At 32.1% G+C, this 144,179-nt stretch overlaps 4 protein-coding genes and 1 long non-coding RNA gene across 6 annotated transcripts; all 5 read right to left on the reverse strand.

Annotated features, from left to right (window-relative positions):
* Positions 1-29,602: 29,602 nt before the first annotated feature.
* Positions 29,603-31,476, reverse strand: LOC127715174 (uncharacterized). The gene has a single exon (XM_052221214.1). It carries the CDS (start codon positions 31,316-31,318, stop codon positions 29,828-29,830), a length of 1,491 nt encoding a protein of 496 aa, XP_052077174.1. The 5' UTR covers positions 31,319-31,476; the 3' UTR covers positions 29,603-29,827.
* A 4,366-nt stretch (positions 31,477-35,842) lies between these two features.
* LOC127715169 (uncharacterized) lies at positions 35,843-38,413 on the reverse strand. The gene is made up of 2 exons (XM_052221207.1): positions 38,234-38,413; positions 35,843-37,732 (listed from the first exon to the last, which is right to left on the reverse strand). The coding sequence occupies exon 2, from the start codon at positions 37,727-37,729 to the stop codon at positions 36,056-36,058; it is 1,674 nt and encodes a 557-aa protein (XP_052077167.1). The 5' UTR covers positions 37,730-37,732; positions 38,234-38,413; the 3' UTR covers positions 35,843-36,055.
* Positions 38,414-42,714: 4,301 nt separating this feature from the next.
* Positions 42,715-46,227, reverse strand: LOC127715205 (uncharacterized). Its single transcript, XR_007988224.1, has 2 exons — positions 46,117-46,227; positions 42,715-45,935 (listed from the first exon to the last, which is right to left on the reverse strand). It is a non-coding gene; the product is annotated as an uncharacterized LOC127715205 (long non-coding RNA).
* Positions 46,228-46,246: 19 nt separating this feature from the next.
* LOC127715191 (uncharacterized) lies at positions 46,247-94,022 on the reverse strand. The gene is made up of 25 exons (XM_052221230.1): positions 93,774-94,022; positions 89,497-89,613; positions 87,330-87,467; positions 85,957-86,088; positions 83,886-84,048; positions 78,208-78,361; positions 77,189-77,299; positions 76,171-76,389; positions 75,163-75,359; positions 74,255-74,446; positions 73,502-73,720; positions 72,970-73,111; positions 71,939-72,101; positions 69,408-69,523; positions 68,135-68,220; positions 66,369-66,535; positions 64,130-64,355; positions 59,785-59,856; positions 58,743-58,823; positions 57,313-57,488; positions 53,461-53,669; positions 52,157-52,297; positions 51,159-51,251; positions 49,487-49,645; positions 46,247-46,725 (listed from the first exon to the last, which is right to left on the reverse strand). The coding sequence occupies exons 1-25, from the start codon at positions 94,006-94,008 to the stop codon at positions 46,582-46,584; spliced, it is 3,852 nt and encodes a 1,283-aa protein (XP_052077190.1). The 5' UTR covers positions 94,009-94,022; the 3' UTR covers positions 46,247-46,581.
* Positions 94,023-100,832: 6,810 nt separating this feature from the next.
* Positions 100,833-109,133, reverse strand: LOC127715168 (uncharacterized). Of its 2 annotated transcripts, none has more exons than XR_007988206.1 (3): positions 109,046-109,133; positions 105,277-105,362; positions 100,833-101,686 (listed from the first exon to the last, which is right to left on the reverse strand). XR_007988206.1 is itself a non-coding variant. In XM_052221206.1 (3 exons), the coding sequence occupies exon 3, from the start codon at positions 103,636-103,638 to the stop codon at positions 101,944-101,946; it is 1,695 nt and encodes a 564-aa protein (XP_052077166.1). In that variant the 5' UTR covers positions 103,639-103,645; positions 105,277-105,362; positions 109,046-109,133. The 2 variants fall into 2 exon arrangements, 1 of the variants encoding a protein (XP_052077166.1); XM_052221206.1 differs by lacking the exon at positions 100,833-101,686 and adding an exon at positions 101,944-103,645.
* Between the last annotated feature and the right edge of the window lie 35,046 nt (positions 109,134-144,179).

The following is a 144,179-nucleotide window of genomic DNA, read 5'->3' on the forward strand; positions in this document are numbered from 1 at the left end:
AAACATTATACAACTGCCACAACTTTTGGAAAGACTGTAATAAATAGTATTTGACTGTGGCAACCCCGTAAACCACTGCAACAGTCCTTAAATTACTGTTGATAACATTTTTTGATTTTCACAACCCATAAAAGTGTTGGGACAGACATTAATCAACTGTATCAGTTTCTTTGACAGTCATCTTCAGTCTTCCACAGACTAAGACAGTCGTACAACGACTGTTACTGGTATGGACAGTTGTTTTTTCGTCCAGTAGTGCATGTTACCAAAACAAGTCTGAGGAAGTGTTTGTGTTATATTCACAGCATAAAGCAGTAAAAGTATATGTCCAATAGATATATAAAATCTTTAATTTAATGGATTTAATCAAATGACGAAGATTTTGTAGAATATATTTGCTGATTATTAGAAAACAATGAATGATTTCTGTAACAGATAAAATGGTGTAGTAAAACACTCATGGTTCAAAATTCGTATTTATCTATATACATGTATATGTATATTAACCAGAAAATAAATTCTGATGGAATGACATGAGCTCAATACGGAACGAGACGGGATGAGTCGACAGGACAATTGTCTCTTAGTTTGTACTCATCGAACATCAAGTTCGGCGTCAAAGAAGTTAAGCACAAAATCATAATGCAACCACTTGGTTATGTTGTATGGACCAATCAAAAACTTAAGGTATAAAAAAAAAACGTTTTCAATAGCCATTAATTTGAATATAATACAGAAGCTGTAAAAATTATTTCCCAGAAAAATTTCATCTTCTACATGTACGGAGGGCTTTGAGTGTCATTTTTCAAATAAAAATCGTTAAAAAATCAGGTGAAAGGGCACAGGGCGTTGCCTAGATATTCTTGATCTCACAATCTTTATTAAATTATGCATATAATTAGTGAATAAATAGATATGAATGAATATCAAACCACCATTTTGAGCCATCCGTAAACATAGAAGACAATGAAGAGATCAGGGAGACTAGTTATCGCCCTGTGTCCTTTTCGCTGAATTTTCGACAATTTTTAGATGAAAATTCATAATTTAAGACCTCCGTAGATATCAAAGATGAAACTAATCTGGGAAATCCTTTGATACGATACGTAATTATATATATACTTATTATTGAAGATAATTGAATTTTATGGATATTGAAAGACCAAGGGTTCTCATCGTTATTGAAGCGGTCTATTGTAGTTTTTCACTATATATTTTGAATATCAAACTGGCACTTTGAGCCCTCCGTAAACTTACATGAAAAAGAAGACAAAAAAAATTCCAAATTCTTTTAAGTATAATTTGTATCTTTGTATTAACTAACTTTCTGCATATTATTATGACGATGGAGAGTTCAGGGAGTCTAAACATCGCCCTCTGTCCTTTCACTAGGATTTTCGACAATTTTTAGCTGAAAAGTGACAATTTAAGCTCTCCGTAGATATCGAAGATGACATTAATTTGGCAAATCCTTTTGATGCGATCTGTATATATACATAGTTTAAAAGATCAGTGATTTTTATGGACATTGTTGACCAGGGGGTCTCATCGTCATTTAAGCGGTCTCCTGTAGGTTTTCACTATATATTTTGAATACCAAACTGACTTTTTCAGCCCTCCGGAAACATAGAAGACAAGTTTACTCAAATGCCTTTCAGTATCATAGTTATCTTTATATTTATACTTATAAGATGAGGATATCAGGGATGTCTAACCATCTCCCTGTGCCCTTTTATCGGAATTTTGCGGTGGGTTTTAGCTGATTAGTGACAATTTAATCCTTCCGTAAATATTGTTGATGAAATTATTCTAATGAATCCTGGACACAATGTTAAATTACCGGATTGTTTCTATTCAGACGTCCTGGTGTAGGGGTAAGAATCATAGGCCTATACGCTAAAGGTCTTGATTTTAATACTAAGAATATACACTGCTTTTTCCGCATACATTTTGATAGTTAGTCTTTTCCGTATCAAATTTTCAAGTTTTATTGTGGATTTAACATGTTCGCCAAAATAATACAGAACAAAGGAAAGCATGCAAATGAAAGAATCTCAAGCAAGGGTAATCTGGTAGTGGTGATCTTACTCAGATCACCCCTAGTAGAACAAATGAGCTGGAATGTAACATTGTTGATAAATATAACAAATTAGACAAACATGTAAAATCAATATCAATCAGGAGCTCACCAGCTAGCAATAACTTAAAATTATTGTTTTACGTGTTTGGACATCAAAAATCAATGATAGAATGAGTAACATATTTTATTGATCAGCATGCCATTGAATATTCTGTATATTTTTTATTTCAGATTTTCTAACTTTACGGCGAACCTCTGATAATTAATGGATAGAAATAGTTCTAGCAACTGACTAACCAAACTAATCTCTTTATATGATAATTGGTATCATAATGATTCATCATCTAACTATACCTAGAATGACATTTTTGTAATTAGGTTACAAGCAGATTTGTCTTATGTCATTTCCTTAGTTCGGTTTTGAATTATATATAACTAGTTACCAAAATGTTTAAATGGGAAAGAACTTACATTAAACCATAGAGAGCATTTCACTGTAACCAGCAACCATTTCCTATATAGGGGGGTCGGCATCGAAGTCGGCATGCATAGTCTACAATTTTCCTGAAACTAAGCCTGATCATATAATTAGGCAAAGAAATAAGAAAATTCTTCAAAAGTTTTGATAGTCCACTGTTAACATGGCAACCCAGTCAATGAGTTTTTCCGTACATTTTGGGGAATTTGGCATTGAAAAAAAACAACTACTGTACAGGGTATTCTGAAGCAAAACCAGATTTTGTTCAATGATATTTTTCAGAAACATGATACTAAACAAACATACCAGCAATGTCATGTATGAATACTATTTTGGCTGAATATTGTCACAACCGTAGACGCAAATGAGATTAACCTGTATGTGAGACAGATTCTCTAAGAGAGACATCAACATGATCAAACGGCAGAGAAAGTGGGGAACACATTATTTCTGCTTAAGATGAAAATGAAGATAGGTTTAATTCATTTGATATGAACACAAATGAAGAAGCGTTAGTTTAAAGAAAAAAAAAAAACAACAGATGGGGTTTATCGAAAATAAGCCAATTTTTAAGCAATGAACTTAATCTAGCCTGAAAATTTACAATAGTATGCAATTATAGTTTTGTAATTAATGAATCGGTTTACGATCAATAACATACATGGAGTGTTTTCTCATTGGCACTCATACCACATATTCTTATATCTATATATGACTAAAGTCCAAAATAGCTCTTTACAAATCCTGTTTTTTTTTCGGAATAATGTTGTGTCTATTTTTTCACATGACACCATCGAAATCCTTCAAACAAACAAACGCATAGAGAAACACATTTCGCTTCTTTGAGGTGTAATTCCACCATTGATTTCCCCTATTAGTCTTTGTTAAATTAGCATTTTTCAAAAAAATGTGCAGAATTTATCTTTGTTTCAAATAAAGAAATACTTGGCATGAGTAAAGTTTTATCCTGTCCAATACTATAGAAAAAAATTCACATAACATTTCTTTGCATATAAGAAAATAACAATCACTGGAGGTTAACCAATCAAATTTTCCCCTTTTATTAACCTGTGTATAAGCTTTAGTAACCATGTAACCTCAAGTTTCCAAAATATTCTATAGAAACACCAAATAAAAAAGATAATGGTGCTTTTAAATACCCAAGATATATTTTTATGATCAAGAAATGTTTTACTGCAATGAAAGGTAGGATTAATTACCTACAACTGTCAAATTCAAGGGAATATTTTTTTTTTACCTATTTTCGTATGCAACCGGATGTGACGTATTATGATTTGGTTGTATTACACCTTGAATCGGGCGAAAGCTATCGTGTGGCTATTTGTAACGACTTTTTGAATTGTTGATATTGACTGTGTAATTGTTTATAGTGACTGTGGAATTGTTGATAGTGACTTTGAAATGGTGATAGTGACTGTGGAATTATTGATAGTGACTGTGGAATTGTTGATAGTGTCTGTGGAATTGTTGATATTGACTGTGGAATTGTTGATAGTGACTGTGGAATTGTTGATAGCTTTGTAATTGTTGATAGTGATTTTGGAATTGTTGATAGTGACTGTGGAATTGTTGATAGTGACTGTGGAATTGTTGATAGTGACTGTGGAATTATGATAGTGACTTTGGAATTGTTGATAGTGTCTGTGGAATTGATGATAATGACTGTGGAATCGTTGTTAGTGACTTTGGAATTGTTGATAGTGACTGTGGAATTGTTGATAGTGACTGTGGAATTGTTGATAGTGACTGTGGAATAATTGATAGCGACGTCTGTTGAATTGTTGCATCAGCTTATGCTTCTCTTGCTAGCTTTTACGGTTATCACAAGTAGTTATTCGCTACGTTTTTTCTGATTTGTTAGAATTATTCCCCTACAAAAGAGGCAACATTTAGTTCAATAAGATTTGATGTGAAATATATGTATTTCTGTCGAATCAATTCACTAGCATCATTAATTCCAAGCAAATTCATGTTTTCAAAATATTTGATTAAGAATCCAAACTCTGAATATCTTTAGTAGTAACAAATTTGAAATACTTGAAATTTTAAATGTTGAGATGATTTATCAAAGAGCTAGTAAAATTACTCTTAGAAATCCAAAATTTTGCAACACTAAACAACTGATATATTTGAAGCACTTTGAAAGGTAAGCTAACAATGAAATAGATTATATGTACTTGATGAATTTTGTTTTTGAATGAATTGATAAGAATCTATTAAAATACTGTAATCCCGTATAAGATTAAAATGCATAAACAAACAAGATCCCAAAATAGGGATTTCTGAACATCTTACGAACGAACGAACGAAAATTGCCCTAACTTGTCGTAACTTACCGTAACGAGAAAAGAGGGAGCATTCATTTATGTATAAACTAATATTTGACCATCGGATGTCTTTTACATAAAAATATACATAAAGGTTTTGTTTTAAACAATTTTGAGTTGTAGACATATTATATTGAATATATAATATGCAATTTACGATTCAATCAATACAGCAGTAAACCTAACTAATCAATAATTTATGGCAAATAATATGAAATATTTAGACCAACGACAGTAATCGTACAAGAGAGTTTGATAGATATGACATCATATCGAATTTTTTAGTACATACATGTGAAAAAAGGTAAATGTAGATCTTCGGGATTGGAGGGAATAGGAATCTATTTTAAAACTTATCTGGGTTCAGAGTAAAGGTAAAAGTCCTGCGCAAAACAATAGGTAAAACAAATCTAGGAGGAGAAAATTGAAAAACAAAACATCGTCGAATTCGAGATAACTTCGTTGTTCCCAACTCTTAAAATCCAAGTGATCACTCTTCGGCTTAAATGATTATTACTGATTATAATCTAGCTAAACTGGCATACTGAAGCAGATGAATAAAGGAAAATATTGAGGAAAAAAAATTGAAAAAGATGCTCTGTAATGTATTGTGTTTTGTGTTTTTTTTTATTTTTTTTGTTTTCATAGCCTTTCTTAATATTCTTTTTTTGTATTTTTATTGTCGTAAAACTATTAGTATACATTAATTAAATTTGTTATATTGTCTATTGTTTTCTTCTGTTAGTTGAGCTTTTATGGCATATTGTTTATATTTTCTTCTGTTTTTATATTCCTAATTGTTTCAGTTTACTTTAGGCTTGTCATTTTACAATGTACATTTTAATGACTGTAAGACCATCAGTTTTCTTAGTGCAGTAGCGCTGATACTTCCAACAAGAATACTCAAAACTATTTCACTTTACGATATATCGTGTGAATCTTTATATTTTTGTTACTGATTCCAAGAATTATTTTCCAAAATGAAATAAATAGTGGTGTGAAAAAAAAAGAGTAAAGTCACAAAAATACTGAACTCCGACGAAAATTCAAAACGGAAAGTCCCTAATCAAATGGCAAAATTAAAGGCTCAAACAAATCACGAGTGGATAACAACTATCATATTCCTGACTTGGTACAGGCATTTCCTTATGTAGAAAATGGTGGATTATACCTGGTTTTATAACTACCTTAACCTGTCACTTGTATGATAGTCTTATCAAATTCCATAATATTGACAACGATGTGTGAACAAAACAAATAGACACAATAGGTAAACATTGTCACAAATAGGGGAACAGTAGTCAACTTTGTGTTAATCACTATAACAACAAACAAATATGTAAATAAAATAAACATTTTATCGTCGTAAACATATTTTTTTAGGAAATGTTGCTATTAAAAATTATTTTCACCAGGAGGTAGATAGAAAATATATTTCCCTTTGTTGTTGGATGATGAGGAGCCACCACGTACGTCCTTTTCGTTGGGTTGTCAAGAATTGTTAACACATCACCATGCCATTTTTTCGTTAATAAGGTATGGACCAATCAAAAACCAAAGCAATTATTCTCCTAAAAGGCAACATCTTTTCTAAAGTGGTTCATTGACCCCAACTGTTTAGATATTTAAGCTTTAACAATGGTCGTTTCAGGCATTCTCTGAATAACATTTCAGATAGCAATCATGGGAAACACTTCTCTGCTCGTTTTGGTTGTGTCAATAACGTTGATTAAACTTATTAACGGTAAGTGTTTATTTCTAATGACTTTTTAATAAAGGTAAAATAATTTTACACATGTATGACAAATAAGGCAGAAGTTGTTACATACCTCAATGAATTGTTTTGGAAATAGAATATGTTTACAACTACAATGATTTGCTTAAGATTAGTATGCAATGGCTTTTTGCATTAAAATATTACAATATTGTTTCAATTGTTTCACATAAGTACAGCGCAAACTGCCAATTTGTAAAACTTAATTGTTATTTTTATGAAATGTAGTTTCCATTAAAGATGTGTGGATAACAACTGCAGAAGTAATACTATCATGATTGTTTTTCTCCTATTAGTCTTTTTTTAAAATGGCACTTTTCAAAATATTGTGCAGAATTTATCTTTGTTCTCAAAAAAATTACACGGCATGCGCAGACTTAACCCTGTTCAGTGCTACAGTAAAAAAAAAACATTTCATTGCATATAAGATTACAACCATCATCGAAAGAAAACCAATAAAAATTTCACCCCTTTTCTTTCTATCAACAAGCTTAGTATTATTGTCATACATTGGCAAATATTTTTCTATTGTTATAAAATACATCAAAAAACGTACAAACCTAATCTCGATTTATATCCAATTTTTAGAAATTTACCTGTGACGTCACTTTTTGTCGCGTTGATACATTCGTGAGACAGACACACAGTTCGTAAATTTATTATGCTGTTCTTGTGTACTGTCCTAAATTAATTTTAGTTATTCGTTGTTATTCTGTGGTTAACATGTCGAAATGTACTATTGTATTATTTATTTATGTATTTCTCTATCCTAAGTGTTCTTGCATTTATTTGTGCTATATTCGCGTCATGTCATGTTGTCATTTTAGCGGTTAATTTAACATTTCCATAAAGCGCGAGGTTTGGCTAGCCACAAAACCCGGTTCAACCCATCATTTTGACTTAAAATGTCCTGTACCAAGTCAGTAATATGGCAGTTGTTATCTAATAGTTCGTTTCTATGTATGTTGCATTGTCATTTTGTTTTTGTTGCACTTCAGTGTTTCGTCTTTTCGTTGTTTTCCATAATAGTTGATGTGTTTCCATCGATTTAATTTGTAACCGGATTTGTTTTCTCTCAATTTATGTTGATGTGTTTCCCTCAGTATTAGTTTGTAACCCGGATTTGTTTTCTCTCAATTTATGTTGATGTGTTTCCCTCAGTATTAGTTTGTAACCCGGATTTGTTTTCTCTTAATCGATTTTTGACTTTTGAACAGCGGTATACCACTATTGCTTTTTTAAGTAATCATATTACCTGAAGTTACAAAATATTTATAAGGAACATCAAATAAAAACAGAATGTTGCTTTGATGTTCATGACTAGGAATTTGTTTTCTGCAATGAAATTCAGGGTTAATTTCCTACAACTGTCTCAATCAATTGAATATTTTGTACACCCTTTTTCGTATGAAACCGGATGTAGCGTTCTATAATTTGGTGGTAATACCACTGCAGTTGTGAGAAATTTTGTGTACTTTTTGGATGGAAAATAAAAAGGACATTTTAATCCTAACTCTAATTTGTTCAGTTTTCGTGTATGACCGTTGGGGTTCGTGTTGTTCAATTGTTAATTTGTGAAGTGATTTTGTTTATTATCGCTTTATTTTTTTATTTATCAATTGTTTTTATTTTTTGCATTTTTGTGCTTGTTTTTTTTTTCTCATTATCTTTGTCATTATTTCGACTATCTAGTTAAGACAGTGGTCCATTCATCAAGAATATACTGATTTTCCTGTTAACGATTTTTACAAGTACAGGGTTTGAAGGAGAGTAGTCTTTTCTGTATCTGATTAAGCTTTATTTATCTCTAACTGATTTTGTTATTTTATTACAGGCATACCAAACTTTGTACTGGCCGAGATGGATATTGTTCAGACTCGGATACATGTTCATCATTAGGAGGGCATGTGGAAAAATTGTCTGCAAGGTGCAAGTGTGGAAATGCATGTTGTAAATGTACTGGTAAGTAACAAATTTATTTCAGTAATAATCATCAATACAAAGGTGTCGTCCATACAAACTTACAACAACAAACACTTGACTCTATCAATCAACGGAACGACTGGATATTAACTGTCATATTCCTGACTTGAAAAGGGCATTTTCCAACGAAAATGTACTGACGATTTCATTATTTTAATGGTAATGTTCTAACAAGAAACTCAAACAAAAGCGCTCGACACCAATTATGTTTAGAGTGCAATATTTGAATCGAGAACTGGTACACACTTGACCCATTAAATACATCTCAGTTTATGCTTTATTTAATCATTTTTTTTTTCAAAAACGTTATAGAAAAACAAATGAGAGAGGACTGATGTCATTTTCTTACTTTTTTACCATTTTGGTACCTCTGTTTCTTCAAAATATTTTATTCGATTCAAGGCTTAGAACTCTTTTCTAAATTCATAAAAAAAACTTTCTCTGTTGTGAGAGATCTGTTAATCTTTGTTGTCAAGGTAATGGAATTTTATGCAGCTGTCATACAAGTGAGAGGTTTAACTGGCTATAAAACCAGGTTTAATTCACCATTTTCTACATAAGAAAATGCCTGTACCAATATGACATTTGTTATCCATTCGTTTGATGTGTTTTTCATCTTGCCTTTTGATTACGGATTTTCTGTTTTGAATTTTCCTTGGAGTTCGGTATTTTCGTTATTTTACTTTTTAATAACTCATCCTTTTATTGCTAGACACATGTCCTGAAGGTTCTACATGTATGAGTGAAGGTGACACCTGTGATGGAACGAAAGATACAAACGGATGTTGTGGTAACAGGTTTTGTTGTACACCTCCTATGACAACAACACCTGCACCATGTGAGTAAAATACATGAAGCTATCACAGATTATCAAAAAATATTTGAAGAAACGTTTATAATTCAGTACATTTGATTCAAAAACAATCATACATTATCAAAATCAAAATATAAATGATTTTATCAAAAAGTGTATGCAAAATGTAAAATGGCGTGTTTGCTATATTAAGGAATCAATGTTGAAAAAATGTTGGGTTAAAAAAAGTCAAAAAGGCTGGTATTGGTACACAATTATATAACTTCAAATGATTCGCATGCTGGTTGACGGTTAATCCCAAGGGTTTCACCACTCCAGTAACTCAATACTTCAGTATGATTAGCTCTTCAAAAACGTATAAAATTTGATTTTTCATATCTTTTGGTCACAGCCATTACCACACGGACATTATTGGAAGAAATGTGCATCTGGTGCAGTAAAAGCTGGTACCTTTATACTAATAAATTAGGCTGATACCGTTACGGGCCTGGCATCAAATTATTAGAGATAAATTTTGTTTACCATTATGTTCATCAGCCATGTAGCTCAGTTCTTCTGTATATGCAAGATAATGTGGATTTTTTATTTTATTTAAATTTGCTGTAATACATTTTAGAAAACCACTTTGAATCTAAACATGAATCTCTCATATATATCTCTGAATCCATGTCCGGGTCTGGCTTTAGTATTGGTCTGTTTTATTGTAATTGCTTTGCAACAATGTATTAGATTTAGGATTCTAAAACCAATATCATCGAGAAGACACAAATTGTAGACATGAAGATCTTAGGAAGTAAAACAAGTACTGACAATGTTAGTAAAATAAGTGTATAGGGTTATAAGCACGGTAACAAATGTTTGACTGTCGTCAACATTTTTTTAAATGAAAATACATGAAAGGTAAATAAAATCTTTAACATGTTTAAAGCACAGAACGACATACACAAAAATGGATGAAATATTAGAAGACAAACAGCAGTGAAAATTAGCTTTGTTAAAACTTAAATTACTATTGTGTGTACTCTTCTGTTAATTATTGAAATATATAACATTGACTAATTCTACAGGTGTAGTAACATGTCCTGTTTATTGTCGGGATTATTGTGACGGTATCAACTATTATGATGCAGAAGGAGACTGTTGCGGGTCACGGGCATGTTGTCGGTAAGTTGAACATGTTATAGTTCATCAACAAATGATATGATTATCGTAAACAACATATTTTTCTCGAATCAAGTTCATAATGCATCACTATTGTTAGAAGAAGCCAAAATTCTGCTCAAGATGAATAATCGCACGTGAATAAGTTTTGATATGTACTATGATCGATTTTGAAGAGCTTTAATGACAAGGTCTAAACAGAATAGTGATATCTAGTGTACAGTCAATTCAACAGTAGACAGAAACTGTAAGATAAGTGGCACGAACCGTATCCCACAAAATGGTGTGAATTTGGACATGTTGGTAGTTCCCATACTTTTTGGCTCCCAAAGCAAGGTGTTTGAAAACATCTTATTCGTGTGACTGTCAATTACATCATTAGCAGTTTCATCTTGTCCTTTCTTCGTGTTATTGTTTTAGAATTTTAAAATTGATTCAAAATTGTGTTAAAATAATTCACATTTGTTCTCATCGATGTATGTTCAATATCTCTTTTACGGAATAAAAGAATCGGATTTTTCGGTCAAAATATCGTGTTCATTCTAAAATTACAATTAATGTCATAATTTGAATGACATTGCCGAAATTTAAAGGTAATCAGTTTAGTTAAAAACAATTCACATTTGACAAATTCCACTTATTTAAACTGTGGACGGGTTTTTTTTTTTCTCAATATTTTGTAAATTTAACTATATTTGGTATCAGCTTTTGAGTATACCTCGAACTGGAAAATTGCGTATATAAATATCCATTACGAAAATAGATTGATGATATGAATTTCCCTATAATTTGTGCAAATAGAAAATAAAGTAAGGATTTACTATGCATTATAATTATTCAAATGAATTCAAGCTTAAATAAATGCGTGATTTTCTGTTTTAGTTTTACAACGAATACTTATACTTCACATTTTGTAATTTCATATTCATGGAAACTTATAAACTTGTTTGCCTTTGTAGATTCCAATATTGGCCTTTTCGAAATTTGCATCTTGTACAGAAAATTTTGTACCATTAATGTTATTAAAGATTTTAACAAATAATATTTTATCATTTCAGTTTTGACGGCTGAGGACTCTGACCTGAATCTTGAAGCCGTTAGAATAAAGGTTTTTGTGGAAATTTCTACAGTTATTAACCTAATAAAATTTGTATGATATTTATTATAGTGCGTATGATACATGTTTCTCGAATAACTTTCGACACCAAAACGTTAGAAAACTACATGCATTGATAGTTATAAACCCCAAACGCACAAATACTCTCGTTATCTGCGTAAATGCCATTTATTCTTTATTCATTGCTACGCCCCTCCTTGCACTTGTTAGTTTCCAAAATGTCATACCTTATTTCTAACAGTGGCTGAGTAGTCCTTATAATTCATCTACAGTAATTACTAGCATGTCAACAGTGAGGTTGAGAGTTCGAATGCCACACATTGCAATGTTCGTTTGACTTCCTCCAACCTCAATTTACTAGGATTGCCATCTTTCCCGCGCAAAAGTGGCATTTACATCAACAAGCAACCGATTGAATAAAACGAAAGATAAATGAGACCTTATTATGATGGATAGATATAGAATCATAGAAAAGAATGACAGATAGTGCCGTAATAAAATAACATTAGAGAAGAACCATATTAAAACAATATTTTAGTGTTCAGTCATGAAGTATTTGCACAAAAATAACTGGGGAAAAACGTTCAAGTTTGCATAATTATCGAGTGATATAATAGGATATATTCCATTATAGCATTGTCGTATCTTGTCTCAGAGTCGTGTACTGTTTACATGGATTTTTAAATGAAGTTGATTGATTGTTGTTTTCTTAAATCCTGTGGTAAATATTTCATGCATATTTATGACGAGAACATATTAATTATAAATCCAATCGATAGGCCCTGTAATAGCTGCGATAGGAAGTCGACTGTGAGGTTAGACAGAAATTTAGCATTGCAACACCTGGCCAAATACAGACTCTTCAAATAATTGCTGCTACAGTTCTTAATGCATATTCAGAGAACGTTGATGCATTTAATGTACTCTGAAGTCGATATTTAAGTAAACTTTCAAGTGATAACAATAGGTTAGATACTTTTTGCTGGCTTTAGGTGTCAGACCACCAATTAAAAATCTCTATCTGTTCAACCAAATTTTGCAATTTTCACAACTTTCTAAATATTTTACCTTAAGTTTAACTTCATAGAAACCAGGTATATCCTGAAGTGTACATGTATCACCTTTCTACGTGCCAATTTTCAACCTACCATTATTATCTTATAAGAAAAATCTGACCATGGGAACACAGGTACTACCAAATAACACCTGGTTTTCTGGAAATCTTAAATTAGTATACTATGGAGCGCAATAATCCTGAATTTTTAATGCAAACTCATAGACAAGTAAATGTTGGCTCAAAATAGTCTACATATATTTCTCTTTCACCAAAAGTTTCATTTCTGCAAATTTGTTGGTTAGTTTAAGTAAACAATGACATCAAATGCACTTTGTGTCAGAGTAGGGCTACTTTTACATTCGTTCTAAATTGGAGGGAGTAATTGGTGGTCTGACACCTTTATTACCATTAAGAATTCTATGAAATTGTATTGTTATTTGCAATTGAGTTTTTGGTATGATATTCTATTTTTCCGACTGCCTCGGAAAACGGTCGATGTGTGTTTGTCTCAAGTGCGGGAGGTCATGGGTTAGATTCCCGGCCGGGTAAAACCAAAGACGTTAAAATTTGTTTTTGCCGTTTTTTCACTAAGCAAGCGGCATTGTGGAGTAAAAAAAAGACTGGTATGCTCAGAGTCAGAAAAATGTGTCTAGGTAGAGTGGCATGTCTTTTTACTCACTGTTACCTTATGAACTAGAACGTTTAAAATACGTCTCTGCATGTTGGTGTAGAAATCTGGGTTTATATCTAAGTCTTTCCATTTTTTTGTGGAAAGACCTTTAGATTTTGTTCTGATTATTAGGTCTTTCCATTTTTCTGTTGACAGACCTTTTGATTTTGTTCTGATAAGCTTTTACCACTTTTCTATGAAATGACCTTTTGATTTTGTTCTGTTTAGTATGTCTTTCCACTTTTCTGTGGCAACCTGTTGATTTTGTTCTGATTACTATTATTCATTTTTTATCTCCGCCAAACCCTTTTCTTACAGTATCAAATGGTTTTGCATGTTGTCGCTTAGATGTTTTGGATATGACATCATACTATTATTGCGCTTTTACATGGAAAAGTTCCTGTAAAGCATGTATTTTTAAATAGGCATACATAAACCTATCATTTGAGACCGAATGAGTCATTCCATAAACCGGAGGTATATAATTATCTCTCTTATGTTAGGCAAAAGTATATAGAAACCATAAAATTTTGAAATATGTCCATACATGACAAATGTAAAACAATTTGAACGAGTAAAACACACGGATTGATTTCAATTAAGCAAGGAACGGAACAAAACATGATAGACATCGACCATCGACAACCACTTAATTACAAACTTCTGAATTTGGAACGAAGACCAAGGAATAACAGCCTCCTGGCATGTATCAGGCACATACAGAGTTTAGGTTGGTTAAACATGATTGCCAGTTCTCAATCTTCTCCGTAATCTAGGACAGTGGCGTAACAGCACAACAAACGTTGAAATATTATCAGTCGTGGCTGATAAAGAGGAAAACTCATACGTTACCATTGATGAAAAAATTAAGTAGCAAGTCAGCATAAACATGATAAATAGGTAAACGAATACGTAATGTATTAGCATAATTAAAAAAAAACAAAACATACGTCATTACTAAAAGACAAGAAAATAACTCATATGAAAATTAAGACGAAAGTAGTTTATCGATATTCAAATCTCGTACATCGATGAAAAAAAATAATCAAAGCAACAAAAACTGAGTTAGACATAATTTACATTCTCTTACGTGATCGGCATGGGATGATACTAGAAGATTTCAAACGTGAGGCTCAGCTTGAATGGAAAACAAATAACTCAAACGTCAGCATGATTAAATATTACTGACAGAACTCTTATGTCCACAGAGTAAAAAAAAGAAGACCTCATCCGTACGCATGAAAAGACAATATTAAAACTCAATCATTAGAGTACAAAAAGTTAACCCATATATCAGCATGGTTTGCATTTGTTTGCACCTGTCCTAAATCAGGAACCTGATGTTCAGTAGTTGTCGTTTGTTGATGTGGTTCATAAGTGTTTCTCGTTTCTTGTTTTTTATATAGATTAGACCGATGGTTTTCCCGTTTGAATGGTTTAACACTAGTCATTCTTGGGGCCTTTTATATTGTGTTGTTCGGGGTGAGCCAAGGCTCCGTGTTGAAGACCGTACTTTGACCTATTGGTTTACTTTTACAAATTGTGACTTGAATGGAGAGTTGTCTCATTGTCACTCTTACCACATCGTCTTATAGCTATTGAAAATAATTAAGTATGAAGCATGAATGAATCAATATTGATTTTGTTCATAAAAAGTAAATAAAAACCAAAATGTTATGTGTATGAAATTAAAAAATTACTAATGAACTTGAATACTTAATTAATAAATTAACATTGATTATAAGTGCTCCGTTAATGACACCAAGAGTAATGATGACGTATATTTGATTCTATGCTAAAACTAGGCTTATATATATACAAAAGGTTCATATGGGAAACTTAGATACTTAAAAGTACTTGGAAAATGTAACACGATTCTGAATGAAATACTTCTTTAAAAAAGAATTGATTGGCTACTTCTATTCTATCTTTTATGTGTTGGAAATTCATCCTTTTTCTATGTTCTTTGGCGTTTGTTTTTGCGGTTTTGGTTTGTGACTTGCTTTTATTTTCGCCTAATCGATTCATGCCTATTGATTTTCGTCCGCCTTTATTCTACTCAAGTGGTGACTTGGACGATCCTTCAAAAATGATGTAAATGAAAAATCTACATTCTGTTGTTGAATACTGTATTTCCAATCGGACAACATTTTGGGTTTATTTTTTGTAACCTTGATATGTATTGATACGTATTACATGTGGTCATATTAAAACAAACCCCGGGTGATCCCGATTTTCTCCGCACTAAAAATACCCGGCATGATATTACTAAAGTTGATAAACGTGACCACCAAACAAGCAAATAAACCTATTGATAAATTCAATGCAAGTATGATGTCAACTTATCCACGAAGCCATGACTAAAGATACACATAATAAAGAGACAAAAGCACTGATTCTTAATAGAACGCATTATTTAAGCACACAAAAACTGAAAGAAAAAATAGTTCTTTGGAAAGAGTTGGGAGTAGCCACTTCATACACAAAACAAGTAATAATTAAGAGTTATTCAACTTTTCACATTAAATGGAAATTGATAAGACATGTATTGGACAATAAAATACACAATATTATCGAAAGATCCATTAAACATGACTAACAGAAAATCTCCAGATTAAATTCTCCTTTTCTGTTCAGTACAAATAAATTCGACACCAAAAAACTTGTTTCATCACTCTAAAAGTATTGTGAATGTAACGCGTATTCATTCATTTATATTTCCTCTAGCTTAATGCTTCTAGTTAATAAGCCTAAAGTCTGACTTCTTGTGTTCTGATTCTGACTCCATGCCATTCTGATTTTTAACTCTAAAGACGATGCGTTTACAATAATAATTGAGTGTGTAAACTTGTGGACTGAAAGAAAAGCCATAATCAGATATAAGCAGCAGCTTTTGTAACATGTATAGACACATCTGCTTAAAGATTTTTTTTTTTGAAAGAGCAAATATATTCATCTTCGGGAACAAGCTTGCTAAGTGCTGTAAACTTTCCACAGCGTATAATGCAAAAGAGTCGCCAATAAAATTGAGAATGGAAGGCCACCAATGGGTCTTAAACACAGCGAGAAAACCCAACACCCGGAGGCGGGATTCAGTTGACCCCTAAACAAAAATGTGAACTTGTTCAGTGAAAATGGACGTCATACTAAACTCAAAAACATATATATATAAATGAACTAAAAATAAAAAACATACAAGACTAACAAAACCCAGAGGCTCTTGACTTCGGACAGGAGTAAAACTGCGGCGGGGTTAAACATGTTTTTTGAGATATCTCAATCCTCCCCTACACCAATGTGGAATAAATTTTATATTCGGCTTTGATAATTCCTCATGAAGGTAAATCTAGAAAATTGATTCAGACGTATAACATTTATAAAGTGTTAAACAACGATTTAGTTTTCTTTTCAAACCATTCAAAGGTAGAAATACCTTATACAAAAGCTTGATATTTTTATATTCTTTTCTTGTTAAATGATTATCACAAAGGAAAGTAAAACGCGTTACTATTTCTCTAACATAAGAGGCATGCGGTTCATTTTGCTTCAGACTAAATCTAAAATCGGAACATGTAGTATATTTTGTACTACCTTCAACTTCCATATAGATTTTTTCGGGATATTAAAAGAATTTTTTATAAGACAAGGAGTTGTTGTTGGCTTATTGTTTTAAATGTATAAGTTATGGTAAACATAGATAGTTTTGTAGTTCATTCATCATGTTCATAATACAAAGTATTTGGTTTTTTTTAGACCTTCAGCCATTATTTTATCTGTTGCGAAATTGTGCCTATACTCATCCTTTAACCGCAGCACACTGCAAACCATGTCCGACAGTGACAAATACAGGATAAAAATTTTAAAAAACATTTAAGGCAGCTGAGACACGCTTAGTAGACTTTACGCCCAACTGGCCCACATAATTTATGCTGCTGATATCCACCAAATTCTACAGATAAATATGCACCAATATAAAAATATTCTAGCTATTTCTTTTGTCTTTTCATCAGAGAAATTAATCCACATAAAAAGCTATTATCCACTCAATGTTAATGTATAAACTCTCATTGACAGATGACCTAAGCTTGTATGAATATCTTGATGTGTCTCCTTCGGTTTTGGTTTGTGAATCCGATTTGTTTTCGCTTGATCGATTGATGACTATTGAACAGCGGTATACTGCTGTTGCCTTTATTTACAAAAAACATAATTTTTTAATAAAAATAAAATAAAAAATCTTTAATCCTTATAAGCTAATATTTCACCAATTAAGCTTAAATACTGTCTACTATTAAACCTAGATATTTTCATTTTTCAAGTTAGACCTACAGTCTCAATCTTTGATTAAGGAATATTCCATTTGTTTACATCACCCAATAGGCCAATCAATTGTTAAAAAAAATATGCTAAATGAAAAATTACATTTATGTTAAAATTGTTTTTCTGACGTTATTTGGCAATTTCTTGAACTATTGTTTGAAAAATTTAATCAACGTGTGGTTGCTGATAATCTTATTAGATGATTGGTTAAGTTAAAAGGTCATAATCTTTTCGACTTTCTAGATGAATCGAAATGTGCTTACAGGTGTTAGAGAAATTTACAACTTTATAAAAACTTGTACTACGAGGAAATAGTTCGACATTCAGAAATTGTTTTTAATTTGTTAACTACTATATATGAATATAGATATTTCACTAAATGCAATGTTTTGAATTAAAAGTGGTATTTATTAATGGTTGATTCTATTTGATCCATCGATACATAAATGATGTTTTTGCGCATCAATTTCGTTAGTGTATGACGTAGAATTCAGGAAGGCACTCGAAGGAGATTTTCGTTTATCGAAAATTAAACTTTATTTGATAATCAAAAGGAAAACCGATTCTTGCATAGTTTCTCGTGGAATATAGGACTTAGTTTAACTATTTCGATTGGATAAATTCGATAATCCTCTGGTACCAATATAGGAATCTATATTTATCTAGCCAACAAATAGTAATGGTCAACATATCAACTGACTGAGGACAGAACGACGAAAAGGAAATTTTACGCTGTGTTAATAAGAATTGCCCCCCCCCCCCCTCCCCCTAAAATTAATAAATGGCACCCTTCAGGTGATCCAAGCAATCAGTTTAAAGGGTCGGTAATGTATACCATACAACAAATACTTTTTGTTCCGACCAAAAAACCAAGATGAAACTTTAACTTTAAAGAATAATGTTGTACAATGTATAATAAATCGGGATTCAAACATGGCTTTTTCATGTTTTTCTATAAACTGGAAAATTTGGCTGTTTAAATGTTCCCTGGACATACACCTTCTTTAACTAATCTTCTCTTTTTAAGTTGTGATTCGATCTCTCCTGGCTTACAAGGTATTCAAGAATATATATATTCATGTCAGAAACTAACAAATACCTATAAATTGACATGTTCTGTAAATTTATAGTTTATAACTAAAGTAAGATAGTCATCTTATGTAAAGCTTTCGAGAAGCTTTTTTAAAACTTATGTTATAAACATGTTTGAATATAGTGATAGGTAATATAAATACTATTGATTATTTAATGATGACAATGAGAAAAATAATTAAATTGTCACTCTCCATCAGTTTTTCATACATAACAAAAGTGACAAAACGTTGTCATTGCAATTATGGATTATATATTTTTTAACAAAGGATCTTTTATTTTTAGACGATATTACTTACAGTGAGAAATAAAAGTTATTGGATATATAAATAACTTGACGTGGAATATACATTATCTCGTAACTGCCTGAACATCCTGTTTGTGGTTTTTTGATATATTAAGTTAAAAAATCATCAAACTCAAAATGCAGGTTTTCCAAATAAAGCCTACCTTGTGCGTTAAACTTAAGAAATATCCAATATATCTAAATAATCATTTGAATTAGGACATTCAAGATCTGCTTACCCTTCCGGAGCACCTTAGATCACCCCCAGTATTAGGTGGGGTTCATGTTGCTCAGTCTTTAGTTTTCTATGTTGTGTATGTTGTGTTTTGTGTACTATTGTTTGTCTGTTGTTCTTTCCTTTTTTAGCCATGGCGTTGTTAGTTTATTTTCGACTTATGAGTTTGAATGTCCCTCATTTGAAATTGCTCTTACTCTCAAATGTTTACTTATCAAAATACAATACCTCTGAAATAACCTTTTTTATGTTGTCGATATGAAAAGGAACCGTCTTGATGAAACACAATATTAGAAATATTGTTCAGATTTTGTAATAAAAGCAATTTTCGGTCATTGGGAAATGTGAGCTCTAATCGATTGCTAACAAGGGAATTTATATCCATTATATACATCTGCTATGGACAGGCATTAAAGAAACATGCAACTTGTACATGGATATTTACGAAATTTGTTTCAAAGAATCAATATTTATCCTTTTTAGACACTCCAGATATATAAAAACGTTCTGTTTATCTCACCAATATTTATGATTTTCCACTGTTCGATAGTATAGTGGGAATTTACTGTAATAACGGTACTACTGAATACTATTGATACGGGTACTTCGTATGTACACGTATGATATTTTCACGTGATAATTATATTAAGCGGGAATATTTTTCCTTGTTGGTCACTTCTAGCCAAGTATCAAACTGGACAACAGTGAAATATGAGGGACCCCGGTTTAGATAGTTTCGTTAAACAAGTAATTGTCCAAGTAGTACAAAATGCAGTATCTGCTTCAAAACAAGATACGCTTAACCAAATCACCGCTTTGATAGATAACAGGCTATCCACATTCCAGGGAAATAACCAACAATCTCAGGGAGATATCAGTCAATCTTAGATGTCCAAGATTGAAGAAACTTTGTCGGAGAACTAAACATTCCAACGGAAGGGGAACGAGAACCAATACAAACACCAGGTTAAAGTCCTGACGAAGTTGACGGAGGCAAAAGCAAAATTAAACGGACCAGATTTATCCGTAGAATCCATTCACCAAGCAAGAGACAAGATTCTTGAAGGTATGGCAATTGTAAGAGACAGACAGATACTAATTAAACTTGCCGATTCATCAGAGTTAGGGTGAAAAGTCGTTAAGTAGTACACAACTAATTCAATTGCCGACGACTCCAAAGATGAAAAGAAGATGATAAGAGTGCAAAATAGAGCTGAACGTAGAAACAAGACAGACAAGCTTAAAAAGTCAAAGACAAACAGAAAAGTGCCTCATTCCACCCCCTACATGGAGAACAGGGAGATGTTTCAATTGTGGAACAAAAGCCCATTGGGCGGAATATTGTCCTGAAAAAAAAGACAAGATAGTTATATTTAAAAATTTTTAAAGTAATAGTTTGTATAGAAATATAAAGGAATATTATATTGATCAAGCTGAAAAAAACATTCAGTGCAAATGTAAACAAAGCCAAAGAAAACCATACGATAGAAACTACTCAATCGAAACCAAGTGTCACTGGTGATCACTTTTTACTAGAGGTTGATATACATGTCTCGCCAGTAGGTAAATTGAGGTTAAAATTGCATGAATAGAAAGTTATTACTACTAGTACACATATTATTGATGTTATTGAAAATAATTATAAGTTGCCATTTAAAGCGGAACCAGAGGTTAAATATTTAAAACATAAAAGATCATCTTTAAACAATGCAGAATGTGTGGTTGAAGAGATTAACAAACTTCTTCAACATGTTCAAAAAAGGTGCATTTCTGAGATTTATTCTTAACCAACTGTAGTAAACCCACTTACAGTAGCATTTAATAAAAACAAACCTAGACTAGTACTCGATTGTAAGCATTTTAATCCACATCTGTTTGAATTAAGGTATAAGTACGCGGATACTATGATAGCAAGAGATCTCTTTCAAAAAGGAGATTATTTATTTAGTTATGATATCAGACCTGCTTATCATCATTTAGAAATTTCAGATATACACAAAACCTTTTTAGGATTTGCTTGGAATTTTGATGGAATTACGAGATATTTCGTATTCAATGTTCTTCTTTTTTGGTATTTCAACAGCAGGGTACATATTTACAAAAGGTACTTAAAGAAGTAGTTAAGCATTTGCGATCAGAAAGCGAGAGGATAATTATGTTTCTTGACGACGGGTTTGGTGAAGATAGTAAAAAAATATCACACCACGTTATCAATTTAATGCGTCCGAAGCGCTTTTCTGGATTTACCTTCATCAGGAACGCTCAAAGCCGAATATGTGAAAGCCAAGGATGTATAAAAACCGAAACAGTTGAAGAGCTATATGACCAAAAGAAACTAAAAAAAATAGCCAAATTCATCTAAGGTCAACTTTGCCCGAGGGAGTTGAAAGCTCAGTTTCTTTAAAATTTCAAAATTTATAAACGGACAATTTTAGAAAGTTTGTTATTAATCTTGTCAGTACCGAGGTACTGACTACTGAGCTGATGATAACCTCGGGGACCAATAGTCCACCAGCAGAGGTATCGACCCAGTGCTGTAAAAAATGAAAACAACACGTTATTAATTTAATGCGTCCTAAGCGATTTTCTGGATTTACCTTCATCAGGAAAGCTCAAAGCCGAATATTTGAAGGCCAAAGATGTATAAAAACCGAAACAGTTAACGAGCTATATGACCAAAAAAAACCTAAAAAAACAGCCAAATTCATCTAAGGTCAACTTTGTACGAGGGAGTTGAAACCTCAGTTTATTTAACATTTTGGATTTTTGATTGCACATGAGAAGTGTTTTTGGTTGCAAAGTCAGAAATTGAAATGGCTAGGGTATACATGGGATACAAATATAGGTAAAATATTTGTTAATGAAGATAGAATAATGAAAACTGAGAAAGAGATAAGATTTTTATATAGAAGAGACCAACGAAGGGGTAGTACATTTTGGTCTAGATTTTTAGCTAGCATTGTAGGTCAGTTGATATTTATGCAGATAGTCATAGGTGACTTAGTTAGATCGAACACTAGATACCTTTATGATTGTATCATGAGTAGAGCAAATTGTGATGCACCAGTCAAGACTTGTAAAAAAGCAATTAATGAAATAAAAGTTTGGTTTAATTCATTGCAAAAGCTCAATGATGCTGGAGTCAACATTTGTAAAGTCGAAAATCATGACATTTTTGACATAGAAATATTTTGTGATGATTCAGATGAAGGCTTTGGTGGTCATTCAACCACAGATTCGAATGCAAAACTTTTTTGCAAAAAAATGTCCGGTAACTGGACAGAACGAGAAGGGAACGAGAGTTCCACATGGCACCCATTAGAATGCGTCAATAGGTTCGTACAAACATTTGATTATACATTTAGTGACAAAATCGTCAAAATTAATACTGACAGTCTAAACGTCCCTCACTTACTGAGAGTAGGTAGTAGAAAACAGAAATTACAAGATATAGCTTTTGGCATTAAACAAACTTGTGTAAATAGCAATATAAACATAATTACACAATGGGCTCCGAGAGAAAACAACACACATGCAGACAAGCTCAGTGGACACACTGATCACGGTGATTGGGCTATTTATTCTGATATATTTGATGAATTTAATAGCCCATGGAATGTATGGGGTCCGTATACAATAGACAGATTCGCCACACACTATGATACACAGTGCGGATGATTTAACTCTAAAATATGGTATCCTCGTACGGAAGCAATTGATGCATTTAGTCAAAACTGGAACACAGAAACAAATTGGTTAGTTCCACCACCATATCTCATATCCATAGTTGTATGTAAAGTAGAAAACGACAGAGCTAACAGCACGCTTTTTATACCGGAATAGAAATCAGCTCCATTCTGGCTGTTGCTTTTCGCATCTAACAATCTTACCAAATTTATTAAAGGTACAAAGTTTTTACCAAAAGAGCACTTAGTTGTTAAAGGTAGTGGTAAAAATGGCGTTTTGGTGAACACATTCTGAAATTTCATATGTTAGCAATGAAACTAGAATTTTAATGTAATCAGTATTATTTGTAGGTTTTAGATTGCAACAAAACGTCCATGCTGCCATAGACAATAGTGGTGTATCCCTGGACAACAAACTTAGGAATTTAGCAAACAAGATGTCATCCTTTATTGTGGAATCCAAAGCCGAGAATACCAGTAAAAAGTACTTTTATGGTTTCAAACGACGGAAAACAATTATTAATGAACAAAAAATGTCAGAATTACCTGCTAACCCAGTTCATGTTGCACTATATTTGACATATCTTATTGACGAACATTGTTCTCCAAGTGTAATAGATTCCGCTGTATATTCAACCAAATGTGCCCACGAGCTTAACGGTTTCTATGATCCTTCTAACAATTCATATGTTAAATCACTGATTGAATCTGCAAAATGTTTGAAAGGTAGACCAGTAGTCAAAAGGGATCCAATTAACAATAATATTCTTGTTGATTTATAATCATTGTACGAAAGTTCGGAAGATTTATTGATAATTCGTGATTTGACCATGATTTTGATAGGTTATTCAGGGTTTTTGCTTTACGATGAGCTTAGCTCTTTAAAATGAAAAGATATCACAGTTTTTGATGAGTATTTAGAAATACACATGTCACGTAGTAAAACTGATCAATACCGACAGGGTTATAAGATTTTGATTTCAAAATGTAGCAATTTAGCTTGTCCATTCCAATATGTACAATAGATATATTCAGTTAGCTAGTTTAGATGAGAAATCTGATTTATTTGTCTTTAGACCAATATTTAGATCAAGGGGTATAGCTAAATTGATACATAAGAATAAGAAAATAAGTTACACTTCAGCTAAAGAAAATATTGTAAAAGAATAAAAATTGTCACCCCTAATCTTAATCAAGGTTTACATTCTCTTCGTGCAGGCGGTGCTACCGCTGCTGCCCAGTCTGATGTGAACGAAAGGTGCATGAAGAGACAAGGGAGGTGGAAGTCCGACACAAGTAAGGACGGGTACATAGATGATACATTTGAAAAGAGAATGTCAGTTTCACAAACACTTGGATTGTAAAATAAACTTTAACCAGCCTTTTCTTTGTGGTTCTAGTATTGCTGGGCTATCGGCTATATGTATAGTATTTAGTATTTATTGAGATGCCTAGAAATAGTAATTAGTAAAGTTGATACAGACATTATTATTTGGTTTGGCATTTAACAAATGTCAGATAATTGATATGTCTATGAAACAATAAGACATCAAATGATTGTTATGTATTATAGATATCTCTCAAAAGAACACCAGAAACGATACTTTTAAACGATTTCATTAGGTCTCATCGACAAATGAAATTAAATGGAAATCGTATGGGATGTGTGAGTAGTCAAATGTGTCAGATATTTGTAACAAAAGAGGAGTCTACTTAATTGGTTTCTTTTGAACTCTTGATGTTTAAAGATTTCGGAGAATTCTAGATATCAAAATTCATTTCAATATTTTAATTTTTTAACGACATAACAAATTGCAAAATACCGTCTTAAAATATTTTTTTACAATACACATTATTTTTACGAAATAGATGCTGACACCGATTATGATCTTTTCTTTTAACTACATGTATACACAAGTCTGTCGTATCTTTAATGAAAACAGTAACTGTTTTTCGACTGTCTTTTGTGTTGAACGCAATGTTACGTTTATAATATTAGGCTTCCATTCGTCACAACTCGGCCGATTCCGTACCTCCATCTAAGATGAAGAGAAGCGGAGTCACCCGAGGTTTGTCGATTGATTCAGCTTCATCATCACTTATTCTAACAAAATGAACAAATTGCAAGTTCACGCCAAAGGATGAAATTTTGAAATTTCTCTCTGGCTGTAACAGTTTCCTAGTAAATAGTCAAGAAAGATAAAACAAAATTAAAAATCGTCATTAAAGGGCTTTTACAATTAATTAACTGACAATGACCACATTTCCTTGTTTCAGGTATTTGTAGATGTTGTCGTGCTTACCAATTTAACCCAGTGCATTTTTCTTTATCTACTAGAGATTTCACCACAAAAGGAAAATAGATTTAACATTACGCATTCAAGGCAGTAACTCCTTAAAAGAGTTTACTGATGATTTCTAATTATTTAATTGTTTAAAACACTCCTTAGTTTTGCTGTTAAAAGTTTCTTTATATCTATTGTTGTTTAATAAAGATGAGAGCCATTTCGATTTATTGATAGTTCTTGCCTTATATGGTCATTTTTCACTTTTTGGAGTTTCTAAGATAGAATTCAAACACTGCAAAATTGGCTACATATTGATTGACAAATAAGTAGAAATTACTATTATCAAGTAATTTGATTTTCAAATATTTCAATTATTTCGAAGTAGATAGTTTTTTGCATTTCGATTTTTTTACTATTTTCACGCAAATGCTCAAACAATTTTTCTTTTTGAGATATAAGCATACAACTGCAAGATTTGTTTTACTTGTGACAGCTACGTTTTTCATCTGATTGGAACAAAATGGTGATCGATTGTAGAATACAGGCCGTTCATCATTTCTGTTATGGTACAAAACATGTGTTTTAGAAAAATGTTTGCAGTTATAAAAAGAGTAAAAATCATCAATGAAGAAAACTAAGTCCTAGATAGAATTGACAGACGATTTCACGCAACAGAAATTGATAAAACTGTCAATAAGGATACTACCTTCTTTTAAGAAAGATTGATGATTTCAGTCATGTTGATTTATAAATGGATGTACTTGATGGCCATTTTTGCTATAAATGTTTCTCTCGATCTATAAAAGTTTTCATAATAATACCAATAAAAAAACAACAAAATTTGCAAATACTGATGTTAAATAGGCAATTATCTATATTGGATAGTAAAGTTTTATTCTTTCGATATTAGCCTACAACGGCAGTTTTATTGTAATGTTCTATTTTTACCATTGATGTTCATGTTTTACATCTCATCGGAGCAAAGTCAAAATTTCACGCACGGGATAGGTTTATAATCCGTTGATATGGTCTACATGATACGAAGATACATCTTAGCAGATCACCTATAGAATACGAATGTTATATTTGTGGTACGAAAAGGTCATGGTAGAAAAAGGTCTCGTAATATATGGTTTTTGTTAGTGTACGAAAAGACATGAATATGGTACAAAATTATTATGATTCAAGATAATTACTTTATTATTTAACAAAAACAAAACTTAGGGTCCGGAATTGGGCTTGCAAAATGTGATTCATTATGTCTAGAGAAGTATATGCAAGTGTATTGTCTTCCTGTTCCGGGAAGAGAAACGTGGAGAAGTCTTAACTTTGTTTAACTCAAAACAATTTTATTTTTACGAAGTGCTATATCTGTGAAGTTGACAGAATTTGGGTTATAAATAAGATTTTATAAAGCAACAATGTTTCAATTGTGTACACTTAACGCTGTGTACACTTAACGCTTTTTGCATTTCTCTCTACAGATATTTGTAAAAAATCTTTCACTCCTTTCAAAGTGTTTCCTATTTGTGTATGGATTTATATTCTGTAATGTAGACATGATAAAGAGCTATCAGATTAAAAGTCTAGTACTAATATTTATGCGTAAGAACATGTTTATCATCTATACATTTAGGTGTATAATGTTATACAGATGAATTAAGACATATATGACATTTTAAAATTTACTGATATAATAAAACTCACATACATATTGAAATGCCGTATTTCATTTTTCGGTGGAAGTTACATTTGGAAGGAGTGTTATTCAATATTGACGACTTCAGGTCTTAACATCCTGATTGCACCTGTATTAGGTCCACATTTATGTATAATCCGATTGGCCACGCTAATACTGATGACCTAAAATTGTCAATAACACTTCTCTGCAAAATGTGTTGTCCAAAGGCCCGAAATATTGTGGGCCTAATTCCAACAATTGGAAACACAACTACAAAATACAGATTGACTCAGTCAAGGATAATGCCAGGCAATGAGTTAGATAAAGGCAACAGTAGTATACCGCTGTTCAATAGTCATGAATTGATTAAGCGAAAACAAATCCGAGTCACAAACTTAAACCGAGGGAAACACATCAACTATAAGAGGAAAGCAACGGACCAACAGAAACACTGAACTGCTTCAAAAACAAACGCCAACATTCATAGAAACGGACAATTTGATAACAACTGCCATACTCCTGGATTGGTATAGGACATTTAAAGAAAAAAAATGGTGGTTTGAACCTGATTTTATGGCTAGCCAAACTTCCCGCTTATATGGCAATGTTAAAAATACCGCTAAAATGACAACATTACGTGACACGAATACATTACAAATAAACGAAAGAACACTCAGGACAGAGAAATACATTAATAAAATAAATAATAGTACTTTACAATACAGAATAACAACGGACACCATCTCCTATGAATTTACGAAAGTACACCAGTACACCATGCGAAAAAGAAAACGTAGATATTCTTTCCGTGTGGATTAAGGCCATTAGGTCGTTTATACAAATCAGAATTAAAAAAACTTAATGGGTCTATATATACGCATTCTACATCATTCTTTAAAGACCCAAATTTTGCAAAGCATCTGTACTATTTCCATGACAAATATGGTGTTGTCCCCGCAAATTAGTCCCTAAACAACATCATGTTTGTGTTTAAATCACATTAGATATATAAACTGTTTGATAAATGAATTAGGAACTGTCAATTCACGTGGACACTCAGCATATACCCTAGCGACAATTACCAAAGAGGAAATCCTGGATAATCAAAGGTCTCTTCTATGTTCCTTTGGAATTTCAACCAATGATGTATTGAGTTGTTTTGTTTTTCTCTGAATCTACCAATGGTATTCCAGACACCCCGAGAAATGCTATCACCAAATTGCTTGAAACAAGTACCATTCCTTTTACGATACTCCGCATATATTACCACCACGAGGAACAAAGTAATCACTGGTATTCTGCTTTTCAGATGCGCGTCCAGCTGTCAACTATGCCAGTATTTGACTACATAGATGAGATTCAAAGAACTATAAAGGTAAACGTAAATGAGACATCAACCAAACATCACAAATTTTTCAAAAATAGGATTGTTAAAGATAATTGTTTTTAGTCTAGGAGAACATGGTTTATCTAGTACTAAGTAATTGAAATTGTGCTTTAAACTAATTTTCAATTACTCATATCTTATTGTAGTACTCTATATCTCTATATGTTTTTGTGTTGTTTTTTGTTTTTGTTTTCTTTTTCTTTTTTTATGTTAAGTACCTATCCGGTAAGTTATTCCATTTCCAACTCATTGTTACAGTTTGTTCTTATGTTGCGTTGTAACACAACTGTCCAAACTAAGGGGAGACTAAATTCCGAGTGTTGAGCATTACAAACATGTTTTACACCTTCATATTTCTTATGTGCTGCCGATTGCCAAAAGCTTGTAATCCTGTGGTTACCGCGTTGGCATTTTCCATTGTAATTTTTTGTCTGTTGGTGTTGTATAAATCAGGCAGTTATTTCGCATATCTTTTTCATGGGATCTCTTATAGTTTTCTATACGGTATTGCTTTGGCTAATTGTTGAAAGCCTTATGGTGTCCTCTACTTATTCGCATTTTAGTCATTTAGTATTTATGGATAGTTGTCTCATTGGCAATCATAACAGGTCTCCTTTTCTTTATATTCAATAGAAAACATAACTCGACCAGGAAAATGTAAGACTAATAGTTTGATTTATCTTTCAAACCACCATTCAAATTTATAAATCAAGACTTAAGGAAACACGTCATTGGGTGTCTGTATTGGGTTTACAGCATGAAAAATAATCGGCAAAACAATCATCGGGTAACATATCCGAAAAAAGGATAGAGAATAATGAGCAGAAAAAAAGAAAGAAGAAATATGGCCCAGAACAATTAAAAAATACAAAAAATAAGACCCTTCAAGTTCCTCGTTTGTCTTGACATGTTATGCGTACATAAGGAAACTTTTCAAATGTGTGTTTTAAGTGCATAAGATGTGACTTCCCAAACAACTGTATATCCTCCTCAAAAGATCTTAACAATTGCATTGTTTCGTTTTTTTTAGTAACATGCTAAAAATAAAAGTGACATGATCGTGACTTATGTTTTCCTGTTTTCTGATGAAAAAAAATAATGACAGGACATTTCTATATATATATATAAAGATAGAAAGATAGAACTTACATTACAACATTTATTAAAAATAATGACCAACATGACAAAACAGAACATAATAAATGTAAATATTTAGGTCCAACTATCTTCCTTGTAGAGAAAATATCATGTTACATATGTTAGTTCACAATAAACTGTTGAGAATACATTCCCACTTACTTTTAAATCAGTAAGCATTCATGATTATATCACACGAATTTTTATAAAAAGTGTATTTTTTATTTGTAAATTCAAATCTCATCAAATAGTAAATGTTCAGTGCTCTCTATAAAACTGTTATTAGACGAGGTTTGGCGAAAAATACCATACATAAAAACGAAAGTTTCAAATCTAAAGAAGATTAAAAAGGGACACAAAAAATTAGTAATGAGATTCTGAGTGGTGATATCATATACATGTTGTAAAACTTCCTTATCATATATGGAAACAGCTCCAAAAAAACTGTCATCAACCCAATCGCAAAGATTGAATATTGACAGTGCAAGATAAATAAACTCGCCAACGCCTCGCTGATATTTTTCATAGTTGTTTAATTGAAGAATACAAATTAATTGAAAGTACAGTTCTATTATTGTGAGAATTTTTTGGGCGATTAACAAATTTGCTTTTTCACCATGTATGCTTGAAAAAATTAATAATGATAAATATCCAACGGAACCAAGGAAACTAGCAATTATCATCTTATGATGAAAATGGAGGCCTCCTTTTCGTTTGAAAGGTCTAAAATATGACGAATGGGAAATCATATAAAAACATGAAATCAATAACGTTGTCTTAATCAATGAAATAAATATAGCATACAGTATATCTGCAGTTTCCATTGTTACATTGACGGATTTTGCCTTCTTCTCGCTCTCTGCTAATGCAAAGTATCCAAAAATATAACAAGGCAAATATAATATAACTACACAACCAACGCACAGAGTGGTTCGAACACTATTTGACCAACACATAGCCACTCTTGTTAATCTATTCGTGGAGGATTCAAAGGGTGTATATTCATTGGCGAGATCCGATTCAAGCACATTTACTTCATGTGTGTTACTGTTATTGGATGGCCAAAGTTCAGCAATAAAAATCATCGATAAAAGGAAATACTCCATTTCAACTGGTGTTAGGTATGGCTCTATCTTTATCAAAATTGTTTCCCCGTAGCAGCTGTCAATTGAATAGTTGCTAATAGAACAATTTAGGTTATAGATTCTTTTATCTTTGTCTTTGTATACACCAGAAAAATAATGCGCCCATTGGGAAATGTTTGCCAGGACTATCAATACAAGGCTATAATAGATCCTCCATGAATTTCTAAAGCAGCAACGAATGAAAAAATGGATAAATGAAGACTGGAGAATATAAAACAAAATTTGAGTGCAATGAAAACTGATGTTTGCCTCTTCATATCCATTGTAGTAAGTTATATTTTTGTCTATACACCCACTGCTTCTATATTCATTTACAATTTTCATTTTGCATGGAATTCTGATTATTTTTGCCAGGGCATACAAAATACTTCCAATTGTAAAAATCCATAAAAATCCAAGTTTCAATTTGGCTATGGCGTCAGCTTTTCTGGAACGTTCTTCCCGATTAACTCTATGTATAATGAAATGCGCTATAAAAACAATTATAGATAGGATGATTGTGACATACAGATATGAATGCATTGTAAAATATGGTTTGGTCTTGTTTACTTCTGAATCCACCAATCTTATTCCAAACATTGCAAGAAACGCTATCACCAAGACGCTTGACAGAATAATTATTCCGCTGATACTTCCATCGTGAGGTCGTATATAAGTACTTGTGTGTTGGTTATTAGATGCGTCTCCAGCTGTGAATGGTAGAACAATGGCGGCATTTACAATCTTTGCTACGCACTCCATTGCTAAAATTCAAATAGACACGTTGTTAAACCTAAATGAGAAAACAATCCAACAAAACAAAATTTTCATTAATGAAACTCTGTAGAATTATGTATATAGAACATATCTGTTTTGTGTTAACCCAGGAGTTGTATGTGGAGCTTGGTCCAAATGCTGAAATTCTAATTACAATATAAAAATAGAATAAAAGCGGACGAAGCCATTTTTCTACAGATATAAAGGTACGTAAAAAACTCTATAGTGTACAAATATTGTATCCTAGTACCTTCTATTACATAGCAAATTTGCCAAAAAAAAAAAGCAGACCTATTATTACTGTAACGCAATAGTTCGTTGTAGTGTCCTCGCGAACTGATTCTAATGTCAACTTCAATTGAAAGAAAGAAATTGCAGGATGAAAATCAATACATTTACAGTATCAAATTGAAGCTGAAGAAACACTTGGCTTTTGATTTTTATAGGTCGATTAATTTCAAACCATGCTTACTGGGGTTATTGATATAGATGAAGATATACTTACATTCGCAGACGAAATTAACATGTATCAAATACGGTACTACAAGAACTAATTCACTCAATCCGCTTCACTAATGTTCTAAGTTCAATTTATAAAACAAATAATGAAAAGTCCTATCGAGTTCTTGTAATAGTAACACCAACTACATGATACACATCAATTAAAGATCTGCAACTTTCAGTAACACTTTATCTTGTCCTGTATATGATATACAAGGAAATTTTTACAATAGATATGGTTGCGTGTAGAAGACTTAACTTTCTCAAGAGACTTCATCCTTTTATATTAATTGAACTTATTCATGGATAAAACTTTGTTTCTATCAATAGAAAAGATAGAAATTATTTACAAAGTTGACTTACGTCATTAAAACAAATATTGGGGTGTTTTGGGGTTTTTTTTAAATGAAAATAAATGTTAGTCCCCAAAACCAAATTTTTAGTTTCGAACGTTAAGAATATGTTGAGACAAATCACGATAATAAAAACCTGTTAAGACACATTCAGAATGCTAATAATCTGTTGGGAAAAATTAGGATATAAAGAATTTGTTCGGAAGAATTCAGAATTAACGATAAGAAAATGTTGAAACAGAGTAAAATCTTATTCATTCTTTTTAGAATGTTGAGACAAATTCCATCCAAATTCAGTCAAATAACAGGTTATTTCAGAATCTAATGACATTAAATTGTAGCAAAGTTTATCTATGTTTGCATGTTTATTAGTATTATCATCACCAGATGACAAATTATCAAGAACAATTTTATTTGGTGTTCTGATATTGACAAACGTTTAAGGACCATCTCTGCTGAGATTTTCGCTGTATGTAAAACATATATTGTAACAAAACAAATGTCCTTACTTAACTGTTTAATCTTATTTTCTCTCACTTACTGGTTTTGCTTGGGACAGGAACACAAAACAAATTGCAATATCTTAGATGATGTAGCAAGACACAAACTCTTTTAATTGAGATGAGAACAAAAAGTGTAATGGATGGACGATTAATGTCCTACATGTCATGTTTCAAATATGTTCAATGATAATATGAGTTATGACTTGTACTAGACATACACAAAGTAATGTGGTATGATTGCCATGCATAGATCTATCATATATCGATTCAAGTTGATGAGACCAAGAATTGATAGTTAACTATCTTAAATTTTCACAATCATTTTAAAGTAGGTAATGTATCCCCTCATGAATTTCTCGATTTTAATGCTAGACGCCTCTGTTTTTGTATGCATGTTTATAGTTCCAATCTTTTAGCGAATTGATTCCGTGACCAGGATGAATTTGAATCTGAAACTGATATTCATAGGACATATTGACGCATTATCGTAAAGGAATTCTATGTAATTCGGGAGAACAGAACATAATTTGTTGATTTTGATGAACTGTCAATCATTTTAAACATTCTGAAAAAGAGAAAAGTTACTACGGACATTAGATGAAGAAATCATGGGTCAAATGAGAATTCTTTTAATTTAGAAACGAAAGTACGTCAAATACCAAAATTTATCACACTACAAGCATTTACGCTAAATACACATGCCACTATTTCACGGTTTACTGAAGTGATTAAAGTTTTGGTAGAGCATAGATTTGTTTGTCCTTGAATCAATAACAGTAATGATAGCAAAATATTCTATCATAGTCATGTAAGAACAGATACAGTGTGTAATGGTGTTGTCATAGTCAAAACCAATTTGTTTCGCGTTTTGCGTAAAAATTATAAGACAGGTATCTTTGATAATTTTGTTACAGTATTTTTTAATGCTTAAGAAGTTGTTTTATGTAAAAATATTTCGACAGCTGAAAATTATTTTTGTCAATGTTTGAGACGTTGAAGCAGTCATAGATTGTGTTGTACGATGTTTTCAGCGTTGTTGAGTGTTTGTTATAACTTTGTGAAGTTGTAACAGTCGTTGAAAATTTAATACAGATATTTTAAAATTGCAACACCTAGTTTTAAAATGGTGTATATCAATGACTTGTAAAACTCAATTACTGCAGGTTTATAAATATTTCTGAAGATATTCAGTTTTTCAAATTAACTTGGAAATAGTTTTGGAAATTATACGAAATGAAAATGTTATTCTTATCATCAGAGGTTTAATGATTGAACGCCTTGTTCATCTTTGATATATTTTTTAATGACAAAGTTACTCGGCGGAGGGTCAAATAAAATTTTTAAATTACGTCTGGTTTTAAAGAACACATTTCTTAATAAAAAACTTTTTTTTTCGCTGTAGTCTGTCGGAAAAGAGGGACGAAAGATACCAGAGGGACAGTCAAACTCATAGATCGAAAACAAACTGACAACGTCATGGCCAAAAATAAAAAGACAAACAGACAAATAATAGTACAGATGACACAACATAGAAAACTAAAGACTAAGCAACACGAACCCCACCAAAAACTGGGGGTGATCTTAGGTGCTCCGGAAGGGTAACTAATTGATAGTTTGACTGATTATTTAACAGTTTAGACAATAAAAGAACAGCAGATACAGATGTTTATCTATCATGTTCACATTACATGTAACATGTGTAATTGGTTAGCGCAGTGACAGTTGAATTCAGTCATAGACCAAACATATTTATTGATGTCTATGTTCATAATTTCCTGTTTCTTACTTTAAATGGATTCAACATTTTTCACCTCCATTTTATGTGTTCAATGCTTGGACTTGTGAGATATATCTGAACATCGGTATACCAACAATATATTTAACTGATAAATAGTAGGATTTATCTTATATTTTGGCTTCACTTTGTCAGCTTCACAGTGTGTATGCTTGCCTCAAACAGTTTGTCAAAGAGTTTTAATTATTTGCCATAACCAAAGCTGCTAATTATTTTACTAGTGTAGGTAACCATTGTTGCAGTGGGTATCAACCTAATAGTTATTTTGATCCATTTTTGATTTGATGCTTGTTTTTAAGAACGTTTGATGTGTTTTTAAAGTTGGAAATCTATAAAACAAAGTAATAAAATGATTAACATTTTTATAGCAGCACAGAGATTGTTAGTTCGAACCCTGCACGTTGCAGGTGCATTCGATTTAAACCTTTATTATCTAGAATTACCGGTTTGTTTTCCTGCCGAAGGTCGGTTGTTCTCTCCGGGCAATCCGTCTTCCTCAATAAAACCTGCCAGCAAATAGTCCTGAAACTAGTGTTTGAACACTAACTATCAATCAATCGAATATATAGTCATATAGTTTACAGATCATTTTGACACACGCCTGGATGACATAAGCTCATTCATAGTAATTTCTACATTTAGCACTAGTACTGATCCTGTAATCATGGTTTTTTTTGCGTTTACGTGTCGTCGTGTGTACAACCGCCAAATATCTTTTCTTATTAAACTGAAGACTTATCTCAAGACTTAGTTAAAGTATTAATAATAACTAAGGCTATGGTAAGGAAACACAAACAGCTGTACTTTAATAGCAAGCTATATATAAACATGATAACATTTACATTAGCGCGAAATGGTATGATTCCGTGGTTAGGGAAAAATATTGTTTCAATACATATCCACAAGACACAAAATTACTGTAATATTAAATGATCTTCTGGTTACTACATATGCACTGCATAATCAATAGTCATGCACTTTTTTCAACATATTCGATCAGTATTGTTCGTCAAAGCTTCATCCCCAACGACCTTTAATACATGACCTACGTATTGTATTTATTGTTGAATTGTTCTCGTCCTGAACATGCATGAAATATTTGCCACTGGACTTTAAGCAACCAAAAGTCAATCAATAATCTTCCTCAAAGTTACCCTTCCTCAACAAAATGGTACATAAATAAAAACGGAAAATGTATGATTCATCATTTATTAATAATAATAACAATAACTTATCTGACAAAAACTTAACATTTAAAAGAAAAGATAACAAACTGACAACAATTTTACCAATTGGTTATATTTCATGTGGATACATAGGGAAACTGATAACTGATAATATTTTTCCTGTTACGTCACTATATCACATAGGAAAACTTTGTTCCATGAAATGTATTGCGCGTGAACGTTTACAGCTCATCGAATAGTAAATGATCAGGGCTTTTTAATAGAGTGTCTTTAACTGAGGTTTGACGGAAAATCCCATAATATATAATAAAGGATTCAAATCGAAAGAAGATTAAAAAGGGAAATAAAACGTTAGTTATTAGTCTCTGTGTTGTGATATCATATACCACTTTTAAAATTTCTTCATCATATATGGAAATACCTCCAAAAATACTGCCATCAATCCAAGAACAAAGATTCAGAATCGATAGTGCAAGATAAATGTATTCGCCAACGCCTCGTTGACATTTTTCATAATTATGTAATTGAAGAATGCAAACAACTTGAAAGTAGAGTTTTATCATTGTTAGAAATTTCTGGGCGATTAACAGATGTTCTTGTCCTGCATGTATGCACGATATCATTACTAATGATAAATATCCAATGGAACCTAAGAAACTTGCAATTAACATATTATGATGAAAATGGAAGCCTTCTTTTCGTTTAACGGGTCTTAAATATGACGATTGTGAAATCATATAAAAATTCATAATCAATAACATTTTCTCAATCAATGATATGAATATATCATAAAACACATTGACATTTTTCATTGTTACATTGACGTACTTGTCCTTCTTCTCGCTTTTTAATAATGCTAAGTAACTGAAGATATAACAAGGCAGAAAAAATAAAACTACCAAAGTAACGAACATACAAGTTCGTACACGACTTGACAAACACATAGGCTTTTTAAGTAATCCACGCGTGGAGGATTCAAATGGTGTGTATTCATTTGCGATATCTGCTTCAATCAAATTAATTTCATTTGAGTAAGTTTTCTTGGATGGCCAAAGTTCAGCAATCAGAACCATCGATAACAGAAAATACTCCATTTGAACTGGTCTTAGGTATGGTTCTATTTCTTTCAAAATAGTTTCCCAGTAGCAGTTTTCAATTGAATAATTACTCATAGGACAAAACAATTTGTAGCCTCTTGTGTTTGAGTCTTTGTATATATCAGCAAAATAATGCGCCCATTGTGATATGTTTGCAAGAACTATAAATACAAAGCTATAATAAATCTTCCATGAACTCCTGAAGCAGGATCGAATGAAGAAATGTATAAAACAAGACTGGATGAAATAAAATGAAATTTGAAGGCAATGAAAAGTAATATTTGCCTCTTCGTAGTCTTTGTAGTACGTGAAGTTTTTGTCTATACACCCGACACTCTTATAGTCCTTTAGTGTATTCGCTTTGCAAGGAACTCTGATCACTTTTATCAAGGCATACACAAAACCTCCAAACGTAAAAATCCATAAAAATCCAAGTTTCAATTTAGTAATAGCGCCGACTTTTAGAAAGCATGTTAAAGGTAAAGTTATGAGTTTTACACGCTTAACTCGATATATGATGAAATGAGAAATAAAAACAACTATAGCTAGGACAATTGTGACACACAGATATGAACGTAATGTTAAATATGGTATAGTCTTGTTTACTTTTGAATCCACCAATCTAATTCTAAACATAGCAAGAAAAACAATCACCAAGACGCTTGAAATAAGAATCACTCCACTGATACTACCATCGTGGGGTCGTATATAATCACTGTTGATTTGGTTTTCAGATGCGTCTCCAGCTGTGAATGGTAGAACTATGGCGGCATTTAGAAACTTTGCTACGGACTCCATAGCCTAAATGCAAATAAAAATGAAGGTCAATTAAAAATTTAAGAACCCAACAAGTGCTTTTTTTTCAAAATATACATTGGAAGAATTGATTAATATCATTAATGTATCTTAGTTTGTAAAAACACAGGAATTATCTGGTAGTTTGTTTCACCTGCTTAAACACTTATTTTGAGCAAGGCAGTATACACTAACTGCCTAAGAGGGGCCCGCTATCGTCATGCTTCAGTGATTCTCTATATAATCAACCAAATTTTTCCCACGAAAGGGGGGCCCAAGAACCATGACCCATAAATCCGCCGCTGGACTGTAGTACTTGATTTAGTTCACTGTGGTGCCCTTCTTGAGAATTTCGCTCTTGTAATGTCGATATTTTTAATGAAATCGCAGGATAAGAACAGTAAATGTTAGAATTGTTAACTATTAACAGGAAATCTAAGTTTGCCGTTTTATAAATAGATGAAAAGTATTTTCAAACCATGCAATTATTATGTGAAATATACTTACATTAACAAAAACAAACTTGTAAAACACTGCATGAACTATGATTTACGTCTCACAAACTATTTCACGAATGTTGTAGGTTCAATCTAAAACTGGCGATGAAAAGGTGCATACAAGTTATCGCAGTAATATTTCAATAATTACATGTAACGCATTTGTAAGGATCGATATGTACAAGAGAGCAGTTAACCTGGTCCTGCATTAGTTCACAAGGAAGCCTTTGGACTTAAGTGAAAAGGATGTGACTTCATCGACAGATGTTTATCTTTTTGATAAAAACGTTTCTTTCGGTTTTTGGTCTAAAAAAAGTATCAGCAAAAACCCAAGCACTCCAAGGTCAATTTAAAGAGAAATGTCCATAAAACTTGACAAAATCAAACGCTTGACTACATCAACTAACGGAACGAATGGAAAAAAAACTGTCATATTGCTAACTTGGTAAAGGCAATTTTGAAAGAAAACCGAAGGTCAAACCTGGGTTAATGTCTAGCTAAACCTCCCGTTATATTGAAAAAAAAGATGAGCAAACCAATGATTATGAAAAAAATACATGCAGGACATTCTAGAAATTACAATTCTCTTAAGTGATTAAGATTATAGCACTATATTGACTGCTATAGCCCTTTTTGGACATTTTTAATTATTAAGTCTGTTTGTTTTGTTCACACATTGTTGTCAATATAATGGAATTGTATGCGACTGTCATACAAGTGAAAGGTTTCGCTAGCTATAAAACGTTTAATGCGTTTAAGCTTTTGATTTTGCCATTGGATTAGGGACTTTCCGTTTTGAATTTTCCTTGTTCAGTATTTTTATTTATTTTACTTTTTACTCTGTAGTGCGACAGAGCTGCGTTTCAGAAGTCAAAATGTACATATATCCTTACCATCCTGAAGTTCTCACCAGCTTATGAAGGGGTTTCCTCGTGTTCCTCGTCGTTTTCTCAAACATTATTATGTTGAATTATTCTTAGGGGAAAATTTACCTTTTAACCGTGTGCATACACTATATATTTTATGCTTTGCAGTGATATAGAATAACAATTTGATAAGCTGTCATATACTGTAACATTACTGTATTCTCCTAAAAAAATCCCCTTTTCGGAAAACTTATGTAGCACATCTAAAGCATTCAGTATTTCTTTTTGAAAATGAAGAGTTTAGATGCTAATACAATTATACATAATGATACTGAAATGCAAGGATGATAAGGGAACGAAATAACAAGGCAATAGCCTATCATAAATACGTCTTCATAAACATACTGACTTCAGATCGAAAAAAAACTAAATTCTTACGAAATAATATTTCATAGCTTCTGAAGCATAAATAAGGGTCTGTGCCCAACTGGTTTACAGGAGAACTAAAGTGTGAATGATTGATTGAGTGGGAGGTAACAGTGTATCGCTTTTTCAGCAAAAATAAACTATATTACACTGATCAAGTTATAATGCTAGGATATAACATAGAATATAAATGATTTATCATGTTAAGTACTTGTTATTTTATCAAAATTTGCTGTTGACAACAATGTTTGAAAAAATATAGCGCTAACTCTTACTTAATTAAACTCATCATTGGTTCATTGATTGATTGATTGAATTGATTGATGCCAATTGGATATCATCAAAGATACTAGGTTAATAATCTGGTTAGTGTACATAAGTTTCATTAGTAGCACTCGAAGTTGGAAGGCCTAATCAAATACGACGTTGAAGAACATTAAGACGGACAAAATCCACTTGGTGTTGATACCCTCGGAATGAAACATCACCAGCAGAGGCATTCCCCTATGGGTTGTAATAAAAGCGCAGGTAGGTCATCCGATGATTATGATTAAATTGATATTTTTTGAAATATCATATTGCCATTAATAGTTTCGACTCTAGTATAATTTTATATGTTAAAAGACAAAAACATGTCATTTAAAGCCAATTACTACTTATAACAATAACGAATCATTTGAAATTGTTTTTTACAAACAGGATCGTGAAATCTGGAGAATATTTTGCCTTGTTAGATTTTCTCTTTCTAATATAGTTTTCAAGAATAATACAATTACTGCATTTACCCTTGTGTTCTGTTTTTAGATGTGATGGTTAGGTTTGTTAAATGACTGTTCAAAAGACAAACATAATGCGAAATCCTCTAAGGATCATTCACCCAATGTTTGGTTAAAGCTGGTTTTAAAAAGAGAAGATAGTTGTTGGGAAAAAGTATATGTTATTTATGCACTTTTGTAAAATAAAATCTCAACCGTATACTTCATGTTATAATCAATACTTTTGAGTGTAGGGTTGTGTACTATTGAAGACACTTTATGAACGGTTTGTGTTTGGTTTTTTTTTCTTCTTTTGGCCATGTTGTTGCTTGTTTGGTTTTTTTTTTTTGCCTATGTTGTTGCTAATATACTTATTTTGCCCATAATGATGATTGTTTTTCATTTCTTTCTTGTGTTTAAGGTTTTGTTTTCTTTTTTCCATTTAGTTACGTTGCTAGCATTTTTCTTTTGTCCATAATGATGCTATTTTTCCGTATTTTTATCAAGTTTATTGTGTTTAGATTTGTTTTGTTTTTTGCCCTTGTTGATGCTAGTTTTTGGTATCTTTTTTGTGTTGGGTTTTTTGGGGTTTTTTTCCCCATGTTGATGATAGTTTTTTTATTTGGAATTAAGTGTGATTGCCCTCTGGTATTTTCTCTGCTTTATTAAATTTTAGTCTTTTTTCAACACGTTAAATTTTGGGTACTGATGTGCAGCTGGGATTTCAAAGACACACCCCATCCATACATATATATTAAAAACAGTCTTTTGAATAATAAGACCCATAAATACATATTTCATGACAAAATCATAACCAATTCCTATTTCTTCTACAATTAATAACGCCCATAGACTACCCAACTCTGTACACATAACCACAGCATCATAATCATAGCGCTAATAAAAACCAAACTTAAGTTTCAAATTGAATACCCTCACAACCATACCATGTGCTGATTTTAATTGCACATTATGATACATAATACCATGTCGACAAAATATAGTCAGTAATTTATGAATAGTACTGAAATCAAAACATTAAATATAACATCAAATAAATTCACACAAGCAAGATAAAAATTTTAAATATGAAACACGTCTAGTCGAGTCCGCTATGTCGTGCTGAATGGTTATATCCCATGAGGCGCAGGAAAACAAATAATGGTCTATGGGTAGACAACTAGAAGAAATTAATTTTCACCTAATTCAATTCCTTCAAACGATTGAAATTACATCTTCCTCAGTTATTACAAGTACAATTTTTGACATCTGTATTTTGGTTAAAAACAATAAACTGCATCTATACAAAAATCTAATCAAAAATGATAATAATTGTCTCATTAATATTTTACAAACAATTCTATGTGAATTGCAACCCATTGATATATTTGAAGTATCTAAAAAAGGACTAGTTCCAAACGGCATGTCTGTGTGTACCTTCATATAGGAAGACACCCCCATCCCCCCACCAAATGTACCAATGAAATCAACAAAAAATGGTATCAACGAATAATAATGAACACAGAATAAACCACTTGTGTTATTATATTCATTCTCTTCATGAAAAGTTATAAAAAAAATCAATGTCAAAACTAAAAAGTAACATAGGAAATTTTTTCATAAGGCAATATCATTTAAATAATAAGAAATTGGTATAAAACAAAATCAAGATAAAACCATAAAAAATTTAATCAGTATGTTTTAGGACTGTTTACCTTTTACATTACAATGGGTTAACAAACATTTTACCGTGAATTCTTTATTTCGTGTAAAGTCCTTCCAAGCCTATTTCTTAGCGATATGTTTTCGTAATTTTCTATTTTTATGCCCCATTTATGGGCATTATGTTTTCTGGTCTGTTCGTCCATTCGTCCGTTCTTTCGTCCGATCATTTGTCCCACTTCAGGTTAAAGTTTTTGGTTAAGGTAGTTTTTGATGAAGTTGAAGTTCAATCAACTTGAAACTTAGTACACATGTTCCCTATGATATGATCTTTCTAATTTTAATGCCAAATTAGAGTTTTGACCCCAATTTCACGGTCCACTGAACATAGAAAATAATAATGCGGTTGGGGCATCCGTGTACTATGGACACATTCTTGTTCTCCATGTAATTATATAAGGGTAGACCAAAGTTTAGCATATATATAAGGTAAGATTTAAATTCGCTTTTCTCTTCTACTCAGGAGAGTCATGGAAATAAATCACTTCCCAAAATTAGTTGGTTTACAGTACACAACTGATCTGGAGAAATATCTGAAGTAATACAATCAGAATATGAACATTATATCTTTCTCTGAGGGTGGAACTGATCTGATGAAACAGATGAGGAAATACAATCAGAATGTAAATCATTTTAATTTATCTCAGGGTGGAATAATAAGAACATGTGAAAATAGATGCATGAATCAGAAATATAAGGCCATCAAGATAACAAGAAGAAAATATAGTACAAACATTTTATTCTATAACCATAATAAAGTTTGAAAGACTTGGTATTACTTGCATAACAAACAAGGTCATTAAATCCAAAGGTATTTGCTACATAGTAGCTATAGTAAATGAAGGAGGCTTACTCCTTGTCTCTAATTCTGTTCTATTGATTAATTAAATTTCTTAAAACATTTCCATCAATATTAGAAATTGTAAAAAAATAAATTATTAAAAGTCCATTAGAGAGGGCTAAATACAACAAACAATATGTTTGGGTGAAAAATAAGTAGGTTAGAGTATATCAGTTAATTCAAGAAAGTTTGTCTCAAAATTTTCAAATAATTTTATTTTTGGTATTGCATTTATAGTTTTTAGTTTTTGGTGGGGTTTGTGTTGCTTAGTCTTTAGTTTTCTATGTTGTGTCATCTGTACTATTATTTGTCTGTTTGTCTTTTTATTTTTGGCTATGGCGTTGTCAGTTTGTTTTCGATCTGTGAGTTTGACTGTTCCTCTGTTATCTTTCGTCCCTCTTTTATAGAACATAGTTTAAACACAGACTGCTGCTAAAATAATTCAGGATTTCTGTCTTCTTAAAAAAATCTCATTTTGCATATAATCATAATTTTTATTTTACAGCTTTAGATTGCAATGAGGAACATTGATCAAATATTCCCCTTTAATGATAATACAGGTGGCAGTGCTGTAGATCAGGTCCAACACACACAGCATCTCATATCTATAACCTATATATTTAGAATTACAGTGTGTTGATTACTTGTTTACAAGTTAAAATAATAAGTTTTTATTCCCTTAAATGCCATTTTGTTGTGAACCTGCATGTTCTAATAGAGGTGGATATACATGTGTTCCCATATTAAAAATGGGAAGTTAAAAAATTTGTAAGGGTTTCGAGGAACCCATTGTCTCTCCTACTTTTGCTGTTAATCGCAGGCTCAACAAAAATGGGGAAAAAAATCAATAAAAATATTCCTTTAGATACTATCTTTTGATTGTAAGAAGCTTCTGTCAAAGTTTGGTATAAATCCAGGATAGTTTATGAATCTAATAAATGTTTTAAAAACTCTAACTGCAGACTGTATTTAATGTTAACTGGAAGTCCATTTATAAGTAAAATACGGATAAACAGGTACAAAATTTTAACAAAATTTCCTTCTAGATACTAGCTTTTGATCATAAACAAGCTTCTGTCAAAGTTTGGTACAAATCCAGGATAGTTTAAGAAAGTTATTAAAATTTTAAAAACTTTAACCACAGAGTGAATGTATTGTTTCCTGGGCGGAAAAACTAAGTCCATTTATAAGCAAAGTACAGAAAAAATGAAATTTATTTTTTAACAAATTTACTTCTGGATACTATCTTATGATCATAAACAAGCTTCTGTCCAAGTTTGGTACAAATTTAGGATAGTTTAAGAAAGTTATTAAAATTTTAAAAACTTTAACCACAAAGTGAATGTAATGTTTCCCAGCAGAAAAACTAAGTCCATTTACAGGTAAAATATGGAAAAACAAGAATTTTATTTTTACAAAATTTACTTCTGGATACTATCTTATGATCATAAACAAGCTTCTGTCCAAGTTTGGTAGAAATCCAGGATAGTTTAAGAAAGTTATTAAAATTTCAAAAACTTTAACCACAGAGTGAATATTTGTGGACGCCGACAACGAAGCCGACGGGATGTAGGATCGCTATGTCTCGCTTTTTCGACTAAAGTCGAAGGCTCGACAAAAATGAAATGGGCAATTGCAATAAAACGAAATCCAAAGGATAAAACACACAAAGAATGGACACCTAACAAAAGAAGTGTAGTTTTCTATGATGTTTCTTTTTATGAGTGATAAAACATCAATAACAAGTTTTGGTGAATGAAAAGTATTCATATTCCAAAACAATAATTAAAAAATATGATCTGCTTGTTTTAAATATCAATCTAATAAAAACGTTTAAACATCTTTCATTTCAGCTACACATTTTTAATTTCTTTGATATTAATTTCTGATCTTAAATATGTACACAAAAATATCACATGCTTGTTTTCTAGATCAAAACATTTTTCATTGTAGTTGAAAGTATAATGATGTTTTTTAGCTCAACACTTACTCCCCATTTACCTCAGACAAGTAAGGAACAGATTTAGGTGTGAACAGTTCATTTTGGAATGTATATGGGCATTTGATTACTGATACTATATTTTTTTCTGTTAATCCACCTGGAGAAGCAAATGTTGTGAGCAAGTTTTCTCTGTCCTCAACTCCTTGAAAAAAACAAACTGTCATACCAAAACGAACTGCATTTATACAAAGTTTACTATGAGCTGTTGTGACTATACCAGCAGCACAGTCACAATTGGACACAATAATAAAGAGGTCTCTATTTTTGCACAAAACATCAACTTTGTTTGAGATTTTTCTTTTCGCTTAAGTATAACACTTTGAATTGACAAACAATAAGTCATTTTGATTCCCAGTCGCAAGTATTTCAGATATACTGTTGTACAACTGCTTAACTGTAGTACCTAGTATTTTTTGCTTTGGGTCCAGATTTACCTCTGTTGGTTTTGATGTAAAATGTATAAAGTCATTTCCAAATTTTGCTTTCTGTCAAATATTCTTAACTAAGAGTCCTGAGAGATATTTTTTTTATAGTTTTTTTGTGGAAAAACCCATCAATTTTTTTTTAAGCTAGATTTGGTTTATAATTTGTCATATAGATGTATATAGTTTTAATTCTAATTACAAAATCTAATTAATTAATAAATTTATGAAATTAATTGCAATGAAAACCAAAACGAAAAATTCATTATAATTTGAATATTTTTGTAAATATATTTAATTAAATATTCAGTAATGAATACATGTTTCTAAAAACTTCTCTATATTCCATTTGTTTTTAATGAAGAAAGACATGATAAAAATGCATTTATATTTATATTTATAAATATATTTTAAACCTATCCTTCAATCAACTCTCTTAATTGTCTTCTTGTTACATCTGCACCTCTTAATTTCAATTGTTTTTCTTAGTTCAGGCAGTGTTCAATTACAAAACTTTTGACATTATATTGTATCATTAAAATATTTGGAATAGTTATAAGTATAAAAATTAAAACAAAATATCTTTATTAAGACTAAATTATCAGCATACACATGTATGTGTATCATGCCTATGAATGCATGCAGACTTCCTTATCATACAAACAGATGTTGTAGGACCTGATCTACCACAGTGCCACCTGTAATTAAGTGGGGATAATCTTCACCAATGTTCCTCATTAATGTTTTACATTTCCAACATACAAATAATAACTTATAATATAAGTTGCAGCACATGTATGTGTATCATGCCTATGAATGCATGCTGACTTTCTTATCATACAAACAGATGTTGTTGGACCTGATCTACCACAGCGCCACCTGTAATTAAGTGGGGATAATCTTCACCAATGTTCCTCATTAATGTTTTACATTTCCAACATACAAATAATAACTTATAATATAAGTTGCAGCACATGTATGTGTAGAACATTTAAATATGAAATAAAAGATGAATTATGGTCTGTTCCTTAAGGTTCTTATATCAACTCAATTTTCAAACAGTTACAGACTTTGTATAGAGATTTTTTCCAACCCAAAATAAGTTAACAGATGTATTGATATTCAATTGCCTCTCTATCTAACACAGGTCATATTGTTAAAATTCAAACACATTCACCTGAATTCACCTTATCTTGTCAAATGAATACAAATAATTCAACCATTTCAAAGTTACTTTTTTGACACAAATTTTTAATTTAATGCTTTTCCTGAGTTTTCCAAAGTTGGAATAATGCACAATTGTCCTTAAATACTTGATTGTTTATCAAGCAGGTGCCTCTCTAGGTTCCACCAATATTTCATTTACACCTACATATTCTGGTTGTGTCACTGCATATAATACTGCATTGGCAATGTCTGTTGGTTCCAGGATTTTACAGGATGAACTCCCATCATATTTTTCTTGTGCCTGTGAAAAAAATGTATGACATATATGTAACACTCTCAAACATGTCTGATCCTCCCAAATGTATCCTTAAAAATTATCAGGAATTTACACTATTCGGGACTCGAAATTTTATAATAATAATTGGAAGCGGAGAAAGACGACTTAATTTTTACTGGACTTCAGTAAACCAATCTTTTATTCCCCTTTATATAATAGAGGCCGTATGAAATTAAAGTTGGGGAAATTCTAACTGCCACTAGATAATAAGGGTATATGTATAGGGACTAAAATGGTTGCCTTGCTGCATACCATCGACGACACCCTGAAAGAGGATTTTGATGTGCAGATAGTGGACATTCTACCTATACAGGATATATCTGATTCAATATCAACATTATTACCTAACATTGCTGCATACTTTAACACCTCGCACAACCAAAAGGAGGCCCCACTTTAGCATGGATTATACTGTTAGTTTGATAAATACCTAAAGGACTATATTTCAATTTGCAATAAAATAGTAAAAGGAGTATACATCAATGAAAGAGCAATAACCAAATAAAAGGGGACACTTTTTGACATTTTTATAATAAGGACACACTTGAGCTTTCAGAGAATGGAAAAAGTTAGGCTTCATATGGACACGTTTATGAGATTGGACATGTTTGGGCGTTTTTATAAAAATGGACATGATTTGGCGTTAATAAAAATGACATGCTTTAGGGCCCTTTTACAACTAGACATGATTTGGAGTTCAGCGACGTTATATAGACACGTTTGGGGGGAATCGAACACGTTTAGGGAGAAGGACACATTTCTGAGTGTTACATATGTATAAAATAGTTACTATAAATGGACTATTGAGAACAATTGGACCCCCTATAAAATATACATAATCCAAAAACCTTTTAAAAGATAATAAGCTAATCCTTCTGGTTGAGAGAAAAATTAACACTGGAGAAATTATTCTAGTCTTGGACCTTTTTTGTGAAGAATTCTCAACAATATACAAATGTTATACCAAATTTTTCATTGAAAATCTTGTGTACTAAGTCAAGCTTCCTCGACCATATGATGTTCATTTTTGTTTTTCTTTGTTTGAACAATTGTTAACTGGCGAACTTTGGTTTAAAAGTTGATAAGAACTGTCCAGTATTTCAGGGAATGTCTTTTATCTTTTTCATGTATTATACATTCTAACAAGAATGTGTCCATAGTATATGGATGCCCCACTCGCACTTTCTATACTCAGTGGACTGTGAAATTGGGGTCAAAACTTTAATTTGGCATTAAAATTAGAAAGATCATATCATAGTCAACATGTGTACGAAGTTTCAAGTTGATTGGACTTCAACTTCATCAAAAACTACCTTGACCAAAAAATTTAACATTTATTCTGAAGTGGGCCAGAAGGATGAATGAACAGACAAACAGAAGGACAAATGAACAGACAAACAGAAGGACAAATGAACAAACGAACAGACAAACGAATGGAAACACAGACCGAAAAACCTCATGCCCTTAAATGGGGCATAAAAGTATCATCCTACATCAGATATTCTCAAATATGCTAGATCATTAATGATTGCAGGAATCATTGTTCAATTTCAATGTACTATCAACAGTAATAGCAATGTGTAAATGTAACAAAAATTAATTTTGAAAGTAGAATCTAATATTTTACTCTGCTTAATTTTTATCAAGCTTTGTCTCTGATCCTGTCTGAAGTTTTTTAAAGATCAAGCCAGAACTCATGCAAGATGGAAAATTAATGAACAAAAATAAAGGTCAATCTATAAAACATAAGAAAACAGATAGGAAGAATTAAATATGAAAGTTCAATGAAAAATATCTAAACAGCGAAGTTGAGATTTCACTAAAAATGTTTAAAGTCATATGAAACGAGTGACTGGTGAAAAATAATGTCTATCCAATTCTTGAACCAATGCATGTATATATCATAAACTTAGTCTTCTGTGCACGATTTTATCATTTTTTATACATCCATATCATATAATCGTCAAAATAAAATTTCTCTTGGTCTGTTATGATGTGAAAATATGGCAACTAATTAATTGTCGTGTTTTGAAGCCGTAGTTTGCCGATTGTCACCTTAGTAAACAATCAACAAAGAAGCATGGATATTGAGCATGTGTTTAACATGTACAATAAGATCATAATAGTTAATTTCAATGACAAATCCATGCGTATTGCGATCACTGGATTTTTACGAGGAAGGTTAAGCTGAGTTCACTGCATACGGAAAACATATCAGTGAATTGTTAACTGGAAGCAAACAAATAAAAAAAGTAAAATTTCTTCTAAATTTGGACAAATTATAAAATTTTCTTGAAAAAAAGTATATGTACATAAGTTTTATAATAAAAACTAGCCATTTAGTTATAAAAAACATATGCATAATTTTTTGTATTTGAAGTTTCATATGACTTTAACCCTGCCGCATTTTTGCGCCTGTCCCCAAGTCAGGAGCCTCTTGCCTTTGTTAGTCTTGTATGATTTTTAATCTTTATTCATTTATATGTTTTGGAGTTTAGTATGATGTCCATTTTCACTGAACTAGTACACATTTTTGTTTAGGGGCAAGCTGAAACCCGCCTCCGGGTGCAGGATTTTCTCACTGCGTTGAAGACCCTTTGGTGGCATTCGGCTGTTTTCTGCTCTTTGAACAAGTTGTTGTCTCTTAGACACATTCCCCATTTCCATTCTCAATTCTAAGAATATAATTTTAATACTACTTCCTTTTTTGTTTACAAAATATTACCTCTTTATCTGTAGAGTGAGAGATTAATTCTGTTTTAACATCTCCTGGCTGTATACATGTTACCCTGACACCAGACCCACATACTTCCTGTCTGAGAGCCTGAGATAATCCCTCCACATAAAACTTGGTACCAGAATATACTGCTAGTCCTGGGAAACCCTGCAAAATAATAGAAATGTACCGCAGGATAAGGTCAGTAGAACACATATACTTTTACATCGGGGTGTGCCTTATATTCAGTTGCGTTTTATGTAAGGAAAAAAACACTCCTTCCCACAAAAAACGGCTGTGCGCCTTATTTACATAATTTAGGGGTGCCTTTTATTTTCTGGAAAATACGGTAGTTGTTTTTTTTTTTAAATCAAACACTTTTCTATTACCATGGTTTCAGCCCTATGTAGCAGTAATTTAATCAAGATTCCCCAATCCCAAACCTACTGTGGATTTATTTATTTTTGTGGGTTTCAATTTTCGTAAATTGAGGAAACCTTTCATTTTCTTGGATATTTGATTTTGTGGTTTTGCTGATCTCTACATACAAAGCCGATAGAAATTTTGTAATTCGTTTGAATTTATGGTTCAAATACACCCACGAAAACTGATATCAAACAATTATTTATGGATCCACAGTATGTTTTAGCTTCTCTAAGTGCCAAAACTTTAAAATAATGGGATGAAAATTTTATCCTGACTTCTAATTTAAACAATATTATTGCACAAAGATATAATATTATTTTTAATGAAAAAGTTTATTTGAAGTATTATCAAGATACTTATGACGTGTTTTTTGCTTGTTCCACCAAATACAATGCATTATGTGTGTGTTTTGGCAATCCCTGGAAATGTTATTTGACTTAAGAAAATCATGTATTTATTTCTACATAAACAAATAACGGTAAAGGATAATTATTTGAGACCTCTGACAAATAAGATAGCATATTTTGACTAAACACAATAAAATTTTAACCAATTTGACGCTAACAGTAGCCGAAAATGACCGTTTGACGCTTACAGTAGCCTAAGATGACTGTTTGACACCTGACAGTATAAAGTATTCCTACCCTCACTAATGATGCCTTTACTACCAGTATTAAGTAAACAGGAAGTTATTTAGTAATGGATGCATAAGGGCATTAGATGGTAATGCAAGCACACATGAAGCTTGATAAATAAATGGAGAATAATTCCATAGGACACAGATGATGCACCGACTTGCATATAATGTTATAAAAAGACATAACTCAGGAAGATAAAAGGGAAGCAACCTAAATTCTAACTTGATCTGAGTTTTGTTGTAATAAGCATTGTGTATGTGTGTATTAACATTTGGTTGAAGCAAACTAATTTTGGGATGTACATACAGACAATGGTAACACTTAATGCCCCCTCCACTGCAGCTGGGGCATTAAAAACCGAGAAAGTCTTATTGGAGATCCAAAGAAGAAAACAGAAGGACGTACAGACGGACATGGGTTAAACTGAATGCCCACTCTGCTACAGGACTTAAAAACAAGAACTTAATTCCATGATGAACTTTTTGAACTATTTAATATTAAAGAATTTTAAACCCTGACATTTTTATTTAAACCCCATTTGTTATAATTCATAAACTGGTGTGTGTAGCATGACCTATTGAAACCCCATTCATTATAAAACATAAGTGACCATTTACCTTTCTCCCTGCATCAGAAGACATGTTCACTATATGTCCAGAGCCTCGTTTTAACATTCCATCAAGTACAGCTCCAATACAATTGGTCAATCCCTACACACAAAAATAAAAAAAAATAAAAATTCTTCAATAAATTCTTAAATTCTATGATCCAATAGGTCCTGAATTAGTATTTTAATTATACACACATTATAAAGTATATATATATATATAAGGACCTATTCTGCAGTTACCTCATTTTTACAACAAATATGTATTGAAAGATACAACGCATATTAACCACTTTTTTTTTTAAGTATGACTCAGCAGTTTTTGTGCTTGTCCAAAGTCAGGAGCCTCTGGCCTTTGTTAGTCTTGTATGTTTTTTAATTTTAGTTCATGTATATGTTTTGGAGCTTAGTATGACGTCCATTTTCACTGAACTAGTACATATTTTTATTTAGGAGACAGGTGAGGACCACCACCCGGTGCGGGATTTTCTCCCTGCGTTGAAGACCAATTGGTGGCCTTCGGCTGTTATCAGGTTGTTTTCTCTTTGACATATTCCCCATTTCCCCATTTCCATTCTCAATTTTATATTATATCAGGAGTAACACAACGGGTATGACAAGCAGAGTAGGAGCTGCTGATTCATCGGGAGCATCTGCACGAGTATTCACCAGTATTTTGGTGGGGTTCGTCTTGTTCAACATCTGTGTATCATCATGATTAGTTCATCTTTTTATCTTATTTTTTTTGGTCACATTGTTCTAAAGTAGTCTATCTTTTTTATTTTTATTGCCCTCTTGATAATTTTTCGCCTTTTTCAAAAAAACAAACAAGTATTACTATAAATATTCCTTAAACTAAGTGTTGTCCATTGATATAACCACAATTTTACATATTTGCGATGATTTATATTCTCGTTACTTTTCTACTAGTAAAAGTCGTGAAAATTAGTCAGTTGACAGATTACAAGCAGACTACACAAAAACTTTCCACAAAATATTTCTATTTACTTTACAATTAAGGTCAATCTGTCTCTCCCATTCATCTTCATGTAAATTCTTCATCATCGTATAGTACATTACACCAGCATTGTTAACAAGGATATCTACAGGACCAAATACTGATTCTGTATGCTTCACTAGTTCTTTGACCTGAAATATTGCAGTAAAATATGATCCTTGCAGAAAAAAAAAGATATAACGAAATAAAGAAAATCATAAATATTCAATATACTTTAATTAAGGTTTAAATAATTCCAGAATTTGTTCTAAGTATGAATTTAAAAGTTAACTTATGTATAAAAAAAAGAAAAACGTGGTATAATTGCTAATGAGACAACTATCCACCAAAGTTCAAATGAAGTGAATGTAAGCAATTATAGGCACCGTACGGCCTTCAACAATGAGAAAAACCTAAACCGTATAGTCGGCTATTAAAGACCCCGACATGAAAAATATGAAACAGTTCAATTGAGAAAACTAACGGCTTAATTTATAACAAAACAATTTATGAAAAAAGTATGACAGACATGAACTAACGACAACCACTGAACAACACACTCATGACTTGGGACAGGCACAAAAAGAATGTGGCAGGGTTATATTTTCAATTCCACATGTACATATAGAATAATTTGTCTTAATTCCAATTTAGAGCTTGACTTATTGTTTAGATAGAGGTAGTTTGTTGAAGAATATTATTGAACATTGATGTCTTCCTTTTTTTATGTCCACGGGTTGCTGTCTCATTGACATAATTCCCCATATATACTTTGATATATTGTACTGTAGAAATTTTCTATTAGAAACATTAATTTTTGTCAGGTTTAAATTTCCTAGTTTTGTCTGTCAGTTTCATTTTATGATGGTTTGTTTTCATGGATTCTTGTGAGTCATAGTAATTTTCTTTGAAGATTAAATTTCAATTTGGGTTCAAATTGAGATGATAATATCTATCCACTAAATAAATAAAAATAAAACAAGAATATGTCCATTATGAATGTTATGAGTACACAGATCCCCAACTATGCATCATCATTTTCTAAGTTCAGTGGACCATGAAATTGGGTCAAAACTCTAATTTGGCATTCAAATTAGAAAGATCATATCACAGGGAACATGTGTACTAAGTTCCAAGTTGATTGGACTTCAACTTCATCAAAAACTACCTTGACCAAAAACTTTAACCTGAAGCAGGACAGATTATAGACAAACGGACAGACGGACAAACGAACTAATGCACTGATCAAAAAACATAATGCCCCTAAGTGGGGCATAAAAAAAAAATTGTGAATTTCTGCTTTTGAAGTACCTACATCTTCCCTCTTTGTGACATCAGTTTTGACACATATACAGATGCCTTCCTGATCAGTTATCTCTCTATTTATCTCCTCTAATCTCTCCATCCTTCTTGCCGCTAATGCTACTTTGGCTCCAGCCTGACATAGCACTACAGCAATGGCTCGACCAATACCACTGGAAGCTCCAGTTACAATGGCAATCTTTCCTTCTAATTTTCTGTTCTCTAATCAAATACAGAATTTATTTGGTTAAATTAAACATTCATAATGTATCTGAATATCTACTAAAATTCTAAGTTATATAAAATTTACCACTACAAACAACCATCATTTTTTTGTTTAATCTTATCATTAATAAAGTTTAGTTTAACTTTATTGCAAAACATGAAATCCTGGCGGGTTAAAATGCAAACATAGTACATTGTATACACAAGTGACAAGAAACATAATACATGATAAATGTTTTAAACATAAGTCAAGTTGATATTAATAATATATATATATATATATAATAATTGACCAATGTGGACCTTATTTTCGCAATTCCATAGATCGCTTTATATAGTCTACAACACTAGACAAAATATCTTTATTGGGATCTAGAATAGTTTTAAGTTTAGAGTTTGAGTCAAGCTTGTTAAAATTAGGATAATGGGTTTTAACTGCATTTATAAGGGAATGTCTTACATTACTGTTAATTTGGCAATGAAGGAAAAAGTGTTCCTCATCATCTAAAAGAAGACGAGGGAACAGTAAATCAAGGACACAAATAACCAAAAACATCATCTTCTACACTTATTATCTTATTATTTGTGGGATACCGATTTTTGTTGATTTAGTGGGTACAGGTGAACTACAAATTTCAATGTTCGATAAAGTACAAATTGTCAAAAGGCATGTTAATGCAGACTTTGGTAAAACACTGAAATTAAATATCCACATAAACACATTTTTTCCTCAATCAATGAAAATTGGTACCCACGAAAATAAATGAATCCAAAGTAAATGTCAGCAATAGACAGGTATAATTGCAAATGAGACACCTGAAAAGCAACTTATCACTAATCAATCAATATTTCAAATTAAAATTGTATCCCTTTCGTCGCTACCAAAACAAGGTATAAAAGAGAAAATATTTATAGGTACAAAAAAAATTGTGGATTATGAATTTGATCAAAATCATTTCAATGTAAAGTTTGTTGTCCATATTTTTAAAACTTTTTTTTTCAATGACCTATCTTGGCACAAGCAAATAAATATCAATTGACATAATTGATATTAGAAATACATCAGTGAAATAGGTTGTAATTTATGTAAACTTCTAGAAAAAAATCTAGGGGGGGGGTTATAGGGGGGCAGCATTATTTTCTATTTCTGTTTTATAATTTCTAATATTTTCTTTTTACTTATTTTGCTATTTTTCTTTTTTATTCACTATAAATGTGCCACCCGCATTTAAAAAAACAAAATGAAAAAATCAGCATTAAATAATGAAAATATAATGCCAAGGCATATATTATAGGACTAGGATCTGCACCTGCATATATCATGTATATATAATCACAAATATTAAATTAATCATTCAATAAAAATATGTTTACTTCTCAAAAATGTCTATTGACTGTTTTAAAATATAGTGTTTTACTAACTTGACTGCTGTCATTATTTAATCATCACATTGAATGAAAACTTCATATGAAAATTGTTCTTGTACTAATACTAATAGCATGTAAAAATGCTTTCCACACCTGAAGCCATGCTGTTGTTTATAAACAATATACAGTTGTCTCCCCTTTTCTTGATGAAGGGAAATAACTCAAAATATTTTTGTAATTTTCTTCTGCAATTTAATATAAATAATTTAACACCAAAGAAACTTAATCCTTATTAATAGAAACGGAAATATGTAAAATATCTGAAATAAAATACAAAAGAAGAGAGCCATTATTTGGCCTTAAAAAGTCCTAAAAGATATTTTATATTTTAAAATTAAGCTATATTTATTATAAGGGCATACGACATTATTTATATCAATTCAAATTATAAATGAAAAGAATGATAAAATAAGGAATCTTTTGGTCAAAACTATATCCTTTGTGATGTCACTTTGATGTCTTAATCATGATTAAATTGATTAAGTTGAGCTAAAATAGCATTGCCCAAGTCAAAGTGGACAGCAGTTCTTTAGCAGTTTATTAGCATTCACAGTTCTTACTCGACAGCTGTTCTTTAGCAGTTCATTAGCATTCACAGTTGCCAAATTCAAGGCAATAGTTAATTTGCATATAGGCATTCCAATAGCATTCCATAGTAGTTTCTTAGCAGTTTATTTAGCCTTCACAGTTATTTAGCAGTTATTTTTGACGAAAAATTTGAATGAGATACTCAAAAACTGCTATCTTCTCTGAATATTCATGAGAACTGCTATAATAACAGCTATCAATAATGAATATTCATAGAAACTGCTAAGTTGTACATCCTAATATGGCTTTCTAAACTGCTAATAACTGCTATGGAATGCTATCAGATCTGTCAAAAGTTGGAATACAAAGGTACACATGAATATACAGTGTACAAGATATGAATGCAAAAATAAAATTCTAATATTTTACTGCAAGTCTTGTTGAAATTTCAAAAAGTTGCACTAACTTATATTTGTGATTTGGGCAGTAACTGCAATCAAATGACTCTATTTTAATCCAATAACAGACTTGTTAAGGGGTGTAAACATGCTTTGTGAGTACTGTACCTGGCCTTAAACCCCTTATTAATTATGTCAGTGGCAGAATAATAGGAACAGTTAAGAATTATAATGCACTTTAAATACCAGTGCTTATAAAAAGCATCTCATTCAATAAGAGTGTTTACTTAAAGTATCCCCCCTTTTTGGGGGCTTTCTGTATTATTTCTGTTTTTCCCTACAAAGTTATGTCAGAAAATACACATGCATTATCTGTAACTTCAACTTACTGTACCGCAGGTGTGAGAAATTATTCCATTTAGCCCAAATTAAACTTCATAATTGACAAAAATACAGTTTTTCACTAGCAAGTATTTACACACAGCTTAATTGGAGCCAAAATGCACATTTGAAAATGATCAAATAACCTTCAAATAAAGGTTTACTATCAAGCTGAAAACACAGCCAGATCCAAGCATTTTTATAACAAAGATTAAAACCAAAACTGCTATCAAACTGCTATTGAACTGCTGTCATAACTGTTGTCCAATTGACAAATTGACAACAGTTTAGAAGGTACATCCAGACTGCTAAGATGAACGCTATGAGGAATGCTAAGAAATGGTGAAATAAGGCAGTTTCTCAAACTGCTATTAGATGGAATGCTATGAACAGCTGAAAGACTGCTAAAAATATGAAGAACTGGTAAATAACAGCTAATAAACTGCTAATGATAGCAGTTCAGTTTGACTTGGGCATGACTGCCAAAGAGGGGGCCTGCTCCACTCATGCTTCATTGATTCCCTAAATAATCAACCATATTTTTTACACAAAAAGGGGGGGCCCAGGCCCCCTGGAAAAACCTCTAAATCCACCTCTGCTCATATAAAATTAAATGATAAGATCTCAAAGTGGAGCATTTTTAGCAGTTATGCTGCAATTGGAAGAATTTAGATTACAATTTATAAATGCAAATTATGTGTAACTATATTTATAATCATAATCAAAATCAAAATCATAAAAAGTTATATGTCACAGACTTATGTGATAAACATCGGGAGAATATCATTTAAAAGATTTATTATATACTTCAAGGTTCATTGCTTAAAAAATTTGTAATGTAACTATCTTAACTATCAAACTCAATGCCTCAATTAACATGATTAAACAAGCATATAAGAACTCACCCAAATATGATGTTTGTCGTTTTACAGGAAGAATGACTTTACGTTGAGATAATTCCTTGAAGTATGTCTTCAACATGTGACTATCAGTGTAAGGATAGGACATATTGAACAGTTCTAATGTCTGTTTTAAATTGTCTGTCTTGTAGGTACTCAAATTGGAAAAGAAATCAGGACTTCTGAAAAAGAATGCAATAAAGATGTCTATATAATCTAATTAAATTTACCTCATTTCTGGTTAAAAAGAACTTGTCTTTGGTATATCTTTGAGACTCTCAGATCTGTACTTCAGTGTCTTTTTATTTTTTGGATGTATAAGTACCTGTTCACGTCTACTTTGTGTTTTTGTTAGGTGTATTTCTATTTGTCTCCATCTGATGAGTTAAGCCTTTCTCAACTGATTTTTATATTTTGTCTTTATGTTGTACTGCTACACCACTGTCCCAGGTTAGGGGAGTGTTGGGTGCTCACAAACATGTTTAACCCAGCCACATTCTTTATGTCCCTGTCTCAAATCAGGAGCGTGTATTTCAGTGGTCACAATGTCGTTGGTTCATGTTTGTCATATTTGTTTTTTTCGTAAACTGTTTTGTTATAAATTAAGCCATAAGTTTTCTCAATTGATTAGTTTCATATTTTTTATGTCGGAGCTTTTGATAGACGACCATATGTTAGGGTTTTTTCTCATTGTTGAAGCTGTATGGTTGCCTATAATTACCTACATGCACTTCACTTGAACTTCGGTGGATAATATTAAGTTGTCTCATTTACAATCATATCACATCTCCTTATTTTTATATTACATGTTTAATACTGAAATACATCTACATGTATCTTTCACATGTACAACAGTATGCAATATTGTCTTTTGAAAGAAAGTCAGGAAAAACAATGGAAAATTCTGACATATATAGGTCTGATTTTCAAAATAAAGAAGCATTGGAGATTGATACAATTATAAACCAGGTCCATGCACAACATAATTATTGACATTTTTGAATACTTTACTCTAAGCTCCACTGAAGGTACAAAAGGAGTATGTATAAACACTAACCCCCAAAACAGCCCTGTAAAGTTTTTTCTTACATCTATATAAGTTAATTAATCTAATGGGTATGTATAGCTAAATGTATGATATTTGAAAGTATAAAACAAAAATTGTATATCTGCTTCATATTTATAAATATATTAGCTTGAAATAGTGATAGATTTCATTTGCATCCGTTTTTCTGGAAATTTGTCAACTTTTCCCTCCTTTTTTCATGATTTTGTATGTGATGCCACCTGGATGCCCATTGCAATTTTTGTTAAAAAAGTTAAGAATATGGTATAATAATTAAGAATATTTTAGCAAAATATTTGTTGGCGAAAATATGGCTGTTTCATTGATAACTATAATTCTGTAATTAAAAACTGCTATAATTAATGCTTACGTTAGATAGGACTCTAACAGTCTCTGTATATTGGCCGCGAAGGATCCATTACTTCCATTTTTCTGTGACTCCTCTAAAATTCTATATAAAAAAAATAATCAGAGTATTGAGAAACAAATCAACACTTCCTTATTTTTGGTTTTAAAAAATTCAGTTATTTTTTTGCCAGGATGTGTATGGTACTGATATAATTTTGGGTGGAAAATGAAAATCAAAAGAATATCTGAAATATTGAAAATTGACACTAAAAGCTAAAGATTTACTTTTGTGGCTTTTGACATGTAACATAGCCAGAAATTAGTAGTACTTTTGCTAATTAATATTCATTATATGTAAATGAGAATTGTACCACGTGATAATAGTTTGAACTGGACTGGCTTGATATCATTAAAATCTTTAAAACACGGATATTATAAGTTGCCCGTCACAAAGTCCTTCTTTATAATCACTCTGATATTTCCGTGAAGTTGTCAGGCAGTCAAAATCAAAACAATGGACCCAAATTTAGTGAATTTTTCGTGTTTTCGTGATTTTATTCTTCTTGCAATAGGGGCATTTTAACTTTAAGTGGGAACCTAGAGTTCAACGACTACACATACAAGGTTTGGACTTGCTTATTCTTTGGACATTCAAGTTTCAAGTTTCATCCCGGCAACCTGTTTTTGTAATGACCTTGTTAGCCAATTTTCAACATGAAGTTTGCAAATTTGACATTTCAGCCATTTTAGCCTGTATTTTATACTGCAATGTTAAAAGCCTCTCGCTTCGATTTTTAAAATAGCTCAGGAACCTTGATTTTTGCAACGACAGTCATCATGTTTCGTTTAAATGGTGTATATTGTTGTGTATATTTATTTTCTGTCCCGGCAACCTGTCTATCACTTAAATTAAAGTTAAAACCAACATTTTTTTTCAAAATTCCCTATCATTTCAATAAAATTTCCCTGACCCGTATCAGATTTCTTTAGTATAATATTCAAATAAGCAAAGTGGCGTTGATTTCTGGATATGACAATCTTCCATATATAATATAATAATTTACCTGGTTTTCCATTCACTGAAAGGTACAATCTTTATAGGATATCCATGTGCATTCATCCATTCAAACACCCATCTGAAAAATATTATTTTCAAATCTGCAGTAAAATTATCTAAAGCAAAACACTTTTGAACTCCTCAACCAAAAAGAATGTATTTTATATACGGAAAAGATCTATGAAAATGATAGCCCTTCTCCTTATATAAAATCATTTCTTTTGGAGTATGGCGTCAAAGCTTAAAAGTTAATATGTCTTTTTAAAATTCAATACAACTTATATAATAAACATATGCATAATTTAAAACCCTAAATATAGCAAAATTAGGATGTCCTGATACAAAATACAATTAAATTAACAATTTTCTTTTTTTTAATTTCTAGTATTTGTGATGAAAGTATAATTTAACAACATTACTTGAAAAAAGCTGTCATCCATAAACTTTATTCACTTTAAATCAAATTCTTGATTACAATTATTAGAATTTCAATTTGTGAATACAACTTATTTTTATTCTTTGATTTATTATTCAGTTCTTAAAAATTTCTGCTTCAAATCCTGAACTGACACTCTGAACATGAACTTTATTGACTGATGAACACAAATCTATTTGAAGTCACTCAACTGATACTGACTGATTAAAACATTTACTCAGTGATGAACACAAATCTATCTTTTAGAGACGACCATTTACCCTTGGATAAGAAATCACTCGAAATCTGTTTAGGATCATTGAAAGTGATTATTAGATCAAACTTTTTAAAAGTTTATTTGAATGATATTTAAATGCAATGATTACTTAATCAATAAAGTTGAGTTCCTAGAATGTTCACCTAGAGCTATTCCATTTAGAATTACTATAGGGTAGTAAAGGTGCAATACAAAAATCTAAATCACACAAACCAGAAAGACTACATTATATTTGATTTTGCACGTGTATTACAAAATTATTTTCTACCTAATATATTAAACTTAATATGATTTGATTTTGATTTTTGATTTTTGGTGTTTTAACGCCACTTTTAAGCACCGCTTTTGGGCTATTTCGTGGCGGCCAGTTTTAATTGGTGGAGGAAGCCGGAGTGCCCGGAGAAAACCACTGACCTTTGATAGGAAAACTGACAATCCTAGTCAATTAAGATTGGAGTCTAGTGCAACCGCACAAGCGGGGTTCGAACTCACATCCTCAGTGTTGACTGGCTTAAGTGATTACAGTAGTATAGTCGAGTGCACCTGCACGAGTGAGAAACTTAATATGATATTCCTAGCTGCAGGTTTTAAATGGGCTTCAGGTTTTTACAGAATAAATATTGAAATTTTTCTTGAAAATGAAATTTTAGTTAATTCTATACTAACTTTTTTATCATGGCCCAGTACACTATGAAGATTTGTAGTCTAAACCACAAAGAAATTATATATATTGAATAGCAATGGTTATATTGACTTGTTGTTTTTATGATTTTGGCACATCAAAACAAATTTTCACCCTATTGTCAACATATGGACTTGTCTTAAATGAAATACTCTACTCCAAGTTTGATTTACACCCTGTTTCCATCATATAGACTAGTCTTGTATGATCGCTGCTGGATAACTCGGACTAAAACAAAATCGGCCTATCACAAACTCGGACTATAACAAACTTGGCCTACCATTATTTATATGCAGAAATATATTGAACAAACTCGGACTACGATTTGTAGATTGTTTTGTGGGGTTTTTTTCTCACTTTAATAAAAAACGAACTTTATATATAAAAATTATATACGAATTTTGAGATTATGATAAATATTTTTGAAAAAACAATGTATAGAAATGTATTGAAATAAACATAGCTTCATCATATTAAATATGTGTTATTTGAGTTGAATTTGATATGTTTGGATGAGGATAATTAACTTCTTGTTTAAATATTATAATTGTGATTTTCTCGTTTACTATTTTTATTGACAAAAGATGTTTTAATGATTGGCGTGTGTGCGTGTTTGTATTGTGTTTAATCCTTGGTGTTCATAATTAGTATACAAACAAAGAGAAATTTGATTGACAGTGAATGGCTTCTTGACAATTTCACTAATCTGTAATTCTTTATTAATGGATTCACCAATTGAAAAGTAATTATATTTAAATGGTCACATCAAACAGATACAATGTTTTTAGAAAGGCAAGCCGAGGCAAACATTTATTATATATATATCTAAAAATAGATGTGGAGTAAAATTGAAAAAACAACAGAGATTTCTTTGATATTACCCTATAGTTCTATAAAATAACATGAAAAAAAAACATCCAGCCGGCTTTCGAGAAGCTTTCACCAAGAGCTACATCTCCAGAGCTAAAGCAACTAGTAAGATACGTAGACAACACATGGCTCTGCAACACTGTTTGGCACCCACGCAACTGGAACATCTTTCAGACCAGCATCAGGACCAATAATGATGTTGAAGGTATGTATTTTTTATTTTTTTATTTTATATAAGAATTTCATTTTCCTATCAAACTGGTGGCATTATTATATTGTAACGAAAAATTATAAAATTAATTTTAATTTAATTTCGATGTAATCACACGACGTTCCCATTGACATGGATTACTGCAATATAAATTATATAGATATAGGAAGATGTGGTACGAGTGCCAATGAGACAACTCTCCATCCAAGCCACAATTTATAAAAGTAAACCATTATAGTTCAAGGTTATCTTTTGTTGTGATGAGGCAAATAGCTTTCTTTTTTCTTTTCATGTTTTTAATGAATATATATATGTATGTAAATACATCTTTTCTTATAATTTAATTCTATTTTAGGTTGGCACACAAGGATCAACTCCGACATCGGGAAAGCTAATGCTGCCTTCTATGCCTTGGTACCGGCGCTTCATCGGGAAGCCCAGCTTGTTGATCTAACTGTCCGATTGGTTTCTGAAGAACAGGTCATCAGGAACTAACACATCCGCTACAAGGAGCTGGAAGGTCGTCTTCATCAGTTATGGGACCAGTACACAGAAGGTGACATAACAGCATCCCGTCTACTTCGCGATTGTGGCAACATCTACGGTCCGTCCAACGACTAGCTGTTAATTACTCCTGCCTGTGTTTATGCTTGTGCTTTAGCCTTGACAATAGTCATTTTTGCATTTTGTCTCAGATATGACTCAGAATTCTGTATGTGCTATGTTTAATTATGTTTTGAATGTGGTAGCTGTGGTTTAAATGTGCTATGTATGCCCTAAATGTGCTTTGACGATGATTATTCATATTTGCATTTTGTCTGTCTTATAGATGATGACAAAATGCCTTTGTTTCTATATATGCTTCATATTATTCGTATGTAATTAAATATTATTGAATGACGAAATCATTGTTATGTTTGTTGACATCTGCTGAAATAAAATTTGTAAACCTTATGTTTTCTTTATTATATAGTATTACATTGTACAGATAAATCACACTGAGATTCAACCAAACAAAGTATATGATCAGAAACATACAATTCACTGCACTGTCTTATAATTACATAAGGTTTGTAATCAAAAAAAAAAAAAGGAACCTGAAAACATCAGTTATATACATTCTGTTACTGCGAAAATACTTTTTTTTTTGCTTTCAAAATGAAAGAATATGAGAGATTCAGAAGATTTAAGCCTTTCAGCGCATAAACCATTATAGGTCAAAGTACGGTCTATAATTCTATGCCTAAATAAATTCAAGTACATGTATTATAATCTTAAAGGTTAAAAAGGTATTTTTGAACATTACTATTTTTAATAGGGACATCTGTCTTAACCCTTTCAACGCTATACACGGCATATGCTGCGATGACGTATGCCGTCCACCACTGCTGTTCTCGGCATACGTCGCGATGACGATGGATTTTTCATCCAGACTTGTAACCATTCGGTTTTCATTCTGGTCTTCTCTAATTTTTCAGCGTATTAATCGAGGATATACAAGGTACCATTTGCGCTTGAAATCGTGGGAATTTAAATGGTAAAATCATGCAGTAGAAGGAAAATAAAAACAAATATTTTGACAAATGCAAATGGCGGAAATCGAAAAAGACGCTGTAAATATGGAAATATTTCAGCATTTCTATGGCAAAACTGACAACGAGGAATAGTTAAAAGGTTTCCCGTTATCTCAATGTGTTTATTACATTCAATTCGTGTGGGAAATATGATTTGGTCGATCTTTACAAGACATAGAAAAGGGGGAGAAACGGAGGTCTGAAAAGGAATATATACTGTTCTAATGAATGAACACAAAAAAAATGCTGCAGCAGCAGCCATTTTTCTATTTTTTTGTGAAGCGTTGAAAGGGTTAAAAGACAAATAATTTTTTGATATATACCTTGAATGTAAAGGTTGGTCATTGATAATGTGGTAGGTCTTCCCTAAAATGGTAGATAGGTTATATGTACAGCGTACAATGAACTCAGCAGCAAAGTCCACAGGGGTCATCTCCATGTCCCAGTCAACATCTGGAGCAAAGCCATATTTGGAACATGCTTGGAGCACTAATAGAGTAAAATCCTGAGGATTCCAGAATGCCTGCTTCCTGTCACCTGACATATTACCTACAGCAGAAGATAATACAGTGAAAATCTTAATGTATCCAAAGTTTGACTAAAGGTTTGTAAACTAGATTTCATGTTTTTAAATAAAATTTTCTGCCATATCATGACAGCAGTTAATGAATTAATGGACAGTTATATTGTGTAATTTATTGATATTACACAGGACCTGTCAGATGGGTATCTGGGATTCTAAAAAAGGGGGCTGATGCAGGCCCCAAACTAGATAAAATATGGGGTGTTCAATGGTAAAAATCTGGAATAACCATAAATGTAGCTCAATGAGGGGGTGCCAATGGCATTCCATGTGCACCCACCCCTAAATTCACCTCTGCCTGTGTGATTTAATGTACTCATAACTTAGTGTTATTAAAAATCAAATCAGTTATTTTCATTTTGGTTGGGTGGTTGAATTTTTTTCAAAATAGAGACTGGCATTGGTAAATTAAAATTGACCAATTCAACAGCAGAAAATTAACCAACACATTTTCTGATAAAATGAATGAGGACAGATATCATTACTTTGAGTAACAATAAATATAACATCCATGATCCATTCAAAATAAACTTCAATCACTTTTCATGCACTCATATATAAAAAAAACGCATTCTCAGTTATGCAACTTTTTGTGCTATTTATATTGATTTATACTCATTACCCAGGGCTCACACTACTTCAGAATCATAGGGAGAAGTGACTTCTCTTTTTGAAATTGAGAGGGAGAAGTGGTGAGATTTGAAAGAGAAGTGCTTGTTTGCTCACAGCGCTACAATGTTTGGTTTTTACTACATTAATACATTAAGGGCCAAATGTATCTTATTTTTTTTATATTGTTCAATTTGTACCTGGGTATTCAATTAAAGTAACTGTTCAAATTTAAAGTTGTTTAATTTTATCATATCTAGTTGCACAATCATACGAGTCCTCTTTTCAGAAAAAAACAATTAAATATCTGGCACTAATAAAAAAAAGGTTTTTTTATATCAAAAAGGAAAAGAAAGTTGTTATATCAATTAAAAAACTACTCTATTATCTTGTTCATGAAACTGAGTATTTCTCATTAAAAAGATATATAAATTTAACAGTTAAGCTTGGACATAATATGATTATATTTAAGTGTAATAGTCCCAGAGTTGAGCAACTTTAACTTATAAATTGAAACAATGCATATACATGGAAATATATACATTAATCAAGAAGATCTAACCAAAAGTATGTTAATGCGTGTGGAATGCGTAATTTTTCCTTTTGGGATAATTTTTTGTCTGTCAGCAGTGCCATTCATGCATCCATAGTCATTATCATAAAAATCCGGATTTCAGTCATAGCAGGTCCGTTTCCGATGAAATCCCAACTCCGATCTGTAGTTGTACAATAATATGCCCAATAATTTAAATGGCGGATGAAGAAAAATTTACCAAAAAAAAAACGATGTTTGATACGCTATTTGGAAAGGAATATGACGTTTTTAATGCAATACAAGGATAACAAATTTACTTCAGACAAATTTCATCAAGTTCTAATGAAATAACAACTTATTTTGCCGAAAGTTAGAATGATTTGATGTACAATCTCCAGTAACAAGTACCGGAAGTGATAAAAAATTGTTTTTATGAAATAACATGCCACCAACTTTGAAATCTATGCTTTAACCTCTTTTCTGAAGAAAATAAATCGTTTATGCCTTGAATTTCATAACTTTTAAATGAAAAATTGCTGTTTCATCGTCTTGGTAAAAATTGAATATTGCCGATGACGAAGGGACTGAAAGCGAGTATCGTAAACCACAGGGCGACTTGTTTTCGCTTTTGAGGGTCGGGAAAAGCGAAGTGATGGACGGGGAAAACGACTTTTTCGCCCTATAGTCGCCTGGTAGCGTGAGCCCTGCTCATTACCTAAATTTCAGATTCCATACCAAAAAAAGAACCAATTAGTTCTTATATAAGAAGAGGGTGTTTTGCTTTTTTAAGGACCATCTACCCTAATATTTAATAAATTACAAATCTGGATATTACCTAATCTATAAATAACTACAGGAAGTCCTTTCTGTCCCGCTCGACTGATCAACTGTTCAGCCACCCATTTAGATTGAGAGTATCCATCATTTAGCTCTGTATGGTTATCCTCAATGTTGTCATCTTCTGAACAATTCTTCATTCCATTTGGAAACACAGCATCAGTGCTATAATGTAAAATAATAAAATATTCAACGAGAGGTATACATACTAGTACTAGAGGAAACAATATATTCGGGGCTTATTTGACCTGTAAGTTTGATTAAAAAAAGTGTGACACCATTAATAAACTGTAATTATTTGGACTTCTGATAGAGACTTTCAGAAAAAAAATATGTAAATATTAGCTTTACTTAAGACATCATTGCAACAAAGTTGAACTCTCCTGAAAATATGATGAATTTCCAGGCGTCCTTCTACTGAACTGGAGGCGTATGCTGTATAAATTTCTGTTTCCAGTGAAATCTTTAAAGCCATACATTATAACTTTACCAAACTCAGTTTTAAAATGCATCATTAGAAGAAGAAGCCTATTGATTTTCGGGTCAATAGGTCAAATGTCAAGGTTCAAGTATCTGTTGATAGACTGAAATTTGGACAAAATATTTGGTTTCCAGTTGTTATTTTTTTTTCCCATACGTCCAACTTTGTTTAAGCTTGGTTCAATAATGCCAAGTGGGACTAGATTAAGAACCCTATTAATTTTTAGGTCAATATGTCAAAGGTTAAGGTCATATCAGTTATTAATAGACTCCTTTATTGCCCCATGTGGTGAAAAGTCTCCTTAAGACCCAACAGCATGCAGCAATTGATAGACTGAAATTCGGGCAAATTTATTTTTTTCTGGTAAATAAATCCTGTTGTAATATTTGAACTATATGCCCAACAGTCACCAAGCTCAGTTTGAGGATACCCTTGAGAAAGTAGGAGGCCTCTGTTAGTTCTAATTTAGTACCTGAATCAAAAACTTACACAGCCCAATTTTCTCATATCCAATGCAAACAAAAACTATAAAAAATTCACACATTTGTTGCAGTTTGTGTTAAATTACTGTATATTCAGAAATTATTGCGAGGTTTATCTAAATGCGACTGTGTGAGTATCGCAATAATAAGAACTCGCATTCTGATAACTGAAACATAATATAGACCTGTATGCAGATTTTTTCAAAATCGCAATATTGACTAACCTCGCATTTTTGTCCATTCTTGAAAAATCGCAATAATAAATGCACGCAATAATTTCTGAATTTACAGTATTTAGGTTCCAACTATCTGACAAGAAAACTTATCTTTTTTTGCTATCCATTTTTAAAAGACAATATGACTGGCAATATTTACATTTTCACCTCAGATGTATAGTCCAAAAATTTGTCAAAGAGAGCCATTGGAATTAGCTTTTGAATAATCGATCAAGTATATGAATTTTATTGACTGACACAATTTGAGCAAGAGTTACTTCCCTTTTGTTACCATGTTGGAGGTCTATGTGCACATTAAGTTCCATCATATATCAGTCAAATTCAACTTGTTATACTGACCGCTTGACTTCAGAAAAAGATGTTTTCTGAACAATTTCAATTTCTTTTAGCCTTGCATGTTTGTTTCATCACTACGATTTAGTAAGGATATTTTATCAGCTTTGTTTGTACAGCATTTTTCAATTTGGTTAGTCAAATAAGTAAATCAACCATTTACACCTCCAAAATGGTGACCAAGGGAAATAAATCAAACTAAAATTTTGCATATATCCAAACCTTTCTATACCTGATATAATGTATGGGTTTTATTTTACCAGTACAGGAGAACATTACAACATTTCTTGTTCCTGTCACATTTGGTCCAGTAAAAGCCTGAAATACAAACACTTCTTTAAACTTACAAGACCAAATCAATTTATATTTCAACTTCTCTATGATTGTTAAAGTTGAAAAAAAATGTTTACAAGCTTTAATGCCACATTCTATAATTTCATGATACCAATAAAGGGGACGCTGATTAATGCAATATCTTCATAATCATTGAGGCAACAATCCAAACTTCCAAAGACATATAACAATCTGAAGAATTCTAGCGGTCAACATACAGTCTTCAATATTAGCTAGATGTTTATACAATATGTCACACCTTAAACCAAAGTTTTGGATGAATTCTAAAGAGACAATCAAAAATCAAATTCCCTAAAGGACATAAAGCATGATCTGTTTTTACTACTAACTTGCATGACCTGATAATATCAAGCTCTAATACAAAAGATAGACTAAATGTTGCTCAACTAATATAAAAATAAGAAGATGAGGTATGATTGCCAATGAGACAACTATCCACCAAAGTTCAAATGTAAGCAATTATAGGCAACCGTACGGCCTTCAACAATGAGAAAAACCCATACTGTATAGTCGTTTCAATTGAGAAAACTAACGGCCTTATTTATAACAAAACAATTAACGAAAAACAAATATGACAGACATGAACCAATGACAACCACTGAACTAAAGGCTCCTGACTTGGGACAGACACAAAAAGAATGTGGCGGGTTAAACATGTTTGTGAGCATGTAACCCTCCCCTAACCTGGGACAGTGGTGTAACAGCACAACATAAGAACAAACTATAAAAATCAGTTGAAAAAGGCTTAACTCATCAGATCAATACAAAGAAGAAAAACATCAAACATAAACACAGACTGGACGTGGCATGGTAATTATCCATCCCTCATCCTAAACAACAAAAAGGACATTAAGTACAGATCTGAGAGTACTCACAGTTACAGTTGCAAACATTTCATGCACATTCAGAACAACTGCTCAGTAATGTCTGTTCTGCAAGGTGGCTCAGAAGGGAAGTTGTAAATGTTGGATTGACACAAAAAGGCTAAAGGGTGTATTTTTATTATTATATCATATTATTATTTGCATCATTTTCAGGTATTTTTCAATTAGAGAAAATCTTTGCACAAAACCTTTCTGACTGCTGGAAGGATGTCATTGTTCCAAAAAAAGAATATTTTGTATCCCAAAAATTAACAAAATATGCTTTACCTCATAAGGATAGACTAGGTTGACATAAGCTGCTGCATGTATGATGAAGTCTATATCTGTGCATAAATAGGTGTAGTCATCCTCGTTCATACCCATGTTTATCAGGGCTACATCTCCTGTAATACAAACAGACAGGTGTTTTAGTCATCTTTGGTCATACCCATGTTTATCAGGGCGATATTTTCTATATTTAAACATACTTAACATTATTGTCTACTTAACTTCAGAGTATTTAGTAGGAAGAAATAAGGCAATATAATCAATTTTCGAATCATGGTCGCAAAAGGTTATATAGCAACAAAGGGTTAAATTTTTAATATTTCATGTACCTATAGTTCAGCTATATATGTATCTAAACGGTTTGTCACTCTAAAAAACTATAATAAAATATTAGTAATAAGTTGCAAAATTCTTAAGGAAACTTTCGGTGACTTTTTACTTGTTTCACAAAATATATAGATAAAAAAACTGAATCTAATTTTTACACCTTACTGGCAAACATATCTAAAAAAACGAAAATTTATTAGACAAATGTGCAGTAGTAATCATTTGAAGGTATTGTACATAATTCTGTAAAGGGGTTTATTATTATTTCGCAATTCTATATTCATCTTAAACTGATTGAAATTATATCCCTATTAAAAATTTTCCATTGTACAGTATTGATGATAGATACAACTATCACAAATATTCTTATAGGTTTCATAACAAGTGAAAATTGGATACCGCTTGATATCAACGTGAGTTATTTGATTCACCATATTAATAAACGAGCCTTCCTCAAGTTTATATTACTATATAATTTAATTCTGGATGTAACACGTCTTCTGATTGGCTGAAAGTGTTTTGTCAATATTAGCTCATAGACATAATTTTGTCCAATGATGTGACCGTGACGTCACCAACGTTTTTTTCAAAATTTACTCCTTAAAAATGGAATTTAGAATTAAATTATAAGGAATGACTGTTATATTTTTTCTGTTTATTTGAAATAACCTAAAAAATGTGGTGCACACTTTTAAATAACACGCTACACGGGTTATTCAGTGTGCACCACATTTTTGATGTTATTTCTTTATAGACAGAAAAAATATTACAGTCATTCCTTAATTAAATTAAATAACGAGAGTTGATATCAAGTGATTTCCAAATTATCACAAGTTGTTAAACCTATTTCTCTTATGGTCAAAACTCTTTGTGTTAAAATAAAAATTCTGACAATCGTTGATCTAGTCTTTTGTACATACTTGTATGACGTCATATATACTGTTCTGGCGTCAATATTTAACATCAGCTCCTATGTAAAACTTTTTGTTCTAGGTAATAAAACTTGTCAAGAAGAAGATTTTCAGGTGAAAAGTGTGAGTGTTAAGTAAATAATAGAAAAAACCTCTTGTGCATGTTGCCATGGACAAAATTTATATCTCTTAACCTTTGAAAGTCTGATGATCAATGATCTAATGAATAGCCAATGGAATTGTCGTAATATCGTCTCATGATGCTGGATAAGCCAACCAAACTAACACAGTTTTCATATTACTTTTTCGTATCACACTCTGTGCAGTGTGATAGGAGAAATATCTCTTCATGCAAGAAATAGATAACAGGCCACAACTATAAGAATGAGAAAGTCATTTTAGCAACTGCGAATTCATTCATATTTGTGGCAACCAATTTTCATTGATTGGGAAAAAATTCGTAAGGGTTCCGCGGAACCCAGTGTCTCGCCTACTTTTTCTGTTAATTGCAGGCTCAACAAAAATGAGGAAGTAAATCAATAAAAATATTCCACTTGATACTATCTTTATGGAGAGTTGTCTCATTGGCACTCATACAACATCTTCCTATATCTAATTGATTGTAAGAAGCTTCTGTCCAAGTTTGGTAAAAATCAAGGATAGTTTATGAATCTAATAAATGTTTAAAAACTTTAACTGCAGACTGAATGTAATGATAACTGGAAGAAAACAAAATGTCCTTCTAGATACTAGCTTTTGATCATAAACAAGCTTCTGTCCAAGTTTGGTACAAATCCAAAATAGTATAAGAAAGTTATTAAAATTTTAAAAACTTTAACCACAGAGTGAATGTGTTGTTTCCTGGCAGAAAAACTAAGTCCATTTATAAGTAAAATACGGAAAAAATGGAATTTTATTTTTACAAAATTTACTTCTGGATACTATCTTGTGATCATAAACAAGCTTCTGTCAAAGTTTGGTAGAAATCCATGATAGTTTAAGAAAGTTATAAAAATTTCAAAAACTTTAACCACAGAGTGAATATTTGTGGACGCCGCCGACGCCGCCGACGGAATGTAGGATCGCTATGTCTTGCTTTTTCGACTAAAGTCGAAGGCTCGACAAAAATTACATTTTCGTGGATATTTTATTTCTTGGTTTTACAAAAGTCTGCATACAAGCCTATAGAAAATTTGTACTTTATTGAACATTCAAATTAGTGGTTCTCCTGTAACAACGAAATCCACGAAAATCAGCATCCCAAGTATAAAAATCCACAAAATGATTCTTTACCTTTAATAATCTCCACTCTTTTGGCATACATGGACTGTATCAAAGTTTGTTGTTCTGAAGGTTTGCCATTAGATGGCAATACTCCAAACTGCTGTAATGACTTCTCAAGTCTTTCATTTGGTGTAGTGTCAGGTAGTTCCCTCACCAAGCATTTTATCATACACTGAAACAATATAAAACTATAGGCTATAAAATGTCACCTCAGATAACGAAGGTATTCATATTCTATTTTTCAGCATTTCGTAACAAGCTTGAATTGACCAATCAGGATGTACCATTTATTTGTACCTAACGTAAATGGAAGGAAAACATTGCAGATTTTCTTTTATCTTAACCTTAAAATTCTAATAAACAAGTTCAAAATTTAGACTTCCTTTTATATTCAAATTGCGCTATTAAACTAGTAAAACTCTTACATGGTCAGAATAAAGAATCATCAGGAAAACGGGGAATGTGTCAAAGAGACAACAACCCCATGAAAGAGCCTAAGGCCACCAATAGGTCTTCAACACAGCAAGCAAATCCTGCACCCGGATATAAAGTTTATTTTGGTTCCTCATTAGACCGTGTGTTTATCTTGTTTACAGTAGCAGTAATAAACCATTCCCTACTTTGGGAATTTTTTTTGCTAATAATGTGATGCATATCTGTCTTACTGTCAGACAAGAAGGGGACGTAACAAAAACTATCAATTTTTGTATTTATATTTGAGGTCTTGTGCAGATAAGAAAACAGCTGGTGGCTTTTGACCTCAAACTTAAATTATGTTTTGAAAAGAATTTGTTGAAAATTTATCCCAAAACAATCATGACAATGTTATATGAAAACAACAAATGTCATGATACAACTGAAAAATGCATAACAAAATATGAAAGATCTACTAATATAAGTCAATGGATAAACAAATAAATTTGAAAGAGATACTAATACAAGTTATTTTTCATGAAAGATCTTACCACAGCAAAGAATAAACCATACTAACCTTCACCTGACAATCTAATATTTTTAACAATGATAACATTTAAATATACCTTTGTCTGTAGTAATATTTCTCTCAGTAAGAAAGCTCCAAGAAATCCTGTGGCACCTGTCAGTAAGACTCTCCCAATCTTAAATCTTCTCTCGTTACTTAGATTAAATGTTCTCCAAAAAGCTCTTAGCTGCATATCAATGCTGAAATAAAACAAAATCTGTACATTTTAGGATCTGATATGGAAAATGACTCTTTAAAATTAAAAAGTGCAAAAGTAAATTTAAAGCAAAAGAGTAATTACTGGACAGAGAACTTTGGAAGTACAAAAACAGGTACATTATATCTGAGAAAACTATGCCCCCATTTAAAATTTTCAATGATTCAAAATAACAGACAAAATAGTTCTACAAATGAGCTTAACTTCTTCAGATTTCATTTGATATCAAAATTACTAAAATGTTTTACATATTTTGAAAATTACACCTTCATGAAGGAACTATTTTGTTTTAAAAATGCGCTATAATCTGGTATGTTCTTTCTGACTGTGCCTAAATAAGTGGTTCCTCACCTAAACAGTTAACAATTCTTACTTGATTATCCCCCTTGGATCATGCCTGTTGACTTCTGTTTGGAGGTTTATTGACACTTTAGGTATTGTATGGAGTTCTTCCGTTCTTTTATTTTTCTTGGCCTCTATGAACTGACTGAGCGTTGTAATAGTTGGATATGTGAACAAGTCACGAACATTTAAATCTACATCAAACATCTGTCTTAAGTTCATCATCAGCTCTGTAGCTAGCAAGGAGTGTCTGAAAAATAAATCATTTTAATTATCTTTGATGATTCTCTTTAATAATTGATCATATAATCTGAACATGAAAAAACAAGAACTGTCTCTTAGAAGGAAACCCCTGCCCTTCAAAATTATCTCCCTTTACTATGTTGGACTGAGAGAATAATATTTTATGCAAATCCTCAAGTAGTGTTCTTCAATTGTGTAAAGTTTCATCAACATCCCTCAAACCATTTAGGCAATGGTGCATTTGAAAGGAAAGTTGACAGACAGACTTAAATCAATTGACTTTAAAATATGCAATATGAATAAAAAGGAGATGTAGGGTATATGCAAATAAGACAGCAACCTGACACAAAATCAAAAGACATCTAGAGGTCACCATAAGGTTTTTAACAATTGAAGTTTATTTATACAAGCTCTGTACCATTCTTTGTTTACAATAGTTTTCAATAAATCTAGACTATAAAAGATCGTCAATCCATATCTAACTCCCTAAAAAGACAAGCTTTTAAAATTACACAAATAAATGAGAAAAAAAGAAATTTACCCTCCTAAATCAAAGAAGCTATCCTGTATATCTATATCTTGTATCTTAAGGACTTTGCACCAAACGACAGCAACCTCTTTTTCTGTGTCAGTCTTGGGAGCAGCAATGGTATCAGAATCTGATTCATGTTCTTTGTCAAAGCTTGGTAAAGCCTTCTTGTCAAGTTTTCCTGTTGTTTCCACCATTGGAATGCTAAAATTACAAAAATTCACAATGCAAAATTGTAGTGTATAATTTGAATCTACATTTACCTTGAATAAAATGCAAAATAAAAGTAGATCAGATTTTTAATTGAGGTCTTTATGCAAGAGCTACCTGCATGGTAATAATAAATAATTCAGAGGGGCACAGTTTTAAAATGAAGGGTTCGTTAGTGTGGTTTCTTGTCTGAAAGGGGGGAAAATCATTTTAACTATCATAAGTTAAAAAGGATTGATGCGCAATATGAAAATAAGGAAATGTGGTATGAATGCCATGGAGACTTTCCCTCAAACACCATAGAACAAGTCCTTCTTTAGATTTGATTATGCTATTTTTTTTTTAAACTTTTGTTTCCACCTTTTTGCAACCAATTTGCAATGTCAAAAGCTAAAGGACTATGGGTAATTTCATTGTTCGTATCCCAAAATGTCACCATGTTGGAGGTCTATGTGCACATTAAGTTCCATCATATATTTTAATTTCAATTGTTATAAGCCAATCACATCGTTTTAGTGTACGCTTTAATTGAAAATATTACCCAGAATGCATTAGATTCTGAAACGGTACATTCTAGAATTTGAAGTTCATGGTACCCTTTATTGGCCTTAATACTTGAATTCTTAATTTATATCTTCTTTAAATCCCAGGTATATATGATATGAAACACTATTTTTGGTTTTTTGTATCTAAATCAGAAATTTCATTACCTCTGAAGGAATACAAAGTAGGATGGAATCATGTAGAATGGTAGCCTCAGTTTCAGTATAGCTCTTATATCTTTCTTGGTTGTCTGCCCCTCTGGTACAATGTATGACACTAGGAACTTGTCTTCTCCTTCCTGTCCCTCCACTAATACTACACAGGCATTAACCATAGGTAGCTCCATCAAGGCACTCTCCACTGCCTGCAAAAAGTGATGAATGACGAAATATTTTTAAACCTGTGACAGGATTGCTTCCCTTGCGTAGAAAACACTAAGCCAGCCGTAGTGGTTGAGCTAGGAAAGTACTTCTTTAGCTCTGAGTTCTTGCTGTTGTACAATTATACACTGTGCTGTTGCGCAATACTTAGTAAATCTGTTGTCAGACTATAAACAATTAAAGTTCAATTAATTCTCAATGTCATATTAGAAATCTATGAAAATTTAAAGGGAGCTTACATCAATAGATATAAACAATTCACCAAAGTTTCATGAGAATTGCTGACAGCATTATTGAGTTATTGTCCAAAAACTGGAAAATCCCCCCTTTTTTAATGAATAAAACCCCATAACTCAGAAATGTAATATGTAAAATTTATAAAATTCTAAACGGAGCTTACATCAATAGATATAAACAATTCACCAAAGTTTCATAAGAACTGCTGAAAGCATTTTTGATTTTTTGTCTGAAAACTGGAAAATCCCCCTTTTTTTATGAATAAAACCCTGTAACTCGGAAACGTAAATTCTAAAATTTATAGAAAAACAAAAGGGAGCTCTCATCAATAAATATAAACAATTCACCAAAGTTTTATGCAAATTGGTGAAAGCGTTTTTGAGTTAATGTCCGACATGTTGACGATGGACGGCCAGACGGACGGACAACGGTATACCATAATACGTCCCATAAACGGGCGTATAAAAAGTAAAAAAGGATGCTATATAATTTTTTTTTTAAATATACCAATCATTCAAGGTACAAGATGGCTACCACAATTTTTATAGTTGAATGTACCTGAACTTCTATGGAATAACCCCTTATTTTCACCATTGAATCACATCTACCACAAATCTCTAATCTTCCATCAGATAACATGTATCCCCAGTCTCCAGTCCTGTAAAGTCTGTCCCCATGGGTTGTCTGAACTCCTTTTGGCAAGGGTATAAATCTCAAAGCTTGGACCTCTGGTCTGTTGAGATACCCATGGGCTAAAGTTGGTCCTCCAACAAAAATCTTAAATGCAAATACAAATTTTAGGGGAGGAAATTATGTTTAAATAGATTGGTGGATGCTTAATATCATGCAGCAAATACTCATTGCATTATATTTAGGAAAAAAACATTTTTTCATCATGTGAATGTAAATTGTAAACTCAGCTTTTGTTATACAAGGTATCAATTTAAATTCATCAAATTATCAAGGTGAAATCTAAATTTTTATGGTGAAATCTAAATTTATATGGCAAAATCTAAGTTTTCATGGTAAAATTCAATTTTCAATAGCAAAATCTAAGTTTTCAAAGTAAATTCTATTTTTTCACAGAGAAACCTAAATTAGAACAAAGAAGAAGTCAGTAGGAAGATATCTTACCAAACCCATAAATTTTTTTTCAAGCATGCAAGCTATCAAGGTTCCAGTTTGTAGAAAAGTATTTCATGAAACCAAGAAACTTTAGCCAAACCCTCGGGTATTCAGTCTAAACTCTTCCTTTATCATATAGCTTGCTAAGTAAAGAATTTGTAATTTTGTTGATTTAAAGTCTTTTGTCTGACTGACCAGGGATCAAACCAACAAACTATAGTGAGTACATTACCACAAGATTACCAAGGCAGCCTTTAAATTTGTATTTCACTCCTGCTGCATTAAAAATATGTTGAAATTATCTGTAAAAATTGGTTGTTACCAGAAAGACCCACGTTTACTTTTCAATATCAATCTAACCACAGCTTAACTTACAAATGTATATAAAGTAGAATTTCACCCAACCAAAAACCACCAGAATCATCTTTTCCTGATTGTCCTCCTCACTTACCTCCCCTGAAGCTCCCACAGGTTGTACTTTCTGGTCTTTGTCCATGATGACCAGGTTAACACCAGGTAAAATATTACCCACTGGACAAAACTTTCTCGTCTTGAGAGCATCCTTAAAGTATAAGGTAATTGTTGTTAAAAGGCGAAATTAAGGATTTAGATGTTTCCTTTAATCATTCAAATCTATCTAGATAGATTGGATCAACTCGAAACAAATATACGCCTTTAACTTAACTTTGGGCGTATCGTACTGAATAAAAAACATTGGTATTATATTTTTTTAACTTAAAATCATAAAATAAAAAGTTTAAATGATGTTCAGTGTTTTGTAACGTCTTGAAGTCTTGAAATGGAAATATTTCACAGCCTTTTCGAGTACGACTTTCGATTATTGACACGGTTTCATTTCCATGAATAATAGCATAATATTAAGTACTTGGACGAGAAATCAGAAATTACATCTGACAATGTTGACAAAAAATCCATGGATGTGAATACAAGAGACAAGTTCAGATATGAAATTCTGTATCTTCTTCACGGTAAGTTTCTCAGTTTATTCCAATTAAAAGAATTAAAATCATTTAATAAAAGTGTTATGAACTGGCCTATAGCTAACCTCGAATCTATAACAGGGCCAATACAGAAACAGCCAGTTAATAACACTATAAGTATCATCAAACAAAAAGAAAGTGTCTGACAGATCCAAAAAGTCTCCACACTTCACAACTCATCACTGTTAATCTGCTGGCCAAATATAAATGTATTCTGTTCAGTAGTCCTTGTGAAAAATGTAAAGTAAATATTTGTTGGAAGAACAAACAAACAGATGAACAATATTGTATATATAACATAGAAACTGAATAATGTCTGAAAAAAGACTTCTGGACAGACAGATGGACAATATTGTATATATAACATAGAAGCTGAATAGTGTCTGAAAAAAGTTTTTAGGACAAACAGATGGACAAAGCTTATGCAGTCTACATCCTAGAAATAATGGATAGGGGTATAAAACCTTACCATATTTTCTTTGAAATACAAGTTCAAATCTTCACAAGCAGCATCATGGCATTCTGATATACTGTAGAGATTTAAAAACTGTATCCATGGTAACAACTTCAAACATCTCTCAAATAAGGCTGTAGTCACAACTTCACCACAAAACCAAATTTGCCTGAAATAAAAAATATTGATACAAAACTTAAAGCCTTTAATAACTTTTTAAAAAACTCTGTGGCTTAGAGCTTGACATATATTCTATAGACCCTTTCTATTGTTGAAGACTACTGAGTTTTAAGTGACTTTTGGGTTTTTTTATTGGGTTGCTGTGACATTGGATAATACTCCACATGTACTTTTAGGCCAAACAAATAATGTAGTGTTCCTGCCTCCTTACCTACCCTAAATTTTCAAACCTTCCCTTATACATTTCATGAATATTTTTTGGGTTAATTAAGCACAGTTAAACTAGAGATTTTTTGGTAAAGCATCTTTTAAAATATAGAATATTTCCCTAATATATATATTGTCTATAGCTTGCTGTTCGGTGTGAGCCAAGGCCCCGTGTTGAAGGCCGTACTTATAGACATATAATGGTTTACTTTTACAAATTGTGACTTGGATGGAGAGTTGTCTCATTGGCACTCATACCACATGTTCTTATATCTATGTAAAATTATTACAAAAATATGTATTTTACTTACCTACATAAAATTGAGAATGGAAACGGGGAATGTGTCAATGAGACAACAACCCGACCAAAGAGCAGAACACAGCCATACTCTATTTTTTTCTGCATGGAAACAGGAAACAAATATATATTTTTTTTCATCTTCTCATTATTCATAATTAGTACAAAAGTTCAAAAACTTTCAAAAAGATTGGAAAAACAATGCATATACCAAATTAATATAACTTCAAAATAAAAGAAGAATGTACGTGTCTGAGGACACAAATGCTCCCGCTCAAGCTTTGAAATTTTCAAAGTTAAAAAGGGGCATAACTCTAGAACTAGTAGTGACTTACTGCCCAAATTTGTACTCTGTCTGCAAGTTTTGGTTCTCAGAATTATGTAAGAGTTTCATAAAATTTGTATGAGGCAAACTTAAGTTAGAGTGCAGAAACAAAAATGGGATGGATGGAAGGACGCACGGACGGACAGACAGTCAAGGGTAGCACTTAATGCCCCCATTGCCTATGGTGCGGGCATAAAAAGGAGTTTTCATTTTAAACTGTCTCCTTACTCCTTTAAATATTTAACATCAACATCATCATTTGTATCTACTTTTTACTTTTTTGAATGCATAATAAGGCCTCAGACACTAATTTATTGAAAAATTACTAATTTTGGCTAATTAAGTTACTTAATCATTGATTTGAAACCAACCATTCCAAAATCTAGTCTCCTAAAAGATTTTCTTTTAAACAAAGTTTTTTTTCCAACAAATCTAAAATAGCTTCCTTTCAAGGTTTTATATTACCTGATCTGGACTTACTAGGTAAATTTAGTCAACTGTTGTTTTCAAACAATTCTGTTATATGTCAATGTAAGAGAAAATGGTGATGTCAAATAGTAAAAGATTGATTGATTATTGTTTTCTTAACATTCGCAAGGGGGGTCTCAACCTACAAATTTGGGTACAGACTTCCAGTTGGGGGTTTGAAAAACACCCCTCATTCATATATATATATATATACAATATTAGGTCAATGTCAGAAAAATATGAACTTTTTTGTATGAGGCTGAGAAACTGGGGAAGGGCGAGGCTGTACCAAGCCCCTCCCAAGTTTTGTGCCAAATACAAAAAAGTTTATATTTTTCTGACATTGACCTAATATTGTTTTTATACTGCAACTTAAATTAATACATTGATTGCTATTTAAATTGTAGCACAAATTTCAAACTTATTTTCATCCCTAAATGATTAATATCATCAAAGGTTAATAAAGTTCTAATAAGCAAATATTTCAGACAAATTTCAAAAACATAACTTAAATAAATACTTATAACTGTATGTTCTACATCGTTCTTACTACTTGAAGACTTATACTATACTTTTGGCATTTTTTTGTATTGTGTCTGCTAAATTAATTCAGATCTTTTATAGACTCAGGGCAATTTAGATCTTGACATTGTATGTCTATAGTAAAAGGTAGGCTTAGTTTTTTCAATTTTTTTTTAACTGATTTGAACAGGAGGAAAAAGTAGTACTTTTTAATATTGCTTTATTACAATAACTACACAACATCTTTATAGTGGGCACTAAAAATTAGGGGATATGGTAAGCAGAAACACGTGACTGTATTTCATAAGCCTTAATCAGAAGTATACTATAGACCCTAAGCAAAACATGGACTTTTTTTGCATATTTAAGCTAATAATTAAAGGCAGTCTGGGTATGAAATCCACAGTTTTTTTTTTCTAGTTTATTTTGCCTTAACTATTTTTTAAAGATCAAATTAAGTTCATGAACAAATTATTAAATCATACTTTATCATATTATTAAATCATACTTTATCAATTTTTATACTCTTTATATCAAGTCACAAAATCTCTCAGAATTGTTGGAATTTTTTTTTTCTTCTAAATACATTGACAAAACAATTGAAAAGGCTTTTATCTTAAGTTCAATTCTTTTAACAAAATTGAACAAAATTAAGTTATGCCTTCCTAGAGTGATAATCTTATCACAGATTTTATCTAAATCAAATATAAACAGATGAGCTAGATTACTCTCGAGGATTACTAGATTAATAATTGTCAGTGTACAAACCAACTTGAAATCATATTGGTTACTGTATTATCATTCAAGAAATAAGGGAAAATATCAATCATTTTGCAATTTTTTTCAAACTGTCTATATTTTTGTCATTTTTCTATTAAACTTGTAACTAAAAATTGAGAATTTTAATGTTGTCACCGACGTCCCCTCATATGCAAATATATGATCATATATATATCGATATATATAAATAAAGATTCTGTTTTTGTGATCATTAAGAATTAATTTGCAGCCTAATAATTTAAGATTTTTTTCTATGTTATATCTTTTAAATATGAATTAGTAATACCAAATTATTTTATAAATTTCTGTAATTAAAAACAAATTGTCAATGTCAGAATAGATTTTGGTGCAAATAATTTTGGATCTTGAAGATGCATTCTAAAAGAATTATATTAAAAAATGTTCTGGAAAGATGAAAGGCTCATCTAATAAAAGCAACAATTTGCGTCAGTATATTTATATAATATAAATGTTTATATTTGATATAAAAATCAATACATTTTAATGGGGAGATAATTATAGCAAGTAGAAATTTACCTGTAAGTAGAAAAGATATAAAGTTTTAAATCTAGTTCTTTCCCTTTAATTCTTGCCTCCTTTAATTTTCTGTCTAAATGGTTTTGTCTTCATTTTTATCATATTTTAAATGTAAAAAGAATTGTGCAAATAAAATGTTTTTATAAAAGTTGTTTATTTTTCTTCATTTTGAAAAGATGCAAATAATATTGCAAAAATTCTTTAAATTTTTTACCTTTAATGATTTGAATTTTAAATAAGATATAAAACTTTATTTTTAATGTCTACTTCCAAGCTCTTGAATATCGTATTAATTGAGATATATATTTATTAATTAAGCATGCATAAAATTGCATGTCAATAACCAAGTAAATCAAAGTACTGAAGTACTGAACATCGGATGACCACAAGTTCTTGAGGATGGTCAAAAGCACTTGTCTCAGAAAAAACCAACATATCTCTTTACCTAAAACTGAGGTTAATGTACAGAGATATATTTTTTTCTGAGACAAGTTCGTGCGTGGATGATGAATAAATGACAGGAAATTCAACTTCACCGTAATAACTATTATATTGTAGTGATACAAATCAGTATACACTGAGTTGTTGTTTATATTATATTAAAATAACAGTTACATATATATATGATTTGAATCCATTTGTATATCATTCTATTCTACTATTCTAAAAATATTGCAATGCAAGTGCATGGTGGACACTTTTCTGTAAAAATTCGATTTTTCTAAGATTGGATACGAGTAGGCATTCATATTTTCCCGCAAAATCAATTACAGAGTTACCGGTCCTTGACGGTATTTTCACAAAACGTTCTTTGAGATATTCTTCCGCATGCTTTAACACAATTTTTCGGTACGTGTGCATTGATATTATCAATGATTTTTTACTTATATATATATATCTAACTACAAAACATTTTCATATTATTAATTTATGTTGTAAACAAAAATATTTTTATCAGTATTCATTGAAGAGATGTATTTATATCAAACGATAAGGAATGTTATCTTGCACTCGTTTATGAGCGCGTATTTATCATGTTTATAGATTGGTTACAAACCCAAAACTAATTTACATAATGGAAATCTAGGCGATAGCAATACATCGGGATGACCTCAAGGTCATCGCGATGTAAAAAGTGCTCTAATAAGAACCACCAACAGATCCATTGAGGGTACACTTAAGTCAATATTAGCCGAGGCCGAACAATAGAGGTATAGTAAAATCAACAGGGAGTGAGGTCGAAGGACAAATCCCCTATGGATTCTACTTACTCTCTATCGATTCTTAGGCGGTTAGTAGAAAAGCTGTATAACAAATTTATGGCACACAGGACTTTTCCTGTCAAGTTTGATATAAAAATAAAGAACGATAATAGTAGAAGTGACGTCATGATATCCCTATGAAATCTACTCCATAGGGGTCACCACCTGATGGTGTTAAACCAATCACATTGTCACTAATTTACCTGAGGTACAATAATTATAATTATTTTCTTAACAATGCACTTGTGTGTGTTAAGATTTTTAAAAAGCACTGTCGGACAACTTAAGGGGGTATGTGGTAAAAATCCAAATATCTTGTCAGTATTCATCAGCCATTACCTCATATCACGTATGCCTCCATAAAATTTGAAAAGTGATAAACTACTTAGTAGAGCCATCATTAATTGTTTTTTTTTATATATTTTCTGTGGGTTCATAACAATTGTTTAAAAATTTGGTGTATTTTAAAGATTCCTTTCAGAATAAGTTAATGCTTTATTTTTTTCCACTTTTGTTTACTTTTTCATTCATCACGGTTTTTTTCCCTTCCCACTTGCACTGTGATAGCAAGACAATATTTCAATAGCAGTACATTTTCTAAAGATTTTAATAAAAGAAAGGATTTTCTTTTTTAAAGAAAGTCTTTGGACAACCCTACATACAGAAAAATACTATTTTTTTATACATTTATTGCATTCATCTTATAGCAGCAATACGGAAATTATGATTGGAATCAAGTGTATTTAATGAGTGAAATTCTTAGAAAACAAATGAGAGAGAGGGTTTACCTTTTTTTGCTTTACTTCAAAAATCTAAATTGAATAAACTACTCCACTACCTCAGGCAAAGCAGCTACTGTTGACCTTAGATGAATGTGGCTATCCTGTTTTGGTCTTTTTCTGGTCATATAGCTCCTAACAGCGTATTTACACATCTCAGGCTTCCAAATGCTTAAGTTTGAGAGTTCTTATGAAGGTAAAACCAGATAAGCACTTCAGAAGCACGTAATTTGTAAAGTGCTCATTTCATTTCCAAGAAAACCGGGGAACATTTGTTTGGTTTCGGGTGTAACCCTGACTCAGTAATCACAGTAGCAAACGTATTATTATCTTACCTCAAACTTTTGAGTTGTTGAAGGTCCAGTCCTGGAGTATTGAGTACAGCTTCTAATAGTGATGGTGTGAACAGGATTTGTGTGATCTTATTGTTCTGTATGTACTGACTCAATAGAGGTGGATCATAGATTGTTGTGTTAGATATGATGTACATGGTTACTCCTAAAAATAAAATATAGAATAACAGCAAAACCCATTCATCTGTTAACAAATTTCTTCCAAGTTATTGATTCTTAACTGTGATATTTGTCGCCGTTTTATAATTAAGCAGTCATAAAATGTTGAAATGACAAATTGCTCCAGTGAAACAGTTTAAGCTGAACAAGTGACTTGCAAAACTTTCTCCAGGGGGGGGGGGCTACTTCAATACTTAATTGATAGGGAGTGCCGCTGGGGTTCTGTTACCCCACCCTTTTCATATAATTTAGATCTTAAAAATGTATACCTTTTCATACATTTCGTAGGTAAAAATGTAACCTTTTCCCATATTGTTTGCTTACGGCGAGTTATAATTTTTAAGATATATAAGGCAAAAACGCAAAAAATTGGTAAAAATCGTCATCAAAGGGCAATAACTCTAATAAGGAGTCAACTGACGATTTCGATCATTTGAATTATTTGTAGAACTTGTTTTGCTGATCATTTCTTCAATGTAAAGTTTCTCCCTATCTAATATAGTTTTCAAGATAATAGGCAAAAATGAAAAAAAATGGTAAAATTTGTCATTTGAGGGCAGTAACTCCTATAATCCTATAAAAAGTCGTCTGACAGTTTTGACGTCTATGCACAATTGGTAGAGCTCAACATTCTAAACATTTTTGCCCATGTCAGATTTTCTCTATTTATAACTGATTTCAAAATAATAGACAAAACTTGCATTTTACCCCTATGTTCTATTTTTATCCATGTCGGCCATCTTGGTTGGCAGGCGGGGTCATCGGACACATTTTTTAAACTAGATACCCAAATGATGATTTTGGCCAAGTTTGGATAAATTTGTGGCCCAGTAGTTTCAGATGAGACTACAGACAAAGGACGAGGACGACGGATGACGGACGCCAAGTGATGCATGAGAAAATCTCACATGGCCCTACGGGCCTGGTGAGTTAATAAAAAGATGATTAGTCTTTGCTAATAGATGTATTTGGTTTTAAGTTTTAAATCTTTCTGTGCAGTATGTATATATATTTAGGCGAATCAAACATATATTTAAATATATATTAACTTGCTTACTTAGTAAATACACACTTTCCATATATTTTTTTTAAAAGCAGTCAAAATATAGTCCCATTTTAGTGTCTGATGCAGGCATGTGCGATCCAATATTCTACTCAAGACAATAGTCACATATATTACTGTAAATTCAGAAATTATTGCGTGCATTTATTATTGCGATTTTTGAAGAATGGACATAAATGCGAGATTAATTATTGCGATTTCAGAAAAAGCTGCATACAGATATGTGCATCAGATATCAGAATGTGAGTTCTTATTATTGCGATACTCACACAGTCGCATTATTCGCATTAATAAAAACATCGCAATAATTTCTGAATTTACAGTAGTGCATTATCTCCATAAGCCACATGACACAATATAAAGCAAACTTTTAGAGGTCATATGATTGATTTTTGGTGTTTAACACCACTTTCAGCAATATTGGCTATTTCACAGCGACCAGTTTTTATTGGTGGAGGAAGCTGAAGTGCTGGGAGAGAGTCTCAACCACTGACCTTCGACATGAAAACTGGCAAACCAGTATTTTGCGTTCACTTCAAATGCATGAAAATTTTCTCCATTGCGAATTGTTTTTTAAAAAATATTGATATAAAGTTCTTATCTTATATATCTTTGAATTAAGATTTGAGTTGAACGCACCTGTCACGTGCCGAGATTGAACTTACAACCTCAGTGTTGACAAGCGAGTGATACAGTAGATGAACTACTTAGACCATTTAGGCACTAAGGCCCCTAGAGGTCATCAGCCTTTTGCACTTTTCAAAATTAAAGCTTAGTCATTTTTAATAACTTAAAGATAGAAACGGATGTACAAACAAGTATCACAAATACCTTTTAGTAATGGTCTGAGCATTTCCCATGAGAAAAATATGTTACAGGCCACTCTTTCTCCTTCTTGAAAAGGATAAGCTTCATGTCTCCAGTGGTATGAAAATACTGCTCCTCTGTGTGGACATATCACTCCTGCAAAATATTAAATCAATTAATACAGTAAACGTGGAAATGTTTGCATATTCAAGGATTATTCTCACTTATTTCACGTTTACATCAAATGCATGAAAATTTCCTCCATTGCAAATTGTTTTTTAAAAAATATTGATATGAAGTTCTGATGTATCTTTAAAGGGAAAATGCATCTTCCATTGCAAAAATCTATCCCCTGCCATAAAAGTTTATGCATTAAAATTGTGAAATTATAACAATTAGCCTGTGAAAATTTCACACTTACAGTGCATTAAGAGACAGGTTATTTCTTTCTCTTGTAATGTTGTTAATTTTAAAAGTACTAAAACATTTAAAAAATTATAAATATTCAAACTCCCAAAATTTCTTCCATCTTTTGAACAGCAAGGACTACCTGTTTATTTGGAACAAATTGATAATTTTTCTTTGTTCAATATAACTTATTCTTGAAATTACTTCTCAGAGAATATTTTATTCAAAAACGGGGAATTTAGAACATGAAGTTATTCTTTTACATAACAACAGCCACGAGGAAAAATGTAACATTTAGTTTGTTCATATCTGTCAACTACAGATGCTGTAATTAAAATGTACTATAAGATTTCTTTACGGTTGATCCATAAAATACATGATTATGCATTTCATAAAGTTTTTAAAATGGCTGAATTAAAGGGAATGTTCTAGTATATTTTAAAGATAAACACATTAATGATATAATTTTCATTGCAGTCCTCTTTTTGGTCAGGTCTATAAATATGTGTTAACAAAATACTTTTTCAATATGAACAACAGCCTTGGAATGCCAAGCTTTATGTGCACCCTGTCTATCTATTTCAATAATATTCATGAAAACTTTTAGAACTATAACTATACAAAATATGCTAACTGCACAAGGTTTGATTGATTGTCTGTTGCTTGCATATAACACCCCGTTGCGATTTACACATGGTTTGAGGATACCTTTAAACAGCATGAACTTTACAAAAGTTATATGGATAAGAAGTGAATGCAATTTAAGAGCCAACTTTAAAAGCTCATGAGCATGATGATCGAGTTACCAATTATAATCAATATCAAAGAAACAGCCCTATTTTTGCTGTTCTCAATCTTGTCAAATGAAACCTTTTTAAATAGTGAATCGAAGAGCGAGCTAACAGATTACATTGAGATTAACACAACAGTGATTTGCCAGACAGGCAAAGAAATATCAATATAGGTAATTAAACAGAGAAAATATTTACCTTTTGGTTTTCCTGTGGTTCCAGATGAGTAAACAATATAAGCCAAATTGTCTAGAGTCAATTCTGTAGGAAGAGTTGCCTCCCCTGTCACAATATTTTTCTCCCATTCTTCTTCCAGTACGATAATATTGTCATATCCTAAATACAAAAAAAAAAACGTTAAAAAACACCGCATTTCACCTATAAAAGTTAACATTTTGCTCTTTTTCAATGTGTCTTTTTTTAATGCTAATGTTGGATTTCAACTGATGAATAGGCCAATCAAAAAAGTGTGTTATTATATCTTCCTTAACCAACCATGTGAGACCCATTATGTGTAGTCAAAATTGTTCAAAACCCAGTAGTTAAGTACACCCACGTATACATATAGTCCTTAGACAAAATAGTGTAGGTAAAGGGGAGGATTTATTTTAATTCACTATTTTTCATTACCTTATGTATATGGGAGAGAACTGCAATTTTATAATGCTTTGCCAAAAAAAAACTAGTTGTTTGTTGCTCACACAGTATATCATATTTGTTTTTCATTCATTAATAATTTTGTACATAAATTAGGCCATTAGTTTTCTAGTTTTAATTGTTTTACATTCATCATTTCTGGGCCTTTTATAGCTGACTATGTGGTATGGGTTTTGCTCATTGTTGAAGGCTGTTCAGTAAACTATAATTGTTAACTTCTATGTCATTTGGTCTCTTGTGGAGAGTTGTCTCATTGGCAATCATACCATATCTTCTTATTTTTATTGTGTTAGGCAGGGAAAGGCTCAACACAATTTGTAACTTAAATACTTCTTGTTATATTTGTTGGATGTCAAATATAGATCAACAGTTGGTGGCTTTTATAATTATAAATAATAAATACAATATTTATAGAGCGCATTATATAATAACGACAATAACTCAAGCGCTTCACATTTCAAATATAAATAAAATACATAAAATATGAAATACAAAAGCACCAACTAATACGAATCAAACAAGCAGATAAAAATTAATAAAAAAAAAAATGCATGTACCCTAAAAGAGAGGCAAAAGATACTGAAGGGACATTCAAACTCATATTAAGTCGAAGATAAAATGACAACGCCATAGTTAAAAAAGAAAAAGACCAACAGACAAACAATAGTACACAAAACACAACATAGAAAACTAAAGACTGAGCAACAGGAAACCCACCAAAAACTGGGGGTGCTCTTAGGTGCTCTGGAAGTGTAAGCAGATCCTGCTCCACATGTGGCACCCGTCGTGTTGCTCATGTTAGTACAAACCCGGCAATAAGTCTAATTCGGTAGGTCATATTCAGGGATTGTAGTTACGACATTTGAAACATATCCACTATCATATGTGAAACAGATATTCTGATAACGGCCAACCAACTGGTGATGGCTTCTGTAAAATTTACAAAAACACTCTAAAATTAATGCAGTCAATTAAAAGTATATAAAATCTACAAGAAATCCTTGAAAGCAGTTTGAAAGAAGTGAGTCTTTAGTTATTTTTTAAAAACATCTAAAGAATTCACACTCCGCAAGGACGATGGTAAACTGTTCCAGAGTGTAGGCGGCCTACATATTTTTATGTAACAAAATGACAAAATATCTGAACATTTTAAAATGATTTTAAAACTTTAATTGCATGCTTTACTCATAAACCGTAATAGGCCCAGCAAATTTGGTATGTTTTTAATAATTTCATGTTACATAAGCAGTACATCTGCTGAAATGTACTAATTATTTTTGTGCTAAATATTTTATAGTTGTAACTGCATTATATCTGATATAAGCAACCAGCTAGACTACATGTATGTGCTTAATAATATTTTGCAGGTACATGTATATCTACAGTATATTATCTTGTATTTAAAAACTTGGATTTCATAGTGCTTAGTCTGCAAGAGTTTTAAAAGGTTTTCCTGCAGTACAACTGACAACATTATACATAGGCTGTGTAACCTTTTTCAAAAACCTGGATTCGCATTTGAAAAATGCAATATTTCCTCAATTAACAAATAATTGGTAGCCACTATAAAATAAAAGTGAATAAGACTGTTAGTCAGTAACATTAATTCTAGACAGTGACGATTCTGTTCATTACTACATTTAGATTGAACATATGTTGAATGCAAAATCTTCCACTCTTAGAACTTGACTAAACATCTTGGACTTACCAGCTAAATTGTGCGCTAAATCTTTGACAGTTATAACAGCCTTTGGTTTGGCATCTTCTAGTACTGATTTTAACATAGACTGTGGGTATGCAACATCCAGGGGCAGATAAGCAGCGCCTGTTCAGATTAGAAATATTTGTACTGATGAGCGACATTAAAAACAACTGACATGAAGTTTTTGAAAACATTCAAGATCAGTTTTAAAGCAGAAAACTGATCAACATGTTTTTTTATCTTGTTTATGTACATGTATATAACATAAACAAGATAAATGGAAAACCATAAATCTGATTTAAAGCAAAGAAAGGGTACATGCTTTTGTATATGAACTGTATGAAAGTTTTAAAAACTTTTTCAATGACAAAAAATAGAACAAATAGACCACTTTCGAGTTTGTTGCATTTCCGTCAAAAACTTTGGTTTTAGTGAACATCATTCGTGCGTTTAGTGGCATCATCACTTCTTTCCCATGTTGAGCGAGCGGTTGAAGAAATATAATGCGGTACTGCACAAATTATTCGGCAAATTAAATTCTTATAATTGATAATTGAACTTTTCCGGTGAAAGACATCACTCGAAAGTGGTCAGGGGCGGATCCAGCCATTTTTAAAAGGGGGGCTGCAACCATATGTCCCCATTCAAAAGCATTGATCGTCCAAAAAAAAGGAGGGATTCCAACCTCCAGAATCCCCCCTTCCCCCTAGCCTGTATCCTCCACTGCTGGTCTTTTGGTCTAGGAATTGGAGCCTGAATCAATAGCAGATAATCAAAAAACTTTTTATATCTCCACGGTCACTGACTTCATTAATGTCTGAAAGAGAAGCCTATATTTACCTTACGATAATAGTTAAGCACAACAAATTTATTTATTAAAATATTTTTTAAGAATTTCTAAAAGATTTTTTAAACAAGTGTTTGCCAATTTTTGTGTTATGATTGATTTGTGACAATATGAGCATGTATTTATGTGAATGCAAAATGTAAAGCATAGGAAGTATGGTAAACCATCTATAAACCATAGCCCAAAGCAGGCATGCTGTTCAGTAATTTTGTGAAAATAAATACACTGCGAAAAATATGTTTTGTAAATGTATCAAGTATGATGAACGTATTCTTCAGGGGTTCATGGCCTCTGTGGTCCCCAAGGGAATTAGTCTTTAATGAAACAAGGCATATTTCTAAAGGTCCTTAACATGGATTACTCCTGGAGGTTTTTTTAATGTCCTGAGTGTTGATGCACTCTGTATAATTTTCACCGAAAACAGGTTGGGATTAACCACTCCCCAAATGAGTAACTATCCATCCTACGAGATATACTTTTCTAGTGTTAAAAATTTATTTATTCTTGAAATGGCAAAAAGATGAATAGCCCTAATCTGATTTACAAAAAAAAGTTAAAAGCCAATGAAACTTTCAAGTTCAAAAATTCAAGGCTATTAGTTTTTTTTAAAACCCAAAATAAAAATATGAAGCTGTTCCATTTTCTATCAATTTGTGCCATTTTAAGTAAAAAGACTCAGCTTAGAAAAATTTAGTTTTTAGCACTATGAATTAAATAATTCCTCAATTGTGGGATTGTTCCTCATATGTGGAATTGTTCCCTTTTTGGTGGGTTGTCCGCAGCATGAACTAGAGGCTCTCAAGAGCCTGTGTCGCTCACCTGACTCTACTTTGGTTTTAGAAATCATGTAAAGATAGATAAAAATCATAACATGGTGGCCTTCAGCTGTTGCCTGGTCTATGGTCGGGTTGTTGTCTCTTTGACACATTCCCTATTTCCATTCTCAATTTTAATAATGATTGAGGCCAAATTTGGAATAATATTGGTCCCGTTATTTAATCAAATATCCTGAGTGGCCATCTTGAACAGTAAATCGGCAACAAAGTAGCAACACTTGGTCAGCACCTCATAAGGAACATTCATGCCATGTTTGGTTTTGTTCCATTCAGTGGTTCTCTAAAGGAAGATATTTGTATGTATTTCTCATACATGTAGGGTCCTATGTTAAACTAAGTCCCCCGCTGGCGGCCATCTTGGATGATGGACTGACTGCAAAGTAACAAAACTTGGTCAGCACCTCATAAGGAACATTAATGCCATGTTTTGTTTCATTCCATTCAGTGGACTCTAAAAAAAGACATTTGTATGTATTTCCCTTAGGTTCCTATGTTAAACTAAGTCCCCCGCTGTCGGCCATCTTGGATGATGGACTGACTGCAAAGTAACAACACTTGGTCAGCACCTCATAAGGAACAATCATGCCATGTTTTGTTTCATTCTGTTCAGTGGTTCTCTAAAAGAAGACATTTTTTAACGACCATTCTGTTAAAGAACAAATTCCTGGATATTTTGATAATTCTGAACTCCCTCTTATTTGTTATATTTACAAGAAATCTACCCGGAAATTTGTGTTTATTTATAGCCAAGTCTGTAAAGATGTAAGTATCAGTGAAAATACACCTATGTCCTGTAATTGTAGTAATTCAGAATACACTAATGGCCCCATTTCTCATGTTATAACAGGAGACCTTAACATCGTTCACGACCGAGAGTTAAAATCATTCCTCAGTAAAGGACCTAAATATCGTCCCCCGTCAATTATTAATTGAAATGAGTGTCGTAATATCATCAACAACTCACTTCGTGCTTATTGTTTGAAATGGATAAAACGGGAAAAAGCTGACAAAATGTCTGCTCTATCATGTCTATGGTCGGGTTGTTGTCTCTTTGACACATTCACCATTTCCATTCTCAATTTTATTTGTATGTATTTCTCAAAGGGTCCTATGTTAAACTAAGTCCCCCCCTGACGGCCATCTTGGATTATGGACAGACTGCAAAGTAACAACACTTGGTCAGCACCTCATAAGGAACATTCATGCCATGTTTTTTTTTCATTCCATTCAGTGGTTCTCTAAAAGAAGACATTTGTATGTATTTCCCATAGGGTCCTATGTTAAACTAAGTCCCCTGCTGGCGGCCATCTTGGATGATGGACTGACTGCAAAGTAACAACACTTGGTCAGCACCTCATAAGGAACATTCCTGCCATGTTTGGTTTCATTCCATTCACATGGATTTCTAAAAGAAGACATTTATATGTATTTCCCATAGGGTCCTATGTTAAACTAAGTCCCCCGCTGGCGGCCATCTTGGATGATGGATCGGCTACAAAGTAACAACACTAAGTCAGCACCTCATATTAGGAACATTCATGCCATGTTTGGTTTCATTCCATTCAGTGGTTCTCTAGAAGAGGTTCAAAATGTAAAAAAAGTTAACGACGACGACGGACGACGGATGCCAAGTGATGAGAAAAGCTCACTTGGCCCTGTGGGCCAGGTGAGCTAAAAAATCACATCATAAATATATACATTCTCAACTACCTGACAGTGGATTAGCTGTAAAATGCTACTGTTAGTCAAGCTTTTTAACCTATAATACTGCACATGTTTTTGCAATGTCCTAAGCGTGGATTAATTAAGCGTAAAATCAGTGGCGGATCCGGCTACTCTTTTCGTAAGTTAAACTGAAATGTGTATGACTTACGAGTATTTTTACTCTTAAGATATTTTTTTTTGAAAAGAGCCACATAAATTTCCATAAGGGGCCCTGGGAACAGTATATCAATATATATGTTCCTGGGGGGCCCACTGACTGCATAAGAATGGGCCCGCTCCAGTCATGCTTCAGTGATTCCCTATATAATTAACCAAATTTTTCCCACAAAAGCCCCCACCCCCACCCCCACCCCCCTAAATACGCCTCTGGAAATGCTACAATATTAGTCCTACGCAAGCCAATGAAGATATATATTTCTCTGCAACCGGAAACATCAAAACTAATAACCAGACAATTTAGGATCAGTAGAGCATCAAATTCCGAAACAAAAACCCCTCCCCAGAATACTGTACATTCCAACATTTTCTGTGATTTTTTATAAACATTACTGTAGAAAACAACATATTTAAAGATATCAAAGAATTGATAATTGTTTTTGTTTTTGTTTTTGTTTTTGTTTATTATTATTGAAAGACTGCTTTCAATGATTGCATGGATCCCTGTTCGGATCCTTTAAAGTGGCCCAGTGCTTTTGTGCTTACCAATACCAATGTATTTAAGAAATTTGAAAGAGTGCCGTTCTGAAAACGTTACACTATTTTGAAACTAATACGGAAAATGTATAAACTGACCAATAGATTCCGTGTACATAGTAAAAGGTATCCTTGCCGGGGAAGTGTTTCAATGACATAAGAAAAAAGTGAAAAATACTAACCCGCCCTTAAAATAGCAATATATGCAGTTGTATATTCAATGTTTTTATCCAAATAAATTCCCACACACGCATTGGGGGTTACGCCATTGTAAACTAAATGCTTTCCAAGTGCGTCAGAATTTTCATCCAGATTTCTGAATTTTATTTCTTTACCGCTTTCTTCAACAACAGCAACCTTTTCTGGGGTCGCCTTTGCCTGCCTGAAAAACATTTGATGAAGCAATCCTTGTTGCATGTAGGTCGTTCCCGTGCTCATTTTGCCACTTCTAAAAAAGAAGTAAATGAAAACAAATGTGTTTATATATTATGAGTCCGAAGAACTTTTCTGGATTAACTTGAAATACCTGAAACGCCCAAAAGCAATATTTGGGAAATAGTGATGACGAAAATTGCAAATGAATATACTAGGTTATTTTCCTTTTGTTATTCTGGTGAATTTTATAACTAAATATAGTATACAATATTGCATTGGGTTTGCTCATTATCAGTTGAAGGTCGTACAGTACCCTAAAGTTGTTTACATGATTACTAATCCTAATTATTTGGTTTCGGGTTGATATAGTGGTCTAAATAACAATTATATCACATTTCCTTATTTTTACAAACATGGTTATTTATCGGATGAATGAATGAATGAATGAATGAATGAATGAATGAATGAATGAATGAATGAATGAATGAATGAATGAATGAATGAATGAATGAATGAAAGGAAGGAAGGAAGGAAGGAAGGAAGGAATGGACGAACGAACGAACGAACGATCGAATGAAATAATCTATTTAAAGCAAACGAACGAACAGAAGAATGAATGGATGAATGAATAATTAATTAATTAATTAATTAATCAGTTAATTTATTAATTAATTAATGATACTTACTGAATGTTAAAGCTTTCTGTGTCCATGAAAGTCCCAGCACAATGTTTTGATAGGCGAAGAATGCGTCAAAATGTATAACGTAATAAACAAAGACTGGTCAGAATTTAGCGATATCAAAGATTAATACCAAACAATAAAAAGACAACGAACTTCATCTATATCTCATCTCGGTTATCAAATTAAACTTTATACTTATTTCATAATAATGACTGGATTATACTGGATTTGATGTTATTTTCTGATTTTAACTTATATTATCGGTTTACAAAGTCCAAATACTTATATAACGACAACACATAATACACTTTACAAGTGTATGTTTTAGGTAATTGTAACGCTCGTGGCGTGTGGGGTTAGAGGGCGGTCGTCCAAAGTTGTGAAGCAAGCACGTGGAGGCATGCATTTTTTTGTAAAGACAAAGTTAAGTCAAAAGGGGGTAATAGTTACCTACCATACATTTTTTTTATTTTCAGGATTTCAAATTAATGTCAATTTTTGTATATTAAGTTTAAACTGACATTTATTTTCAATTTCTTTTTGTCTGAAAAGTGGGGTGTGTAATACTTTTGTATATAGCCTCCCTTTTTATGAACTCTCACCACCTAAACATTAATGTACAACATACAGAAGCTTCATTTTTTGTGAGATTGAAAAAAAAACATAAATATATGTTATAGCTGACGTTTGGGCTTCAAATAAAACTCAAGTTGCTTTGCTACGATTCCGGATATTTATTTATCAGTAACGTAACACACCCTGTAAAAACAATGATAAAGTTACAATAATTTTACAGAACAATTATATAGTATCACACATAATAAGTACAATATACGTCAATAATGTATGGAAACGTTTCAATGTAATCAAATTTTAGAAAAGACAATATGTTTTATAGTTCTATTTAACATTTGCATAAATTATACAATCTTTATTTTACAATTAAAATATACACAAAATAAAGAGGCTATCACATACATATACTCATCTATGTTAAGTAAAGTGAAGACGGATGTTTTTTTTATATATATATATAATAAATTGTATAAAAAAACTAGTACCGTCACTTTATAAATTGTAACATTCGTCGCAACTCAGAGGATTTTGTATCGACATCTAAAGTTTTGCAGGAAAACATAATAAACAAAAATATAATTGATTGATTGTTGGTGTTTAACGCCACTTTCAATACTATTGGTTATATCGTGCATGGCGGCCAGTTTTTATTGTTATAGGAAGCCGGAGTGACCGGAGAGAAACACGAACTTCGGCAGGAAAACTAGAGCAGAAAACAAAATAAGGTTGATAAGAGGCAATGAAAACATTGACTACAGAAATGAATTTTCAAAACCACAAATTTGCCGAAAATGAATAATAACTACATAACTGTCAAGTAATTATTATTAAAGAACACACCTTGTGATAAAACTCGGGCCCACGTATAAAAGCACCATCACAGCATAAGTGGTCATCTGATGTACAGTAGTTGTCGTCTGTTTATGTAGTTCATACGTGTTTCTCGTTTCTCGTTTTGTATACTAGTAGTCTTAGATTAGACCGTTGGTTTTCCCGTTTGAATGGTTTTACACTAGTAATTTTTGGGGCCCTTTATAGCTTGCTGTTCGGTGTGAGCCAATGCTCCGTGTTGAAGGCCGTACCTTGACCTATAATGGTTTACTTTTATAAATAGTTACTTGGATGGAGAGTTGTCTCATTGGCACTCATACCACATCTTCCTATATCTATACCTTGAAAAAGAAAGTATTGTTGTTATCTGTTAGTATACGGTACCATAGCTGTTAGTGCTTTTTCTGTATTGACTTTCATTGTGCATTATTTTATGTACATTTTGTTATCAAATATAATTACTTTCCGTTAAAGACATACAAAACGTTCATTGGTGAATTCATTAGAGTGCAGCGCGTTTATATGTTGAGCTTATACCGTCTTCACTTTAATGTAAACATGAAAGAGATTTATGGTTTATCACTAATACCTTAAAACTATTGTTAAGATCAAGAACAGCTATAAAGGCGTTGTTCCTCTGATATATCGACTGCATATTTTGTATTTCTAAGTGTTTTATGAAATTATTTGTCTTATATATAATAACATCATATCGCTTCTTTTCCTGTGCAGTATTTTCATTGGAACATGTGGAATTACAATAAACATGTTGAATTTCATTCGCCTAACTTCGCTCTAACACATAGTCTTATACATTGTAACTCCAGATCCATTTTGTAACCGAAATTTATGGGTAGGACTCAGTGTAAAAAGGTGGCAAAGTGGACAGACAACAACATTAGGAAACCGATAGAATGTACTGCGTTGTCATGGTTGTAGCGATAGGAAATTAAAAATATACTTATGTATTTTGAGAAAATCCCACACCCGGAGGTGGTCCTCAGCTGGCCCCTAAATAAAATTGTGTGCTAGTTCAGTGAAAATGGACGTCACACTAAACTACAAAACATATAAATGAACTAAAATTAAAAAACATACAAGACTAACAAAGGCCAGAGCTCCTGACTTGGGATAGGCGCAAAAATGCGGCGGAGTCTCAGTTAAACATGTTTTGTGAGATCTCAACCCTCCCCCTACACCTCTAGTCAATGTAGAAAAAAGAAACACATAGCAATACGCACAGTAAAACTCAGTTTAAAAAAGTCCGAGTCCGATGTCAGAATAGGAAACAAAACAAACTTAGCAAAATGACAATGCTACATAAATGAACAAAGGACTACTAGCAGTTACTGACGTGCCAGCTCCAAACCTCAATTTAACTGATTGAAATATTATGTCTTCATCATATGAAAATCAAGTACAATCCCTCCCGTTAGGGGTTTTGTATCATACCATCATAAAATGTATGAGAAAAACATAACCCTGTCTGTAATTCAAGAAGAAGAATGTCAGCCGTTTAATTGAAATAAATCATACGTGTATTTAAAACGAGAGTTACATCCCTTCGACCATATGTGGTATACGCATTGAAGAAAATAGTTGTGTAATACGTATAATTTAAATGCCGCATGTACTGTATATTGCTTATTAGTTACCCGTAATAATGTACTTGTACGTTAGTTGTGCCTGGTTAACATACTAGGTTTATTGTCAACTTTTTATACACTGTGACTTGGATGGAGAGTTGTCTCATTGGCACTCATACCACATCTTCCTATTTATATATACTAGGTTTATTACTCTTATATAACCCCATTTGTGAGACAATAAATGATAGAAGTGTAGGGATACTTCACCCGCTTTGTATAAGCCACTAAAATGCTTTAAATGCTTAAAACTGACGAAATATCAATTCCAAGCACTGGTAACGGTTACGACATAAGCTAAGTCCATTTAAATCTGACAGCATCGTCACCAAACGTAAAAAGGCGGTCCTCACTGCACATCATAATTGTGTTACCTAACCTTGTCCTAGTACAACATCTTGTTTCAAAGTACTTTTTGAAAGTTCATTATCAAAAACAAATGAACAAAACTGTTTTATACTCTGTGTCTCTCGTTCTTTTAGGTACTAGTAAATTGAACGAATTAATATTGTCTGTATTCATTAACAGATTTTCTTCCGAGATATGTGGCACCGAGGTCGATCAATTACGGACACCTAAGATAATTTCAATCTTACCGTTTGAAGGAAGGCAAAAAGTACAAATATTGGTAATAGGATAATGCATTGACAACTTTGATTTTCTAAAGATAGTGCTGGTTTCTCACAATCTGATTAAACAGAACTTTCGCTTTGCTCCGTTAGATCTGCTTGTTGCTCTATGCTCTTACACAAACGACAAGCAAATCTAACGGAGCAACGTGAATTATCATTGTGTTCCTCACGAACTTCTTTGCAATTTTTGTCTAGTTCTGTTCTTTGGGGATTTTTGTCTATTGTTTTGTTTTTGTTTATTATTATTTCTGATGTTCCTTTTTTTCATAATAAGAGCATAGAAGAGTATCGTGTTTCTTAAAACTTAGTTAAAATGCTACTTATTCATGAAGTATTTCATACACCTCTCCAGATACTGTATTTGTGATCTTATAGCAACAGTGAGAAACATAAGATGTATATCCTAACATCTTTGTTCTTTTTCCGCGCCGTACTCTTTTCGGGTTTGAGCAATCTTTATTCCTTTCTGTAAATTTTCTGTTTTTATTATTCTGTTCACAGTACCTTAAATACCGTATCTGTGCCTAATTAAGTTTTTATGAAAATTGTGATTCTATTTGGAACTTTCATTCTTTTATATAGTTAAGTTTAATCTGGAATACTATTTATAGAGCACATTAATTTTCAAAACCATTCTAATTGTAGCCCCTTCAATAAGTAATAAATATTGATTTTTTTTCTATCGTTGTTAATTTTTTACATTTCAGTAGATTGTCTCTATGTAAATGTCGTACTTGATATGTGTAAGATGTGAGATTCTAAAATTACGTTCTTACTTTTGATTTTTTATTTTTATATACATTACTAGTACATATGGAATGGATTTGGTTGATTGATTTATGCAAATCGATGAAATGGCTGATTGAAGTTCCTTTAGAAATACAACGTATAGAAAAACTACGTGTTCAAAGACCAATAGAAGAAGAAAATTACCCACTTACTCTCATTACAAAATATAACCAAATGGTGAAAAACTTTATTAAAATTATAAGAAAACATTGGAACAATTTGCAAAAAGACAAGCAATGCAGCAAAATTTTTACCCAAGTCCCTAATGTAACATATAAACGTAACAAACATATAAAAGATTACCTTGCGAAATCAGGGTAACAGTTGAAAGACTCTTGAAAAGGGACCCATGCTTAAACAGTTTTAAGCAAAACATCCCGATACACTGTTAGTAATAACGTGAATTATAGGCAACAAACTTATGAATATGAGTTAGCAAAAACGATGTTAAATCTTGTAATTTATTACGAATATTGGTTGAAGGAACCGCATTTCATTATAATGACGAGAGTTCGGGAGACCAATATATTAATCTGTTGAATTATTCATCCCATGAATATTTATTAGTAAATTGTGCATATTAATCTCAGTGTGTATTTTTGAATTCTCAGTGTGTGTTTGTCAATTTATTTCATCTCAGTGTGTCTTTTTAAAATCTCAGCGTGTAATTTTAAATTCTCAGAGTGTTTTTCATTTTTTTAAATCTCAGTGTGTAATTTTAAAATCTCTGTGTGAAATTGCAATTTCTCAGTGTATTATTTTAGGTTTTTAAATCTCAGTGTGTTTTTTTTTAATTCTCAGTGTGTAATTTTTCTGAAAAAAAGGTTTACACATATTTTTGACGAGAACGGCTTGCCATAGATTGTTCTTATGTTGTGCTTTTACACCACTGTCCCATGTTAGTGGGGTGGTTAAGTGCTAACAACATGTCTATCCCCGACACACTATTTATGAGTCTGTATCAAGTCAGGATCATGTATTTCAGTGGATGTTGTTGGTTGCTATCTATCATATTTGTTCTTCGCTAATTGCTTTGTCAAAAATAAGGCCGTTAGTTTTCTTGTTTGAAATGTTTCACGTTTTGTCATGTCAGGCCTTTTACAGCTGACCATACATCATAGGTTTTGATCGAAGATGAAGGCCGTATGGTGACCTATAGTTGCCTACATACATGTCATTTGCACTCTGGTGGATAGTTTTTCATTGGGAATCATACCGCATCTCCTTTTCTTTTCATATTCAGTCCTGAATCGTGAAAATGAGGTCAAGGTCAGATGAACCATGCCAGGCAGACATGAACAGCTTACAATCCCTCCACACAACAAATATAGTTGACCTATTGCTTATAGTTTAAGAAAAACAGACCGAAACACATAAACTTAACACTGAACAATGAACCGTAAAAATGAGGTCAAGGTCAAATGAAACCTGCGAGACTGACATGTACATCATAAAATATTTCCATACACCAAACATAGTTGCCTTATTGCATATAGTATTAGAAAAAAGACCAAAACTCAAAAACTCTACTTTGACCACAGAAACATAAAAATGAAATCAAAGTCAGATGACACCTGCCAGTTGGACATGTACACCTTACAATCATTCCATACACCAAATATAGTAGACCTATTGCATAAAGTATAAGAAAAACAGACCAAAACACAAAAACCTAACTATAACCACTGAACCATGAAAATGAGGTCAAGGTCAAGTGAAAATTGTCTGACGGGCACGAAGACCTTGCAAGGTACGCACATACCAAATAAAATTATCATATTACTCATAATAAGAGAGAAATTAACATTACAAAAAATCTCAACTTTTTTTTCAAGTAGTCACTGAACCATGAAAATAAGGTCAAGGACAATAGACATGTGACAGACGGAAACTTCGTAACATAAGGCATCTATATACAAAGTAAAGCATCCAGGTCTTCCACCTTCTAAAATAAAAAGCTTTTAAGAATTTATCTTACGCCGCCGCCGGATCACTATCCCTATGTCGAGCTTTCTGCGACAAAAGTCGCAGGCTCGACAAAAACCTTAGACATGATAAGAGCCAATACATTATTATATCGGTAGACCCCAAATATTTTCGTGCTATTATTGCAAAGAAGTGGTTAAACATAGCTATTGCGCCAATTTTCAGAGGATACACTATTTGATAATAATCTAGGTGAAGCAGGAGAAAAGAAAAACATTTTCAATCAAAGGGGATAACCTGCCACAATTTGAAAGATTAACAAATTTAAAGCATTATGGACATTTTCAGCAAACTTTTAGGGACCAAGTCCAAAATTTAGAAGCCTCGGTTAGCGGGTCCCTGCTTATCTTCTTCCTTGGCATAGGCTTATCTTTGACTCTGTTTAATAATCACAGCTTAATTTTTTAGACAAACTATATATTTTGTTTTGCTTCGGTAGGTCTAGAATTAGTTTCTATTCATCATCATCGCTTCTATAACGTATATCTTTTGGTCCTAGATTATGTTTTTCATTCCAGTGGGTGTATAATATACTAACACGTTGCGTTTTCATACTGTTTTCAATGGTGTCCTTCATCTGAAATAAAATAAAAGGATAGTTTCCTTAATTCAAATCTATCTTTTGAATTCCCAACAATTGGGTTTTGAGCCTTCCAAATGAAGTTGAACCCAGATATCTATTTTAAATGTATCATAAACAGCACTAAGTAATACAAGTTAAATTTTTGAAAGTGAAAGCTTTATTTTGAAAACTTGAATGATTATTTGTTATCAGCTTCTACATAAATTTGGTTACGCAACTCTCAAACTGGAAATATAACTATCTGTATAATGTTAATCTACCAATGTAACATTATACAAAACTGCACCTTTATCATAATTTGTAACAAGTAACTGGTTTTTATGTCTATCATAGATCAAACCATTAGGCCAATCAACACCATCCTTGGAAGATAACAGTTGTTTTTGTTGTTTTCCGTCTGGAGATATGACAACAACATTGTGAGAGCTATTGCCGGCGACGAACACGTGTCCGTCAATGTCCACAGCGACACCGAATAGTCTGGATAGCTTTGGATATTGGAATACCCACTGTTTTCTTCCAAGAAGATCACAACATATTACTGATTTCGTAAGTGAATTTGTGTAGAAGATCTGATCTCCAAGGAGAGCAACATGAGCATAATCGTGCAGTTTGTCCGGTACAATGGTCTTTACTGATCCATCATGTTGATTCAATTCAAGTATTCCTTCATTTGTGGAGCATAAAATAATTCTTTTTTCTGTGTACGCTATACCTGCACATGGTGCGTCTAAACAGTACGTTTTAAGCACTCCTCTTGCATTTACATCAACGATTTTAATGTCATTTGAACTTCTAGATGTGACAACAATGGTATTGGTATAGGGAATATATGTGATATCTAAAGGCCGGTACGGTTTTAAATCGATCTTAAAGTCAAGTGACCCGTCCGATTTTACTACTGTAATGTTCCTTTCCTTCTCATTTGCAAATGCAATATTGCCATGTGAAAGTTGTGTACACCCCGTCGACCCACTTCCACATGCGGTTATCTTTTTTTGAACCTTTAGCGCGATATTTTTAATTGACTTTATGGTCGTTTTGGTCGCCATCATCTGCGCTTGCTTTTCCTTATTTTTTGTGATACTGACTAGACTTGGAGAGTAATCCACACCTACTTTTCCTATGTACGGAATATCGACAGCTATGTTTTTGGTGTCAATAATGTCTTTCAAATATAATATTACTTGAAAAATTCTTCCATTTTCCATCAATGATTGGACAAATTCTTCATCTTTCACAGTGTCGTTTTCTATTTGTTTCATTGAAAGAAAAAGTTGAACATCAGACGCATATTTCTTTATGTGTACAAAGTTATTTTGACATTCTTTTAATTGAGCCTCTTTCTCTTCTAACAATTTTAATACCTGTAGTATTTTTTTGCTTTCGTTTGCTTCTTTTGCATATAATTCTTGAATTAAATCGGCCTGTAGTTTGTCTAAGTGGTTATTGATTTTAATCCTGGTCTGTACAATTTCGTTTTCTATTTTCTTTCTTACTTCCTGAAGAGATGTTAGATTTTCCTGTTTATTGATGCAGATTTTTTTAACGTTTTCAGTCGTTTCATTAAGGATGTCCTCAAGGTCACTTAACCTAGCCGAGGACTTAACATCTTTTATATAATCTTCAATTTCGATTAAATCTATGCAGTTGTTGTGAGTTTCAATAATACATTTTCTACAGCAAGGACAGTCGTGTTTTTTACAAAATATTTGGAAAATTTCTTCGTGCTTTGTACAGTACTGTGTAATTTCTAACACGTTCCGTGGTAATTTCTGATACTCATTGATAGAAATGATGTTATGACTTTTTGTCGCTTTCAGTAAGCTATGATGTTCTTTGCAATCAAAACAAAGTCCTTCGTCACAATCAAGACACCAGACTGTCGATGGTTTAGACAGGTGACGCAGACCACACACACCACACAGGGATGTAGAATTGGACATTATGATACTGAAATGTTTTTACAAACTCTTAATGATTAACAAAAAATTCATACTGTTTAAAACACCATTAATATACAGTAAAAGTTAATGAATACCAAATATATGCATTACAAACAATGAAATAAAAAATGTGACGATATAGTTAGATTTGAAAAACGAAAAAACTAAAAAATTCAAATGTAAAAACATAAATCAAATTAGGATTTATGTAGAACTTACTATCTTTTGAAGTGTGATATGATTATTAATTTAATGCAGATCAGAACCTGACCAATGGTCAAATCCTAACATTTTTTTTTCTCGCAACAAATACACACACCAAATTATGCAGTTGATATATCATATATATGTATAATGCAGAACAGATTCCTCCTTAAACTTAACCATGAACCATGCAGGAGTGTGAAAATAAAAAGAGTTAATATGTTTACGTCATACTGGTAAGTGACAAAATAAACTCTTTTGAAATCGTTTCATTTATATTTAGATATGAACGAAAGTGTTACCAAAAGAGGATGTTTTGCTACAAGATGTATATATTTCACGAATGTGTTGATATATGTAAAATATCCGTTTGAGTAAAGCCGCGGTTAATATTTTTGTTTTGTCGATGGAACTGTGTTAAAATAATGAACAAGTTTGGTCAAATTTTCCAATTTCAAGATGTTTATGTATCAAAGTTGACACTACGAGCGAATATTTTTGCAGTTAAATGTCCAGATTATTTCAGATAAGATCAACCAGATCATGTATCAATAAAATTAACATAAATGTTAAGGCTCGCATAATGTTACTGCTTCTGTAATTTTAGTGGTCATATAATTGCCGTAGTCATACCTCCCCCTTTTTCACAAGTTTAGTCATGAACAATCACATATTGTTCAATGGTGTTGTCTGGTTGAGTAAAACCCACATCTTCTTTTTGAAGAGCTCAGTATGTTGAAAAATATCATTAACATCAATTACTTTGTGATGCCTTTTTGGAATAATAACAAATGTGGAAAGAGGCTGAAGACAGTAACCAAAAGTATGAACATAGGCTTTATTTTCATTTTTCAGTATTGTACTGATAATTTTTTTTTTTTTTTTTTTTATTTCGGTTAACATTAAGATACAGTTTAAGGTTAAACATGTTCAGATTTGATTAACTTTGTCAAACCTTCGCGAATTTTTAGAAACGTGGACAAATGCTGTTTATGATCAAGAGAAGGTTTCTAGAAAACAATTCCAAAAAATATTCTTATTTTTCTGTATTTTACTGAAAAATGGACTTTTTTATGTTATGTCTAAGTTTAAAGTGTTTAAGACACGAACAACTTTGTCTAACTTTCATAGAATTTTAAGAAACTTGGATAGAAGCTTAGTAAAGTGAAGTATCTATAGTGCAAAACTATGAAAGTATTTTTTTTCTCTAGTTTTTCTGAAATTTACTAATAAAAGGACTTAGTTTTTGTTCTGCAGCTAACATTAAGACACAGTCTTGAGCTGGATTTTTTTGGACATCAATTGATTCGTCAACTCGTCTTAGAATTTTATGAAACTTCTATCATGGTTCTTTACTTAAGACATAACATAGGACGCAAAATTTCAAAATATATATTTTGCACTTTTCAATATCTTTTTTATAGATGTACGTACACACAGTTTGGAATTAATTAAAAGCTGTAGTCATCAAAAACTTCGTCAAACCACCATGGAATGCTTTGAAACTTGAACAGAAGCTCCTGCATGATCAAGAAATAGCATATGAAGAAAAATAATATGTAGATTTCCCCCCTATATTTTACCGATAAATGGACTAAATTTTTGACAGATAAACGTCTTTACCCTGACAGCAATTGCAGGCGAGACACAGTATTCCGTGGAACTCTTTACGTAATTCATTAGTATGATATTGTCGTACAATATGGATGGAAATGATTTTAACCAACATAAAACCCAAACTTTTCAGTTTTACTACTTTTTCAGAAATGCTTAAATCCGAATTTGCCAAGTTTAGAAGGTATTGTTTAAATACCTTTAAATATATGTTGTTACTCATTTTATTGCTCTGTATTATTTTTCACAAAACATTTAACGAATGAAATTGATCGTTAATTGTTCGTTATTTATGTGGGTATTTTTTGTCGTAAGAATTTTTGAGAAAAATCGCTGTATTATACCTCTAATTTTCAATGTCTTAATTCAATTGAAATTTTGGATCTCATTTTGACTAGAAGCCTCTGAAATTATGGAGAATGTACAGACAAGAAAGTCTTATTCACATCATTTTTTCTAAAAATTACCCTCCCTGACTAAATTGTATGACAAACGGGATATTTATTATGTAATCCTCAGTTTCTCATTCCTGATTAGTAATCATTGACAAGTATACCTCTATCTTCATATCTTTTAAGCAAAGCTAAGTGTGGGTTATGCGAAAAGGACTACAAATATCACTTCACAAAATTACCATTGCTATCAGGAATTAGTTGAATGCTACAAAATAATTCCCCAAGTATTCATACATCTCTATATTTTAAATTTTGCTTTTGATCATTTCTGATGATAATTAATCCCGAAAATAAAACTTCTGATGCCCATACTTTATGAAGAGTTATTAAAATTGTACAACTAAACAACGGTGTTCCAGTTTTTAAACTTCGTTCAGACATTTAAAACAACTATTTCATATGTATACTTTAAAAAGTCATTTTGTCACACGCGGGTTTGAAAGTTCCTTATTAAGGTAAGTCACGAAAAGCGATTCGAACACATCAAATTTAAAGATTTTCTTTTCATTCTCAAACACTGGTTCGATTCCTCTGCCGGTTGTTTGTTAGTCCCTCCCCCCCCCCCCCCCCCCCCGAGAATCATAAACTCCTTAGTTAGTCCTTCGGTTTTCAAAATTCTACGTAGATGGACAAGTCATAAGCACTTGGGTGTTATTCTGTCCAAAAATGCCAAACGGAACCAAATTACCAGTTTTTTTAAACAAAGGTCAACAAACATTTAGGAATACTAAGCCAGTAGACTATTTTCATATTACCGACTTTTGACTCCGGATTATATAATTTTTCGACAGGTTATCTTTTCTGTGGTAAGACATCCTGGTACTCGGCCAAGTAAGAGCAACCAAAATAAGTAAAATCAAGCATATAATTGGTGTAATTTGAGGGGAAAGTTTACTGTTTTCCGATGATTTTGTCGTGTAAAGAAAATATGAAGCAGTTATTTTTCCCCAAAATTTGTACCGATTGAAAGCTTGATTTAACTTCTTTACGTTGCTCTTACTTGAATTGGTACTTGGATGTCCTACCACAGAGTAACCTGTTGAAATAATATAAACTTCGGAGTCAAAAGTCGGTAATATGAAAATAGTCTTTTGAAATTTTGATTGAATAAACAAAATAGTATTCTTAGTTTATATCCGTCCCCTTTTTAATATGCTTAAGGAATCTTGGACAACTATAGTCTTGTCGATTCAGATAAACATGAAAATAAACTATAAATGAAAGCTGCCAGAATAGTGACAGGCTAGGTTAAGCAATTTTTACAAAAACATTAAATTTAATGCGCTCAGAGAGGGTAGGAAACTTTTACAACACGTCCTACTCGTCGAAAACTAATTATTTTATAATGTTGTAAATGGCGATGTACCGGAATATCTAAGAGAATTAGTTCCTCTATGTATACATAAGCTCATCAATTTATTCATTATGAGATGGGGATGCTCTTCAACTTCGTACTTTATTTTCCTTTTTTAACTTTTTTTATTTGAGCGTCACTGATGAGTCTTTTGTAGACAAAACGCGCGATTGCGTAAACAATTTCAATCCTGGTATCTAAGATGAGCTTATTAATAATCCCTTTTTGAAGACTTTCACTTACTGTTTTTCGTTTTCTTTTTACAATCAGAGAATCAAGTTAATTGGACCATTTTATTCCATATATACCTAAATGAAAGAATTTCTTACTCGCCAAATGTCATGGTGATAAAAAACAATTTTAAAAATAAAATCTATTGGCCCTAGAAAATTAAATATCCGCTAGACAAAATTCAGATGTGGTGCTTCATTTCTTAACGATTTGTTTAAAGTAAATATAATTTTAAAGTATCTCCAGCCTGTGTTTGTGGAACTCCACTAGAAAATGCTGACCATATATTTTCTTATTGTACACGATACATCATATGCTTGAAGAGATTTGAAAGCTGTTATGTTAAACTTGCCACATGATGGAAATATTTCACTCGACAACTTAGGAAATAAACTCATTATAGATACCATGATTGAAATTTTCTACGACAGAAGCTTGATTCGTGTACAGAAGACTCATCAGACGCTCGAATAATAAAGTCAAAAAGGCCAAATAAAGTTCGAAGTTGAAGAGAATTGACGACCCAAAATTCCTTAAAAATTTTCCAAATACAGTTAAGGTTATCTGGGGGTTGAAAATCCTTTGTATTTCAAAAACTTCAAAGTTTTGTAAACAATTAATTTATAATTATGACCATGTCAATGATAACTCATATTAACACAGAAGAGATCAAATGAGTTTTGAGGACAGTTGTCTCATAACTATGTTCTATTTTTAGATACGGTATATGAAAAGGTCTGAGTGATATCATATTTCTCAAATAACTTCCTGAATGAAACCTCTCAAGTTGCAATTTTTATTCGCCTTTACGTTTTCACACTTTCACTTTCCAAAACCCATAAATGTGGTTATTCTAATAATCGACCAAGGGTTGAATTATACTCATATTACAATTTATAATTTGTGTATGTACAATTTCTAGATTTAATGTCAAATTGTTATCGGATTGTATACAGGAAGACACTTCATAATTAAGTGGGTAAAAAATTTTGTCCCATCCTATTTGAATCATTGAGCAAGTAAAATATTTATAGACCTACAAAAACTATTGACATAAACATTTATAAAGTTATAAAATGATAAGCCTGATATCTTGGATGTGTTTATCTAACCTAGAGACACAGGTTATTTGACAAAACATTTGACCAATGTATCAAACAAATCACATAATAAAAATTAACCATATATATTACATATGGTGTAGCATTCATCTTGGTTATTACGATCACGTGATTCAAATGGTATTCCATGTACCTGAAGCCTTGTTTCTATTGTTTTAGGTATATGGACGCTATGTTTCTATCTATCTGTTTATTTATTTGTTTATATTTTTATACATATTAATGAAAATATGTAATGTTCAAGTCAACATTTGGAATAAATTTTTCAGCTTTCGGTGATTTATCGATCATGTTGATGATTAATATTTCGAAAACATGTTAAGTTTCTGTGAAAACGATAGAAAAATTTAATATTTATGCAATCTATGCTAATCTGCCTTATCAAAGTAGTGTTAAAATAAGGAAAACCTTAGCAGAAGTCTACTCACTTTTCTATGAAAAATGTACTCGTGTTTCTTCACCATATATAATATTCATTCGAAGTCTTGAATATGTTTCATCTTCCTTCAATCTAAATCCTGTCCTTAATATGTTCAAGTAGACCACGTGATTTCAAGTACGCAATTTAAAATTTAAACTTGTGTATTTTAAATGAACGAAAATAGTATTTGTTCCGGCCTTATTTTGTCCAGCCACTATATTCTTTATTTTTAAATTATAGAAATTACATTATTGCATATTTTGATCTTGTGTAGGTCTTTAAAACGATCCATAAAGCAAGGGCTTTACCGAAAAAAATACTTTGTTGCAAAATGAATTTTACAAAGATGTAAGTTTGTATGAAATATCTTGCTTATATCTATATTTGCAAAAACTATGCGTGAAATGGCCACTTCAGGTCCAATACGTAAATTTCGACATGTGTATGAGGTCAAGTTACCTTTTTTTTCACTAACGTTACCAGATTAGAGCATTTGGTTTATTTATCAATACATTTAACATAATTTCAAACGGCTTGAATAAGTGTATTATATTTACAATTTCAGGGGCCTAATAATGGTCACATGTAAATATTAAAGACAAGATCTTAAAATGAAGTTATACCGACAGTTTTTGATGTTATCCACTAGCTAACATGACTTGAATTTTTATTCTTCACATATAAAAAGTATAACAAAAATACCGAACTCCAAGGCAAATTCAAAAAGGGGAAGTCAATAAAAACTGACAAAATATAACGCTATCAATCAACGGAACAAGTGAAAAACATCTACCAAACACTTTTTAAAGAATACAAATATATTTAAAGATGTATCAAAAGTTCATTTTGACGTTTAAGCAGTGGGCTAAAAACTGCTACCTCATATAACATGAAAGGTATAGTTACAATCAAAACATACCACAACTGCCTTTAAAAATATCACTTCTACAATAAAATAAATAGCATTCAATTATTTATTTACAAAAAAAATGCGTAGCAGTACAATTTTTACAAGAACATAACTTTTTGCTATTACTTTGATATTGAGCATATTTCAAGACCCCGTTTATATCTAAATGAAAGATTAACAGTTTATATTTCCATTAGGAAATCTTACTTTGTTGCTCGTTTAACTGGTCCACTTGCATTTTGTCTTTAAATCGACCTTGAAAGGCTTGTAATAACCGATAATTAATGGTGATAAATAAAACTCTTCTGTTTGTCGAGTGAATTAATTCCTGACTGAACGTATTTATATATTTTGATATTAAACTTCATTTTTGGCAAAAAACATGTTTTTCCTCATGAATGTCTGCATATTTACAATTTCATATTAGAAAACATCGCGACTTTATATAAGAAAAAAGTGAATTAACAAAAATACCGAACTCCAAGGAAAATTCAAATCGGAAAGTCCCTTATAAAATGGCAAAATCAAAAACTTATGCACATCAAACAAATGGAAAACAACTGTCATATTCCTGACTTGGTACAGAAATTCATTATGTTTTCTCGATTTGCACTTTCCATCGACTGCATTTGCCTTAACAACTTTACAGGTAAAGAAATGGCTACTTCTACTTGTGATAGCTGTGGCATTTGTCTTAAAAATGGGAACGATAATGTCCTGAATGTGAAAGTGTTTTAGTGACGACTTCACACGAAAATCTATGATAAACGGGACGAATTCAACTTCCCTATTATCAATTTCCCATTTCTCAGCAGTAACATACCCGCTGCCCCTTCGTATGGTGTTTACATATCTCAGTTGATACGTTATGCTCGTGAATGTTCACACTATACGGACTTCATATACAGGAGTGTGCTCCTAACGCAGAAACTGCTCCAAAAAAGTTATGAGGAGGACAGAATAAAAATGCCACTCCGTAAATTTTATGGACACCATTGGTTGATTCATACGATGTGTCTTTGTCCAAACTAACAAAGGACATTTTTACCACGTGTTAGATTGTGGTTTGCCATGACGTCGTCTGATCTGTTACGTACCGAACGTTACTTATTCCCGATTGTGACTGTTTTGCTGAGCATGAATTCGCATTGCTATAAGACGTGTCACGGTATTTTTCTATCCAAAATCCATGTATTTAGTTTTGATATTATATTTGTTATTCTCGTCGGATTTTGTCAAATGTCTTATCGTTTGTAGTTGTAAATCTTATTTTTTTCTGTTTTATTTGTGTGTTACGGTAAAGATTATTAATCATCCAGTTCATTTATAAGATTTTAGTTTGGGTCAACTAAATTTATACGATGTATTTGGTTTACAGTTTGATTTAGAAGAAATACCGACATAGCTTGATAATACAATTAATTATCTAATTACTACCACAATTTTATAATAATAAGTATTGTAATTTTCATTGTTATTAATACATGTTATATCAGTATTACAAACCTTATGTTGAACTCTATCCTATTTTTTGGAAATTTATAGAAATTTAAATGTGACGTCACATTGTGCGTCGATTTCTTCGGCTAACATATAATACGTTGTTCGGCTGTGCCTTTTTTATGTGCTGATTTAGGTTGTTTCATGTATTCGTTTTTATTCTGTAGTTAGTCACCACATCGGTGTTAACATGTATATCTATTGTATAGTCCTGTTTCTAAATTTACTGTTTGAAAAGTATGAATTATTCTAAATGCTAAGGATTTTCTTATCCCAGGCATATAACCTAAGCCGTATTTGGCACAACTTTTTTGAACTTTTGGTCCTCAATGCTTTTCAGCTTTGTACTTGTTTTGGCTTTCGAACTTTTTTGATCTGAGCGTCACTGATGGGTCTTATGTAGACGAAACGCGCGACTGGCGTATTAGATTATAAGCCTGGTACCTTGTGATATCTATTATTTGTGTGTGTCTCTGTCCTGTATGTTCTCCCATTTATTTGTATTGTAGTCCTGTCATGTAATCTTGTCATTTCAATGTTATATTTAACATTGCCATAAAAGAGGAAGGTTTGGCTAGCCACAAAACCAAGTTCAACCCATCCTTTTTTTTCTAAAAAATGTCCTGTATCAAGTCAGGAAAATGGCAATTGTTATCGTATAGTTTGTTTCTATGTCTGTTGCATTGTCGTTTGTGTTTTGTTCACTTCGTGTTTCTGTTGTTTCGTTGTCGAAATGTACTATATTGTATTGTTTATTTGCGTAATTCTCTGTCCCGAATGTTCTTGCATTTATTTGTACTGCATTCCTGTCATGTAATGGTGTCATTTTAGTGTTGTATTTAACATTGCCATAAAAGTGCGAGGTTTGGCTAGCCACAAAACCAGGTTCAACCCACCATTTTTTCTTAAAATGTCCTGTACCAAGTCAGGAAAATGGCCATTGTAATATTATAGTTCGTTTCTGTGTGTGTTGCATTTTAGTGTTGAGTTTCTGTTGTGTCGTTGTTCTCCTCTTATATTTGATGTGTTTTCCTCTGTTTTAGTTTGTAACCCGGATTTGTTTTTCTTCTCAATCGATTTATGAATTTCGAATAGCGGTATACTACTGTTGCCTTTATTTATATAATCTTTGCAGAGATGGACATAATCAATCCAATAAGACAAAGGATCAACAGACAACAACCTTAGAAATGCTGTATCATAGGATACAAATACCGATAAGAAGTCATAATACACAGCTAGGAATAGCCCAAAAATTCAATGTAGCCAACACAGACTCAGAAAGTCCGGAAATTTGTGCATTCTGCATACTCCCAAATAATGATTTCGTGTGTGTCGATGGAGTAGGTGTTTTTACAATCTTTAATTACGACATTCCATTCAAGGAACGATTTGTTATTGATTTAGCAGAAATAAAGGACATAGCATCAGTAGATAATTCTACAGTTGCTATTTCCAGAGGACAACATTCCGTTAGACCGGTTGACAGAAAAATAAAGACGAATTAATTTTGCCTCGCAATAGAACATCATAGGTAAATTCTCTATCTTTGCGTCTGTGTACGGCAACAATTTTATTCGTACGGGTATGTGTCCGTTTCTTATGTAACAATGTCTAAGGGAAACGTATGCATGAGTGACATGTAAAAAGACTAAATAACTCTCCTTGATTCATCAGCAAACATCATTTGGAGGTTTGCTTACACATAACTTTTCTCGTCGCCATCTAAACTCACATCAGACGCATATGGAAACCTTTACATGGTAGGAGAGGCTACATACAAAGTAAAATATCAAAAATACCGAACTCCAAGGAAAATTGAAAACGGAAAGTTTCTTATCAAATGACAATATCGAAATCTCAAACATATCAAACGAATGGAAAACAACTGTCATATTCCTGACTTGGTACAGACATTTCCTTATGTAGAAAATGGTAGATTAAACCTGGTTTTATGGCTAGCTAAACCTCTCAATTGTATGACAGTCGCATAAATTTCCATTATATTGACAACAATGTTGTTTTTATATCATCTGATAGAAAGCAAAAAAGACGGTTACTTGACAGAGAAGATGGTACTGAAAACGTAGCCGACATACACTATGACAAAGACAGAAAGTGCTTATAATTATAAATATCTTTGTAAACGTTATTTTCTAAAATTGCCTGTTATATGTTCATGTTTTCGTCATCAAATAGGTAAGGCAACGTAGTCAACTGTAGTAACCCTGAATATTACCATACTGTAGTCGAAGGCGGTAAATATTCATATAATTATCACAATGGACCAAGGCATTATAATTCCAAATGTCTACCGATAATGTGAGATATACATGCTTCATTATATTTTGAAACATGAAATCGAAAACAAATAGATTTCTTAAATATATTGGTTATGAACATCTATTAGGGTTAACGAATTTTTTCGATGCCGTATAAATTTGCAATTTTTTAAGTTTAAAAAAGCGACATATTCAAATCCACTATTATAACGTAATGCCTTATCACCGGATATGTTTCATTAAAGTATTTAACAGGTTAATTACGAATAATGTCGCTTGTGGAAAAAACATATTTGAAAAATAATTACATCCCTCCAACCAATAAGCAGAATGTGTAGTATACGCAATGAAAACTATAGCTGAGGTATATACATTCAACACTTTTTTGTGGTATTCGCACTGAAGACTATAGCTGTGGTATACGCATTGAAGACTTTAGCTGTATATGTGTAGAATTATGCCTGCATGTTTAAACAAATAAATTCTGCCGCATATATTGTACATTGTTTATTAGTTACACGTACTCAAATATACCTGAATATTAATTATGGCTAGTATATGTTGTTATTCTTTTTTTCTTTTACGAAGCCATCTGTAAGATGATTAAAAATAGAACTGGTAGATTTCACTTATCAAAATTGAGAATGGAAATGGGGAATGTGTCAAAGAGACAACAACCCGACAATAGAGCAGACAGCAGCCGAAGGCCACCAATGGGTCTTCAATGCAGCGAGAAATTCCCGCACCCGGAGGCGTCCTTCAGCTGGCCCCTAAACAAATATGTATACTAGTTCAGTGATAATGGACGTCATACTAAGCTCCAAATTATACACAAGAAACTAAAATTAAAAATGATACAAGACTAACAAAGGCCAGAGGCTCCTGACTTGGGACAGGCGCAAAAATGCGGCGGGGTTAAACATGTTTTTTGAGATCTCAACCCTCCCCCTATACCTCTAGCCAATGTAGAAAAAAACGTACAACAGTACGCACAGTAAAACTCAGTTGAAGAAAAGTCCGAGTCCGATGTCAGAATAGGAAACAAAAGAAAATAAACAAAATGACAATAATACATAAATAACAACAGACTACTAGCAGTTACTGACATGCCAACTCCAGACCTCAATTAAACTGATTGAAAGATTATGTCTTCATCATATGAATATCAGGCACAATCCCTCCTGTTAAGGTTTTAGTATTATACAATCATAAAATATGTGAGAAGAACATAACCCGTGTCATGCCAACAACTGGTTTTAGAATAAATATGTTTAATTCCGATGCAAAGACCCTATAAGTGAATCAATATTGAAGCCAAAATATGCAATCTTTAATGACCTGACAACAGTATCGTAACTATATCACTTCTTAATAAGTCTGTTTAAAGGTTTTGTTAGCTTTTGAGGTGAATACTGACCAGGGATGGGCACGATTACTGACAAATGTAATCGATTAATAATCGATTACATGAAGGTATTTTGTGCAATCGATTGATAATCGATTACTCAGATTTTTGTTTGTAATCGATTGCAATCGATTACTTTATCAAAAGTAATTACATTACTTTTCGATTACTGTCAATTACATGCTTCAAAATTTAAAAAAAATAAAGTAAGTTAAACACTATTATGTTGATCAACGTTAGTATGGTAGATATTTAGAACTTTACCAAAAAAACAGCATTTAAATCATTGTTTCAAATTATAAGTTGACAGTTGTTATCTAAATGGAATCTCTTACTGAGGATCAGAATTATTAAAAAAAATCTTGAAATTTGACTTTCAACATGAATTAGAGATGACATTGCATTCCATCAATCACTTATATATATGTTTAAGGTTTTTTTCAATAATTTTGCTTTCGTACTGACTTAAGTTAGCTTTTTTGTTTTTATTCATTAAAAGCAGGTATATTTTAGCATAGTTATTTACAATGTTGGAAGTTTTCTCTGAAGAAAATATAAAAAAGTCGAATTATTAATTAGTTCAGCTAATTTTAAGGATCAAAATTTATAATTATAATGACAAACATGATTTAATCCTTTTGTTGGAAAACCACCTTAATTATAGGTTATAAAACTGCCAATGGAGTACAATTTATAACCTGGGGCAAAATAATGTAAATCTCCATCTTAATTATACAAACAGTAATTGAAATAAAAACAAAGTATGTGTCTTATATAGTGATTAGAAGACTTTGATCATCTGATTAGTAAAGACAAGAAGTTTGTTAAGATTTTTTTATTCTATAATAAAATTATAAACAGTATATATTTATAGTGTCAATGAGGGATACATGTATCTTTTTCTGAAAAGAATTTCAATGCATAGGCATTGGTTCATTGTTAAAAGGATTTTGTGTACTTATTTTTTATATACATGTATATCATAACATTATAAGAAATCAACTGTTTATCTATTCTAAGCTTATATCTTATTGAAAATTATGCTTTTAGGAAATTTAATACAAATAAGCTCATTACTTTAAGGAAGTACAGAACTTAACTTAAGACACATTTCTTATTTTAAATTTATTTTCTTATTTCAAATCTATTTTCTTATTTTAATATAAAAGGTGTTGACTTATTGACAAGCACATAAATCCATTTGTTTCAAAAGCTAGATATAAAGTAAATTATGGTAGGGGATCTAGTTGATCATAATGCAGCTTCAGACAATAGATAGACATATAAAGGCAGTTGATAAACTCTTAAGTCATATCAGTACTTCAAAGTGATGAATACATACATGTTTTCATTTAAAATAGGTTATATTTCATCAAACTATTTTACTAAAGTAATCGAAATGTAATCGAAAGTAATCGATGATTACATCATGATTTTTGCTGTAATCGATTAAATTACGATTACATGTAATCGAAAATGTCTTCGATTACAGATTACTGTCGATTACTGGAAAAAATGTAATCAATTACAATCGATTACGATTACAGATTACGATTACCCCATCCCTGATACTGACATTTTTGTGCTTTGTACAGAATATTACCATAAAAGATTGGATGTGAAATACCCAAACGTATAAGATGTCTGCATATTGAGTTATATTTACGAATGATGTCCTTATACCGATGATAAAATTTAGTAAATGTTTTGACTAGTTTATGATATCGCAAACCCTGGTGTAATAATTTTTCAGTAAAACATAAATTTCTCTCGCTAAAATCTAATACGTTGTTACATACACGAGCGAATCGTACACGTGGAGATATATAAACACCATAAGATGGTGACAAGGGAACGTCACCATCTAAAAATGAATAATTAACGATAGGAAATGAAAAATCATCTCTTTTATCATAAATTTTGTATTAAGATTCCCGTTAATGATATAGATATCAAGATCGAGGAAAGGACATTGGTCATTGTTAGTATTAAGCTTTATTTAAAGTAAGTTCAACAGGATACATTTCTTTTTTATACATACTGAAGTCGTCATTATTGAGAGCCAATATATCATCCAAATATCTAAAAGTATTGTTAAATTTTTGTATCAGATGTTTTTTCGATGGGTCTTTGCTGATTTTAGTTATAAATTGTAACTCATAACAATACAAAACAGGTCCGCAATAAGTGGTGCACAGTTAGTCCCCATTGGAATTCCAATAACTTGACGATATACGGAATCTCCAAAGCAAACAAAAATGTTAACAAGTAAAAATTCAAGGGCAGATATAGTATCAAAGCATGTCCAATTGACATAGCTCTTTTGTTTGTTGCTACTAAAAAATGACCTAAAAGAGTTTGAACATATGTATTCGCATTCCGACTTTTTAAATGCCCATTTAATTAGGTGTGTGATTTTTTTCTTAATAAGAATATGAGGCAAAGTGGTATATAGGGTAGAAAAATCAAAACTTTGAACAGATACAAAATCACCAATATATGCATGCAATTTATCAAGTACTTCCAACGAGTTTTTGACACTCCAAAAGTAGTTAATTCCACTATTTTCAAAGGCCTTATTTGAACAATTTATTATCAGGTTTTTGATTGTACCAAGTGTACTAGAAAGTAGAATAGACAATTTATTAGTGGAACAATGACTTGAAGACGAAATAAATCTATATTTGTAAGGTAATTTGTATAGCTTTGGAAGCCAGTACATAGTTGGGACCTTCATTGTATTTGATTCTGCTTGTAAAGAAGTAGCTACTAGTTTATGTTTGTTACAGATATCGTTTTCTGAAAATGAAGTCAGTTGGAATGTTGGTGAATTCGTGATTTCCTTTTGCAGAACCTCACTGTAAAATTTACGTCAAACTATAATGATATTATTAACAGCTTTATCAGCCGGGACAAAAACAAATTCCTTAGTTCTTTTTACTGATAAATGTTACAAATTAGAACCATTCGAAGAAGAAAAAAAGAATAAATTTCCCATTGTCTGTATTCATTAACAGATTTTCTACCGAGATATGTGATACCGAGGTGATCAAAAACGGATAGTTAAAAGAAGTTCAATTTTACCGACCATTTGGAGGATGGATGAAAAGTACAAATATTAGTGATGATGTGTAATACGATAATGAATTTACATTTTTCAAGCACGTTATATAATGATTGTATCTTACAATCCGCTTGAGAACAGATCTTTCACTTTGCTCCGTAAAATTTGCTTCTTGCTCTATCATCTTACGCAAGCGACAAGCAAATCTTAGAGAGCAAACTGAAAGATCTGTGGTTAATCAGATTTTTTCTCATTGAATATAAGTTGTTCTTGTCAAGTTTTTGTAGTTCTGTAGTGTGGCTTTTATTTGGTAAAATATTTCTGGTGTTACTCTTTAATAATGAGCAAATTGATAGCATATATATATATATGTTTATTTGTTTCAACCGGAAAAGGGAGGCAAGTCATGTGTTATGCATTCCATACAAAACTCCGGACACTATACGAATGATTGAATAAATGTAAGTGATCTAATGTCATCATTAAATATATAAATTCAAGAGTCTATCCTAAATTGAGGTAAATTATATGGCCTTCCAAATACCGTTTCGATTCCTATCATCACTGAAGAGACTTTTATTACTAGTATCGAAATCAGGATATGGTGTACAAAAAAACTTTGCACCTTTTTTTTTTTGCGCTATACCATCTTTTCCGCAAGTTTATTGTTTTCTGTTTAGTATTAGATTTATAATTAAGATCCATTTATTACATCGGTGATCCGTTTATTTGGCAATCGCCAATGGCAGTCAGCAGGGTTTAAGAACATCAGTTGTTCGACCTGCTAGTCAAATGCGTTTAATTAAAATATACTATTCACTCATTTGGTCTTTTGGAAAATGTTGTTTGTGCAGTATTTAGACCCCTCTACCAAGAAATTTGTTTTGCATGCACATGTATAAAAATTGCGGTTTATATCCAATGCAATCATAGGTTTGAACGTTGTTTTCAATATAGATTTGTTTATATTTTTTCGTTTGGGCTTGTATTATATTTGCCTTCGAGTTTATATGATCCGTTCATCATATTTTGACTCTTTCAAAATTCAAGAGTCTATCCTAAATTGAGGTAAATTATATGGCCTTCCAAATACCGTTTCGATTCCTAACATCACTGAAGAGACATTAATTGTCGAAATCCGGATATGGTGTACAAAACACTATGCACTTTTTTTTTGCGGTATACCATCTTTTCCGCAAGGTTATTGTTTTCTGTTAAGTATTAGATTTATAATTAAGATCCATTTATTACATCGGTGATTCGTTTATTTGGCAATCGCCAATGGCAGTCAGCAGGGTTTAAGAACATCAGTTGTTCGACCTGCTAGTCAAATGCGTTTAATTAAAATATAATATTCACTCATTTGGTCTTTTGGAAAATGTTGTTTGTGCAGTATTTAGACCCCTCTTCCAAGAAATTTGTTTTGTATGCACACGTATAAAAAATGCGGTTTATATCCAACGCAATCATAAGTTTGAACGTTGTTTGTAATGTAGATTTGTTTAAATTTTTTCGTTTGGGCTTGTATTATATTTGCCTTCGAGTTTATATGAACCGTTCATCATATTTTGACTCTTTCAAAATTCAAGAGTGTATCCTAAATTGAGGTAAATTAAATGGCCTTCCAATTACCGTTTCGATTCCTAACATCACTGAAGATACATTAATTGTCGAAATCCGGATATGGTGTACAAAAAACTTTGCACCTTTTGTTTGCGCTATACCATCTTTTCCGCAAGTTTATTGTTTTCTGTTTAGTATTAAATTTATAATTAAGATCCATTTATTACATCGGTGATCCGTTTATTTGGCAATCGCCAATGGCAGTCAGCAGGGTTTAAGAACATCAGTTGTTCGAACTGCTAGTCAAATGCGTTTTGTTAAAATATACTTTTTCACTCATTTGGTCTTTTGGAAAATGTTGTTTGTGCTGTATTTAGACCCCTCTACCAAGAAATTTGTTTTGCATGCACACGTATAAAAATTGCGGTTTTTATCCAACGCAATCATAGGTTTGAACGTTGTTTTCAATTTAGATTTGTATATATACTAACATCTTTTTTCTCCTTCAGCTCTGTACGCTATTAGGTTTTATCAATCAATTTTTTTTTTTAAAATGAAAACAACACGTTATAAATTTATTTCGTCCGAAGCGCTTTTCTTGATTTACCTTCATAAGGAACGCTCAAAGCCGAATATTTGAAAGGCAAGTATGTAAATTATCCTTTTTTATTTTTTTTTTTAGTTAATTGTTCTGTTCAAACTACATTAGGTATATGTGCATTACTTGTTTTTTATTTGAGCATTGTGATTGTATTTGGAGCTTTTAATTTGTTTTTATAAAGTTAAGTTAAATTTTGAATACACTTTTTTGAAGCATATTATCTTTCAAAATCAGTCAAAATAAATTTATTTACAAATAAGTTATCATATAGCATTTTTCATTTATTGGTAATCTGTTCAAATTTAGCTTTCTTGCTCTACGTAAATACCAGATTTGATATATGTAATAATATAAGTGGTACCAATTTTTCTGCACCAGATGCGCATTTCTTCAATAAATGTCTCCACAGTGATGATTGAGGTCGAAATTTATACAAAAATCGAAGAGCTGATTAAACTAAAAAAGACACAAAGTATAGCAAAATCCGTAAGATGTGATAATTGTAATTCCGTTTAAGGTAAAACATTCTCATCGTTATGTGTAGTTTGACTCATTGTAATTCATGATGGCATATTGACTTTTTGGTGGTCCTTTTTGTATACATTATAGCTTTATAAGCAGGCCATACTAAAATTCTCTCCTGTTTACGATTTAATAATTCATTAGCTTCTACTATAGGGACAATAATACCAGGCACAAAATGTATATCCATTTGAGGTAATGAATTGGTTAATGTAAATCCACGAAATAGTTAACTATTCTTTGAAGTATTTTACAAAACGATTAAACGGTTGTAGATTGTAGAGTCACAAATGTCACTAATCAACTATTATATTAGTTTGCACAAAACAATCTTTCCTTGGTTCTCTATTTTGGCAATTCTAATTTCTTCTTTGATCGATCTTTAATGCAGTGTGTTTCAACAAACTGGCATAATTTGTATTAGTATAAGTTTGGTTGCAATTAATAACAATACGGGTGCCACTAGTGCAGCATGGACACCTTACCCTTTCTGAACACATGAGTTTTATGCCGATTTTGAAAAGATTCTCGTTGACCAATCTGTGTTTTATTTACTGTTTTTGGGCTATTGTTTGTTTTATTATCGTTTTCTATTCACACTTTAGGGGGATGCCTGTTTTTATTTGTCATTGATAGCCTTCTACGCATCTTCAACATCTTTTTTTTTTTTATCTGCATGACAGTCGTGCCTGTTTCACTAGATGTTGAGATTTATTTGTTTTTTTATGGGTTCAAATACATTGCACTTCCTGGTGGTATATACCTTTTATAGGAACCTAATTCGATTTTCTTTCTTTCGCACTTGCCTATGTTAAATTCGTACCCAGATTTGTTTTAAATATCAACAGTATTAAGATCTGAGTACCGATTGGTCGAAGGCTTGTAATGATTTCACAAAAACTTTTAAAATGCACACATATGCTGTGCAAGTTACGTTTAATAGGACAAAACCTCAAACATGTTTAGACCCAGCATAATACCATGTCTCCTTGTGGTTCAATTCTATTCGATTCTATGTGATGCCCGGCCTCTGGTAGTAGGGAGCATTAAGTGTTACTCTTGTCCGTCCGTCAGTATGTACGTACATCCGTACTTGAGTATGTATCAAAATTGGTTTCCGTTTTCTAACTTTAGTCTGCCTCGACGAAATGTTATGAAACTTATTCACAATGCTTATTACAAAAAAAAACACCCATAGAATTTGGATGACGTCACTTTTATGATTGTCTAGTTATGTCCCTTGATAACGTTTTATGCAAGCGGGGGCATCATCTGTGTCCCATGGACACATTCTCCATTTCTTTGTTTTGCAAAGAAGTCATTTCACAACGTTGTTGTTTCCGCTTTAAAAGGCATATATAGAAGCCATTAATCTCTGTAAATGCTATCGTTTAGTTTTCCTTCTCTTTCCTAAATTTGTTTTTTTCATGTGACAATTCTATCGATTTTAATTCAATCCCATCCACTATCTCCCTAAGCATGATTGGAGGAAAAACACATAGGGGGAAGATACAAAGGGGAAAATCAAAGCGCGTAATTCGAGCTAAACTGACAACTTCAAGGTAAACAAAAGAGAGACGTTCACAGATCATTGAAGACTAACGATGGAACAACACGAACCCCACTAGGGGTGATCTCAGGTAAAGTTTTCAACCTTATTTGAGATCACTATTTCTTTTTTTTTCTTGGGCTAGTGCAGGATGTTTTTCTATCGCTCCTTATTTTTTAACGCACATCTTGGTCCTCCTACGTTTTATTTTTATTCCAGTGGTTCTATGTAGTGCCCCTTTTATTTTTACCGTTTTATGTTGTCTTATTTTTAATTACTGAACCTCAAATGAAAATAAAATGATAGCTCCCAATTATGAAAATCCAGCTTTGATTATCGCAACCCAACATTTGGAACCGAATGTGTCTGATTAAGGTAAATCCAGAAATCGATACCGAGGGTTCCATATATGATATGGTTTGATTGAATTACTAGCACTGTGTAGATACTGTTGATAACAGACTGTAAGCTCCCACATGGTACCATCAACTGACTAGCCAGTACCATGGTACGGTCATGTCGTTGACGTACATTTCTAATAAATCTTAGATTATACATTTTGTAAACTGGGCAAACTGTTACAATTCCCGTAGGCTAGGCTAACTTGAAATGTTTCGTTAAATTTTTTTTTTTTGATTTTTTTATTTAATCATCATCATGTTGATGGTAAATCCAGAAATTTTAATTGAAAGCATCAAAAGTCATGTTTAAAAGCTAAAATGATATAAAGTTCTTGGTAATTTAAGCAAGAATAATATACTACACAAAATCGTTGAGAAGTAAGAGTTATACTTTTTTATTATCAAGTCAGAGCTTTCTTGAAAACTGTTATGATTATTCGTGTAAAACCTTTATGTTTGAATAATTTTTATACAATTATTACACAAAAAACAACACTGATCTTTATGCTACGATGGTTCTTATGTAACATTGTACAGAACTGCACCTATCGAATGATTTGTGACAAGTAATTGATTTGTTTGTCTGTCATAGATCAAACCTTTTGGCCAAGAGATACCATCTTCGGAAGACAACAATTGCCGGTATTGTTGTCCATTTTGAGATATGAAAATGACACTGCTAGAACAATTGTCGGCAACAAACACGTTGCCGTCCTGGTCTACGGTTACACCTAGTGGACTAATAAGGTTTGGCTTTTCGAATGACCACTGCAATGTTCCTTGAAAATCATAGCACTTTACTGATTTCCTACTGTAATTTGTAGAGTAAATCTTATTTTCAGTGGTAGCCACGTAAGCTTCAGAATCTATATTATCTGAAACAATTGTCTTTATTGATCCTGTATGTGGGTTCAACCCAATTAAGCCTTTCCCTCGGGCCCATACAACTAGTATTCCTTTTGTGTACGCTATACCAAGGCAGGGTGAACCAACTATCAATTCTTTCAGCATTTGTTTTGTATGTAAATCTATTAATTTAATGGTATGTGAATTTTTAGATGTGACAGCAATGGTATTATTATCGGGAATATATGTGACATCAAAAGGAATGTACGGTTCAAAATCGATCTTAAAGTCAGGTGAGCCGTCAGATTTTACTACACTTATGCTGCTTTCTATCTCCTTTGCAAATGCAATTTTGCCACAAGGAAGGTGTGAACATCCCGTCAACCCACCTCCACATGCTGTTATAGTCTTTTGGAACTTCAAAGCGATATTGTCAATTGACCTTGAAGTCAGGTTGGTCGCCATTATCTGCGCTTGCTTTTCCTTCTTTTTTGTGATACTGACTTGACATGGAGAGTAATCCACACCTACTTTTCCTATGTACGGCATACTGACAGTTATGTTTTCCGTGTCAAATTTGTACTTCAAATCTAACGTGACTTGACAAATGCTTTTGCTTTCTATCAATGATTGGACAAATTCCTCATTTTTTACCATGTAGCTTTCCATAAGTTTCATAGAGAGAAAAAGTGGAACCTCTGTCGCGTATTTCTGAATGTTTTCAAAGGTATATTGATATTCTTTTATTTGGCACTGCATTTCTTCTAACGATTTCAATACCTGTTGTATTTTTTCGTATTCTTTCGCCACTATTGCATATAGGTTTTGAATAAGATCAGCTTGTAGTTTATCTAGATGCTTGTTGATTTTAATCCTTGTTTGTGCAATATCGTTTTCTATTCTGTTTCTTTCTTTCTGTAGTGATGTCAGGTTTTCCTGCCTGTTGATACGGATTCTTTTGATATTTTCAGCTGTTTCTTTAAGCATTTCTTCAAGCTCATTAAACCTAGCTGAGAACTTAACGTCTTTTATGTAATCTTCGATTTCGATTAAATCTTTGCAGTTGTTGTGTGTTTCGATAATACATTTCCTACAGCATGGGCAATCGTGTTTTATGCAAAAAATTTGAACAATTTCGTTGTGTTTTCTACAGTTTTGTGTGATTTCGAACACATTTTTCGGTAACTTCTGATACTCAGTAATAGGAAGGATAGTATGATTCCGTGTTGCTTTGAGTAAACTATGATGTTCTTTGCAGTCCACACAGAGTCCTTCTTCACATTCAAGACACCAGCCAGTCGATGGTTTGGAAAGGTGACGAAGACAGCATACGCCACACAGAGTTGTAGAATCGGACATTATGACCCTGAAACAGAATATCAAAGATTAAAAAATCTTATTTAGTTGCAAACACCAATAAAACAAGATAAAGGTGAATACAATAAGAAAGTGTTGTCGTATACTCCGCATCTCCTCTTTTATATTTTTGTAAACCCTCAATTTAAATGATTTTAAAATAACATACGGCCCGAAAACACAGTTATTTCGTAGTGCATTTCTTTAAGACGATGAATTCAAATTAAAAAAAATCGCACCTGCTCTATCTCAATAGATCTTTACAGTGTAGTGTACTACTTTTGGGACAAATAATATCAAATTTATAGAAAAGTCTACCAACTCTAACTCAAAATATAGACAATTCTCTGTTAAGGAAGTCTATAATTCAGTTTGACAGCTTCAGACATACTAATTTTGACCTTTTTTAACTGAACTATATCACTACTTTACATAAAAATTCATCACCCAATTTGTTTTTACATTTAATTTCATCCCCCTAATTAATATTTCATGCATACAATACAAAAAAATAAATTTGGAAGGGACTTTATTTATAGGACGATAACTGTGTCCTCGGACCATACACATCTAGCTTTTCAAAAGAGAGGCGAAAGATACCAATGGGACATTCAAACAAATAAGTCGAAAACAAACTGACAATGTCATGGTAAACGATGAAATGACAAATAACAGTACACAAAACACAACATAGAAAACTAAAGACTGAGCAACAAAAACTCCACTAAACATTGGGGTGATCTCAGGTGCTCCGGAATGGAAAGCAGATCTTGTTGCTCATGTTAGTACATTCCAGATGATAAGTCTAATTCGGTAGGTCAAAATCGAGAAAAACAGGACGGGATCAATTATTGTGGTAACAACATTTGAAACATATCCTCCGTCATCTTTGAAACAGATATTCCTTAACAGTCAACCAAATCGTGATTGCGTCCGTTAAATTTGCAAAATACCTCAATTCAATGAAAACTTTGCCGAGTACAGTTTTAAATAGTTTAAGTTCACATATTGTTACTTATAGTATTGCTCTGTAAGTTAATCAGAATGTGCATAACATACGAAACATTTTGTTAATCGAATCGCTGTATTGTACTCCTAATTTTGAATATCTGAATTCAAGTCAAACTGTGAATCTCATTTGGTCTAAAAATCACGAAATTAAGGATAATTCACAAACAAGAAGGTCTCCGTCTTATCCATATAAATGTGATATATTTCGCAAAATTACCCCCTGATGACTAGGATTTATGACAAACGTGATGATTTTTCCTCAGTTTCTCATTCCTAATTAGTAGCATGTCTAATCACTGACAAATAAACTTGTAACCCAAACATCTGAAAATATCACTTTTAAGTTACAATTACAAAATAACCCGTAAAGCATTTATATATCCCCGATTCTGAGTGTTTCTAATGAATTTTAATCCAGAATCCAGAATAGTGACTGACCTTAACTTTAATTGTTACATCGCCTAAATTACTATTAAGTTTCACCTACAGAATCAAATGGATTGGCTGTTTTGACAAAATATAAAAATCAATATAACATACCTATGTACTAGTGTATGACTTAACATTTAACAACAAATTCACTATCATATACATGTATCTATGTGCATGTCTCAATGATTACGTTTACACTGTTTTATTTCAAATCTGTGTGCACCTTGGCGCTATCTATAACAATATTTAGGGTACAAATCGACATTTAAATCAAATTTTAAAACGTCGTCGGGGCTTGTACTGGTTAATTTATGGTTTTTAACATATTTTTTTCTCTCGCAACAAATACACACCAAATATTGCAGTTGACATAGCATAAATATATGAACAGATTCGTCCTTAAACTTTATCCCGAACCCTTCTGTGTGAAAATAAAAAAAACAGTCAATATGCCTACGCCATACTGCTATGTGCTACAAAGAAACCTTCAGTTGTTAGAATCACAGTATGGACAGTATTGATATTACAGGCCCCAGTACAAATCTGGATATGTATACAAGAGAAGAACAAAATTTCAAGTATAGACTGAAGGAAAGGAGAAGGTATGATAAGACCACATTTGAAAAATAAAATAAAAAACGTATAATATATCTATCAAATAACAACACCCTTAGATATGCCCGAAAACATTATTCTGTCAGACATTAATTGGTTCCGATATTTTTTTCGCTTTGTCATATATTTGTGTTAGTGCTTAAAACACGTAGCATTTCGTGCACTACTGCAAAAACTGCAATAAACTCATTTTGAAACGTGTCATTTGTATTAAGATATGAACGAAGGTGGTGCCAAGAAAAGATATTTTGCTACAAGATATATTTCACAAATGTGTTAACATGTAAACTATCCGTTTGAGTACAGCCTCGGTTCATATTTCGATTTTTTCGCAGCAACCGAGTAAAATGAACAATTTCAGTAAAATATCAAGGTTGACTTTTATGTCCAGATTATATCAACCTGGTTATGTATCAATAAAATTGACATAATTTTAAAGCCATGCATAATATTACTGCTTTTTCTAATTTTAGGGGCCATATAATGGCTCTAATCATACCTCCTCCTATGTCACAAGTTCAGTCATGAAGAATCAAAAGTTTATCAGCGACGTTTCTTGTTGAGTACTGGTATATCCCACATCTACTTTTTGTTGAGTCTGTGACAAATTAACAGTATTTCAAAAAATATCGAAAAACATTTAGGAGTACTAAGAAAATTGAAATGTCGATTGAATAGGCAGATAGTTATCAAATGTACCAGGCTTATAATTTGTAACGCCAGACGCGCGTTTCGTCTACATAAGACTCATCAGTGACGCTCAGATCAAAAAAGTTAGAAAGCCAAACAAGTATAAAGATGAAGAGCTTTGACGATCCAAAATTCCAAAAGAGTCTTGAATTGTATTTAGTTTTTATATCCGTCCCTTTTTTTAATACAGTTTGGAATCTTGGACACCTATGGTCTTGTCGATTCAGTTAAACTTGAAAACCTACAAATGGAAAATGCCAAAAGAGTGACAAGCTAGGTTAACCAATTTTTACAAAAAAATTGAACTGTTATAAGCTAAGACATGGTGGAAAACGTTAGCAACACGTCGACATCGTCGAAAACTTCAACTATTTTATAAGGAGGTTAATGGCATGGTACTGGGATATATACGAGAATTAGTTTCTCAATTTAAACAAAGCTCGCCTATCCATTACGAAATAGAAGTGGCTTAATAATCCTTTTTTATAGACCAACTAATTCATCAAAGTTTCCTTCTACAATCAGAGAATGGAATGAATATGACCTTTTCATTTCTTATATAGAGTCACTATTTTAATGATGAAATTTATACGTGCAAAGGGTCACGCTGATAAAAAATTAGTTCTAAAACATTTTTCATACGGCCCCTGAAACTTGCATATCATTTAGACGCAATTAGGATACGGATTCATTTCTTAATGATTTGTTTGATGTTAATAAATTTCCAGTATCTCCAGCCTGTGTTTGTGAAGCTCTACAAGAACATGCTGAACTTTTGTTTTCATTTTTACAAGATATAAACAACCTATTTGAAAGCTGTTTTGAAAATCTTGTCACATGGTGTTAATACTTCACACGGCACCTTATGATGAGATCACATGAGTTATGAAGAAAATTGTCTCACGTTTATGCTATCTTTAGATATATCAAAAGGTCTGGGCGATTTCTTATTTTTTGCATAGTTTAACTTTTCATTCGCCTTTACTTTTTCGCCTCTTTCGCTTTCTAAAAAACATAAATGTAGCTATGCATATAATCAATCAAGGGTTTACTTATACTCATGTTACAATTTATAGTTTGTGTATGTACATGCTAAATTTAATGTAATATTGTTATCAACTTGTAAACAGGAGAAGACTTTATAAGTTGGTAACTTTTTTGTCTCATCCAATATGAATCATTGATCAAAACAATATTTATAGACCTACAAAAACTGTCGACCGCCTAAATATTTATCAAGTTACAGAAATTATGAGCCTCATATCTTCGATGTGTTTATTTTACACAGAGACACAAGCATGGATAGGTTATTTGACAAAACTATTGATCAATGTAACATACCTATGTAAATCGCTTAAACGTTAACCATATATATTGACCACCATATTCATGTAAGTGTCAACAATTTACATTTTTTATTTCAAATCTATGTCCACCCTTGCTCTTGATTATTTATAAAAAGATATGCAGGGTTCAAGTTAACATTTGAATTAAATTGTTCAGCTTTCAGTTGTTTATTGATGATTCATATTTCGAATAAGTGATAAGATTCTGTGAAATCCAAAGCAAAACTTAATATTTATGCCATGTATGATAATCTGCCTTATCAAAGTAATGAAATAAGGAAAACAAGGAAAGGTGTACTCACTTTTCTATGATAAATGTACTCGCGTTTCTTCACTATATATAATACTCATTTGAAGTCTTGAATATAATGAATATGTTTCAACTTCCTTCAATTTAAATGTTTTCCTTTTCATGTTCAAACAAACCACGTGATTTCAAGTACGCATACAGAAAATCAATAAAAAAGTTTAAACTGGTGTATTTTGAATGAACGAAAAAGGTATATGTTCCGGCCTTATTTAGGCCAGGCACTATATTCTTTGTTTGTAAATACATTGTAATAGAAATTATTACATATGTCGATATTGTGTAGCAAAAAGATCAGATCAATATTGTGTATGTACATCCTGAATTTAATGTAATATTGTTATCAAAATTGTATACAGGAAGAGACTTCATAAGTTGGTTAAAATTTTGTCTCATCTTTTTTTAATCATTGATCAAATAAAATATTGACCCCCATATCCATGTATGTGTCAACAATTTACATTTTCATTCATTTACAATACACCAGAAGGTCTTTACAATGAACTAAACACCAAATAAAAATCGGAAACTGCTATTTCTCCTCTGAAACTGAACTTATAATGAATTATGTGACATGAAATCACAAATACAAAAGACAATTATACTGTCTGGAACAGGAGCATAGAGTTTATATTTGAAATTTATAGACCTTTCTAACTCTTTTTTCCAAAGCAAGATAAGATATGGCTTTGTCATAAAACGGCAAGGATTGCAACACCGACGACGTTACACAGCGATGACGTCAAATCCCTCGCACGTGTATCTTCTATTACGAGTTTGAAATACAACAAAAAATCGGTTTTGCCTGTCTTAATCGAATAAAAAACCAAAGCTTTTACAAAATAAAAAAAAAAACATTTGTCTGAGGATCACAACAATATGCGTATTAACGAAACGTATCCTTTCCCTAAAAAGACAGGTGATCCGCTAACTTATGGTAACTGGCCCTCGACGAGTAATGTTTTAACATTCCAGATTTTAAATAGATTATAATGGTCGGAACCAAGAATTCTTGATAGTCATCTCTGATACACACAGTTCGTAGTAGACACTGAAAATTGTATCTTTTACTCGCTCTTATATTTGTATGTAATTGTCATACCACTTACCAACATTCTGTTTGTTTTTTCATAATTAACAATTCTAAACGTATATTAAAATTGCACCTACCCTTACGTTTAAACCTTTCATTTCTTGCAAGTATGAATATATCATACTAAATGACGTTGTAATTTTTTTTAAAGACAGGAGACCTATTTTGCAATAGTTAGAAAACAATTCAATGGCATTTGGTCCATTTCGTTGCCAATTAAAGATAAGAAAACAGAATTTTGATTTAAATAATTCAGCATAGCTTAAACTTCAACGCTTGTATATTTCTATTGTATATACATACATACATATTAATTTCTTTTTATCAATCGAATTATATTAAGTAAGGTTTAAACTTTCTCAGGCAAAGTTGACCTTAGATGGATTTGGCTATTTTTTTATGTCCGTTTTTGTCATATAGCTCTTCAACTGTTTCGGTTCTTATACATCCTTGGCTTTCAAATATTCGACTTTGAGTGTCCCTGATGAAGGTAAATCCAGAAAAGCGCTTCGGATGCATGCAATTTATAGCGTGTTGTTTTCATGTTTAATATTACATATCACACTCTCCATGTTTCAATCTATATACTGTAAATTCAGAAATTATTGCGTGCATTTATTATTGCGATTTTGTCATTTTAGACTAAAATGCAATTTTAATTTTTGCGATATTGAGAAAAATCCTGTTTAACTCATATAGAAATTTTCAAAATGCGAGTTTTAATTATTGCGATTATAACCCGTTCGCATTTTTCGCAAAAATAAAAACATCGCAATAATTTCTGAATTTACAGTATTCAACTGATCAAATCTCCTAGGTACTAGTTTGATTTGATTGACCAAAATTCACAAATGTGATAATCATTATAATTTCACTAAAATTAATTGTTGACACCTTCAAACGGTTTTGGTTATTTTACCTTGTCCACTTTGGTTTATGCTTTCAAACGTTTTCTTTTATCTAACATTCAATATTTTTTTTTATCTCTTATGTTAAGGACGAAAGTTGTTCCTGAACACGTGTAGTGTGCCTCAATATATTTGGGGGAGGGGGTGGGGGGGGGGCGGGGAGTGTAAAGGGTTTTGGTCTTTAAGTATAGGTCTTGACAAGCGTTTCCCTGCTTGGTGACATGTGCTCTTAGTAGAACCACAATTGGGAAATTGACCTTTTTAAAATTACATACTATTACATATTTTCAAGGTATTCCTCCCTATTAAGGCTACTCTTTATGTGCCTGTCCAAAGTCAAAAGCCTGTAATTCAGTGGTACTCGTTGGTTCAAGTCTGTCTATTTGTTGTTTGCAGGCCGTACGGTGACATATTACATGTATACTTGCTTATATCCACGTCATTTAAAGAAGGGTTGTGATACGAGCCATTATTAGGCCCCTGAAATTGTAAGAATAATACACTGATTCAAGCCTTTCATTATGCTAAGTTTATTTATTGACAAATACACCAGTTGCTCTAATCTGGATGTTAGTGAACACAGGTAACTTTGAATGTCAATATGACGCCATAAACATGTCGAAATTTACGTATTTGACCTTTAGTGACCATTTCACGTACAGTTTTTGGTCAAAATATATATATGCACACATTTTTGATATTTCACACAAATTAACATCTTGATAAAATTCATGTTGCAGTGAAGTATCTTTTTCGTTAAAGCTCTTGGTCATATGTTAATGTTTGAGAAAAGATCTAAAAAATTAAGATATATTGACAGTTTTTGGTGTTTCGCAATAGATCTTAGAACTTTGGAGCTATACTACCAAAACTCGAAGCTATTAAAGCTGATGTCCGATAGATTAATGTCTTAGGAACTAATGATTAATTCTATTTGGTAAATTTATAATACTGTTTGATTTTGGAATTCAAAGGGTCAAAACGGTGGCCTTATCATACCTTGTCCTTTGCTTCCCTAGCTTGATATAAACGTACCTTCTCAAAGAAAACTCTTTCAAAAGTTTTCTATCAAACGACAAATCTCTGTGTGTCAAAGTTGTTTCATTTTCTCATTACAAAACTATTGTTTCCATGTAACAGGTAGAAATGCAAATCTTGTTTCTATCATAAGATAATTTCTATTATTAATTCATACAAAGTTTACTTCTTTTATCCAAAATGATAGCAATCTATAAACTGATAATTCTCTTATACAATCTGATTAAACACAGATCCTGTGTCCAAGCCACTCCGTTTTACTTTCAGATCTCGAAATTACTACATCAGCCAACGAAATCTCAGCCTTCAAATTTTTGAAGGTGTGTATTAATCCGACAAAACTAGAGGATCCAAAAAGGGCATAAAAACAGAAAGTAAAATGGAGCGTTTTCTGATCCTTTCAAGCAACGCATGGCCACACGATCAGATTGTCTCTGATATAACATCATTCCGTACGGTTTTATTTGTACTTGGTTTTTTTTGCAGCCTTTCACAAATACCCAAATTACCTTTTATTTACATTCATTTATTTTTTATCTTCCTTGAACTGATTCTTCTTGTCTTTGAATGATCTCAAAAGTTATTTTACTTTCATGCATTCGTATGCAATCTATTAAAATGAGTTTATATCAGGATCTGCTGAATTTCTATTTCTATCTTCATTTCTTCTTTTCGTGATAACACATTTTCCTTCTGTTAATCTGTGTATATGTTATGTATGTATGTATTTACATATGTATTGCGTTCTGTTTTATGATACTTTATTAAGCATTTCCTCAATTTATTCAAAAAAAGAAGAGCAATTGAAATATTTAATGTACACTGATATATGGATTACTCGTATCCAGTAGCTGTGTGGTTTATAAGCAATCACTACTATATTGTATTTTCGCAAAATACTTTGAAAAGTTAGTCATATTCACTGCATTTCTCTCTCTGTGTATCGCGATATTTAGCAGTGGGCATTTTTATACATTTCTTTAGTTTCTAGAAAGCTTCATAAGTCTTTAAATTACTGAAACAATTGCATATGTCGGAAAAGATTATTGATTACAGAAGGATATCACTCTGATTTTTTTTTATATTGATTGATTGAGTAACACAGAACTTGAATTACTGTAAACAAAACAGAAAAATCGGCTGTCTTAGTTTCGCTACTTTTGCAGTAAGAGTTGATTCTGTAAAACAAAAGTAGAGGAAATGTTTCATAGAAACTCAGGTCGCGTCGGAAACATCAGTATAATTTACTGTGTATTAGACAGTGTTAAAAGTCATCAAATACACCTTCGGAATTTTGGGACCTCAAAGCTTTTCAACTTCATACTTTTTTTTGCCTTTTAGACTTTTTTTATTAGAGTGTTACTGATGAGTCTTTTGTAGACAAAACAAGCGTCTTGCGTACAAAATTTTAATCCTGGTATCTATGATCAGTTTATATGGTATACCAGGCTTAATTCTTTTCTACAAAAGACTCATCCGCAGCTCTGGAACCAAACAGCATAACGGTCAATTCAATTAGGCAGTTGAAGAGCAATGTAAACAGAAATTTCTCCGCCTTTTCTTCACAATATTACAGTTATCGTTCAAGCAACACTTGTTGACGTTTTACACAGCGTTTTTGTCAAAATACCTTTTTAAATGAAATATAGGTATTCGTTATATGGATATTTATTTTAAGTGTTTATCGTTCAATTTGGTTAGCACGTATTTTTACTAGACTGGTCCCAATCACTTTAACCAACTTAAATGAAATCCTTAGTGAACGTCATTCGAAATTAGAAAAAAAAAATACAAAATGTTTATAACAATTCATTACAAAATTTTAAAAGATTTAATATATAACTGTTATCTTGACTGTTTACCTACTGTATTGATTTTTTCTGTCTTAAGATACAAAAGAGAGCTTTAAAAATTTAATCACATTGCATGATTTTCAATAAGATAAATGTTGAACAGTGAACAAAAATCAATATAAGTTGAAATGCATACACACTGGTTGGATTTATCATTTACAGTTTATAATGGATTTATGAGATTTGAATATCTGTAAACTACTGTTCCTTAAATCTACTCAAAGTTCTTCTGGTGACGAGGTAGAAAAAAACTTTACCTGTGTACTAATGAAATGTTTTATAATTCTATTTCTGACCCATTTGTTAATTCAACTACTTTAGTCATTCAATTGTGTTACATCTGTAGATTATTATAACAAAAAAGAAGATGTACATTACATATGCAGTTTAGATAGATTTGGGATATTTCTTAAAACTATGCACCCAGTCTAAACTAAATGATAAAAAATAATAAAAGATACGATTTTGAATACTTATTTTGTAATAGGTATTTTGTCACAATTAAGGTTCAGTCATAGAAGCGTCCTTTGTGCGTTTTTTTTTTGCGCTTTGAAAGTCCCCGTGAAGCCCGTCAACCAGTGAAATAGACACAATTTCAGTGTTGAATAGATTTTTAACTATATCAAAATACTCAGCACCACCAGAATAACAACATCATCCATCACGAAGATTAATCTACTGCGTTTAAACAACATAAGCATTTGTTCATCATATCATGTAAGATTTGTGTAATAATTGAATTCAATAAAGGCAACAGTAGTATACCGCTGTTCAATATTCATAAATCGATTAAGCGACAACAAATCCGGGTTACAAACTAAAAACGAGGGAAACACATCAACTATAGGAGGAAAACAATACAATTCAAACCTAAAACAAAAGAGAAACGAGTTTGTCTGGTTTAATTCGTAACTAATAATGGCTGAGTTTGTTCGGTACGTCAAACAATAAGCGGCAGACAAGGAAGGATTGGCTTTGATTGTTCATATGAGTTCGATTATCTGTCAATTTAATATTTCAAAAAGTAAAAATGCCAGTATCATATAGTATCAAACGAAATTATTTTGAAACCAAATTTAACGATATGAAAATGTTTCCTCCTTCCTGCTAGGAAATAAAGTTAAATTTAGTAACTTTACTATTTACCTATCTTCTTAATGTGTTGACCATAGATGGATTTTGCTATTATTTTAAGTCTCTTTTTTCATATAGCTCTTCACATGTTTCTTCTACATCCTCGGTTTTATATATTTGGTTCTGAACGTTCCTGATAAGGGTAAATCCAGAAGAGCGCATCGGACGCATAAAATTTATAAAGTGTTATTTTAATGTTATCATAGCACTATGTCGATTCTGATGCAAAAGAGGGACAACAGATACCAGAGGGACAGTCAAACTTATAGATCGAAAACAAACTGACAACGCCATGGCCAAAAAATAAAAAGACAAACAGACAAATAATAGTACAGATGACACAACATAGAAAACTAAAGACTAAGCAACACGAACCCCACCATAAATTGGAGGTGATCTCAGGTGCTCCAGAAGGGTAAGCAAATCCTGATCCACATGAAGCACCCGTCGTGTTTCTTATGTTATTACAAATCAGGTAAATAGTCTAATTCGGTAAGTCACATTCGTGAAAAGGGAGGGTATTGTAGTTACGACATAAGTAACATATCCGATATCTTCGTGAAACGGTTATTCCATAACGGTCAACTCGGGTATCATCAGCTGAGTAGTCAGTGCTTCGGTACTGACATAATTTATAATATACCTTTCTTAAATTGTCCGTTTATAAATTTATAAACTATTAAAAAAAAACTAAGCATTCAAGTATCCAAGTCTTTCAGGCAAAGTTGATCTGAATGGTTTTGGTTGTTATTTTTAGGTTTCTTTTGGTCATATAATTCTTTCTATTATTCAGTTCTTATACATCCTTGATTTTCAAATATTTGATTTGGCGCGTTCCTTATGAAGGTAAACCACAAACATAAATATTTTTTTATTTTATAAATTATATGTCACCTGTTTATTGTTTAAAAAATATAAATTTATTACTGCAGTTAACTATTTCTTTCACAAAGTTCAGCTATGATCTGAAAATATATATTTGTATAGGAGACATATGCACGCATAGACATAAAACTTGTCAGCTACTTTTGATTACCTATTTGATAGCCATATTTAAATAAATAGTTCAACTGTGCCTAGCGTATCTGTCGGGTTGTCACCCGAATAAATATTCTGATAAATGTATAATTACAAGTAAATCGAAAGTACGTTATATCAAGGAATTGTATATTTAAAAGGAATGGAAACGCGGCCGACTTCACAGAAAATTTTATGATGCATCTCTGACTCGGGCGGTGCGTTAATTACACCCCGTCGCTCTAACTGGTTCATTACTTATCTGGTAGCAGTTATCGAACTTGGTCATTTAATCATGAAATGAAACAAGGAATAGTGTCTTTTTAGATATACAATTCCTTAAATGAAATAAACAAAAAATACAACCTTAAACAAAGTTACTTCTGAAAAACATTTTTATTCTTGTTCCTCGTCTTGATATTTCACGAAGGTATGCAACAATTAAGATAAATTAATAGATGAAATCCGGCATTATACCAGTTTTTAAAACGAAATGTAATGCAAAAAGTTAAAAAATATCTTTTCAATTTTGGAATATGACTGGTATAGAAAAGTTTAAAGGGAGAAGTACATGAACAGATGTAGTATTTTATCTAGATAAAAGAACTTAGATTAAAGGTGTTATAATAAACACCGGTATGGGATATCCAACTCGCAGGTATATAACCTATCATGTATCATTGAAAAGCTAGTTTTTGTCGTATATATATTTAAGCAAGAACAGTGTATACTAACTATAGGTTGTCCCTGATTTAAGGTGTTAAAAACAAATAACGGCGAGCACAACTGTTAATTAATTTAATGCTGAATTATGCCGTGGTGCCATTAAAAATTTAATTAGAAACAGTTAAAACTTTCACACATTCGCATATTATGAGCTCACTGGGGCCCGAAGGGCCCCATGTGAGCTTATGCCATCACTTGGCGTCCGTCGTCGTCCGTCGTCGTCCGTCGTCTGTCGTCGTGGTCTGTCGTGGTCTGTCGTCTGTCGTCTGTCGTCTGTCGTCGTAAACTATTTCAAATATCTAAAAACAGCAAAAATGTTCAGCAAAGTAAAATCTACAAAAAAGGTTTATATGACCAAAATTGTCAATTGACCCCTTAAGGAGTTATTGTCCTTTAAGGACAATTTTACACAAGTTGTTTATGTTTTTTAACTTTAAAAATCTTCTCAAATGAATCTAGTATAAATTTTGTATTTTATTTCCTTGTACGTCAAGAAACATAGACACTATGGCTAAAATGGAACATATGGGTAAAATGCATTTATTAGCTTTTGAAGAAAACATGACAGATACAATGAACATTTAAATGGCATTTTTAAGCCACTCATTAATATATATTGAAAAGCAAAAATAATCATTGATGAAAAATTTAAGCAATAAAATAACAGGTGAGCGATTCGGGCTCTTGAGAGCCTCTTGTTTATTTTAACACCGACAGAATATTTTGCGACCTCTAGACTACTGCTCTGCGAGAAAAAAGGAGGGAAATGTTTTGCTGTTAAGGTTATGGTAATTTGCGGCAACGCTTAATAATGGCAAACTGCAATACCAAACAATGATTAAGTATAAAAATAGTATTTAACAAAAAAATAAATGAATAAAATCGTATAAAAAACGGCACAATCAATTCCAATCGGAAGTCTTATACACATTTCTTGTCTGTAATTTCCGACTTCGTCGGTGTGAAACTTGACTAAACAAAATGGCGTCAATATGAACTATAAACATGGGATTTTGAAAAATCATAGCAAATTCGTTTTTATCACCATTTTCATAAAACCAACACTATGTGATAGAAAGAAGATTAAGCTTTTAAATTGTATGTCAATGTCACATCTATTTTAAGTAGTTATTTAACCCTTAACAGAATACGGCGTGTTGGTGTATTTATTGACGCACTACTTAAAATTTTCAACATGTTTCGAAATAAAATCATAAACATTGTACCAATAACATTTAGCATTCGTAATTTAGACCAAACTGTGGGAAAATATTCCTTCTTTAAAATGATATCTCATTTTCTCACTTTGTTCTTTCTACTTTCCAATATTTAGAAGAAATCGTATTACACTCCCAGATTGAAAGACATGTTTTGACAGAAAAATGAAAGTCAAAACTGAAATTTCGAAAAATCGTAGAAAATTCAGAAATATTACCAGAAACTTAAAAAAAGGGCAAAATGCTAGAATAAGGTTTCAGCTTCATAATGATATCACCTATTTTGTTTTGCACTTCGTAGTTGCCGAGCTTTTATAAAAAAATCAAAACACTGTATTTTTTGTTTTGTAATCCAGATGAAACTCACTCAAGTTTCAAGACCGAGGTCTATTTTAATAAGAATTTTCATAAAATATTACATACGTATGTTCGATGAGGCATTGAAATGATACCTAAGGCCTTACCTTTTTCACGGAATAGACGTTTATTCTTGATTTTGGGTTTCTCCCTCCTTTATATCTTCTCAAGCAAGATGACCCCGTGAATTTAAAAGACCGATCTATATGACAGGAAATGGACCTCCGTCATGATTCTTTGTATTATTCATCATACTTCCGACCAAGTCAGACATGGATTATAGCTCTGCGGATGCTCTGCAGGTATCCCGATTGATATCGAGCTGCGTTTCCATTCCTTTTAAACATACAATTCCTTGGTTATATCAGGGTATAAATCCACCTTCAAAAACTTTTCAAAACAAGGTAAAATAACAAAAAAACCGAACTCCAAGGGAAATTCAAATCGGAAAGTACTTTATAAAATGGCAAAATCAAAAGCTCAAACACATCTAACGAATGGAAAACAACTCTCATATTCCTGACTTGGTACAGGCATTTCTTTATGTAGAAAATGGTGGATTAAACCTGGTTTTAAAGCTAACGAAACCTCTCACTTGTATAACAGTCGCATAGAATTCCATTATTTTAACAACAATGTGTGAGCAAAACAAACAGACATAATACTAAGTAAAAACGTCAAAAATTAGGATACAGCAGTCAACATTGTAATATAATCTTAATCACTATAAAACAAATATCTGTTTCAACAAAGAAACACAAAATGGCATAATGGCACAAAGGACAATGTCATTGCAGGGAAATATCGTTATAAAGGTCAAATCAGTTATATAAAATATACCTTGGAACTTGTATAGGATACCGATGTTGTATTTGTCATTGTTTTCTTAAAATCTTGAATTTTCTATGTTTATACCCATATGTCTCATTTAGTTTTAAGTGAATTTACCAAATCAAATACAACCCTTCATTTACTATCTATACTAAAAAGCACCTGTTATTCACGACCCCATTCCAATGGAATCGTGACGCCCCTCTATAGCAGAGGTTTTATAGAAGGAATTGTATAACAAATAAATCAAACTAATAAATCTAGTATTTTATAGGAAACATATTCCCCTATAAATATCAAAAGATTAAACAACATAAAATATACTGTGTCCTCTGTTAATAAGTTTATTAGGTCAGTGAGAAAGATTTGAAGGACAGTGTTTTTTAAACTTGTTTGCTTTGTCAACAACATTATCATAAAATAATCGTTGAGAACTTGCGTTTTCTAGTATATTATTCCTACAATTTAGAGCAGAATCATACTCTCTTAGTACATGTAGTAAATCCCTACATGTGTGGTCATTTTAAGTAGAGGTCATGGCATAATGATATCAAAACCTTAGCTTGACATCATGTTTTGCAGTACAAAATATTACTTATGGCCAATGTTGTTTGAACAGAAGTATTAAAACATTGCTATAAAAACTCATCAAATATGTTAGGCTTATAATTGGAACTCCAGACGCGTTTGCGTCCACATAAGATTCAAAAACTACAGTTCTGATGTTAAAAAAAAGAAAACATACCAAGGGTCAACTGGAAATCATTATTCATATAACACAGACAACACCATGACAAACATAAAAAATCCGACAAGACTAGCAACAATAACAAAAGGTAACAAAGAACACTTAAGGTTTAGCCATCCGAACATGTAATTGTTATGTGCACTTATTCAAAAAGAGAAATAAGTATGTAAATAAAAAGAGATGTGGTATACATGAAAACGAGACAGCAGCATAACGACAGCATTTCAAAAAAGTCTGATTCATTTTATTTCAAATTCAATTTTTTGTTTACTTGGCAGAACACCATGGATAACTCAAACAAAGGAAAAGCCGATAACAGAGAATGCAGTCCCTTACCGAATTGTACAATGTACATGCAAGAGAATGAAATTATGTGTGACGTCTCTTTTCTAGTAGGAAAAAGCCATAAAAACATAAAAACAATAATGGCACAAAAGAATATTCTGACGAGTCGAAGCTTTGTATTCAAAACGTTGTTTGAAGGTTCATTTCAATATACCTGATATTAATGAGGATACATTTAATAGTCTACTTCGGTCAGTATGTTGTCAGAGGTTCAACACCATAAATATACTTACACAAATGCAATCTGACATAATTAAGTTTGAAAGTTGTTGATAAATTATGAAGCTACTACGCCTGCATGTCATTTAAGTAAATGCAAATATTCTTGAGGAGACCATAATTTATATCAAAATTTTATGACATACTGTAAATCGGCAAACTTATTTAAATCAATACACTAAAAAAGTCTTACCTTAAGTGATCGTTTGGCAATATTGTTTGATTAATTTATGTTGGTAAAATAACCTTACTGTAACAGCCTTACAGCACAGTAATCATAATGTCAAAATCTATAAAATAGTGTTCAATACAGATAAGAATAACATTTTCTAGTTCATGTTAGTACACGGCAAAACTATATAACCTGTTCATTATTAGTTTTTATTTCAGTCCAGGTAATGACATAAGTATGTTTTATAAGTCTGTATTTTAGATGACAATTATCTGAATTACCTTTTTTTTTACTGTTATTCGATGGAATATAAGATAACGAATAATTTGAATCATGACCTAAACTGTCTTAAAAAAGGTAGATAACGGATTCTATTTTATGATATTTTTGTTCTAAAAATTCAATTAGTTGTGTACGGAAGGCAACTCTTGATATCCATTGTATGTGAAAAACATAGGAAATATCAAATAAAGGTTGCCTCACGGGAATGCACAATAGAAAAAAAATGAGAATTATATAGTTAAACCGAATGTACCCAGACCATTTAAGCTACGTATAATCAAGTTACCGTGTATGAACGAAAGTAAAGTGTAACAAAAATACTGAATCCCAAGGTAAATTCAAAACATGGGAAGTCCATAAAAACTGACAAAATCAAATGTTAAATTTAACAACCAACAGAATGACTGGAAAACATCTGTCATATTCTGACTAGTTACCCTGTACCTGTAACAATATAATATAAAAATAAGACGATGTGATGTGTTTACCAATGAGACTCTCCACAAGAGACCAATTGTCACAGAAATTAACAACTATAAGTCACCGTACAGCCTTCAATAATAAGCAAAGCCCATATTGCATGGTTAGCTATAAAAGGCCCCGAAACGACAAAAGTAAAACAATTCTAACGAAAAAACTAACGGCCTAATTTATGTGCAAAATAATGAGCGAAAAACAAATATGTTACACAGCAACAAACGACAACCACTGAATAACAGGTTCCTGACTTGGGACAGGCATATACAGAATGGGCGGGGTTAAACTAGTTTGAATGCGCCAAACTCTCCCCTAAGTCCATCTGTCCATCCTTCATAAGTTTAAAATGTATGATAAGTTAAGACTGTCTCATCTGATTTCCATAAATATTTATGCACAGGCATATCTTTTAAACGAAGATTCTAGTTGATTTTTGTTAAAATAAGGGGGGGGGGTGTTAAAAAAATAAAAGAGAAATAACTGTCATATTCCTGACTTTGCACAGGCATTTTCCCCCAACCCCCAAAAAAAGGTTAAACCTGGTTTTATCGCTAGCTAAACCTCCCACTTGTACGACAGTTGTTTATAGTTCCGTTATATATACTTTCATTAAAAATAATTAGAAATTAATGCAAATATATATATGTTGACCATCTTCCTTCTCTGGTATCTTTACAAACTTATATACGGCTGCTACTTGTTCTTTGTGGCCTGTTAACAAGCAGTGAATGCAAAATTCTTATAAATTCTCAAAAATTCGTTTTCACCTTTATGTCAAATTGTTTTATATATTTCTTTACCTTGATTCATCGCTCGGTTTGGAAAAAAATGTTCAGCTGTATTTTTTTCCAATAACAAATCAGATATGTTGACTGAAGTAGGGTACACAAAAGATCAATCTTGTTCACGAACATCCATACAAACGTTATACAGTAAGGCTTTACTGTACACTGTACACTGTACAATATACTGATCTGACGAGCATTCTTGACAAAAAATCAACTAACTCATGCTACATTAGTTAGTAGCATGCCGTGTATGTTTTTTCCTGAACAGATAATAGCATTGTTGTGGTTAAAATAACATACCTTATGTTGTTAAAATGACCTAGCAATGATGCAACATATGTTTTGGAAGGCTGTACGGTTGCCTATAATTGCTTACATCCACTTCATTTGAATGTTTGTGGATAGTTGTCTCATTGGCAATCATTCCACATCTTCTTATTTTTATAATAATTGTACATGTCTAATCTATAATAAGCTGTTCACACAGAGACATGTTTTGCCTATTTGTTATTTTGATAATGCAAATGTTACAATTAAAAAAGGCATACTTTAACATGCAAAATATATTCAAAGACAATGAACCATGACTGATGGTACAGGGCTGAACAATCTCCATGGAAATGAGATGTGCCAATGTTTATACAACTGCTTACCAAATACCATTGACTTTTCATAAGTCGTTCCCTTTAAACAAACCTTAACACAAATTTAATTTCTAAGTCAATGAACCATGATGAGGAGGTGGGGTTAAATAATATCCATGGAAATGAACCTTTTAAATACCAATACGTTTGCATACCAAATAGCTTTGACTTAAGATTACTGGTAATATTAAACTGACATCATCATAATAATCACAAACTAATTCATGTAAACTAAGTAAAAGTTTCATAGTCAATAGATCATGCATATGACTGAGGGGTAAGGACCAAATATCCGCTATGGAAATGAGGCATACTAATGCTTCTACACCTGCATGCCAATTATCATTAACCTACCACTATTGGTTTTCCTAATACTAACCTAATCAAAAGCTAATAAATGAATTTTCAAAGTAACATAAGGTTCCAAGTAAAAAGAGCATGATTTAGGGGGCTGGCCAAATAATCTCAATGGAAATTAGAAATGACAAAGTTTATACAACTGCACACCAAATAGCATTGACCTAATACTATTTGTTCCCCCTAAAATGACCTAATCACAAACTTATACATATGTAAACTATTCAACGTTTCAAAGTCAATAGACCATGACTATGGGGGTGGGGCCAAATATTCTCCATGGTAATGAAATGTGCCTATGCTTACACAACTGCTTACCAAATATCATTGACCTACCATAACCTAGACCTTATCACAAAATCACAAGCTAATACATTGTTGATGCCGCCAAAAAAGCATGCCTATATATATATAGATGTCTCTCTTTTCGACTCTGTCAAGGCAAGACAAAAATTGCAACAAAATTAATACAAATATTTGGCCATCTTTTTTTAATAATTTTATGTTCCTCATTTCTTAGATATATTAATGCTGT

The sequence above is a fragment of the Mytilus californianus genome, unplaced genomic scaffold, assembly GCF_021869535.1.
Source record: "Mytilus californianus isolate M0D057914Y unplaced genomic scaffold, xbMytCali1.0.p SCAF_9, whole genome shotgun sequence".
NCBI lineage: Eukaryota > Metazoa > Mollusca > Bivalvia > Mytilida > Mytilidae > Mytilus > Mytilus californianus.

What these genes read in the sequence shown, in the direction of transcription:
- LOC127715169 (XM_052221207.1), bottom strand. Translation starts at nt 37,729, where the DNA reads ATGGAGTCCGTAGCAAAGTTTCTAAATGCCGCCATAGTTCTACCATTC.
- LOC127715168 (XM_052221206.1), bottom strand. Translation starts at nt 103,638, where the DNA reads ATGTCCAATTCTACATCCCTGTGTGGTGTGTGTGGTCTGCGTCACCTG.
- LOC127715174 (XM_052221214.1), bottom strand. Translation starts at nt 31,318, where the DNA reads ATGTTTGGAATAAGATTGGTGGATTCAGAAGTAAACAAGACCAAACCA.
- LOC127715191 (XM_052221230.1), bottom strand. Translation starts at nt 94,008, where the DNA reads ATGCAACAAGGATTGCTTCATCAAATGTTTTTCAGGCAGGCAAAGGCG. An exon ending in TACTTTGTATTCCTTCAGAG is followed by an intron (nt 74,447 to 75,162) that starts GTAATGAAATTT and finishes TTGTAATTTTAG; the next exon opens with CATTCCAATGGTGGAAACAA. An exon ending in ACGACAAACATCATATTTGG is followed by an intron (nt 53,670 to 57,312) that starts GTGAGTTCTTAT and finishes GTATTTGATTAG; the next exon opens with AGAACAGAAAATTAGAAGGA.